Here is a 137,445-nt window from a genome sequence, read left to right as displayed (position 1 = left end):
AGGTCCCCTATTGAAGGAATCAGAGAAAAAACTGGAAGAGCTTGAAGGGGCTCGAGACCCCAAAAGTACAACAATGCCAAGCAACCAGAGCTTCCAGGGACTAAGCCACTACCTAAAGACTATACATGGACTGACCCTGGACTCTGACCCCATAGGTAGCAATGAATATCCTAGTAAGAGCACCAGTGGAAGGGGAAGCCCTGGGTCCTGCTAAGACTGAACCCCCAGTGAACTAGTCTATGGGGGGAGGGCGGCAATGGTGGGAGGGTTGGGAGGGGAACACCCATAAGGAAGGGGAGGGGGGAGGGGGATGTTTGCCCGGAAACCGGGAAAGGGAATAACACTCGAAATGTATATAAGAAATACTCAAGTTAATAAAAAAAAAAAAACATTTTCCAAGGAAAATACAAAATTGGTTTGCAAACTTTAAAAAAAAAAAAAAAAAAAAAAAAAAAAAAAAAAAGAAAAGAAAACACGCCCGGCCCGCAGCAGCTCTCTGCTCCCAGACCCGGTGAGAGAGAGACCCAACCGCCCGGTCAGGTGGGCACTCCTGAGGCTGCAGAGCAGAAGAGACCACCAACACTGCTCACCCCTGCCCACATCCCTGGCCCAAGAGGAAACAGTATAAGGTCACTGGGCTCCCGTGGGGGAGGGCCCAGGAGCGGCAGGACACCTGCCTGAGACACCGCCGGAACCTGAAAGAAACAGACCGGATAAACAGTTCTCTGCACCCAAATCCCGTGGGAGGGAGAGCTAAACCTTCAGAGAAGCAGACAAGCCTGGGAAACCAGAAGAGACTGCTCCCTGCAAACACATCTCGGACGCCAGAGGAAAAAGCCAAAGACCATCTGGAACCCTGGTGCACTGAAGCTCCCGGAAGGGGCGGCACAGGTCTTCCTGGTTGCTGCCGCTGAAGAGAGCCCGTGGGTAGCACCCCACGAGCGAACTTGAGCCTCGGGACCACAGGTAAGACCAACTTTTCTGCTGCAAGAAAGCTGCCTGGTGAACTCAAGACACAGGCCCACAGGAACAGCTGAAGACCTGTAGAGAGGAAAAACTACACGCCCGAAAGCAGAACACTCTGTCCCCATAACTGACTGAAAGAGAGGAAAACAGGTCTACAGCACTCCTGACACACAGGCTTATAGGACAGTCTAGCCACTGTCAGAAATAGCAGAACAAAGTAACACTAGAGATAATCTGATGGCGAGAGGCAAGCGCACGAACCCAAGCAACAGAAACCAAGACTACATGCCATCATCGGAGCCAAATTCTCCCACCAAAACAAACATGGAATATCCAAACACACCAGAAAAGCAAGATCTAGTTTCAAAATCATATTTGATCATGATGCTGGAGGACTTCAAGAAAGACATGAACACACTTAGGGAAACACAGGAAAACATTAATAAACAAGTAGAAGCCTACAGAGAGGAATCGCAAAAATCCCTGAAAGAATTCCAGGAAAACACAATCAAACAGTTGAAGGAATTAAAAATGGAAATAGAAGCAATCAAGAAAGAACACATGGAAACAACCCTCGATATAGAAAACCAAAAGAAGAGACAAGGAGCTGTAGATACAAGCTTCACCAACAGAATACAAGGGATGGAAAAGAGAATCTCAGGAGCAGAAGATTCCATAGAAATCATTGACTCAACTGTCAAAGATAATGTAAAGCGGAAAAAGCTACTGGTCCAAAACATACAGGAAATCCAGGACTCAATGAGAAGATCAAACCTAAGGATAATAGGTATAGAAGAGGGTGAAGACTCCCAGCTCAAAGGACCAGTAAATATCTTCAACAAAATCATAGAAGAAAACTTCCCTAACCTAAAAAAGGAGATACCCATAGACATACGAGAAGCCTACAGAACTCCAAATAGATTGGACCAGAAAAGAAACACCTCCCGTCACATAATTGTCAAAACACCAAATGCACAAAATAAAGAAAGAATATTAAAAGCAGTAAGGGAAAAAGGTCAAGTAACATATAAAGGCAGACCTATCAGAATCACACCAGACTTCTCGCCAGAAACTATGAAGGCCAGAAGATCCTGGACTGATGTCATACAGACCCTAAGAGAACACAAATGCCAGCCCAGGTTACTGTATCCAGCAAAACTCTCAATTAACTTTGATGGAGAAACCAAGATATTCCATGACAAAACCAAATTTACACAATATCTTTCTACAAATCCAGCACTACAAAGGATAATAAATGGTAAAGCCCAACATAAGGAGGCAAGCTATACCCTAGAAGAAGCAAGAAACTAATCGTCTTGGCAACAAAACAAAGAGAATGAAAGCACACAAACATAACCTCACATCCAAATATGAATATAAAGGGAAACAATAATCACTATTCCTTAATATCTCTCAATATCAATGGCCTCAACTCCCCAATAAAAAGACATAGATTAACAAACTGGATACGCAACGAGGACCCTGCATTCTGCTGCCTACAGGAAACACACCAGAGACAAAGACAGACACTACCTCAGAGTGAAAGGCTGGAAAACAAATTTCCAAGCAAATGGTCAGAAGAAGCAAGCTGGAGTAGCCATTCTAATATCAAATAAAATCAATTTCCAACTAAAAGTCATCAAAAAAGATAAGGAAGGACACTTCATATTCATCAAAGGAAAAATCCACCAAGATGAACACTCAATCCTAAATATCTATGCCCCAAATACAAGGGCACCTACATACGTAAAAGAAACCTTACTAAAGCTCAAAACACACATTGCACCTCACACAATAATAGTGGGAGATTTCAACACCCCACTCTCATCAATGGACAGATCATGGAAACAGAAATTAAACAGTGATGTCGACAGACTAAGAGAAGTCATGAGCCAAATGGACTTAACGGATATTTATAGAATATTCTATCCTAAAGCAAAAGGATATACCTTCTTCTCAGCTCCTCATGGTACTTTCTCCAAAATTGACCATATAATTGGTCAAAAAACGGGCCTCAACAGGTACAGAAAGATAGAAATAATCCCATGCGTCCTATCAGATCACCACGGCCTAAAACTGGTCTTCAATAACAATAAGGGAAGAATGCCCACATATACGTGGAAATTGAACAATGCTCTACTCAATGATAACCTGGTCAAGGAAGAAATAAAGAAAGAAATTAAAAACTTTTTAGAATTTAATGAAAATGAAGATACAACATACTCAAACTTATGGGACACAATGAAAGCTGTGCTAAGAGGAAAACTCATAGCGCTGAGTGCCTGCAGAAAGAAACAGGAAAGAGTATATGTCAGCAGCTTGACAGCACACCTAAAAGCTCTAGAACAAAAAGAAGCAAATACACCCAGGAGGAGTAGAAGGCAGGAAATAATCAAACTCAGAGCTGAAATCAACCAAGTAGAAACAAAAAGGACCATAGAAAGAATCAACAGAACCAAAAGTTGGTTCTTTGAGAAAATCAACAAGATAGATAAACCCTTAGCCAGACTAACGAGAGGACACAGAGAGTGCGTCCTAATTAACAAAATCAGAAATGAAAAGGGAGACATAACTACAGATTCAGAGGAAATTCAAAAAATCATCAGATCTTACTATAAAAACCTATATTCAACAAAATTTGAAAATCTTCAGGAAATGGACAATTTCCTAGACAGATACCAGGTATCGAAGTTAAATCAGGAACAGATAAACCAGTTAAACAACCCCATAACTCCTAAGGAAATAGAAGCAGTCCTTAAAGGTCTCCCAACCAAAAAGAGCCCATGTCCAGACGGGTTTAGTGCAGAATTCTATCAAACCTTCATAGAAGACCTCATACCAATATTATCCAAACTATTCCACAAAATTGAAACAGATGGAGCCCTACCGAATTCCTTCTATGAAGCCACAATTACTCTTATACCTAAACCACACAAAGACACAACAAAGAAAGAGAACTTCAGACCAATTTCCCTTATGAATATCGACGCAAAAAATACTCAATAAAATTCTGGCAAACCGAATCCAAGAGCACATCAAAACAATCATCCACCATGATCAAGTAGGCTTCATCCCAGGCATGCAGGGATGGTTTAATATACGAAAAACCATCAACGTGATCCATTATATAAACAAACTGAAAGAACAGAACCACATGATCATTTCATTAGATGCTGAGAAAGCATTTGACAAAATTCAACACCCCTTCATGATAAAAGTCCTGGAAAGAATAGGAATTCAAGGCCCATACCTAAACATAGTAACAGCCATATACAGCAAACCAGTTGCTAACATTAAACTAAATGGAGAGAAACTTGAAGCAATCCCACTAAAATCAGGGACTAGACAAGGCTGCCCACTCTCTCCCTACTTATTCAATATAGTTCTTGAAGTTCTAGCCAGAGCAATCAGACAACAAAAGGAGATCAAGGGGATACAGATCGGAAAAGAAGAGGTCAAAATATCACTATTTGCAGATGACATGATAGTATATTTAAGTGATCCCAAAAGTTCCACCAGAGAACTACTAAAGCTGATAAACAACTTCAGCAAAGTGGCTGGGTATAAAATTAACTCAAATAAATCAGTTGCCTTCCTCTATACAAAAGAGAAACAAGCCGAGAAAGAAATTAGGGAAACGACACCCTTCATAATAGACCCAAATAATATGAAGTACCTCGGTGTGACTTTAACCAAGCAAGTAAAAGATATGTACAATAAGAACTTCAAGACACTGAGGAAAGAAATTGAAGAAGACCTCAGAAGATGGAAAGATCTCCCATGCTCATGGATTGGCAGGATTAATATAGTAAAAATGGCCATTTTACCAAAAGCAATCTACAGATTCAATGCAACCCCCATCAAAATACCAATCCAATTCTTCAAAGAGTTAGACAGAACAATTTGCAAATTCATCTGGAATAACAAAAAACCCAGGATAGCTAAAGCTATCCTCAACAATAAAAGGACTTCAGGGGGAATCACTATCCCTGAACTCAAGCAGTATTACAGAGCAATAGTGATAAAAAACTGCATGGTATTGGTACAGAGACAGACAGATAGACCAATGGAATAGAATTGAAGACCCAGAAATGAACCCACACACCTATGGTCACTTGATTTTTGACAAAGGAGCCAAAACCATCCAATGGAAAAAAGATAGCATTTTCAGCAAATGGTGCTGGGTCAACTGGAGGGCAACATGTAGAAGAATGCAGATCAATCCATCCTTATCACCCTGTACAAAGCTTAAGTCCAAGTGGATCAAGGACCTCCACATCAAACCAGACACACTCAAACTAATAGAAGAAAAACTAGGGAAGCATCTGGAACACATGGGCACTGGAAAAAATTTCCTGAACAAAACACCAATGGCTTATGCTCTAAGATCAAGAATCGACAAATGGGATCTCATAAAACTGCAAAGCTTCTGTAAGGCAAAGGACACTGTGGTTAGGACAAAACGGCAACCAACAGATTGGGTAAAGATCTTTACCAATCCTACAACAGATAGAGGCCTTATATGTAAAATATACAAAAAACTCAAGAAGTTAGACCGCAGGGAAACAAATAACCCTATTAAAAAATGGGGTTCAGAGCTAAACAAAGAATTCACAGCTGAGGAATGCCGAATGGCTGAGAAACACCTAAAGAAATGTTCAACATCTTTAGTCATAAGGGAAATGCAAATCAAAACAACCCTGAGATTTCACCTCACACCAGTGCGATTGGCTAAGATCAAAAACTCAGGTGACAGCAGATGCTGGCGAGGATGTGGAGAAAGAGGAACACTCCTCCATTGTTGGTGGGATTGCAGACTGGTAAAACCATTCTGGAAATCAGTCTGGAGGTTCCTCAGAAAATTGGACATTGAACTGCCTGAGGATCCAGCTATACCTCTCTTGGGCATATACCCAAAAGATGCCTCAACATATAAAAGAGACACGTGCTCCACTATGTTCATCGCAGCCTTATTTATAATAGCCAGAAACTGGAAAGAACCCAGATGCCCTTCAACAGAGGAATGGATACAGAAAATGTGGTACATCTACACAATGGAATATTACTCAGCTATCAAAAACAACGAGTTTATGAAATTCGTAGGCAAATGGTTGGAACTGGAAAATATCATCCTGAGTGAGCTAACCCAATCACAGAAAGACATACATGGTATGCACTCATTGATAAGTGGCTATTAGCCCAAATGCTTGAATTACCCTAGATCCCTAGAACAAATGAAACTCAAGACGGATGATCAAAAAGTGAATGCTTCACTCCTTATTTAAATGAGGAAAAAGAATACCCTTGGCAGGGAAGGGAGAGGCAAAGATTAAAACAGAGACTGAAGGAACACCCATTCAGAGCCTGCCCCACATGTGGCCCATACATATACAGCCACCCAATTAGACAAGATGGATGAAGCAAAGAAGTGCAGACCGACAGGAGCCGGATGTAGATCGCTCCTGAGAGACACAGCCAGAATACAGCAAATATAGAGGCGAATGCCAGCAGCAAACCACTGAACTGAGAATAGGTCCCCTATTGAAGGAATCAGAGAAAGAACTGGAAGAGCTTGAAGGGGCTCGAGACCCCAAAAGTACAACAATGCCAAGCAACCAGAGCTTCCAGGGACTAAGCCACTACCTAAAGACTATACATGGACTGACCCTGGACTCTGACCCCATAGGTAGCAATGAATATCCTAGTAAGAGCACCAGTGGAAGGGGAAGCCCTGGGTCCTGCTAAGACTGAACCCCCAGTGAACTAGTCTATGGGGGGAGGGCGGCAATGGGGGGAGGGTTGGGAGGGGAACACCCATAAGGAAGGGGAGGGGGGAGGGGGATGTTTGCCCGGAAAGCGGGAAAGGGAATAACACTCGAAATGTATATAAGAAATACTCAAGTTAATAAAAAAAATAAATAAATAAATGAATAAATCTTAAAAAAAAAAGAAAAGAAAACACTCAGATAATTAAATATACACACATGGAAGACACACAACCAATGAGGCTTGAAGAAAAATTATACGACAAGTTTATAAATAAGCCTACCAGTGCTCACCCCCTTTTGGGTCACTCTGTTTAAAACTACAACACGTCTCCCACCCTCATTCAGACACTGCTCTTCCTATTCAATTTGCAGCATTTACTACCCCCTAGCATTGAATAAACATTCTACATACCTCATTAAGTAATCTTGTTCATTGTCACCTACTGCAGTATGAAACCCAGGAGGGCAGGAATTCTGTCTGCTTTATTCTGTCAAAAAGCAAAAATACAATAATTATAGATTCAATCGGCTTTCAATTGTATTTGATGGATGAGGGCAGTCTCAATGCTGCAAAATAGCATGGGTGGTCTCCTCTGGGAAGTGCAGAGCAGTATGCAAGGTGGCAAAAAGGATACAGAACAACAGGGAAAGATAACCATCCATTTCTGATCACATTTTTTTAAGAGACAGCGAAAATTCAGTAGACTTTGAGCTTCCTTAAAATCTCACTTGATTCTGAGCCATTTAGTACCCAGGTCAGCCCAAAATCATTTGTATCTAGCAATGCCTTAAAAAAAATTTTTAGACCTTTTATTTTTTATTATTTTGTGTGTATGGAGTTTTGCCTACATGGATGTATGTACACCATATGCAAGCCTGGTGCCCAAGGAGGCCAAAGGCATTGGCAAGCTTTCAGACCTGTATAGTCTATGCCAACTATGTGGTGGTTGTGTTGTTTTGTTCTGTTTTTTTGTTTTATTTTGTTTTGTGTGTTTGTTTGCTTTGTTTCAAAACAGATCATATGAAGCCCAAGAAGAAGGAAGACCAAAGTGTGGATGCTTCAGTCCTACTTAGAAGGGGGAACAAAATAATTACAGGAGGTGGAGAGAGGGATCTGGGAGGGGAAGAGGAGGGAAGGGTAAAAGAAGAGGCAGGATCATGTGAGGGGGGAGATGGGGCAGAAGTACAGAGGGTCCGGAAATTGAATGAAGGTATGTAGCAAGGGTTGGGGGAAGGATGGGAAATTGGGGGTAACCACTAGAAAATCCCAGATACCAGGGAAGCAAGAGATTCCCAGGACCCAACAGGAATGACATTAGCCAAAATAACCAACACAGGGGAAACAGAGCTGTAGAGACAATATCCAGTGGACAGGCTCAGCCCCTGTTTGAGGGATAGGGCCACCCACCCATCTTAAAAAAATTTAACTCAGAATTGTTCCTGTCTAAAGAAAATACAGGGACTAAGGGTGGAGCAGAGACTGAAGGGAAGGCCATTCAAAGACTGCCCCCACCTAGGGATCCATCCCATCTGCAGACACCAAACCTAGTCACTATTGCTGGTGCCAAGAAGCACTTGCTAACAGGAGCCTGGTATAGCAGTCCCCCGAGAGGCTCTGCCAAAGCCTGATCAATACAGATGTGGATGCTCACAGCCAACCATTGGACTGAGCACAGGGACCCTAAGGAAAGAGTTAGGTGAAGGACTGAAGGAGTTGAACAGGTTTGCAACCCCATAGGAAGAACAACAATATCAACTAATTGTACCCTCAGAGCTTCCAGGAACTAAATCACCAACCAAAGATTACACATGAAGGGACCCCATGGCCCCAGCCACAGATATAGCAGAGGATTTCCTTATCTGGCATCAGTGGGAGGGGAGGCCCTTGGTCCTGTGGAAGCTTGATACCCCAGCATAGGAGGATGCTAGAGCAGTGAGGTGAGAGTGGGTGGGTGTGGGGAGCTCCCTCATAGAGGCAGGAGAAGAGGGGATGGGATATGGGACTTGCAGAGGGGAAACTGGGAGGGGGACATTTGAAATGTAAACAAATAAAATAGCCAATGAAAAATAAAAATTAAAGAAATGACCCCACTGAGCAAACAATGTCCCTCATTTGGAAAGAAATCTTTCCAGCTTCCATACTAACGAGACAGCTGTCCATCTGAAAATAAGACACAGTTATAAAGAAAATGAGTAAGCAAACCTTCGCACTTATCTCCCAGAATATTAACTAAATATATTTCAATAGCTGTATTATAAAAGATAAAACATTCTTACAGCTGACGGGAAGCTTGGCATAGAGAAGTGTGTTGCTTCTGTGTGTAAATTTTATTTAGTATTATATGATTAAAACCTTGCCTTCGTGAATACCAACTATGTGTTCTGCCATTGAGCTACTGCCTCAGCCCATAAGTTATAAATTAATTTACTTCTAACAGCCAAAAAGTTTATTCATTATATATTACTGTCTTAGATGACATCTAATTAGTTTAGATTCAATCCATTCTTTTTCTTAATGAAGCTAAAATCAACCTGATGATTTATATGGTATATAGAGCCAGTCCCTCTGCCTCACTCACACCATATTAACATGTTTACAAATGGATCAAGTTCTCACCCTGCTTCAATCTCTCAGCTTTCTTTTAGAAAAAAAAATAGTGGGGAGGGGGAACAACCTAGTGAGACCAAACTCCTGAAGCTAAAGCTCTTGTGAGCCCTGTTGGAAGTTTCTAAATGTTCGTTAGAGGCCTTTTATACACCTCCAGGAACTAAGTTTCCTCATTATAAGAAGAAACTTTTTTACTTTTACTATTGCTTGTCACTTCCAGTGCCTTCAGTATCAAACTGATGGATAACAAAGAGTGAGAGCTTCATCACTCTACCACCAGTTCATCTACAATCTCAACTCCCTATGCCTTCTTGCCATCCATAAATCATACCCTTGCCATCAGACTTATCTCTACCTGCCCTGGACTCTCTCTTCTGCCTGTTATTATGTGTTTATGATTCGCTTACCATGCTCCCAGAATTTACCATAGTGTGGGGTTCTAATTAACTATAGCAGTGACTGCTAATCTTTCAAGTTTTCATTCTCACATTCCTATTTAATGAGCTGTGACTATTCCTATCTAATGGAAGTGATATACTAACTTAAGAGATGAAGTGCCCAGCTTCTCTTGCAGCTAGGTTTGGCCATAATGAGATTTGCATAGAAACTACAAAGAGAGGTTCTAGAAAATATTTTTAAAGCAGTGGAGAAGTATGGGGATAGATAAATAACCGTTTCTTCCCTTCCTTCTTTTTTTTTTTAAGATTTAATCATTTATTATATGTAAGTACACCGTAGCTGTCATCAGAAAACACCAGAAGGGGGCATCAGATCTCTTTACAGATGGTTGTGAGCCACCATGTGGTTGCTGGGAATTGAACTCAGGACCTCTGGAAGAGCAGTCGGAACTCTTAACCACTGAGCCATCTCTCCAGCCCCCCTTCCTCCTTTTTGATGACTAAAAGTTAGCAGCACATATACAGCTCTGATATTCATCTAAATACATAAGGTGATCTAAAAACTAGAAGCCATACACCAAGGATGACTGAACAGGGCTAGCAAGATGACACGGTAGGTAAAAGCAGTTGTTAACAAGCCTGATGACCTGAGTTTGATCCCCAGAACCCACATGGCAGAAGAGAACTGACACCTGCAAATTGTCTTTTGATTACCATAGTACACACACAATGGCATTTATGCACGCACACACACACACACACACACACACACACACACACACACACAAGTAATATAGTCTTTTAAAGTAGTAAGGCACAAAGAAAAAGCTAATGATTTTAGGAGTTTCTCTGGATCAACTTTCTGAACTCTAATATTTTGCATTTTTAAACTTTTTGAACTTGAGGTTTTTAGAGTTTTTATTTCTTTGTTTTGAGATGGAATCTTCTCTGATATTTCCCAGAATCCATCTGCTGCACCTCCCAAGGTAGATGGGACTGCAAGTGCTTGCAACTATGCCTTGCTGATTTTAAACCCCTATAACTAGAGGTCTTACTATTTGTATCTGAAACAATCCTTTCAGTTCTTACTATTTCTCTCACCATCCTTCCATCCTGGAATGGGGAAAGGGCTGTGTGTGTGTGTGTGTATGTGTGTGTGTGTGTGTGTGTGTGTGTGTGTGTGTGTGTGTGTGTGTGTGTGTGTGTATACACTTGTGGAAGTCAGAAGACAACCTGCAGGAGTCAGTTCTCTCCTTCCACCATGTATGTCTCACAAATCAAACTCAGGTCATGAATCAAGCTTGGAGGTAAATGCCATTACGAGATGACTCATCTTTTTGGCCAATTTAAACTAATCCTAATGGGTACAGTGTGTAACCAGTAACTGCACTTCAGAGGAGAGCTAGAATGCTTCAAAAGAGAACTTTTCCCCAAGTTTTTATGCTCAGTAAAACAAGAGACTCTCAGACAATTCTCGGTAAAATAACTTTAGCACTTTAATCCAGGTGAATAAGGACTTTATAAACATTGAAGAGTAAGATGGGATCCAGGGATAGACGCTTCATATTCACTCAGTTTGAGATTCTAATGATGCTCTATTTGCATGCAGCAGGATTCCAGGTGGTTTCCCTAGTGATTGATTGTCATGGTCCTCCCAGAGCAGGTAGAGGCAGGCAGGAGTGGCCCCACTCTTACCATTCTCAATTCTGAGATTCATGGAGTTTGAGCTCACTCAGCCTTACCAGTTCTCTCTGGTGGCAGGATCCACTTGCTCCACGATTCTCACTTAAATTGCCACCGTGGTTTAAATGCAAATAGTCTTTGTTAAGAGAATGGAACCATCCAGAGAGCTGATCAGTTCTGGTGAACTTCTACATCCTATCACTCTAGATCGTGCTTGTCTCTAGCAGGCCTGGTAATCATAGTACTTATCTTTGGGGTATTTTGGAGGCAATGCTCCATTAACTAAATTCCATTTAACTGTGCAATGTCATGTCTCCCAAGGAAGTCTAATAGAAAATTATTTATAACATCAATTTTATATTACTTTGACTTTCTTCTGCATCATTAGGACAAATTTTTCTATATAGTCTAGGCTAGCCTCAAATGTCCAATTCTCCTGCCTCAACCTTAGGAGTTCTAGAATTACACAAATAAGTTACTATGTCCAACTATAATTAATAAAACTAAAGACTCAAGGCATTTAGAATGTTGATTCTTTTTTAACACATTCTGTAATGCTGTTTATTCTTGCTTGATAACTGTAGAACCTACTTCTATTCTGGCCACATGGATTAAAAACAAGACTGACAACAGCTTTGTAACTAGTTCCCTAATGTGTCATTGAAGAGCCTCTTTCATACACACCTGACTCCAAATTTTCTAAGGGTCTTTGATGGATCTAACATGGAACAAGTCTACATAATTGTTATTGCAAGGCCTGGGGTGAAGGGAGGGGATTTTGATAAGCTTATATTGCAGCATGCGTTTACTTCATGCCAGTCGAGAAAAGCTAGCTGATTGGATGACACTGATGGAATGTGCAAGGAGGTAGGAAGAAACTAGAGAGGGAGAGTTAAAGAAACAGCACATGACCAGTCCTGTAGGCAGAACTGCTTCTTTCCAATGCATACCCTGAAGTCGTAATTTCCAATATGAGAAATCTGGAGAATGGACCTTCAGGCTAGGTCTATTGGCTATTCCCAGTTGTCAACTTGACTATATCTGGAAGGAACTACAATCCTGTGATCCAGATCTTGAGGGTGGAAGACACAGCCTTTAGATCCAGATCTTGACATGGGATAGCCCACACTTTTGGTCTCTACCTTGAGGCAGAATGGCCAAGAGACTCTTAGGTCCAGACAAGATGGTACATGCCTTTAATCCCAGGAGATAGAAGCAAGCAGCTCTCTGTGTTCAAGGCCAGCCTGAACACAAGTTACAAGTAAAGAACAGATTAGGTCCAGATGTGGTGGAACACATCATTGACCTGGGCCAAACCTTCTGCTAGAGGCCTACATAAGGACAATGGAAGAAGGAGGGCTTCCTTCTTCTCCACTACCTGCTTGTACTTCCTTGCCAGCACATCTCTTAGAACCTACTTCTTCAGTATTCCAGCTTATACAGAAGACCAGCTGAAACCCGTAGCCTCATGGGACTGAACAACTACTAGATTCTTGGACTCCCATTCACAGCTGCTCATTGTTGGGTTAGTTGAACTGCAGAATCATTCCAATAATTCCCCTTAAAATATAGAGGTATTTCATAAGTTCTGTGACTCTAGAGAGCCCTGACTAAATACACTAGGAAATTAAAATTAAGTACCATTATGGGGCTAAAGAGATGGCTCAGCAGTTGTGTGTACTGCTCTTACATAGGACCTGAATTTGGTTCCTATCACAAATACAGTTAGTCTCCAGTCATCAGTAACTTCAGCTCCAGGAGGAGCCAATACCTCTGGCCTTCATGAACACCAGTTACACAAACATAACACTCCCCCTGATGTAGAAGGAAATGCAAAGTAATGAAACTATCCATCAAGTATCCATCAAATTTATTAGTAAATTCTTAATAACATCAAGTGGATACTTGATGTTATTAAGAATTTACTAATAGATTTGCTTTGGAGACGTGAAGTCATACAGTAAGAATTTAGCTAAGAGAGTGCTGCTTCAAAAATACCCCCCCAAAAAAAATACTATGCTATACTTGCTGTTAGCAAGAAGAAAAATTTAGGATGTTAGAATGTAAATGTTCACCAAGATTGACCAGCCCTGATTTCCATACCAAAGGAATACAGGGGTGTGGCAGTGAAGAATCACAATCATTAAATCAGGTCTGCCATTTAGACCTCGGTGCTCTCATCAGAAAACTACAAGGTGACCCTAGGTAACAACTATTTGAAAGAACAACACTGGCGTGCTTAAAGTAATTCTGGCAATATGTAATATCTTGGCTGTGTAAAGCTCCTCTCTGCCTAAGTGACCAGACTGAAAGTCTTCTGTCCCTGTTTAAATTGTTCTGAAGTGTAATGTGAAGCCAAGCCTGAAAGGAATTTAAGATGACAACATGTAAAATCCACAGCCCTAAGGTGGAGAATAGCTAATATCTTCTGTTGGGGGCCAACTCTTATTTGGACATCAGCCCCAGTTCATCAGATGCTTAAGTGAAAAACACTTTTCTTTCATGTCTATGTGTGTCGAGTGAGCGCTCACTGAGAAGGCATATTATTTCTATCCCATGAAACAAACTCTCTCTCTCTCTCTCTCTCTCTCTCTCTCTCTCTCTCTCTCTCTCTCTAACATTCAATTACAGGACTGTGGAGATGCCTCAGCAGTTAGGAGCACTCAAAACTCTTCCAGTGGACAGGGGTTTGATTCCCAGCATCCATATGGCAGTTTACAAACATTTGTAATTCCAATCCCAAGGGATGTGACACCCTCTTCCAGCCTTTGGAATTTACTACACACACACACACACACACACACACACACACACACACACACACACACGGGTCATAGACAAAACACCCATATTCATAAAAATAAATACCTAGTTTTTAAGACAATGTCTCACTCTGTACCCGTAGCTAGCCTGAAACTTACTGTGTAGACCATGCTACCCTTGAGCTCACACAAACCCTCCTGCCTCTTCCTCTCTAGAGCTGTGATTAGAGAGCAAGTATAAATATTTTTTGAAGGTTCAACCATACTCATAACTGGTGATTCACCCTTTCTTCATACAGACCATTTTCTTTTGCTACTTAGAATCCAGCTTCTGTTATTTACAAGTGAGATTCTCAACTAATACCATTTCCAGGGGTTGGGGGAGGGGGGCGTGTTAAAGAAAAACTTGGTGTTCATCTTCTAAGATGTGTGGGATTTTGTGTTAATAATGATTAGCAATAATCCACAGTGTTTGTTTTATCTTCTACTTCAGTGTGCCTGAACTTGAACACGGACCACAGCCTAAGGGAACATTTGATGTCTCCAGCAGAGTATGGTGGGGATTAAACATGAAGCCACCCTCACAAATCCTCCTCCACTGTCATCCCTGCAATTGCAGATAATAGAACAAGTGGAATTACACTGCAAAACGGATGAGAACACCATGTCTAAAAGGCTTATGGGGAGGCACTAGCCACTGCTATCAATTCACTCATCACACATCCTATTTGGAATTTGAAATGGACTAAAAGTTCTGTCGTTTTTATGGCTATAAGTGGTTCTAATCGTGACCCTTACAGCTCTGTTTAAAACTATTCGTGGATAGAAGTATTAAGCCTCAAGTAAGAGGACCTCCCCCTCCTAAAGCCCACAGTTAAGTTTCAGAATAAAGTATTGTTAAACAAAATATTCCAGCCAACAGATGCAAGTTTTCTTTCCTATGACTACATAAGCGAAACTCTTTTGCGTGGTACTCAGTTTGATGTGGTGTGGCACATAAAAGAGAAAACATTGCATTTGCACAGAAACCGGATAACTCTTCCTGCAAAGTGAGAAGACATGACCTAAGTGTCAGTTCTTACACCCCACCCCTGCTCTAAATAGCTTTAATGAAGTACCAGGCATCATTACCATGAATGCATAAGCTTGACAAAAACTAAATCTCAGTGCACAGGTTCACTCACGCCGGATTCTTCACCTCTACTGTTTAATTAATCTTCCTAACAACTGCTGGGACATGGCTTGGCACCATTATTTTAGGGCTTAGAAAACTATTTTCTACCACCTACTAGGATATGATAATAGATAGATATGGAGATATGGGTTTTGAAATCTTGACCCCTTATTCCACTGTAGGTTCCTTTTTTTTTTTTTCAGTTTTTCCAACATTTATTTTGTACATTTATCTTTTTTTTATTAACTTGAGTATTTCTTATATACATTTCGAGTGTTATTCCCTTTCCTGGTTTCCGGGCAAACATCCCCCTAATCCCTCCCCCTCCCCTTCTTTATGGGTGTTCCCCTCCCCATCCTCCCCCCATTGCCGCCCTCCCCCCAACAATCACGTTCACTGGGGGTTCAGTCTTAGCAGGACCAAGGGCTTCCCCTTCCACTGGTGATCTTACTAGAATATTCATTGCTACCTATGAGGTCAGAGTCCAGGGTCAGTCCATGTATAGTCTTTAGGTAGTGGCTTAGTCCCTGGAAGCTCTGGTTGCTTGGCATTGTTATTCATAAGGGGTCTCGAGTCCCTTCAAGCTCTTCCAGTTCTTTCTCTGATTCCTTCAACGGGGGTCCTATTCTCAGTTCAGTGGTTTGCTGCTGGCATTCGCCTCTGTATTTGCTGTATTCTGGCTGTGTCTCTCAGGAGAGATCTACATCCGGCTCCTGTCAGCCTGCACTTCTTTTGCTTCATCCATCTTGTCTAATTGGATGGCTGTATATGTATGGGCCACATGTGGGCCAGGCTCTGAATGGGTGTTCCTTCTGTGTCTGTTTTAATCTTTGCCTCTCTATTCCCTGCCAAGGGTATTCTTGTTCCCCTTTTAGAGAAGGAGTGAAGCATTCACATTTTGATCATCCGTCTTGAGTTTCATTTGTTCTAGGCATCTAGGGTAATTCAAGCATTTGGGCTAATAGCCACTTATCAATGAGTGCATACCATGTGTGTTTTTCTGTGATTGGGTTACCTCACTCAGGATGATATTTTCCAGTTCCAACCATTTGCCTACGAATTTCATAAAGTCATTGTTTTTGATAGCTGAGTAATATTCCATTGTGTAGATGTACCACATTTTCTGTATCCATTCCTCTGTTGAAGGGCATCTGGGTTCTTTCCAGCTTCTGGCTATTATAAATAAGGCTGCAATGAACATAGTGGAGCACGTGTCTTTTTTTATATGTTGGGGTCCTTGATGGTTCGCAGGAACTGCTGTTTAAACTGTTTCTTTAAGTAGGAATGCAAATATGGATCCTTCTTCTTAGTAGTAATGATATAGAAATAATTCACAAAAAAAGATGACAGTTACACCAAGGCAATATGAACATCAGCTGGTGTGCATGTGTGTGTGTGTGTGTGTGTGTGTGTGTGTGTGTGTGTGTTCAATTGTGCTAGAAATGTTACTAAAGACACACCATCCAGATCCAGCCACAATAAATTATTTAAAAAAAATAAAGTTTATCACTGAAACAAACACTGTATCATAAGAAAGCATGATAGATTTTTCCTTTTTACTTTCGGACAGTCACTAAAATTTTGATGCCTTGGATTATAATATAATAGTGTAAAACGATGTTAAGCTCCTGCATCTGATGCTATATTGTGAGCATTTAAAGGCATATCTTTATTTATATTAAAACACATACAGGTTTTACAGCTAATGGGCTATAATGTCTACAAGCAGCCTTTCTTGGAGAATTTGGGGGAAAGAAAGGAAGAGAGAGAATAATAAGGAATCAACACAAAAATAAAGCTCTTAACTCAAAGGAAATAAGAGGAAGTTTATTCTAGAACCAAAATGTGAATAACTGTGGTCCAAGATACAGTATTCCAATGTGGAAGCAGTTTCCTGGAGTTCTATGGTAGCAGAAGCATGAAAGTTATAAAATCAAGACATTTTTTAAAGTGCATTGGTAGAAACATCTGAGAAGCAATTTCTGCAAAAATGGGAGACTCTCAACTACTGGCTTTATATGCTAACTGACGCCATGCTTAGCCTTTCTGTCAGTAAAGGATAAGGCCTTTTTAAGTAAATAGATCCAGGGGGGTAGGTATCCATTTGTCAGGATATTAGGTCTGACACAAATGTGGGCAAGGACTGGTTCTTTGGGAACTAAAGATGGAGAGATTGTAATTTTGCTTTGAGACCTGCGATAGTCCAAACTCTCCATGGTCACTGAGTTTTAATAAATCTTTGTACTCAGAGCTCCTTTTCAGGAATCCTGGTGCACAGGATAAAGCAAACGTGACAAAAAAAATCTTAACAACAGGAAATGTGGAAATTCTTTATATAGCCTTTTACCCTGACGATTTGAATTACTTCAAATTGCTTGGTTAACTCAGGAAACCTGGTTTCAGGTTCAGATTTCCCATTATCCCTCTACGTCATGTTTATTCTTATATATAACCTCCTTGGATTTAAAAAAAAAAAAAGACTGTGGCTTATCATTCTATTATGAAAATAAACCTCTCTGTTCAGGGTTTTGAGCAACTTACAGTGTATGCAGGTACGTTTCCTTAAGAAACACATTAAATTGCAACCGACTGCACCTGCTATATAATACATGCATCAGGAGAATGTGGGACTCTGTGCAAAAACTATTTACAGTTCCAGGGCTGTGGTAACAGAGCTTCAAAATTAGCATCAGATTTTATTGATTATTTGGGAATTTCATATAATGTACCCCAGTCACATTTACTTTCCAGTCCTCTGAGGTCCACCTCCACCTTTATGGCACCCCAGAAGAGGAGGGGGAGGAGGAGGAGGAGGAGGAGGAGGAGGAGGAGGAGGAGGAGGAGGAGGAGGAGGAGGAGGAGGAGAAAATCCAATTTGTGTCGCCCATATACTCACTGGAGCGTGGTCAAACTCCCAGTAGACAACCCCTTAAAGAAAACTGAGTCCTTTGCCTCCTGTATCCCCTCCAGAAGCCATCAACTGTGTAGAGCTACACTTCAGCATCTTTATCACCATTTTTAACAGTTCTCTTCTATGGCTTCCTGTCTAGGCTATTGCTTTTGTAGGGAGTGGGAGATGAAGGTAGGTGTCATCATGAAGGCCTTCTATTTCAATCTTTCTCTACTGTGAGTCTGCAGTCATCGATACCACTGCAAAAGTAGCTTCATTGCCCATTACAGTCAGCAGAAGCTCTTGGAAACTTTCATGTGACGCCACCTAAACTAAAGCCCTCTGTATTGCTGAGCTTGTTGGAGCCAGAACGGAGGAGTAGCAAGAGGAGTACCCTTGAGGGTCTTCTGTCTTTTGAAATATATTCAGCCTCACCTTTCAGTAATGTCAATCAGTTATCTTAACAGCATCTTTGCAGTAACACCAGTTACTCACCTGTTAGTGATGTCATGTGAGTCGTTCTTGTTCTGCCAGAAAAGGCCTGACATGTTCTCCCTTTTTAATTATCACTGGTATTGCCTCTAATCTGGGATAGTTCACATTGCTTGAGTTCCCAAAGCCACCTTCACAATAACTGTGCTTATCTCAGAGTATTTCTTTTTGCTGCTCTAATCCTGTAACTTCCTTCTGGATTCTAAGTTCAAGGAAAGTAGGGTAGCCTTTACTTTCTTTACCTCTGTGATGAATTTCTTTGGTACAGTGCCAAGGGCAATATATTATACATGTCTATTGACTGTACTAATGATTATAGTTGCATCTAAACGTATTTTGCACTGTCAAATGTTTTAATTATAGCCATTCTGGTAGGTGGGGAGTGGTAGCTTGTTGTGGTTTTAATTTACATTTTTCCGATGACTAATGAGTACCTTTTCATGTACTCACGTACTTTTCATGTTTCATTTAGGAAACCCTAGGAGTTCTGTGCTAGGCTTGTCACACAAAGTCTTGCCGCAAAGGGGTGGCTGAAACAGCAGAAATGTATTCCCTCCCCTCCCCTCAGTTCTGGAGTCTGGAAGTCAGACATCAAGATGTCTGAGCACAGGCTCTGTTCTTCAACATGCAGCTGGCTGTATACTCCCTGCATTTTCACAAGATTCCCTGTGAATATCTGTGTCTAAAAGAAAAACAAAAGAGAATCCCTCTTGGTGTACCCAGTCCTCCTCCCTCACATCATCCCTCTGAATCAGTACCATGTGTGGGAGTCGCTGTAGGTGTCAATGCAGACAGTGGTCTGTGAAGGTATAAGAATGAAAAACTGGTACAGATTGGCTTCATCAACATGGATCAGATTTAAGGGAGTCTAATGCCAGATAGTACATTGTTGCCATATTTAAAACACGATACGCATCCTGGTTGCTGCTGCCGCGGAGAGCTCGTAGGCAGCACCCCACAAGCAAACTTGAGCCTCGGGACCACAGGTAAGACCAACTTTTCTGCTGCAAGCGACCTGCCTGGTGAACTCAGGACACACTGAGGCAAAATTCCTCTAGGACCGGGCACTTCCGGTATTTAGCAAGGGGGGGGGGGGGGTGTCCCAAACTGGCGGATCCCTGCCTGCAGCAGCTCTCTGCTCCCAAACCCGGTGCGAAAGAGACCTCACCGCCTGCTCAGGTGGGCACTCCTGAGGCTGCTGAGCGGAAGAGACCACCAACACTGCCCACCCCTGCCCACATCCCTGACCCAAGAGGAAACTGTATACGGCCTCTGGGTTCCCGTAGAGGAGGGCCCAGGAGCAACAGGTCCCCTGCGTCTGAGACACCGACGGAACCTGAAGGGACCGACCAGATAAACAGTTCTCTGCACCCAAATCCCGTGGGAGGGAGAGCTAAACCTTCAGAGAGGCAGACATGCCTGGGAAACCAGAAGAGACTGCACTCTGCACACAACTCTGACTCCAGAGGAAAACACCAAACGCCATCTGGAACCCTGGTGCACGGAAACTCCCGGAAAGGGCGGCACAGATCTTCCTGGTTGCTGCCACCGTGGAGAGCTCGTAGGCAGCACTCCACGAGCAAACTTGAGCCTTGGAACCACAGGTAAGACAAACTTTTCTCCTGCAAGTGACCTGCCTGGTGAACTCAAGACACAGGCCCACAGGAACAGCTGAAGACCTGTGATAGGAAAAACTACATGCCCGAAAGCAGAACACTCTGTCCCCATAACTGGCTGAAAGTAAACAGGAAAACAGGTCTAAAACACTCCTGACGCACAGGCTTATAGGACAGTCTGGCCACTGTCAGAAATAGCAGAACAAAGTAACACTAGAGATAATCTGATGGCGAGAGGCAAGTGCAGGAACCCAAGCAACAAAAACCAAGACTACATGGCATCATCGGAGCCCAATTCTCCCACCAAAGCAAACACGGAATATCCAAAAACACCAGAAAAGCAAAATCTAGTTTCAAAATCATATTTGATCATGATGCTGGAGGACTTTAAGAAAGACGTGAAGAACTTCCTTAGAGAAACACAGGAAAACATTAATAAACAAGTAGAAGCCTACAGAGAGGAATCGCAAAAATCCCTGAAAGAATTCCAGGAAAACATAAATAAACAAGTAGAAGCCCATGGAGAGGAGTCACAAAAATCCCTGAAAGAATTCCAGGAAAACACAATTAAACAGTTGAAGGAATTAAAAATGGAAATAGAAACAATCAAGAAAGAACAAATGGAAACAACCCTGGATATAGTAAACCAAAAGAAGAGACAAGGAGCTGTAGATACAAGCTTCACCAACAGAATACAAGAGATGGAAGAGAGAATCTCAGGAGCAGAAGATTCCATAGAAATCATTGACTCAACTGTCAAAGATAATGTAAAGCGGAAAAAGCTACTGGTCCAAAACATACAGGAAATCCAGGACTCAATGAGAAGATCGAACCTAAGGATAATAGGTATAGAAGAGAGTGAAGACTCCCAGCTCAAAGGACCAGTAAATATCTTCAACAAAATCATAGAAGAAAACTTCCCTAACCTAAAAAAAGGGATACCCATAGGCATACAAGAAGCCTACAGAACTCCAAATAGATTGGACCAGAAAAGAAACACCTCCCGTCACATAATTGTCAAAACACCAAACTCACAAAATAAAGAAAAAATATTAAAAGCAGTAAGGGAAAAAGGTCAAGTAACATATAAAGGCAGACCTATCAGAATCACACACTTTTCGCCAGAAACTATGAAAGTCAGAAGATCCTGGACTGATGTCATACAGACCCTAAGAGAACACAAATGCCAGCCCAGGTTACTGTATCCTGCAAAACTCTCAATTAAAATAGATGGAGAAACCAAGATATTCCATGACAAAACCAAATTTACACAATATCTTTCTACAAATCCAGCACTACAAAGGATAACAAATGGTTAAAGCCCAACATAAGGAGGCAAGCTATACCCTAGAAGAAGCAAGAAACTAATCGTCTTGGTAACAAAACAAAGAGAAGAAAAACACAAAAAACATAACCTCATATCCAAATATGAATATAACAGGAAGCAATAATCACTATTCCTTAATATCTCTCAACATCAATGGCCTCGACTCCCCAATAAAAAGACATAGATTAACAAGCTGGATACGCAATGAAGACCCTGCATTCTGCTGCCTACAGGTAACACACCTCAGAGACAAAGACAGACACTACCTCAGAGTGAAAGTCTGGAAAACAAATTTCCAAGCAAATGGTTGGAAGAAGCAAGCTGAAGTAGCCATTCTAATATCAAATAAAATCAATTTTCAACTACAAGTCATCAAAAAAGATAAGGAAGGACACTTCATATTCATCAAAGGAAAAATCCACCAAGATGAACTCTCAATCCTAAATATCTATGCCCCAAATACAAGGGCACCTACATACGTAAAAGAAACCTTACTAAAGCTCAAAACACACATTGTACCTCACACAATAATAGTGGGAGATTTCAACACCCCACTCTCATCAATGGACAGATCATGGACACACAAATTAAACAGAGACGTAGACAGACTAAGAGAAATCATGAGCCAAATGAACTTAACAGATATTTATAGAACATTCTATCCTAAAGCAAAAGGATATACCTTCTTCTCAGCTCCTCATGGTACTTTCTCCAAAATTGACCATATGATTGGTCAAAAAACGGGCCTCAACAAGTACAGAAAGATAGAAATAATCCCATGCGTCCTATCAGACCACCATGGCCTAAAACTGGTCTTCAATACCAATAAGAGAAGAATGCCCACATATACGTGGAAATTGAACAATGCTCTACTCAACGATAACCTGGTCAAGGAAGAAATAAAGAAATAAATTAAAGACTTTTTAGAATTTAATGAAAATGAAGGTACAACATACCCAAACTTATGGGACACAATGAAAGCTGTGCTAAGAGGAAAACTCATAGCGCTGAGTGCCTGCAGAAAGAAACAGGAGACAGCATATGTCAGCAGCTTGACAGCAAACCTAAAAGCTCTAGAACAAAAAGAAGCAAATACACCCAGGAGGAGTAGAAGGCAGGAAATAATCACACTTAGAGCTGAAATCAACCAAGTAGAAACAAAAAGGACCATAGAAAGAATCAACAGAACCAAAAGTTGGTTCTTTGAGAAAATCAACAAGATAGATAAACCCTTAGCCAGACTAACGAGAGCACACAGAGAGTGTTTCCAAATTAACAAAATCAGAAATGAAAAGGGAGACATAACTACAGATTCAGAGGAAATTCAAAAAATCATCAGATCTTACTATAAAAGCCTATATTCAACAAAACTTGAAAATCTGCAGGAAATAGACAATTTCCTAGACAGATACCAGGTACCAAAGTTAAATCAGGAACAGATAAACCAGCTAAACCACCCCATAACTCCTAAGGAAATAGAAGCAGTCATTAAAGGTCTCCCAACCAAAAAGAGCCCAGGTCCAGATGAGTTTAGTGCAGAATTCTATCAGACCTTCATAGAAGACCTCATACCAATATTATCCAAACTATTCCACAATATTGAAACAGATGGAGCACTACCGAATTCCTTCTATGAAGCCACAATTACTCTTATACCTAACCCACACAAAGACCCAACAAAGAAAGAGAACTTCAGACCAATTTCCCTTATGAATATCGACGCAAAAATACTCAGTAAAATTCTGGCAAACCGAATCCAAGAGCACCTCAAAACAATCATCCACCATGATCAAGTAGACTTCATCCCAGGCATGCAGGGATGGTTTAATATACGGAAAACCATCAACGTGATCCATTATATAAACAAACTGAAAGAACAAAACCACATGATCATTTCATTAGATGCTGAGAAAGCATTTGACAAAATTCAACACCCCTTCATGATAAAAGTCCTGGAAAGAATAGGAATTCAAGGCCTATACCTGAACATAGTAAAAGTCATATATAGCAAACCAGTTGCTAACATTAAACTAAATGGAGAGAAACTTGAAGCAATCCCACTAAAATCAGGGACTAGACAAGGCTGCCCACTCTCTCCCTACTTATTCAATATAGTTCTTGAAGTTCTAGCCAGAGCAATCAGACAACAAAAGGAGGTCAAGGGGATACAGATCGGAAAAGAAGAAGTCAAATTTGCAGGTGATATGATAGTATATTTAAGTGATCCCAAAAGTTCCACCAGAGAACTACTAAAGCTGATAAACAACTTCAGCAAAGTGGCTGGGTATAAAATTAACTCAAATAAATCAGTAGCCTTCCTCTACACAAAAGAGAAACAAGCCGAGAAAGAAATTAGGGAAACGACACCCTTCATAATAGACCCAAACAAAATAAAGTACCTCGGTGTGACTTTAACCAAGCAAGTAAAAGGTCTGTACAATACGAACTTCAAGACTCTGAAGAAAGAAATTGAAGAAGACCTCAGAAGATGGAAAGATCTCCCATGCTCATGGATTGGCAGGATTAATATAGTAAAAATGGCCATTTTACCAAAAGCGATCTACAGATTCAATGCAATCCCCATCAAAATACCAATCCAATTCTTCAAAGAGTTAGACAGAACAATTTGCAAATTGATCTGGAATAACAAAAAATCCAGGATAGCTAAAACTATCCTCAACAATAAAAGGACTTCAGGGGGAATCACTATCCCTGAACTCAAGCAGTATTACAGAGCAATAGTGATAAAAAACTGCATGGTATTGGTACAGAGACAGACAGTTAGTCCAATGGAACAGAATTGAAGACCCAGAAATGAACCCACACACCTATGGGCACTTGATTTTTGACAAAGGAGCCAAAACCGTTCAATGGAAAAAAGATAGCATTTTCAGCAAATGGTGCTGGTTCAACTGGAGGTCAACCTGTAGAAGAATGCAGATCGATCCATGCTTATCACCCTGTACAAAGCTTAAGTCCAAGGGGATCAAGGACCTCCACATAAAAGCAGATACACTCAAACTAATAGAAGAAATCTAGGGCAGCATCTCGAACACATGGGCACTGGAAAAAATTTCCTGAACAAAACACCAATGGCTTATGCTCTAAGATCAAGAATCGACAAATGGGATCTCATAAAACTGCAAAGCTTCTGTAAGGCAAAGGACACTGTGGTTAGGACAAAACGGCAACCAACAGATTGGGTAAAGATCTTTCCCAATCCTACAACAGATAGAGGCCTTATATCCAAAATATACAAAGAACTCAAGAAGTTAGACCACAGGGAGACAAATAACCCTATTAAAAAATGGGGTTCAGAGCTAACCAAAGAATTCACAGCTGAGGAATGCCGAATGGTTGAGAAACACCTAAAGAAATGTTCAACATCTCTAGTCATAAGGGAAATGCAAATCAAAACAACCCTGAGATTTCACCTCACACCAGTGAGAATGGCTAAGATCAAAAACTCAGGTGACAGCAGATGCTGGCGAGGATGCAGAGAAAGAGGAACACTCCTCCATTGTTGGTGAGATTGCAGACTGGTACAACCATTCTGGAAATCAGTCTGGAGGTTCCTCAGAAAATTGGACATTGAACTGCCTTAGAATCCAGGTATACCTCTCTTGGGCATATACCCAAAAGATGCCCCAACATATAAAAAAGACACGTACTCCACTATGTTCATTGCAGCCTTATTTATAATAGCCAGAAGCTGGAAAGAACCCAGATGCCCTTCAACAGAGGAATGGATACAGAAAATGTGGTACATCTACACAATGGAATATTACTCAGCTATCAAAAACAATGATTTTATGAAATTCGTAGGCAGATGGTTGGAACTGGAAAATATCATCCTGAGTGAGGTAACCCAATCACAGGAAAACACACATGGTATGCACTCATTGATAAGTGGCTATTAGCCCAAATGCTTGAATTACTCTAGATGCCTAGAACAAATGAAACTCAAGACGGATGATCAAAATGTGAATGCTTCACTCCTTCTTTAAAAGGGGAACAAGAATACCCTTGGCAGGGAAAAGAGAGGCAAAGATTAAAACAGACACAGAAGGAACACCCATTCAGAGCCTGCCCCACATGTGGCCCATACATATACAGCCATCCAATTAGACAAGATGGATGAAGCAAAGAAGTGCAGGCCGACAGGAGCCGGATGTAGATCTCTCCTGAGAGACACAGCCAGAATACAGCAAATACAGAGGCGAATGCCAGCAGCAAACCACTGAACTGAGAATAGGACCCCCGTTGAAGGAATCAGAGAAAGAACTGGAAGAGCTTGAAGGGACTCGAGACCCCATATGTACAAAAATGCCAAGCAACCAGAGCTTCCAGGGACTAAGCCACTACCTAAAGACTATACATGGACTGACCCTGGACTCTGACCTCATAGGTAGCAATGAATATTCTAGTAAGATCACCAGTGGAAGAGGAAGCCCTTGGTCCTGCTAAGACTGAACCCCCAGTGAACGTGATTGTTGGGGGGAGGGCGGCAATGGGGGGAGGATGGGGATGGGAACACCCATAAAGAAGGGGAGGTGGGAGGGGGATGTTTGCCCGGAAACCGGGAAAGGGAATAACACTCGAAATGTATATAAGAAATACTCAAGTTAATTAAAAAAAAAACTACAATACAATTTGGGAAAAGATTTTCAGGCAACAATCAGTTAAATCAGTCCAAATTCCAGGTACACAATAAACTATGTAGATGTGACTACATAGACACTCTTTTACAAACTGCGTATGACCATAAGAGTAGGTTCTATAGTCAAAAGGTCCAAAATCAAGTGTGTTCTCTGACGATAATGATGGTAATAAAGTACATGTGACATCTCCCCGAAGGATGAGTTAATGGTCTACGGAGGAAAGAGTCTGGGATAATTTTTCTGGGAAATTTGGGTGAGGTCCACCTCTATAGCAAAGGAAGGTAAGGGCTGCTTTCACAAATAGCTATTATGAACATCTTCAAGACCTTAAAGAGAAGATGAGTAAATTCAGTAATGATTGGAATGAAACAATGAAACAGTTCAAGACACAAAAGTAAAAAAGGAATCACTAAAAACACCCCATCATAGGTAAAAATGAAAACAAAAATTTCAGGAATTCAAACAGTAATCTCAAGGGTAAGCCTCACCCACAGAATACAAGAGAGAGGAGAGAGAAACTGAGGCATTGAAGATAGAAGGAATGAGAAGGAATGTATACCTCAGTCAAAGAAAATGTTAAATCCTCAAAATTCCATCCACAAAATTCTAGAAAATATGAGACACTTTGAAAAGACCAAAGTATGAATAATAAAAAGAGAAGAAGAAGGAGGAGGAACCCAGGTTAAAGACAGAAAAATATTTTTAACAAAATGATAGAAAATCCCCCAGACTAAATAAAGAGGGCTATCAAGGTCAAAGAAGCACACATAACAAAAAAAATAGGCTAGACCAGAAAATGGAGAAGAGACTGAGGGAAAGACAGTCCAGTGACTGGCCCAATGTGGGATCCATCTCAAGGGGAGGCTCCAAGGACTGACACTATTACTGATGCTATGGTGTGCTTAAGACATGGTTGGCATGTAATAATCAAAACACTAAATGTATAGAACAAACAAAAATATTAAAAAGCAAAAGGAAAAAGGCCAAGTATTATATAAAAGTAGACACATTAGAGTAACACCTGACTTCTAATGGACACTCTGAAAATCAGAAGGGGATGGATGGATGGTTGGATGGATGGATGGATGGATGGATTTTCTGCAAACCTCAAGAGACCACATAGGCCAGCTCAGACTACTATACCCAGCAAGACTTTAGATCACAATAGATGGAAGGAAAAACATTACATGATATCAACAAATTTAAGAAGTGTCTATCTACAAAGCCAGCTCTATAGAAGGTGCCAGAAGAAAAACCTGAAGAGGTTAACCACACCCAAGAAAACACAAGAAATAAATAATCTCAGAGCAGTATATCCAAAGAGGGGAATACCATAACAACAAAATAACAGAAATCAACAAACATGTCTCTGATAAGTCTCAACATCAATGATCTCAAATCCTCAAAAAAAAAAAATACAAATGACACAAACAGACAGATTGGATCAGGATGCATCTTTCTGCTGCATCCAAGATACACAACTTAACATCAGAAATAGACACAATCTCAGGATAAAAGGAGAGAAAAAGGTATTCCAAGCAGATAGACTCAGGAAGAAAGCTAGAATTTTAGTATATGACAAAATAGACTTCAAATCAAAACTACTTTGAAAAGATAAGGAACGATGTCACATACTGATCAAAGAAAAAATCTTCCAAGAGGATATTGTAATTCAAAAAATTATGCACCAAACATAAGGACACTCAGGTTTTTTTTATATTCCTTTTTTGTTTAATCTTTTTTTTAACACTCCTGATTTTATTCTCCTCCTGGTCCTCCCTCTGACTGGATTAGGTGAATCTTCTCTGACTGAACCTAGACCCGGACTCCTCTGTTGGAGGCCTTATCTCAGCTGGTACATACTGCCTGTTGGTGATCTGAGACACCTCGGGGGTCCAGGTTAGACTGCTGGTCCTTCTACAGGGTTGCCCCCATCATCCTCAGCTTCCTCCAGCTTTTCCCTAATTCAACCACAGGGGTGAGCAGCTTCTGTCAATTGGTTGGGTGTAAATATCTACATCTGACTCTTTCAGCTGCTTGTTGGATCTTTTTTTTTTATCTTTTTTTTTTCTTTTCTTTTTTTCAGAGCTGGGGACCGAACCCAGGGCCTTGCGCTTGTTAGGAAAGCGCTCTACCACTGAGCTAAATCCCCAACTTTTTTCATCTTTATTAACGTGGGTATTTCTTTTTTTTTTCTTTTTTTTTTTTTTTTAGGTTTTCTCATTTACAATTTTTTTTATTTTTTTTATTTTTTTATTTTTTTATCTTTATTAACTTGAGTATTTCTTATTAACATTTTGATTGTTATTCCCCTTCCCAGTTTCCAGGCCAACATCTCCCTAACCCCTCCCCCTCCCCTTCTATATAGGCTTCCCCATCCTCCCCCCATTACCACCCTCCCCCCAACAATCACGTTCACTAGGTGTTCAGACTTGGCAGGACCAAGGTCTTCCCCTTCCACTGGTGATCTTACCAGAATATTCATTGCTACCTATGAGGTTGGAGCCCAGGGTCAGTCCATGTATAGTCTTTAGGTAGTGGCTTAGTCCCTGGGAGCTCTGGTTGGTTGGCATTGTTGTTCATATGGGGTCTCATGCCCCTTCAAGCTCTTTCAGTCCTTTCTCTGATTCCTTCAACGGGGGTCCTGTTCTCAGTTCAGTGGTTTGCTGCTGGCATTTGCCTCTGTGTTTGCTGTATTCTGGCTGTGTCTCTCAGGAGAGATCTACATCCGGCTCCTGACGGCCTGCATTTCTTTGCTTCATCCATCTTATCTAGTTTGGTGGCTGTATATGTATGGGCCACATGTGGGGCAGGCTCTGAATGGGTGTTCCTTCTGCCTCTGTTCTAAACTTTGTCTCCCTATTCCCTGCCAAGGGTATTCTTGTTCCCCTTTTAAAGAAGGAGTGAAGCATTCGCATTTTGGTCATCCTTCTTGAGTTTCATGTGTTCTGTGCATCTAGGGTAATTCAAGCATTTGGGCTAATAGCCACTTATCAATGAGTGCATACCATGTGTGTTTTCCTGTGATTGGGTTACCTCACTCAGGATGATCTTTTCCAGTTCCAACCATTTGCCTATGAATTTCATAAAATCATTGTTTTTGATAGCTGAGTAATATTCCATTGTGTAGATGTACCACATTTTCTGTATCCATTCCTCTGTTGAAGGGCATCTGGGTTCTTTCCAGCTTCTGGCTATTATAAATAAGGCTGCAATGAACATAGTGGAGTACGTGTCTTTTTTATATGTTGGGGCATCTTTTGGGTATATGCCCAAGAGAGGTATAGCTGGATCCTCAGGCAGTTCAATGTCCAGTTTTCTGAGGAAACTCCAGATTGATTTCCAGAATGGTTGCACCAGTCTGCAATCTCACCAACAATGGAGGAGTGTTCCTCTTTCTCCACATCCTCACCAGCATTTGCTGTCACCTGAGTTTTTGATCTTAGCCATTCTCACTGGTGTGAGGTGAAATCTCAGGGTTGTTTTGATTTGCATTTCCCTTATGACTAAAGATGTTGAACATTTCTTTAGGTGTTTCTCAGCCATGGGGCATTCAGTTTTTGAGAATTTTATAATTTTATTGAATATTTTTGTATCAATATTCATAAGGGAAATTGGTCTGAAGTTCTCTTTCTTTGTTGGATCTTTGTGTGGTTTAGGTATAAGCATAATTGTGGCTTCATAGAAGGAACTGAGTAGTGTTTCTTCCGTTTCTATTTTGTGGAATAGTTTGAAGAGTTTTGCTATTAAGTCTTCTTTGAAGATCTGTTAGAATTCTGCACTAAACCTATCTGGTCCTGGGCATTTTTTTTTTGGTTGGGAGACTTTTAATGACTGCTTCTATTTCTTTAGGGGTAATGAGACTGTGTAATGGTTCATCTGATCCTGATTTAAATTTGGTGCCTGGTATCTGTCTAGAAAATTGTCCATTTCCTCCAGATTTTCCAGTTTTGTTGAGTGTGGTTTTTTTGTAGTAGGATTTGATAGGTTTTTTTTAATTTCCTCAGTTTCTGTTATTATGTCTCCCTTTTCATTTCTGTTTTTGTTAATTTGGATACTGCTCCTGGACTTAGTTTGGCTAGGGGTTGATTTTTCTTGTTGATTCTCTCAAAGCAACAGCTTTTGGTTTTGTTGAATTTTGTATTGTTCTCTGTGTTTCTATTTGGTTGATTTTGGCCCTAAGTTTGACTATTTCCTGCCCTCTACTGCTCTTGGGTGTGTTTGCTTCTTTTTGTTCTAGAGCTCTCAGATGTGCTTTTAAGTTGCTAGTGTCAGAACTCTCCAGTTTCTTTACCAAGGCACTTAGGGCTGTGAATTTTCCTCTTCACTTTCATTGTGTCCCATAAATTTGGGTATGATGTGTCAACATTTTCATTAAATTCTAGGAAGTCTTTAATTTCTTCATTTCTTCCCTGAAGAAGTGATTGAGTAAAGAGTTGTTCAGTTTCTCTGTGCATGTGGGCTTTCTGTTGCTTTTGCTCTTATTGAAAATCAACCTTATGCCGTGATGGTCTGATAGGATGCATAGGACTATTTTAATCTTTTTGTGTCAGTTGAGAGTTGTTTTGTTACCAATTATATGATAGATTTTGTAGAAGGTATGATGATGTGCTGAGAACAAGGTATATTCTTTTGTTTTGGGGTGAAATGTTCTGTAGATATCTGTTAAATCCACTTGCTTCATAACCTCTATTTGTTTCACTATGTCTCTGTTTAGTTTCTGTTTCCATGATCTGTCCATTGATGAGAGTTGGGTGTTAAGTACTATTATTGTACATGGTGCAATGTATGCTTTGAGTTTTAGTAAGGTTTCTTTTATGAATGTGGGTCCCCTTGCATTTGGAACATAGATGTTTACAATTGAGAGTTCATCTTGGTGGAATTTTCCTTCAATGAGTATGAAGTGTTCTTTTTTATCTTTTTTGAGAACTTTTGGTTGAAAGTCAATTTTATTCGATATTAGAATGGCTACTGCAGCTTGTTTCTTGGGACCATTTGCTTGGAAAATTGCTTTCCAGCCTTTTTCTCTGAGGTAGTCTCTGTCACTGAGGTGTGTTAAATGTATGCAGCAAAATGCTGGACCTTTGCAGGGAGCCATATTGGATTTGGGCCTGGCCGCTTTGTGACTGCATAGCTCAAGGTGGCTACGTGACTCTGGGCTGTATGGCCACAGAAGCTCACCCCTAGGTGGTTGCTGTAAGATTATGAGATTGTTGGACAAAAGCCTCTCCCAGGAAGACCCTGGGAGCAATCACAGGATGTTTCAGCCTCAGCAAAACACCGGATGTCCCTGAGCAGATTCCTGAGAAGGGTTTGACCTTTTCAAAGAACATGTCCCCAGAAGACTGTTGCCTCTTTGTTTAAGGAGGATATCTTGCAGTTTAGTGATTCACCCTATATTCTTGGGCACTTCCCAATACTCCCCTACCCTAAGCTTCAGTTCCCACTTCTGTTTCTGCCTCAGAGCTTTAAATGCTGTACATTTCTCTCAAAAGAAGAGACCTTGACAATGGAACTTTTGCTTGGTCTCCTTCTTCTCTTCACCCACATTGACCCGCAGGTAGAAAGCCTCTTCGGGACCCTGAATAACTGGACCCGCTGGACAGGTCAGACCTTGTTTGCATATCCAGTCTATTTGCTTATGTCTTTTTATAGGTGAGTTGAGTCCATGAATATTGAGAAATATTGAAGACAGATGACTATTGGTTCCTGCTATGCTTGTTTCTATAGGTGGCTTAAAGTATTTGGGTTTCTCTTCTTTTGACTTTGTTGTGAGATGCTTAATATCTTGTCTTTTCTTTGGTGTAGGTACCTTCCTTCTGTTGGAGTTTTTCTTCTAGGATTTTCTGTAGGACTGGATTGGTAGATAGATACTGTTTGAATTTGGTTTTGTCCTGGAACATTCTGGTGTCTCCATCTATGTTGATTGAAAGTTTTGCTGGGTATAGTAGCCTGGGTTGGCATTTGTGTTTTCTTAGATTCTGCATGACCTCTGACCAGGTTCTTCTGGTGTTTAGTGTCTTTGTTGAAACGTCCGGTGTAATTCTGATAGGTCTACCTTTGAATGTTACTTGGCTCCTCCCCGTTGCAGCTTCTAATATTCTTTCTTTGTCCTGTTTCTTTTTTTTTTTTTCTTTTTTTTTTTCGGAGCTGGGGACCGAACCCAGGGCCTTGCGCTTCCTAGGTAAGCGCTCTACCACTGAGCTAAATCCCCAGCCCCTTTGTCCTGTTTCTTATAATAGAAACACTACTCAACTTAAATCACACACAGTGATAGTGGGAGACTTCAGTACACTTTCACCAATAGACAGGTCCTTCAGACAAAAACTAAACAGAGAAATCCTGGTGCTAAATAATATCAGAAACCAAATAGACCACCTAAATATTTACAGAACATTTTACCCACACAAAAAAAGTATATTTTTTCCCTGTACCTCATGAAACTTCTCCCAAATTGACCACAAAATCAAACACAAAGCAAGTCACAACAAAAATAAGAAAATTGAAATAACTCTGTACAGCCTATCAGACCACCATGAATTAAAGCTATATATCAACAAAAGAAAGCTTACAAACTCGTGAAAACTGAACAACTTCCTGCTAATGAAAAATGGATCAAGACAGAAATAAAGAAAGAAATTAAAGACTCTCTAGAATTTAATGAAAGTAAATACCTATGGGACACAATGAAAGTTGTACTAAGAGGAAAGTTCATAGAACTAAGTGCCTACATTTTTTTTAAAATGGAGATCATATTTGTAAATTAATAGCGCACCTGAAATCTCTGAAACAAAAAGAAGTAATCACACCTAAGAGGAGTAAATGGTGAGAAATAATCAAACTGATGGCCGAAACAACTAAACAGAAACAAAGAGAACAATATAAAGAATCAAAAAAAAATTTGATTCTTTTTAAAACATCAATAAAATTGAGAGATCCTTAGCAAAATCAACTAAACAACATAGAGAAAATAACCAAATTAGAAAAAGAATAGGGTGACATAAAAACAGACATCAAGGAAATCCAGAGAATCATAAGGATACACTTTATAAGTCGCTACTCCCCCAAATTGGAAACCAAAAGAAGAAAAAAGAAATAAAAGAAAAGAAAGAAAGAGAGAAAAGAAAAAATGAAAGAAACAAGTATTGATAAGTATTACCTACCAAAGCTAAATCAAGATCATATCAAATAAGCACCTATAACCTCTAGTGAAATGGAAGTGGTAATCAAATATCTCACAAGCAAGGAGGAAAAAGACCAGTATTAGATGATTTGCTGCAGAATTCTACCAAAACTTCAAAAAAAAATTAACACCAGTAATTTTCAAATTATTCTGCAAAATAGAAACTAAAAGAAAATTGCCATTGGTGTTTTGTTCAGGAAATTTTCTTCAGTGCTCATGTGTTCGAGATGGTTCCCCACTTTTTCTTCTATTAGTTTGAGTGTATCTGGTATGATGTGGAAGTCCTTGGTCCACTTGGACTTAAGCTTTGTACAGGGTGATAAGAATGGATTGATCTGCAATCTTCTACATGCTGACCTCCAGTTGAAACAGCACCATTTGCTGAAAATGCTATCTTTTTTCCATTTGATGGTTTTGGCTCCGTTGTCAAAAATCAAGTGCCCATAGGTGTGTGGGTTCATTTCTGGGTCTTCAATTCTATTCTATAGGTCTATCTGCCTGTCTCTGTACCAATACCATACAGTTTTTATCACTATCGCTCTATAATACTGCTTGATTCTGGGATAGTGATTCCCCCGAAGTCCTTTTATTGTTGAGGATAGTTTTAGCTATCCTGGGTTTTTGGTTATTCGAGATGAATCTGCAAATCAACAAATGGGATCTCATAAAACTGCAAAGCTTCTGTAAGGCAAAGGACACTGTTGTTATGACAAAACAGCAACCACCAGATTGGGAAAAGATCTTTACCAACCCTACAACTGATAGAGGACTTATATCCAAAATATACAAACAACTCACAACGTTAGATTGCAGGGAGAAAAATAACCCTATTAAAAAATGGGGTTCAAGCCTAGTAAGAGCACCAGTGGAAGGGGAAGCCCTTGGTCCTGCTAAGACTGAACCCCCAGTAAACATGACTGTTGGGAGGAGGGTGGTAATGGGGGGAGATGGGGAGGGGAACATCCATATAGAAGGGGAGGGGGAGGGGTTAGGGGGATGTTGGCCCGGAAACCGGGAAAGGGAATAACATTCAAAATGTAAATAAGAAATACTCAAGTTAATAAAGAAAAAAAGGATTATTTGTTTTCCAGCCTTTCACTCTGAGGTAGTGTCTATGGTTGGAACTGGAAAATATCATCCTGAGTGAGCTAACCCAATCACAGAAAGACATACATGGTATGCACTCATTGATAAGTGGCTATTAGCCCAAATGCTTGAATTACCCTAGATCCCTAGAACAAACGAAACTCAAGACGGATGATCAAAATGTGAATGCTTCACTCCTTCTTTAAATGAGGAAAAAGAATACCCTTGGCAGGGAAGGGAGAGGCAAAGATTAAAACAGAGACTGAAGGAACACCCATTCAGAGCCTGCCCCACATGTGGCCCATACATATACAGCCACCCAATTAGACAAGATGGATGAAGCAAAGAAGTGCAGACCGACAGGAGCCGGATGTAGATCGCTCCTGAGAGACACAGCCAGAATACAGCAAATATAGAGGCGAATGCCAGCAGCAAACCACTGAACTGAGAATAGGTCCCCTATTGAAGGAATCAGAGAAAGAACTGGAAGAGCTTGAAGGGGCTCGAGACCCCAAAAGTACAACAATGCCAAGCAACCAGAGCTTCCAGGGACTAAGCCACTACCTAAAGACTATACATGGACTGACCCTGGACTCTGACCCCATAGGTAGCAATGAATATCCTAGTAAGAGCACCAGTGGAAGGGGAAGCCCTGGGTCCTGCTAAGACTGAACCCCCAGTGAACTAGTCTATGGGGGGAGGGCGGCAATGGGGGGAGGGTTGGGAAGGGAACACCCATAAGGAAGGGGAGGGGGGAGGGGGATGTTTGCCCGGAAACCGGGAAAGGGAATAACACTCGAAATGTATATAAGAAATACTCAAGTTAATAAAAAAATAAATAAATAAATAAAAAATAAAGAAAAAAAGGAAAAAAAATGGGGTTCAGAGCTAACCAAAGAATTCACAGCTGAGGAATGCCGAATGGCTGAGAAACACCTAAAGAAATGTTCAACATCTTTAGTCATAAGGGAAATGCAAATCAGAACAACCCTGAGATTTCACCTCACACCAGTGAGAATGGCTAAGATCAAAAACTCAGGTGACAGCAAATGCTGGTGAGGATGTGGAGAAAGAGGAACACTCCTCCATTGTTGGTGGGATTGCAGACTGGTACAACCATTCTGGAAATCAATCTGGAGTTTCCTCAGAAAATTGAACATTGAACTACCTGAGGACCCAGCTATACCTCTCTTGGGCATATACCCAAAAGATGCCCCAACATATAAAAAAGACACGTGCTCCACTATGTTCATTGCAGCCTTATTTATAATAGCCAGAAGCTGGAAAGAACCCAGATGCCCTTCAACAGAGGAATGGATACAGAAAATGTGGTACATCTACACAATGGAATATTACTCAGCTATCAAAAACAATGATTTTATGAAATTCATAGGCAAATGGTTGGAACTGGAAAAGATCATCCTGAGTGAGGTAACCCAATCACAGGAAAACACACATGGTATGCACTCATTGATAAGTGGCTATTAGCCCAAATGCTTGAATTACCCTAGATGCACAGAACACATGAAACTCAAGAAGGATGACCAAAATGCGAATGCTTCACTCCTTCTTTAAAAGGGGAACAAGAATACCCTTGGCAGGGAATAGGGAGACAAAGTTTAGAACAGAGGCAGAAGGAACACCCATTCAGAGCCTGCCCCACATGTGGCCCATACATATACAGCCACCAAACTAGATAAGATGGATGAAGCAAAGAAATGCAGGCCGTCAGGAGCCGGATGTAGATCTCTCCTGAGAGACACAGCCAGAATACAGCAAACACAGAGGCAAATGCCAGCAGCAAACCACTGAACTGAGAACAGGACCCCCGTTGAAGGAATCAGAGAAAGGACTGAAAGAGTTTGAAGGGGCTTGAGACCCCATATGAACAACAATGCCAACCAACCAGAGCTTCCAGGAATAAGCCACTACCCAAAGACTATACATGGACTGACCCTGGGCTCCAACCTCATAGGTAGCAATGAATAGCCTAGTAAGATCACCAGTGGAAGGGGAAGCCCTTGGCCCTGCGGAGACTGAACCCCCAGTGAAAGTGATTGTTGGGGGGAGGGTGGTAATGGGGGGAGGATGGGGAGGGGAAGCCCATATAGAAGGGGAGTGGGAGGGGTTAGGGGGTTGTTGGCCCGGAAACCGGGAAGGGGAATAACAATCGAAATGTAAATAAGAAATACTCAAGTTAATAAAGATGGAAAAAAAAAGAACAATTTTTACCTTCATGTGGTAACACACACACACACACACACACACACACACACACACACACACACACACACACAAAATACAGGGTATCTAAAACAATTCTGAACAATAAAAGAACTTCCAGAGCTACCACCATCCCTGATTTCAAAGCTGTACTGCAGAACATAATAATAAAAACCACATGACATTAGCCTAAAAACAGACACATTGATCAATGCAATCTAATCAAAAACTCAGACACTAATTTATACACCTATGAACACCTGTTTTTTGTCTTGTTTTGTTTTGTTTTTTGTTTTTTGTTTTTTTGTTTTTAATAAAAGAAGCCAGAAAGATACAATGAGGAAAAAGAAACAAAAAAGAATGTACACTCTACAAATGGTGCTGTTCTAACTGGATGTCTGCCTATGGAAGAATGCAAATAGATCCATATTTATCATCCCTCATATAACTCAAGTTCAAGTGGATCAAAGACCTCATCATAAAACCAAATACACTGAACTAGATAGAGAAAGTAGGGAATGTCTTTGAGTGTGTTGGTACAGAAGACAACTTCTGAACAGAACACTGATAGAGTAGACATTAAGATCAACAATTAATAAATGGGACATCATGAAAGTGAGAAACTGCTGTAAGGCAAAGGATACTGTCAACGGGACAAAATGGCACCGTATAGAATGGGAAGTTTTTCACCTGCTTCACATCCCGTAGAGGCCTAATACCCAAAATATATAAAGAACTCTAAGAAACTAAACATCAACAAACCAAATAATCTAACTTTAAAAGGGGGTACACATTTAAACAGAGGAGTCTCAAATAGCTAAGAAACACTTTAAAATGTTTTCATCAGGGAAATGTAAATCAAAACTACTTTGAGATTTTATCTTACATCTTTTAGAAAGTTTAAGGTCAGTAACACAAGTGACAGCTCCTGCTGGTGAGGATGTGGAGCAAGAGAAACACTGCTTTGTTCCTGGTAAGGGTGCAAATTTATAAAACCATTATGGAAATCAATACAGTAGTTTCTCAGAAAATTGGGAATTGAACTACTTCGAGACACAGCTACACCATTCCCGGTCATATACCCAAATGTTCCACCCTACCACCAAGATACATGCTCAGCTGTGTTCATAGCAGGTTTATTCACATAATGGCCTGAAATTGGAAAGAACCTAGATGTCCCTCAACAGAAGAATGGATAAAGAAAATGTGATATATTTATACAATGGAATATTACTCATCTACTAAAAACATCATGACACCATGAAACTTGCAGGTAAATGGATAGAACTAGAAAAGATTGCCCTGAGTGAGGTAAGCCAGACAAACATGTTATGTACTCATTTATAAGTGAATATTAAACTGTTAAGTAAATGGCCATCAAGCTAAAATCCACAGACCCAGAGAAGCTAAGTAACAAGGAGAGCTGTAAGGGGGATGCATGGATCTCCTTGGAAGTAGAAGTAGAATAGATTTTGCAAGTGGTCTGAGGGCAGGTGGGAATAGGAACAGGAGGAATCAGGTAATGGGGAGGAATGGAGGGAGAGAGTAAGGGGAAAGACAACTGGAATTGGAGGGAAATTGGGAGACTATGTGGAAATGTAGGGCAGTAGAAACTCCAAGGATTCTACCAGGATGACCCTAGCAAGGACTCCTAGTAATGCAGGATACAGACCCTGAGCCAACCACCTTCTGTAACCAGGCAAGGCTTCAAGTGGTGGGACTGGGACATCAGCCCAGTCACAAAATCTTTGATCAGCAACCTATGCTGCTGCCTGCAAGATGAGGGGGCAGGCATGACACAATATCACAGTGGAGCTGTAGAACTTGAGAGAATGGCCAACTGTTTTAGTCTGGGTTCTCTAGAGTCATAGAACTTATGGAATGTCTCTGTATGTTAAGGGAAATTACTGGAATAACTTACAGTCTGCAGTCCAACTAACCCAACAATGGACACCTGTGAAAGGGAAGTCCAAGAATTTAGTAGTTGCTCAGTCCCACAAGACTCTGTGTTTTAGCTGGTCTTCGGTATAAACAGGAATCCTGAAGAAGTAGATTTCAACAGATGTGCTGATAAGTAACAAAAAGATAAAGAAGAATGAACACTTACTTTCTCCATTGCCCTTATGTAGGTCTCTAGTAGAAAGGCCCAGGTTATTCCACCACACCTGTATTTGGAGCTTCGTCTGTCCCAGGCTGGCCTTGAACTCAGATCTGCTTGCCTCTGTCTCCTAGCATTAAAGGCATGTATTACCCTTGGTTGGGCCTAAGTTTTCATGGCCACTATGCCTCAAGATCTGTATCACAGATGTGCCCTCCATTTCTGAATTATAGCTTATTCCAGATATAATCAAGTCAATCATCTCATCAACCGATGACTGGTCTAATTTGAGGCCTATCCAAAAAATGGAAACCCATGCCTGGATGAGTAGGAATCAGAAGATGGATAGACCAGAGACTAGGATAGGAAAAAATAATCAATAAAATGATTCTTAATGATATTTTGCTATTCTCATAGATTGGTACCTAGCCCAATCATCATCAGAGAGGCTTCATCCAATGGCTGATAGGAGCAGATTCAGAGACCCAGAGACAAACATTAGACACAGAGAGAGTCTAAATTGAAGATCTTCATCGGGTCCTTCCCCATGGAGCTCAAGAAACCTAGGAGAATAGTGGGTGGAAGAATTGTAGGAACCAGAGTGGTTGAGAATACCAGAACACAGAATCAACTAAACAAAGCTCGTAGGTGCTCACAGAGACAGAACAATCACAGAGCCTGCTTGGGTCTTTGGTAGTTCTTTTACATATATGCTATGTTTGTTGACATGGTATTTCTGTGGGACTCCTAAAAATGGGAGTGGGTATGTCTGACTCTTTTTCCTGCTCTTCAGACCCTTTTCTTCTCCTGGGTCTCCTTGTTCAGCCTTGATATGAGGGTTTGTGCCTATTGTAACTTGTTATGCTATGATTGGTTGATATTCCTGGGAGGCCTGCTCTTTTCTGAAGGGAAAGGGAAGAGGAGTGGATCTGGGGAGAAAGGAGGTGGGGGGAGGTGCTGGGAGGAGAGAAGGAAGAGAAAACTGGGGTCAGTATGTGTGAGAGAAAATAAATAGAAGAAGGAAGGGAGTGAGAGAAAGGGGAGAATAGAGAGAGGGGGGAGGGAGAGAGGCAGGGGAGATAGAGTACAGTAGTTAAAAGCTGTGACTGTTTTTCTAGATGACTCAGGTCCAATTCCCAGCACCCACAGAGCAATTCACAACTCTCTGTAACTCCAGTTTCCCGGCATCCAAGAACCTCATCCAGATATATATACAGGCAAAACAACAATCACATAAATTAGAAATAAATAAATCATTAAAAAATAAAATAAGCTGGCTATGGTGGCACACATTTAATCCCAGCACTCAGGAGGCAGAAACAGTAGGATCTCTGTGAGTTCAATGCCAGCCTGATCTACAGAATTATTTCCAGGACAGCCAAGGCTACCCAAAGAAACCAGAAAACAACAACATAAAAAATTAATTTAAATGAAATTTTAACTATATTTAAGGATATATAATATATGTATATATTCTTTTCAACATCATATACCACAAGCATATTAAGGAGTTACATTGATTTAACATATTGGAGTGGTAAGTGAAACCAGTAATTTAGAGAATATTGTTAAAATAAAACCAAGGCATCAAAGAGAGTAGTTAAGTTTAGATCTGGGTCTTGTATGTAAAATCTTAAACTCATGTTTACATAAGTTATGATGATTTGAATGAGAAGGACCTCATAGGCTTATACATTTGAATGTTTGTTCCCCGTGGGGGCATTCTTATTCAAATCACCACACCTCTTGCCATTTTAATTAGTAGCAGCACTATCTGCAATCTCTGTGTTGACAGCCACCTGTTAATATTTATCCCAGAGGCACTTTAAGCAGATGACATCTCAGTTACTCTTAGAATGCCCAAGTAAGGGCATCGAGTGTCAAGAGTGAGGCAAGATAGACATTTGAAGGAATAAAACATGCCAGAAATGGAAACTGAGCTGTTTCCTAGAAAAGCCTCTGTCAGTGTCACTGTGGTTATGCCCTTAGCTGAGTTTCTCATTTGCAGAAGGCTGTATCACAGGCATAGCCTGTCATTTTGCTTGGCATGTTGGGCTCCTGTTGCCTTATATGAACTACCTCCACTGTCTTAGTCTTGCTCTTTAGAAAGCACACAAGCAAGCCTCTCTTCTCTCTAACTAAACAAGCAGCCACCTTCAAAGGGGAGGAGTAGGAAAATGAAGGGAGTACCATAGAAGTTCTGACTGGTGAAAAACAGTCAGACTTGCTAAGAATAGAGTCATTCTTCAACAACTTTCTAACTCTGTTGAAAGTTTTGAAAATTCCAAATGTCTAAAAATTGTTTAATTCAAAAGAGAATGGGCTCTTTTGGAAAAGGACTAATTCAACTCGATGAAACTTTAGTGAGCTTTCCACCCTGGGCCCCCATTATGGGAGTTGCTAGAGGCAAGAGAGCAGACATAGCACATGAGACCCCTGTGCTCTAGGAACTTAAAACCTAGGAAACGAGTAGCATGAGAGAATCACTCTATGCATAGCTATTAGAACAAGTGCTTAGTTGACCTGAATCCCAAACTAATTGACAGACCTAGACTGGAAACATTATTTACTTTTGACTGAGACAATTCGACCAACTTTGCTATACCAAGGATGTCCACGGCTCTGAGCCATCTTGTTAAAAGGAGCGTTGATATGAAATTTAAAGGCTATGTTTGTAGTCCTTGCATAATAACTTACTAGAGAATGTAAATTACATATGGCACAATCTATTTGCAAGTTGTGTATTCTACATGGGCACTTTTTCCAATTTTAACGCCTAGCAAACTAGGAGGCAGAAAAGCTGGGGTCTAAGTTGGGCTGGTGACATGGGCGGTGGGGGGTGCTTATGAAATTGTGTTATGTTCCGCTGATAATGAGAGAAAGAAAAAGTTTAGTTAGGCATGTTAGATTGTCAGTGTGAACATAGATAATTTATCCAGTGTATTTTGTTTAAAGTCCACTTTTTATTTTATCTGTCCTTAAAGGGACGTTTAAATAAATGAAATGCTAGTCAATGAGTTGGTAAGTGTTCGCGCGTCAGCCCTGTCATTTTGTGGCACATGCCTCCTACATTGGGCGAGTTCCCTCTTTTCTCAGAACCACACTAAGCACGCTGGGTGCTAGCGGCTGGGGTCACACGCCTTGGTTCCTTTCTCACTTAGTTTTAAACCCTCCCTCTGCGGCTCGCGGAGGGCGTGGTGAGAGCGCCTGAGGGACTTCCCCGAGGGCCAGGCACCCCCGCCTGGACACTTGCCATGGCCACTGCATTGGAGGACCACGCTGCAGCGCGGACTCCAGCAATGGCGCTGCGCTAGGCTTTCGGGTGCCAGGACCCTCTCCGTGTCCTGAGCGCGGGAAGAACTTCAGTGAACGCCGAGGAACCCGGTAAGGCGACCTCGGGGCTCTGGGGTCAAGTGACTGACTTCCCTTCACCCGTGGGCAATGTCTGGTCCTCAGACTGAGCCTCACGGGCTTCCCTGGGATGACCAAGGTATAGAGGGGAGGGGAGGGGAGCCACACCTCGGGTTAATTGTGCCTAGGTTCACACTCTGGAGACTGAGGCAGGGGATCACTCTCCACTACAGAGTGAGGTGCTATTTTAAAAGTAGAAGTGTGAGGGAGGAGAGAGGGAAAGAGAGATTGGATACCCATTGTCCATCGGTGAGGAATGGGTGTAGCGCCCCCTTTGCCTGTGCATCCACCCCCTTTGTTAGGCACAGCAGTGTACTCCGATTCGCGCCTCATGGCTCTGAATGTCTCCGTGGTTAGATAGGATGGCAAACTCTGAACTTCGATCTGACTTTAGAAGAAAAGAAACCTCTTAGAACAGTAAGTGTAGCAAATAATTTCCCAATATTGCGCTTGCTTTCTTCCTGTTGCACCTGGCTTGTTCTCTGGCAAATTTTTGGCGTCACTGCTTTCAATAAGTAACCACCAAATCTCAGAGGAGATCTGGTTTCCTTTGCTGTTGGAAGTTTCTAGTACTCTGCACACAGCAACACAGCATTTGTTGTTTTTTAAGATTAAAAAGTACGAATTGAATATCCATTTTTCTCACTACACTTGATGGGCAATAGAAAACTCACTTCAATCCTTTAAAGTTAAAATCAGAGAGCTACTTACAAGTATATCAAACAAAGAGAAGGCACCTTGTTTTAATCAAACTAATCTTTCAGTGGCACTAGATGAATGCTTGAAGAGAGAGATCAAGCCCCAGGCTACCTACCTGAGTTTTAACAATGACCTTGAGAAAATGTGGTGGAGCTCTTTCCCTGTTCAGCATGAGAACAGGAGCATTATCTACTGAGACTTGCTGTATGCTGGGTACAATGCTTAAGAGCATCTCATTTTAACCCCACAATAGTCTTGTGGGACCATTTTATTTCTCATTCTGTGGATAAATCACACTGCTAGAATTGTCAGCTGATACTGAAGGTCTTTTTTCCAGGTCTTCTGTGAAGCTCTTGATTAACCTAGTTGCTGGGGGGGGGGGGGGGGGAGTTCGAAAGGTCGGGTTTGAGTGATAAGAACCACACCATCCTATTCAGCTGCAAGTTGGCGGCTTTGTGTCATTGACACTGGAACACTGGGACTCATTGAAAATAAATGAGGTGTATAGACCAGTTCCCACACAATTGCAATGGGCAGCAAGCAAGATAAGAACTACTGTTAGGCGAGCAGGCATTGAGTGTGAAGGAGGAGGGGCGAGAGGAAAGCAAGGGAATGTAAGTCTAGTCTGACCCTTGAGTCTGCTAAGTTTCCTGTGTCACCTTGATCATAGCAAATGTCACCTCAGTGCAGAAATGCTGATAGTTCCTTCTCATAGTAGAGCAACTAAGATTAACAACTAAGTTATATGTATATATGCTCTGTGTTTTGAAAACTTGATAACAAAGACAAGCAAAGATGATCAAGTTCAGATTAATCAGAGTCTGTTTTGTGATGACATCAGAAAAAGGAGTTCATTAAGTAAATGTCAGGCAGAGATGTTGACATGTGGGTTATTAGATCAGAAACTTCAGTGCAATTCTCTATTTATATGAGAAGCCTTGTGGGATGGCTATTAGACTCAAGCTTCTCTCTCTCACTTTATGAAAAGGCAGAGGGTGATGTCACAACATGAAGCAAACCTGTCGGGATTTCCCAGTGCTCAAGAGACAGAAATGAACCAATGTCTACGTGTTCCCCCTGACGCCGCCTCGACACATTGGCCACACAGAGGGATGTTAGCACTGAGGTACCAAGAAAAGCCCCGAGGAATAAATTAAGGAGGAAACATCCTGCAGGTGACTTAATGTGCTTTTTTAAAAGGATTTGTTTTTATTATTTTTAAGTGTGTGTGGGAGGGGAGGGTAAGGCACATGAACCCAGAAGTCCTGGAACTAGAGTTCAAAGTTGGTGTGAACTGCCTGATATGGGTGCTGGGAACTGAACTCAAGGTCTCTGTGAGAGCAGTTCCCACTCCTAACCACTGTGCCATTTCCCCAGCCTTATGATTTAATTTTCTCAGTAAATGCTGGTTGCGTTTGGTTTTATTTTCGGTCATTTTTCTTTGCTCTTTGTTCTGTATTCTTTGAATTTTTTTGTTTTCTTTCTTCTGTTTTGCTTGATCTGTTTCACTTTTTTTTTTTTTAAAGGTAAGCTTCTTGCTGTGTTTTCCACACTGGCCTTGAACTCCTGTGCTGTAGTAATCTGCCAGTTTCAGCTTCCGGGACACTGAGGCTACAAGTCTTTACCACCTTACTTAGTTTGGCCATTTACAATTTTTAATTATTATAAGTAGGAGTAGTTGCAATAGCAGTAGTAATAGTAGCAGCAGCAGCAGCAGTAGTAATAGTAGTAGCAGTAGTAGTAGATACTTGTGTGTTCCCATGTTCATGCCTGCCACAGTTAGCATGTGGAAGTCAGGGGGAATAAATATGTCAGCGTTGGTTATTTCCTTCCTCACTGGGATCCAAGAATCAAACTGAGGCCCTCAGGCTTCTACAACAATCACTTTAACCTCTGAACCACTTGCTAGCTCTCCTTGTGGGTGTTTGTTTTCTTATGCCATCCTGACTCAGTGACGATGGAATCTCAGTGTGAATTTTATTTGCCTTTCGTTGATGTTGGGCACTTGACCATGGTGGCTGTACTCACTTCACCTTCTCAGAACTGTCTGTTCTTTTCATTAGCCCATCTGTTCACTGGGCTGTTTGACGTCTCCTTGTTCATGTGTTTTGTTTTGTTTTTTAGTTCTTGCATATTCTACATAGGGATCCTCTGCTTGGTATTTAATTGACAAAGATTACTGTAGACTGCCTCTTCACTTGATAAATTGTTTTCCTGTGTAGAAGCTGTTCCATTTCATCAGGTCCAGTTCATCAGTAGTCTTATTTCTTGCATGACTAGACTCCAGTTAAGGAAGTCCCTGTCTATGCCTATGTCTTAACGTATGAGGCTTACTTTTTCCTTAACAGTTTTAGGATTTATGGTCTTTCATTCAGACTTTGGATCTGTTTGGAGGTGATTTTTGTACAATTCTAGTTTCATTCTTCAGTGTGTGGATATCTAGGTTCTGCAGGACTTTTGTTTGAAGAGACTGTCTTTTCCACATTATACATTTTTAGCATCTTTGTTTTAAAAACAAAACAAAACAAAACAAAAAAGTAGCTGTAGCTGTGTGAGTTAGAATCTGTGTCTTTAGTTCCATAGACCATAACCGTTTAGTGTGAGTACAAGTGTTTTAGTTACCATAGTCCTATAGCATAGCTTGAAATCAGGTATGTGATACAGCTAGCATTTCGTTTTTTGCTCAGGATTTCTTTGGCTATCTGGGATCTTCTGTGTTAGGAAACCAATTTTAAAATTGTTTTTTCTATTCTAAGAAGAATGTCACTGCAACTTGATTGGGAGCTTCATTGAATCTAGAGCTTGCTTTTGGAAGTGCTGCCATCATCACAAGATTAATTCTTCTAATCCATGAGCATGGCATATATTCTAATGTTTCCTGAATGTTTTTCCACTTTCATTGAAGAGATCTTTCACTCCTTTTCATAGTCTTATTCTAATTTTTTGGATTTTTTTTAGCATGTATTTGTATATGTGTGTTGAATTGTTTCTTCAGTTTCTTTGCATGTTTGTCATTGGTATATAGGAAGGCTGCTGATTTTGTATGTTAATTTTTGTATCCTGCAATGTTGCTAAAAGTGTTTATCAATTCAGAGTTTTTTGATGGAGTCTTTAGGCTTGCTTGCTTGTTTGCTTGCTTGCTTGTTTGCAACAAGGCCGCACTGTGCAGTACTGACTGGGCTAGAACTGCCAGGTAGAGACCAAGCTGGCCTCTAACTCACACATATTGGTCTCCCTCTGCCTCCCCACTGCTACAACTATCACATCTAGCTAACTTCTTGTACATATAGGAAGATGTCTTCTGCAAACAAGTACACCTTGACTTCTTGCCTTCTTATTTGCTTCCTTCTCATATCTTATGGCACTAGCTAAGACTTTAAATACTACATTGAGCAAGAGTGGAAAGAGTAAACACTCTTGTCTTGTTCCTGCTCTTAGAGGACGCACTTTGAGTTTTTCTCCTTTTAGCCTAATGTAGGCAATAGTTTTGTTGTATGTGGCCTTTATTGTGTTGAAATATATTCCTTCCATTCCTAATCTCTTCAACACCTTTATCATGAAAGGATGTTGGATTTTGTCAAATGCCTTTTTTCTTTATTTATTGAAATGATGAAGTAATTTGTGTCTTTGATTCCATTAGTATGCTATATTACATTTATTGATTTGTGTGTGGTAAGCCATCTGTGTATCTTTGGAATGAATCTGGCAAGTGTTTATTTTCTTTCTTAGGCTAAATGATAAAGAGACCCTAAAAGGTCTGAAAATAAGCAAACAAACAAATAAAAAAAAACAAATATAAAGGCGTGTCCTAAACTCAAGCCAGAAAGGAAAGTTCCTATCTTTGAGTAAAAGCTAAGGGAAGCCACAGAACTGCAAACACTCACAGTCGGGAGAGCAGGAATCCAGTGCTGACTCAGCTGCTTCGGCTTCTGGGTAGAAAGAAAATCCTGAAGGAGGGTTGATAGCTGTATGATGGCTTTAGAAACTGCCTGCTAACTTCAAAAGAAAGTAGGAAAGGCTAGCTCTCTCAATTTTACTTAAGCTAAAAATTAGCCTGACAAAATCTTGTAAAGCCATATCAAAAATTCTCAAAGCATCTACAAGAATTGATAGCGGGGTGTCACAGCAGTCAACTGTCATGCGTTCGTAGCAGATTCCCCCTCCTCAAACAGTGCAGGCCTACACAACCTCCACAAAAGGCCCAAAGAATGTATCAAACAGTAACTATTGCAGGAGAAATGAGGCCAGATCAGTTCTTTAAAGCATTATTTCTGTGCCAGTCAAGAATACAACAAAGATGATTCCCGCAGGTGTCCAGCTTTTGCCTGGTAAGAGGCAGGAACCACATACGAATTGAAAACTTGGATGTGGCTGCACAGCCTGGGACTAGTTTCCAGCAGAAAATATTCACCAACCTATTACTGTTACAGCAGAGGTGAAGCAAGATGTTAAAGCAAACCCCCATTGCTTTTAAGTAAGCCTTTTAGACTCGAGCAAAGAGAACACGGGGAATGACAATTTCTGGTACATGTAACAGAAAGATTCCTGCCACCATCACTCTCTCCTGTGATATAAAAATGATACCATCTCTATTTTCTACTCTAAGGAGAGAGACTTTTTTCCAGTAGCAACTAGAGAAAACTTTGCGGAGGTCAGAACCCCTGCATCTGCAAATGTTAAAAAAGGAGTATCAGATGCCTTTAGAAAGTTCAACACTTTTGGATTGTGTAATCAGAAGGTGGAGGAGGACTGAAAAGAAGGTAGCAGTCAGAGAAGAGTTGAAGAGTTGTACCTGTGATTTCTTTTTCCACCTTGTGAGCTGATCTTTTTATTATTTTATTATTTTTTTGTGTATGGATATTTTGCCTGCATGAATGTCTGCATCATTCCCATACCTTGTGCCTGTGGAGGCCAAAAGAGGGTGTCAGATAGAGCCCCTTGAACTAGAGCCACCATGTGGATGCTGGGAATCAAACCTAAGTCCTCTAGAAAAGCAGCCAGTACTCTTAACTGCTGAATCATTTCTCTAGCCCCAGTTTGAGAATCTTAATGCTGGCAAAAAATTATTTTAATCTGAAAACATCTTGGAATTGAACATATATTCTACAAAACTTTTATTAGTCTTTATTATGGAAAAACTTTCAACATGATTTTCCTTCTTAACCCCTTCCTTTTTTATAAGCATATTTTTCTAATTATTTGGATGCTAAAATTTACTGACTAGTGTACTAAGATTTATCATTGTCTTCCCTTCTTTTCTCTTAAGCTACTTAAAGATTAGTCTTATAAAAGTTCTATTATTTTGATTATTAAAAATCTTAAGAGTATGATGTAGTGGTTCAGGCCTTTACTCCTAGCACTTGGAAGTGGGAGGTAAGATGAAAAAAGTTCAAAATTTGGACTGATGAGATGGTTCAGTGGGTTAAGGAACTTGCCAACAAGCATGACAACCTGAGTTCAATCCCTAAGACCCAAAAAGTGAGAGCAGAGAACCTACTTCCACACATAGTTTTCTGACTTCCATACACTTGCCATAGCACAGGTGCACATGTACAAATAGATAAATCGATGATGATGATGGTGGTGGTGGTGGTGGTGGTGGTGGTGGTAGTGGTGGTTGTGGTGGTGGATGACAGACAGAGAGATAGACAGAGAGATGTGTTATGATATGATATGATAGATATGATACGATAGAAATTTGAAGATTAAACAAAAAGTTCAAGATCATCCTCAATACATAGTGAGATATATGTATATGTAATATAATATACATATGTAATAAAAGCTAGCCATACACACACACACACACACACACACACGTCACACACACACACACACACACACACACACACCTGTGTGTGTGTGTATATATGGCTAGCTTGTATTACATAAGACCATGTCTCAAATCTTTTTTAAAAAAATTACATAAGAATGTTTGTATTCTTTTAAACATTAGAACCTTGAAAGTCATAGTAAAAGGCTTGCTTTTGTATTTTGTTTTTGTTTTTATTTCTTATAATTGGCTTCTTTTACTATACTGTTAATTTACAGCATGACTTTGTAATACAAGCCCAATGCACATCCCAAGGCAATGTTGATAGTTCTGTAGTAAACAAAAATGTCACCTATCAAGAAAGTGGAGGAGGTAGGATAGACAGCAGTCCATACAGTTACCTGTCAACTTTTGAAAGGCCTTTTTCCAACACCTAACATACAATAGTTTCCCTTGTTCAGAAAAATGTACGATTCCAATACACTGAAAGTGATCGAAAAAGCAACATAACCCAGCACTTAAGAGAAAATGAAGCAGTACCGTCAATGGGCAGCTTACCTGGTACTAGGAGTTGGCATGGACACCTGAGACACTACCACATTAATCTTCATAACAATTTTGTTTGAGTGGACATTACTAATGACAACTATGGGAGGAGGAAATGAAACTCTCACACATAGCAGCACACAGCAGAGTGCTGTACTACCCCACTTTCCCCCTCCAACCATCACAGTGTACAGAGGAAAACAAATGTGGACACACAGAGTGCTCCTGTCCAGTGAAATTAGCACCTGTGGAAGACCTAGGGTTTTGGTTTTTCCATATTCTGCTCAAGAACAGCTTCAGAGAAGCTGCCTGTTTTGTGCTTGTCTCTGGAGTGACTGGGCGAGACTGGCTGGAGTAGCTGCCTCTGCTGGGGTTGTGGGGGTTGCTACCTGGGGTCCTGTACTGATCTCCCTCTGAGACATTGTTTTCTACAGTTGAACCAATTTAAACTTACCCCATCTAGCTTATGAATGAATAAGTCTCAGAGTATGGCTATTTTAATTGGCTTTGACAATTACTGGGGGTAAACCCTAATCTACTTTTCTAACGGTTGTCAGTGGTGTACCCCTAGATACTTGCTGTTTTTCCAGGCCATGTGCTCATCATCCGTCTCCCCTCATGGAGACTTCCTTGTCTTCCTTCACCTTTTTCCTCTCCCCCAGCCTTCTCCTCTCCCTCCTGGGCAAATCCCAACCAAGTAACTCAAAACTGCCTACCTCTGATTGTGTGTAGCCATTTATATTTAACCAATAGTTTTAAATTAAAGAACAAGGAGGTTTATGCAACAAAAGTTGAGTATTTACTGGTAGGCAATTAGACCTCCCAGTACAGAATTTAGCATCACAATGCATAGCAACGGACCCAACCTCTACAGGTTTCAAGGCTGGAAGCCATAGAGTCAGGGACAGTCTTTCATTCTGTGACCAATGACAAAATTGAAGTTTTGATATTGACCTTAGGGGTTGACTGTGTGAAGGATGTTTACAGTCCGTAAGAGGTTTCATTTTATTGGAAGAAACCTCATTTACTTGAAGGTTGTTAAGGCATTTGAAGTTCTCACGAATGGAACTGCTTTCTCCTGATGTTCAGGGAAAATCAATGCTTATGTTCACTTTATGTGTTATATAAACCTAAAGTTATCATTTATCTATGCATTATATAGACTGTCTTACATGTCATATCTTATTACTTATACATTGTATTCCACCAAGACCTACCAAGTGTGCTGTGTCTCAATTTCTTATGCTTTATGTTAAGACACTACCTCTCCTGGCACAGGAAGCACAACAGTGAGAATCTCATCAGCTTTAGAAACAGAATGAAGACTGTCTCAGTTAGGGCTCCTATTGCTGTGATACTACACCATGACCAAAAGCAACTTGGGGAGGAAACGATTTATTTTAGCTTACACTTGTTCATTATGGTCTATCATTACTGAAGTTAGGGTGAGAACTCAAGGTAGGGGCTGAAGCAGAAGCCAGAAAAGAATACTGCTTATGGGCTTGTTCCCATGACTTGCTTAGCCTGATTTTTGGTATCATCCCAGGGTGGTGTTACCCCCAATGACCTGGGACTACCTACATTAATCATCAGTCAAGAAGATACACCACATATTTACCTACAGACAATTTTTTGCTTTTTTACTTAAAAATGTATACAATATATTTTGATCACAATTTCCTCCTCTTTGTCCTGACTCCCTTTTCCCTGAAGGAAGGGGTTTAATAAAGGCATCCAGTTTAGGAAATGAGTGTTTCTAAGCTTCTTGATCTCTGCATATTATCCAGTTGTAGGTCTCTGTATTAGGTTCCAGTTTATGGAACGAAAGAGAAACATTCTCTGATGATGGTTGTGCAAGGTACTCATCTATGGGTATGCCAAATGGCATTAGGAGTCATTTTATTGCTGTGTTCCTTCAGCAAAACTATATTGTTTTCCCCTAGGTATATGGCCTTGGCCTTGGGTTCTTGGTCAGCCAAACAGTTTTAGGCATGGGTTCCGTGGGTCTTATCAGAGAGTAATTGGTTACTCTCCTAACATTTACTCCTTTGTTGCATCAGAATATCTTGCAGACAGGTCACCACTGTAGATGGCAGGGGTTGTAACTGGGTTGTTGTTTACCTTTCTCCTCTGGAACCATGCAGAATACCTTCTAATACCGTGAACACCAGTTAATAGAGCTAAAGTCTCTAGGTAGAAAACATCTCACCTTCTCCTGGTTCAATAAGATATACAAGTGTTATCTTCAGCAATTGAACCTTAACATCAGTTTGTGGAGAAATACAAGCCTTGGCCTGAATTGCTTGGGAATGCTCATGGAGATCCTTGGCCACAACTCAATTAGATGTAACCCATCCTTGTCATTTAAAGTTTCACTTGGTGGCAAAAGATATGTAGTTGGGGCATTCCCTTCCCTGCTATTTGACTTTATTTAAATTTATTCCGTGCATTATGTACCTTGAGAAATTTATACATTAACAGGTTTCCAGATAACCAGTCAAATGGCCCTTAGTGTTGTCTGTCTTTGCATTTCCTCTTTACTCACCCTTCTCTATAGGATGAAATTTAAAGGTTGCAGTTTTTCCTAATCCAACTAGTTCCCAAATAATTGAGAAAAGACCTGTTGACTTATTCAACAAGCTTTAAGCGCAATAACTGAACAGATATCCCTAACCCTCTATGCTGTCTACATCCCAGCTATACACTCCAAATTACTTCCAGCTTAAATTGCCCTGGCTTGCACTGCTCCATGAGTGTTCTCATGGTGAACTCCCTTAACGACTCCCCCTCGTGCCTGACCTCGTGGAGACCTTCCATTTTCTCCACTTCATGTCCCTTCTTCTCCTGGACCCTCACCTGCCTTCTGGCCAACTCTTTCTCCTTCACACTTTTCCCTCTGCTGGTCCCTGATTGGGATTCAAAGTCCAGGTTTTCTATTTTCTTTGTCAAGTCATTGGCTGTTCAGTCTTTTATTAAGCAATCAGAAATTATGAGGAAACATTCCTTACACTATATTATACAGGAGATTCTTCAATACTCATTACAATGTCCCTGTGCAGACTGTAACTAGATTGCTATCAGGCATAAAAGCTAGTATCTGAACACACAGAGTACAAAACCACCCCCAACACTTCTCTCTTCTTCCTTGTTTATCCTTCTGTTGCATTCTCCCTCCTGCCTCTCCATAGCTATATATTCTATTTCCTCTTTCTTATATTTTCCTCTTCCTCCCACCAAGTCCCTTACTAGCTACCTAACCCCTGTGGTTATATGGATTGTAGGATGGATACTGAAGGGTTAAAAAGCCAACATCCACTTACAAGAGAACACATACTATATTGGCTGTTGGGGGTCTGAGTTTCCTCATTCTGAATAAACTTTTCTTTATTTTTATTTTATTCACTTTACATTTTTTATTGCTGTTCCCCATCCCAATCACCCCCTCTCCCAATCCCTTCCCCACACCCCCTCTACTTCTGATGCCTGCCTGGTTACCCTCCCACCCTAGCACATCAAGTCTCTGCCAGCTTAGACACGTCCTCTGACACTAAGGCCAGACAAGACAACCCACCTTTAAAGAAAAAAAACCTTATCCTACAGACAAGCAACAACCTTTCAGAAAGCCCCCACTCCAGTTGATTGGGACCCACATAAAGATTGAGCTGCACATCTGCTACATATGTGCAGGAATGGGGGCTAGGATCAGCCTGTGTATGCTCTTTAGTTGGTGGTTCTATCTCTGAGAGCACCAAGGGTACAGGTCAGTCGACTCTGTTGTTCTTCCTGCTGAGTTCCTAATCCCCTTTGAGGCACTCAATCCTTCCCCCAACTCATGAGAGTACCCAAGCTCCATCCATTGTTTGGCTGTGGGTCTCTGTATCCGTCTGAGACAGCTACTGGGTAGAGCCTCTCAGAGGACAGCTGTGCTAGATTCCTATTTGCAAACATAACAGAGTATCATTAAAGCATCTGGGATTGGTCCTTGCCCATGAAATGGGTCTCAAGATGGGACAGTTATTGGGTGGTCATCCCCTCCGTCTCTGCTCCATTCCCTGTCCCTATATTTCTTGTACACAAGATAAACTTTGGGTCAAAAGTTTTGTAGGTGGGTTGGTGGCCCCATTGCTCCACTGGGGTTCCTGCCCAGCTGCAGGAGGTGGTCTCTTGAGGTTCAAGATCCCCACTGCTGTGAGTTTCAGCTAAGATCATCTTGATTCTTGATCTTGGGAGCCTCCCCTATCCCAGGTATCTGGAATGTCTTTGAGACTCTCCCCCACCTCCCCAGTTGCAGATTTCTTTGCAGATTTCCATTCATTCTCCTGGCCTTCTGGGCCATCTCTCCTGTCACTCCCACCAACTTATGAGCTTCCGCATTCCCCTCTGATCCCCTCTCCTACGCAGTTCCCTCCCCTCATCTGCCTCCTGTGACTATTTTATCCCCCTTCCAAATGAAATCCAAGCATCCTCACTTTTGCCTCCCTTCTGTTTAGCTTCCTTGGGTCTGTGGAATGTAGCATGAGTATCCTGTATTTTATGGTTAATATCTACTTATAAGTGAGTAATAGATACCGTGCATGTCCCTTTGGGTCTGAGTACCTCACTCAGGATTCTCAAATTCATCCATTATGTGCAAAATTCATGATGTCTTTGTTTTTAATAGCCAAGTAATATTCCATCATGTAGATGTACCACATTTTCTTTAACTATTCTCCAGTTGAGGGACATCTAGATTGTTTCCAGTTTCTTGCTATTACAAATAAAGCTGCTATGAACATAGTTGGGAAATTGTCCCTGTAGTATAGTGAGGTATCTTTTGGAAATATGGCCAGGAGTGATGTAGCTGGGTCTTGAGGTAGAACTATTTACAGTTTTCTGAGAAATTGCCAAGTTGATTTCAAAAGTGGTTGTACAAATTTGTACTCCCACCAGCAACTGTGGAGTGTTCCCCTTGCTCCACATCCTTACCAGCATGCTCTATCTCTTGAGTTTTTGATCTTAGCCCTTCTGATTGATGTAAGGCGGAATCTCAGAGTTGTTTTGATTTGCGTTTCCCTGTTGACTAAGGTCTTTGAACATTTCTTTAAGTGATTCTTTGCCCTTTGATATTCTCAGTTGAGAATTCTCAGTTTAGCTCTGTATCCCATTTTTTAATTGGATTATTTGGGTTGTTTGGGGTCTAATTTCTTGAGTTCTTCATAAATTTTGGATATTAGCCCTCTGTCAGAAGTAGGGTTGATGAAGATCCTTCATCAGTCTGCTGTTTTGTCCTGTTGACAGTGTCTTTTGCCTTACAGAAGCTTTTCAGTATCATGAGGTCCTTTATCAATTGTTAATCTTAGAACCTGAGTCATTGGTGTTCTGTTTAGGAAGTTGTCAGCTATGCCAATGAGTTCAACAGTACTTCCCACTTTCTGTTCTATTAGATTTAATATATCTCATTTTACGTTGAGTTCTTTGATCCACTTGGACTTGAGTTTTATGCAGGGTATAGATTTGAGTCTATTTTCATTCTTCTACATGCAGACATCCAGTTAGACCAGAACTGTTGAAGAAGCTTTCTTTTTTCCATTGTATGGTTTTGCCTTATTTGTGAAAAATCAAGTGTCCATAGTTGTATGGGTTTATTTCAGGGTTGATGTGGAAACTTACGGGTTCTTTGGAAAGTCAGTTGTGTAAAATAGTGTTTTGCAGGAGTGGACACAGGTGTAAAAAACTAAAGAAGACATGTGAGGACCATTTCATTCAAGCAGATACAGGAGAGAGGATATTTTGCTATAGCAAGCATGTGAAAGAACATGTGATGAAGGATTCTTTGCTAACAACATGCATATACTGATTCACCTTACATTGCATAGTTGAGCTGCATTTGTCAGGACTCCACAGAGAGAAATGCACCAAAAAACTTCTGGTTGTGTACTGCAGTTTCTTCCCATTCCCACAAATTTGGGATGATTGGATGCAAATGCTGAGGCAAGACATGTGCTGAGGCAAGACATGTGGAGAACACGTGATGTTTGGAGGGTATAAATAGGACTCAGCTGAGTGAGGGACAGAGCGTGCTAGCTGATCAGCACTTGTGGGTTTTGCATCTTCACTGATCTTCACTGAGAGAGGCGCAGCAGAAAACTTCTGGTGTTCCTGTTAGTCATGTCACTGCTGTTGTTAACCCATCTCTACCAACTGTACTGAACTGGACTGTTGGTGTTTCCATGAAGTGTTTGCATGTGGATTGAGCTGCCACTGCTGCTAACCTGTGGACTGAACTGCTGATTTCCAGACAACACGGACGGGAGTTGCTCCAAAGAACCTTTCTATACAGGTCTACTCCCCCATCATTTCTTTTCCACTACATTTCTGGTTGGTGGTGGGCTAAAAGGGAGGTTAAAACATTTAAGAACTATCATTAAAAGTAGGAGTTTGAGAAAATTAAAGTTACACAGGGACTTCCATTCAATTCCATTGATCAACTTGTCTGTTCCTAAAACAAAACTATGCAGTTTTTATTACTGTTGCTCTGTAGTATGTTTGACATCAGGGATGGTGATACCTCCCTAAGTTCTTTTATTGTTCAAGATTGTTTTAGCTAGCCTGGGTTTTTTGTTTTTATCTTATGTAATTGAGAATTGCTCTGTCAAGGTCTAAAAAGAATTTTGTTACAGTTTTGATGGAAATTGCATTGAATCTGTAAATTGCTTTTAGTAAGTTGGCCATTTTCACTATATTAATCCTACTGATCCATGAATGCGGGAGATTTTTCCATCTTCTGATATCTTCCTCAATTTCTTTCTTCAGTAACTTGAAGTTTTGTCATATAGGTCCTTCACTTGCTTGGTTAGAATTACACCAAAATATTTTGTGTTGTTTGTAGCTATTGTGAAAGCTGTTGTTTTCTGATTTCTTTCTCAGTCCATTTATCATTTGTATAAAACAGGACTACTGAATTTTTCTTTTTAGCTAATCATGTATCCAGTTACTTTGCTGAAGCTGTTTATCAGCTATGGGAGTTCTCTGGTAGAAATTGGGGACTCACTTATATATACTATAATATTATCTGTAAATAGCAATACTTTGACTTCTTCTTTTTCAATTTGTATCCCCTTGATCTCCTTTAGTTTTCTTAATGCTCTGATAGAATTTCAAGTACTACATTGAATAGCTAGGGAAAGAATAGGCAGCCTTTCTTGTTCCCGACTTTAGTGGAATTGCTTTAAGTGTCTCTCCATTTAGTTTGATGTTAGCTATTGGCTTGCTGTACATTGCTTTAATTATGTTTAAGTATGTAACCTTGAATAACAGATCTAAGACTTTTAACATAAGAGGTATTGGATTTTGTCAGTCTTTTTCAGCATCTAATGAGATGATCATGTGATTATTTTTGTTCAGTTAGTTTATATGGTGGATTATGTTGGTGAATTTTTTTTATATTGAACCATATCTGCATCCCTGGGATGAAGTCTACTTGATCATGGTAGATGATTTTTTTTATGTGCTTCTAGATTCAGTTTGCAAGTATCTTATTGAGTATTTTTGCATCAATGTTCATAAGAGAAATTGGTCTGAAATTCTCTTTGTTGATTCTTTCTGTGGTTTAGGTATCATGGTGACTATGGCTTCATAAAATGAGTTTGGCTGACCAAGTCAGTTCAGTCGGTCAACAGGTTCTCAAGGAAGGGAGCAAGGATTAAAGGAAAAAAAGATAATTAGACAACATTATAGTATGACTCCAGCAAATGCTGAAGCAGTTTTTTTTTCCAGTGTGCTTTTATATCATTCTAGGTACATGCAAAGAATAGGGTCATTTCTAAGGCATAAACAAAGGAATCAAGGAACAAACAAAGCATAAACAAAGGTCCCATGGTAACTGTATTCGGGGACTTATCAAGATGATCCAAATACAAGGAATACATTCTTCAGCCATGTTCTTAAATCTACTTCCTTGTCTTCACCCAATATCAAATATTCTTGTCAACTTTTTAGAAGTGGTACCAAAAACTCTCTACATCTCCCCTGTTCTTTATTTCATAAACAAGACTGCGTCTGTCTTAGGTTGTTCTGACGAGAATGTCTTTCTTATCTGTCATTGAAAATGCATTATCCAAGGCAATCATTTCTGTCTTAGGTTAATAAGGCTCTGTGCAGAATCTTACTGTCACTTACTGCCAGCCTGTTAAACTACTGACTTTGTTTGGGGATTCATTTTAAGTTTCAAGCCATGTATTTGACTGCCAACATATTGATGTTGTTAAAGGCAAGTTTTTATCAAAATGGGCAGGAATAAAAGTATTTCCAGGACAAGAAGGGCCAAAATGATCAACCTATACAAGCCATTCATGAAGTTTCACCAAGATGGAAATACTGACCTAAAGCCTTAAAAGATTTTATCAGCAATCTCCACAGTATCAAAACTCAGCGGCGCAGCATTCTTTGAATTTATAATCTCAGTATACAAAGTTAAAATATCCAGTGAGGTGTTAGAATTATGCCAAATACCCTGCAAGTGTCTGAATTTTCTCCCAATTATAGTGACTGTCATTGTAAATTTAGAAGTGACACAAATCTGTTGGTATTTAGAGTGACATTGGAGATAGCTTCTTACTCTTAAACTCTGAACCTCCTCTCAAATAATCTGAATAGTATTATAAAGAGCATCACTTCTTTGTTCCAAATGCCTATCCAAATCCCTTTGAATATTCAGAGCATAAGTAATGTTTTTGCTAAATGATTAACAAAAGCGGCTGTCTTAACTTCTTGCATCAAAGCAATTGCGCAAGCAGTGGCACTGGTTATTAATGTAATCAAAGCTGTTATACTGGCAATAATCAAGCCCACTACCCTCTTGCTTCTTCCTAAATCTTGACTCACTTCTTCCAATATTTGTAGGCTTTGTTCAAATACCAAGGTCCTGTTATACTCACAGGCAAAACAAAAGCTGGTTGATAGACTACCATAACAGACACGCCAGATTTCGATACATTAACACAATTAGAAAGTGTAATAATTGACACGACTTACATTAGATACCATAGAAGAAACAAAGGTAATTTTAACATGACCAATTAATAAAAGATTAGGAGACTTAACACATGCACTAACTCTTGTTCAAAATCCAGATTCTGCCTCAATTTTGTCTATTTCTAACGTAACTTCATAGAGAGCTGTAGCTAACTTCCAAATATGCCATTGGAAATAACCTGATTCAAACTGCCAAAACCTATGGACATCTTCTTTTATCCAGTGTTTGATTGATTCGCAGACCAATCAATAATTCACATATTGTTGTAAATATTAAACCACGTTGGGGGTTGAATATAAACATTCTTTCCACCTAACAATTTTGTTAAATGTCAGGTCCACATTCTCTGTGGGTTCAGATCCACAAGGTCATATCTCATGAGGATCAGGGCAGATCCCTCATAAGTTAGGCATGCTCATCTCTACGCTTTGAGTTACAGTTTGTCAAATGTTTCTCTTCCAAATTTGAGTGAACCCAGAAATACACCCATCATTCATACTTTCTTCGTAAAGCAAACAGGAATCCCATCACCAAATGCATTAAAAGTCATGGTCTTATTATTAGTTGACTCATTTGTCCAAGGAGATCTAGAGTATTATTACTGGTCACGAGAATGTCTGGTCTGGACCACACTGCTGGGTGTATCTGGTGGATTAAGAATATAGATCCAGTAGACTTCAGTGCATACAGGAACCAGCATCATCATCAGTAAGGGAATCAGCAGGAAGGTGGGATAGTTCCACTGCTTGTACCAGCCTTTCTGGCAGCCACGCACTCCATTTCCTCCTGTGAAAAACACGAACATGACCTCATCCCCATATGAGTACAGGGTCGGGTCCATGACATTGGCCTGTCATAGAATCCTTCCACTTCACTAAAGCATATGTAGTGGAAGTGTGAGGATGCCAAAAATGCTCAGCAGCTGTTTGTCCATGAACATCCAAATTTAAATAAAAGAGCATGATTTAAATAGTTTGTACTGTACAGGGATATAATTCCCCCTTTTTTATTTTATGAAGATATTGTTTTAAAGTTCTATGGGCTCATTCCATAATACCTTGTCCTTGAGGGTTATAAGGAATCCCAGTAGTGTGGATAATATTTAATTGTTAACAGAATATCACAAATGTTCAACTGTAATAGCCAGTTCCATTATCTGTTTTAATCTGATTTGGAACACCCAGCACAGAGAACCAACATAGGCAATGAGTAATTACATTTTTAGTTGCTTCTCCTGTTAAAACAGTTGCAACAAGAAAGCCTGAGAAAGTGTCAATAGTCACATGTACAAATTTTAATTTTCCAAAATCAGAAATATGAGTAACATCTATTTGCGATAATTGATTAGGTATAAGTCCTCAATGACTAAAACCATTTTGTGGTATAGGAAGAAATTGAGGACATTCAGGACAAGCCTTTACAATTTGATATGCACATTCTCTACAAATACCAAATTGTCTCAAGCTATTACTATTGTGATGTTGTAAAGAATGAGATTATTTGTCTAATTGTTCCTGTGTAAGGCCTATAATCTGCTTGGTATACAAATCTGCTGTAGCATTGCCCTCACTAAGGGGTCCAGGAAATCCAGTATGAGCTCTTAGATGTCCTATAAAGTAAAGAAACATACTTTATCTTAAAGTGAGGTGTATTTGCATAAATAATTGCAAATTTTGAGAATTAGCAGTCCTAAAAATGGAACAGTTTCAAGCAATTGTAAACCAAATATTCTTGCCAATTCCCTAGAAGTGGCACCAAAAGCACTCCACATTTGGTAGCATTTTTTCTGTTTCTATTTTGTGGAATAACTTGAGGAGGATTAGTATTAGCTCTTCTTTGAAAGTCTGGTAGAACTCTGCACTAAACCCAGCTGTCTCTGGGCTGTTGTTGTTGTTGTTGTTGTTGTTGTTGTTGTTGTTGTTTTTCAGTTTGTTTTTTGTTTTGTTTTGTTTTGCTGTTTTTTGGTTGGGAGACTTAATGACTGCTTTTATTTCCTTAGGGGTTATAGGGTTGTTTAAATAATTTTCTTGATCTTGATTTAACTTTGATAATTGCTATCCATCTAGAAAATCATCTGTTTCTTTAAGATTTTCCAATTTTGTGGAGTACAGGCTTTTGAAGTAAGACCTAAGGGTTCTTTAAATTTCCTTAATGTCTGTTATGTCTCCCTTTTCACTTTTGATTTTATTTGGATATTGTCTCTCTGTCTTTTGGTTAGTTTGGCTAAGTGTTTTTCTATCTTGTTGATTTTCTCAAGGAACCATCTTTTGGTGTTGTTGATTCTTTGTATTGTTTTCTTTATCTCTCACTGATTAATTTCATCCCTGATTTTGATTATTTCCTACATTTTACTCCTCTGTTGTGTGCTTGCTTCTTTTTTTCCTAGCACTTTCAGGTGTACTTTTAAATTATTGATGTGAGAATTTTCTAATTTCCTTATGAAGTCACTTAGTGCTATGAACTTTCCTTTTACCACTGATTTCATTGTGTCCTATAAATTTGGGTATGTTGTCCTCTCGTTTTCATTGAATTCTAGAAATTCTTTCATTTCTTTCTTATTTCTTCCTTGACCCAGAGATAATTGAGTAGAGAGTTGATCAGTTTCCAGGAGTATGTAGGCTTTCTGAAGTTTCTGTTATTGTTGAAGTCCAGCTTTAATCCACAGTTGCCTGATACAATACAAGGCATTATTTCTTGATGGCTTTATGACCTACTATATGGTCAATTTTGGAGAAGGATCCATGAGGTGCTAAGAAAAAGGTGTATTCTTATGTGTTTGGGTGAAATATTCTATAGAAGTCTGTTAGATCCATTTGATTCATAATATCTATTAGTTTCATTCTCTGTTTAGTTTTCATGAACTTTTAGTTGATAAGAATACGCTGTTGAAGTCTCCCACTATTAATGCATGGGTTTCAATGTGTGATTTAAGCTTTAACAATGTTTAGCAATGTTTCTTCTATAAATTCAGAGCCCTTGTGTTTGGGCCATAGCTTTTCAGAATTGAGATATCATCTTGGTATACCAATTTTTCCTTTGATGTTTATGAAGTGTGCTTCCCTGTCTCTTTTGATTAATTTTGCTTGAAAGTCTATTTTAGTAGATATTAGATGGCTACTACAGCTTGCTTCTTTTGCTTGGAAAATGTTTTTCCAGCCCTTTACTCTGAGGTAATATTTATCTTTATTCCTGAGGTGTGTTTCTTCTCTGCAATAGAATAATGGATCCTGTTTTCTCATCATCCTGTTAGCCGGTGTCTAACACAGGAATTGAGTCCATTAATGGTGAAAAATATTAATGGCCAACGATTGCTAATACCTGTTATTGTAATGTTAGTGATGTGTGTGTGTGTGTGTGTGTGTGTGTGTGTGTGTGTGTGTGTGTGTGTTCCTTGTTTTTGTTGGTATGGAATTACTTCGTTCCTTTGTTTTCTTAGATGTAGTTATCCTTCTTGAGTTGGAGTTTTCCTTCTAGTATTTCCTATAAGACTGAATGTGTGACTAGACATTGTTTGAATGTGGATTCAAACAATTTTGTTTTCTCCATCTATGATGATTGAGAGTTTTGTGGGTATAATAGTCTATGTTGACATCTGTAGGGTTTTTTTTAGAGGTTGCAAGGTATCTGTCCAGTCTCTTCTAGTTTTTAGAATCTCTGTTGAGAAGGTGGGTGTAATTCTTTTTTTTTTTTGGTGTTTAGAAAACATTTTATATATATATATATATATATATATAAATTATTATATATATAATAATTGTAAAGAAATATATATTTTATATATATATTATATATATATATATATAAATTATTAACTTGAGTATTTCTTCTTTACATTTCGAATGTTATTCCCTTTCCCGGTTTCCGGGCCAACATCCCCCTAACCCCTCCCCCTCCCCTTCTTTATGGGTGTTCCCCTCCCCATCCTCCCCCCATTACCGCCCTCCCCCCAACAGTCACATTCACTGAGGGTTTAGTCTTAGCAGGACCAAGGGCTTCCCCTTCCACTGGTGCTCTTACTAGACTATTCATTGCTACCTATGAGGTCAGAGTCCAGGGTCAGTCCATACATAGCCTTTGGGTAGTGGCTTAGTCCCTGGAAGCTCTGGTTGCTTGTCATTGTTGTTCATATGGGATCTCAAGCCAGGTGGGTGTAATTCTAATAGGCCTTTGTATGTTACCTGGCCTTCCCCTTTTCCCTTTTTAATATTTTTCTTTGTTATGTAGATTATGTGTTTTGATTATTATGTGGTAGGAAAATTTTATTTTATTTGGTTCAGTCTGATTGGTGTTCTATAAGTTTATTGTATGTTTATAGGCATCTCTATCTTTTGGTTGGGGAAGTTTTCTTCCATGATTTTGTTGAAAATATTTTCTGGACCTTTAAATTTCTTCTGTTCCTATTATTCTTAGGTTAAGTCTTTCAATGGTATTTCAGATATCTTGGATGTTTTGTGTCAGGAACTTTTTAGATTTAACATTTTCTTTGACTGATATATCAATGTCTTCTATTGTATCTTCTATTCCTAAGATTCTGTCTTCCATCTCCTGTATTCTATTGGTGATGCTTGAAACTGTTCCTGTTTTTTTCCCTAGGTTTTCCATCTCCAGGATTCCTTCAGTTTGTGTTTTCTTTGTTGCTTCTATTTCTACTTTCTGGTCTTGCACAGTTTGATTTATTTCCTTCACCTGTTCAATGTATTTCTTTAAGGGATTTATTCATTTCCTCTTTAAAGGTCTCTATCATCTTTATAAACAAGATCATTTTCTTGTGCTTGGATTGTGTTACGATATCCAGAGCTTGCTGTAGTAGGGTATCTGTGCTCTGATTGTCATATTGCAAAGGCTTTTGTTGATTGTGTTCTCTTGAAGGCCATTAGCAATTTGGATGGCTTTGGTCTCTGGATGTTGTTCCTGTTGTAGTAGGTATTGGGGTGAAGGGAGGGGGTTTAAGATCAATGATTCTGGTGTGACAGGCCTCTTCTGGGTATCCTTGGGCTGTATGATTCCTGATCAGCAGGTCTGATGAAGGTGGGCCGAGAGGTGGTAGGAGAATGGAAGTCTGCCAGGAATACTCAGACTGCTCAGAGCAGCTTGGGTGCCCCAGAGGACTCAGTGGGCAAGGAAGATGGGTGGTAGGAGGGAATCTAACATGTATTGTTCAGGATCCACAGGTCAGATGAAGGACAGGAGAATGAGGTCTACTGAGGATCCCTAGATGAACTTTCCTACCTCCATCCATTAACCTGTGAAATTTATTTTCATATTTTTTAGCATTTGAATAATAATTCAATTGTATAAATGTACCATATTTTTTTATTCATTCTTCAGTTGATGGACATCTAGGCCATTTTCAATTTCTGGCTACTATGAATAGAACACATGGATAAGCAAGTGTCTCCATAGTAGGATATAGGGTCCTTTGGGTGTATGCCCAAGTTAAGTATATATGAATCTTGAGGTAGATCTTTTCCTAGCTTCCTGAGAAATTGTAGTTGTGCAAATTTGCACTCCCATTAGCAATGAATATGTGTTTGCCTTTTCCCACATCCTCACCAACATGAGCTGTATCACAGGGATATTTTCTCAGTTAAGAGTCTCTCTTTCCAAATAACTTTACCCTGCATCAAATTGAAATAAAAAAAAATTGACCCCACTCAATTTCATAAACACATTACTATTGAACCCTAACCTTCTCATTCTTGCTCATCCCTATTATCTCATTATTCATATTATAATATAAAACTTTTTTTAAAAAATCCCATAGTCTTTGTAAATTCAAACACTTAAACATGTAAGTCTTTTTAAAATACCTAAGATTCCAAAGTCTCTTAATTGTGGTTTCCTGTTAAAACCAAATATAAATTTAATATTTTCTTATTCCAAGAAGGGTAAATCAGGGCTCTGTCACAATCAGATCAAAGCAAACCCAAAATCCAACAGTGTAAAGCTCATTGTCATGTTTCTATGACGTACAGTCTTCTGGTCTGTTTTGTCTCAGCACAAACAATATCTTAGAGTTTTAATCTGACTTCACAGATCCTGCTACCTTTGCCATCATTCCATGGCACTAGCATCTCCAAAACTTTGGGGTCTCCAATGAAACTGAGCTGCACCTTCTGCGCTTCCTTTGGGGACTCTCATCCTGCCATTTTGTGCCAAGCTTCAGCAGCCTAAACACAATGGGATACCCAAACCATTCTTAGCCTCTGCTCATCCCCAACATGGTTCACTGAGATGGGAGGTAGAAAGTGCCTATGATTCTTCAGTTTCCTAGTTTTACAGTCTTAACAATATGAGGAAATGATAGTGCTTGAGTTGTTCTGGAAGGTTGTAGTTCTGCTGGCTTCTGAATGTGCTTAACATGAATGAATTTGTCTTCTTTTACAAGGAGAGCAAGAGTTGCATTCTGGAGTTGACTGCTCATGGCACACACTGTTAGAGGATGCTCATTGGCACTTATTTTTTTGTTCATGTGGCTGTTGATTAAAGCAAATATAGGTAAGATATAAACTAGTCTGTGAAAGGAACTGCAGTTTAAATTCTCAGGTACAAACAAATCACACATTGTGGTAAGTATTCCAAGTGGATTTCGTAGTCAGTCTTTTAACATTTAATGGATAAATCTGGCTCTGTAGTATCACCTTATCTGGTTTGATATAATATCAATACATAATCATGAATTTACTCTTAAGAAACTGCCTAAGAAATGTGAAGCATAATAGATGCACGTTTTATATTAAGGTACATTTTAGAACCAGAAGATGCATAGGAGGTAAATGTCCTTGCTGTGAAAGTCTAACCACTTGAATTTGATCCTGTGAACCCATCTAACCTCCATAAAAGTTCTGTGGCATAACATAAATAAGAAATAAAATTAAAACCTAATTTGTGAAGCCCCATTTCAGCCTCCCAAGTGCTTGGATTATAGAACTATGCCTGGCTTCTGATTTTCATCCATGATGCCAATTCATAACACTTCTGAGCCTTTGAGTATTTATATTGCTTATAAAATGATGTTACTAGTTATACATGATACAGCTGATATATTAAGAGAAGAAAATATTTCTATATATGCTTCTAAAGTCATAAAATTGTCTTTCTTTCTTCTTAATATATTTATTAAAATGAGTATTTTAAATCACAAAGGTGATAGTACATATGTGATTTATCCTGGAAAGCTCTCCTTGAGTGGTTTGGTGTGAAATCCACATCTGGAAAAGTTCCAAGAGAGATTTGGAACTGCATTCCAGAATGTTCTTTCAGTGTTGTTTTCTTCCTACTTTCCTCTTATGATTATGATTATAGCATGGATGTTTTCAGAAGAGCATATATTTAATTAAAATATACTTCAGTATGAATGTCTTCTGTTCTCCAGCATCACCAATGCCACTGGAGCAAAGTACATTATTATTAGTTCTATAATCTGATGAGTTTTAATTTTACCCTGCTAGGGGGATTGAACAAACTTTTCCTCGAAAATAGATGTCTTCTTTCCAGCTGAGTTTTGTATTTGTCTCTTCCTGCAGATGTGTGCAAGCTTGGCACCGTGACTGTCCAGCCTGCCCCTGTGATTCCACTTGGGTCAACTGCCAATATTTCCTGCTCTTTGAATCCCAAACAAGGCTGTTCGCATTATCCTAGTTATAACGAATTAATCCTCTTAAAGTTTGTCAATGATGTCCTTGTCGAAAAACTCCATGGCAAAAAAGTCCATGGCCACCCTAGTCATTCCTCCATATTTCAAGTCACCAACCTGTCTCTTGGTATGACTCTGTTTGTCTGCAAGCTAAACTGTAGCAACTCTCAAAAGACACAACCAGTGCCAGTGTGTGGAGTGGAGATCTCAGTCGGTGGTGAGAATTCCTTTCTGAACTCTTAGGAAGTAGCAATTTGTGTGTGTGTGTGTGTGTGTGTGTGTGTGTGTGTGTGTGTGTGTGTGTGTGTGTGTATCTGTCTGTCTGTCTGTGTCTGTGTCTCTGTGTATGTTTCTCATGATGTCAATAGAAACCCAAACACCAAACAGATTTCTTTGTTCTCCTATAACATTAATTATTTTTGTCGTGAGAGCAGCAAGAGAATCTCAGTGTGAAAAGTCCAGAAAATAACAGAATTAGGATTTTACTCAGCAACTGAGTCTATCCATAACTCTTGGCTTCACTCTCTCTTACTTGTTCTCCTTCTCCCTTCCCTCTTTCTCTGACCATCAGGGACATTTGCTTACTTGCTGCCCTTGTTTCTCTGCCAATAGATCATCATATATTGGGGATATTGATTCAAAGCTACAAGCTCTTAAAGAGCTGGAGGAGTGTCTCTTCCAACCCTTAGAACTCAGGCTGGCAACAAGCAGCTGAATGGCCCCTCTTCCTTGCTCACTGCACAGCAGGGAATCTTCCATCTCTACTACTCCTGATGAGTGGTTGTCACACTTAAGAGAGGTTAAAAGGAACTACCACCATCCTTAGGGTCCTTTCCTGGAAGTTTGCCCATTGCAAAGCTGATAAGCTAGTCCTTCAAGAAGAGAGCTGAGAGAAAAGGAGTTAAAAAATATAGTTAATGAATCATTTAGTATTGGAGTAGATCTAGAAAAGTGCCATTAGTCTCACCATTTTGCAAACAACATAATGTATACTTAAAATAAGCTAACACAGTATCAGCTGGTGAAAACATCACATAGGATCACTGTCATAAATGTGACCTATAGACTGAAATACCACTATGTATACATGATGGTACCACATAATAATGTTACTAAGCAGGCAATAGCCCTAGCAGAAAATTCTGCAGACTTTTTGGTCATTTAAGGACATTCCCAGGAGGCGCACATGGAACTATGATAGTGAGAAATGCAAAAAAGCATTTACCTAGCTCCCCAGTTGTCCATGTTTATCCCATAAAAACTCTTTTATGCCTTGCATGGTTGGTCCCTCCAGGTAGCCACTGAGATATTCAGGAGGTATATATGCCTAAATAAATGTTTATAAGGAAATGCTTATTATTTTAGCAAAAGGAATATTTATTATTTTATTAAATAAAACCATGAGAGTTATATATTGCTTTAATCATTCAATAAATGAGATTAAATAATGTTAACTTGTCCAAGGCCACATGCACTCAGTTACAGCATTGGAAGAGATGGGAGGATTTTGCAGTGTGCGTTTTTTATCTTACCTGCATGAGAGTCTCAGTACTGTAGTAAAACGGGATGGCTAAGCAACTAAATATTTTCTCAAAATCCTCCATTAATTCCATTCTTGCAGACCACCTGAATTCAAGTCTCAGCACCTACATGAAGGTTCACACCAATCTGTAACTCCAGCAACACACTGTTTGGCATCAGGCATACAAATGATGCCTGAATATACACACAGGCAAAAAAGCCATATGCAATTTAAAAATACATTGTTTTAAATTAGACACCTTGCCTTGTATATCTTTGTCTTGACAGCTAAGCCTATGCCTGGTCTATGTAATCTGTAAACATCTGTATGCATAAGAGATAATCTATACCTGATCATAAAGTACTCCAAGTGATACAATGTCTTGGCAGCCCATTTCATGTGCATAGACAGAAAACAGTTTCTTTACATTGACATCAGTAAAGATTTGTTTTTATTTGTTTGTTTGTTGAGACAGACACAAACTATGTAGCTTCGGATGTCCTTGAATTCATAATCTTCCTACATTAGCATCATGAGTGAGGGAATTACAGATGGGTACCACCATGCCTGTCTTAAAGTTTTCGAAGAATGCATTGGTATTCCTCTCAGAAGTTTGTGTTTCCAAAAAGTGTTAGAATTATTGCTTGCCAGCCACATCTAGACCAAAGCCCTGATTCTGCCCTTCAAAGTTTTATACTGTGGGCCAAATAGTTCGCCTGTCTTGGTTTCCTCTTTAATAATATGAAAAATAATCTTACTTTATGGAGTGCTCTGGCTGAGGATTGCCTGCCTATAACACACCTGGCATGGGGCTTAAGTTACAGAAAGTGATCAGTATTCATCACTATTGCTTTAATTATTAGAGAAAATGTGTGCCTTGGGAGCAAATATGAACTTGATAGAATATGGCTTCAACTAGATTTGTGGGACATGTGGAAGACACTATCAATATACTGACAAACAATGGCACTGTGGTCTTGATGTCACCTGTGGAATATTTCTAACATTAAATCTTGCTCTTCCTTTTCAAAGTTGCTCCAGAGTCACCTCAAAGCATATCATGTGTCCAGAAAGGAGAGCATGGAACTGTGGCCTGCTCCTGGAACTCTGGGAAAGTTACTTATCTGAAAACCTATTACACTTTACAGTGAGTAAAGCACTTTGTGGCTGTTTTGTGTATATTCTCTTACATGACTTTCAGCAATATCAAATGCTTTTATTATTTGCCAAGAAGCAGCAATAGATAGCTTGCCTAAAAATGTAAATATTGTTCCCAGTGTCTGTCAATGAGAGCTGCCTCAGCGGTTTGAACTGTGAGCCCTGATATCTTGGCTCTATATTCTCATTCAAGGATTTCTTCAGATCGCCCAAGGCCTTGGCTAAGATAGTTTTCCTGCAACCAGGAAACCTATCCACCTTGGAGGAATTGCTTTTTAAAATACAGTTTGCTGATGTCAGAGTCCACAAGAAGAGGGAATACGGGAGCCTCTCTTCTTGGTATATATCTCATAATCTCATCACTGGCCCAGCTGTATCTAGGCAAGCATGAGATAGAAAAGGCAGTGGGACCATGATTAGATCCTTCTACCTACAGTATGGACATACTGTGAGCTCACACATTTCCACTCAATGTTAAGTCAGATGCTCACAGGTCTTTTGGATAAAGATTAGAACTGCCCTGAGGAGCCATGATGACTGCCATAGTTTAGAGAATTGTACAGGGTAGGCAAAATGCCCCTCTATATAAACACTCATTTAAAAAAATTTTGGTTGGACCAAAAAATGGGGTAAGGAGGAAACATGGCTCTATCAATAAGAACAGAATTCAGGAATTCCCACAATATATCCTCTAGTAATAAGACCAGCCTTAAAACATCTGTCTGGAATTTTCGATGTTAGAACATTTTGTTCTTTTGTAGTTTTTGCAGGAAGCAGCATGAAAGTATATTGCTAAACACAGTTTTGTTTTGGTTACAGGTTAACTGGACCAAACAATGTGACCTATCAGAACCAGTGTTATTCTGACAATCGTCAGAATTGTAGTCGTCTGGATCTTGGGATCAATCTGACCCCTGATTTAGCCGAATCCAGGTTCATAGTCCATGTTACTGCCACCAATGATCTTGGAAATTCTTCTTCACTTCTGCATACATTCACATTCTTGGACATAGGTAAATTCTACTACAACTATTCAGCGTCATTCACTGGCACATAAAAATTATTTTTTTAAAACTCATTCAAATCTTCCATACGTAGTTATTTTAAAGGAAATAGGAGCTAATGGAAAGTAACTAAAAGCTGCAGACAAAGTACAAAGTACAAGACTATTCTGATGCATGTAAAAGAAGGGCTGGCCTGTAGCCACATAGAAGTGCAACCAAATGGGACTTTCAGACTCATTCTCTTAGAGAAATAAGAGTTTCTCACTTCTTCCCATGTAAGAAGCAGCTGCCAGTGACAGCACTGACTGAAGAGAGTTCCAGTGGCTCTCCATCCCACTGGCTAACCCCACTGTGTACACTGCCCATATAATATACCAGGATACAAAAGCATCTGCTGTAAGAATGCTAGCCTCAGGGTTGGGGATTTAGCTCAGTGGTAGAGCGCTCACCTAGCAAGCGCAAGGCCCTGGGTTCGGTCCCCAGCTCCGAAAAAAAAAAAAAAAAAAAAAAAAAAGAATGCTAGCCTCTACCCCTCACCTCTGGGAACTGTAAGGAGCCAGTCCCATCACCTGAACAAGAGAATTGGCCTAGTAAATTAGAAGCCAATCTCAAGCATCCCACTTTATAACCATCCGGGTGGGCCTGAGTGTCTTTCTGTGCTGCCTGTAGTTCCTTCTCATGCCACGTCTCTCCTTACTATTAGCGTACCTGTTGGCTCTCCACCACTCTCCCTGTCCACCTTCTGTCTCTTTAAAAACTGCTCATGACTGCACCACCATCCTTCCCTTTGTTCTTTTTCCATTTTTCCAGAACTTTCCTAACTTTTTTTCTTTTTTTTTTTTTTATTAACTTGAGTATTTCTTATTTACATTTCGAGTGTTATTCCCTTTCCTGGTTTCCGGGCCAACATCCCCCTAGCCCCTCCCCCTCCCCTTCCTTATGGGTGTTCCCCTCCCCATCCTCCCCCCATTACCGCCCTCCCCCCCATAGTCTAGTTCACTGGGGGTTCAGTCTTAGCAGGACCCAGGGCTTCCCCTTCCACTGGTGCTCTTACTAGGATATTCATTGCTACCTATGAGGTCAGAGTCCAGGGTCAGTCCATGTATAGTCTTTAGGTAGTGGCTTAGTCCCTGGAAGCTCTGGTTGCTTGGCATTGTTCTAACTTTTTTTCTTAAGCATTATCACTTGCCACCTTTGCCTTCGCAGTCACTGGCATATTGGTTTTCTTTAAATCTATTAAATGGAATCAACAAATCTTTTTTTTTTTTTTGTGAAGATTAGATTGGGTTAAGGGCAATTATTTCAACGGCTGAGTAGTGAAACCATATTTTTTTTTCTGGAGCTGAGGACTGAACCCAGGGCCTTGCGCTTGCTAGGCGAGCGCTCTACCACTGAGCTAAATCCCCAACCCGAAACTTTATTTTTATTTACTTATTTTATTTACTTTTTCTTTACTTTTTCACTTTACATCCTGCTCACTACCCCCATCCCAGTCACTGCCCGCCCCCGCCAACAATCTTTCCTCCATTCCCCCATCTTCTTCTCCTCTGAGTGGGTTGGGGCACACCTGGGAATCACCTCACCCTGGCACTCCAAGTATCTTTCAGGCTAGGGACTTCCTTTTCCACTGCGGCCAGACAAGGCAACCCAGCCAGAAGAACATATCCAAGTACAGGCAACAGCTTTTGGGATAGCCCCCATTTCAACTGTTCAGGACCTACATAAAGACCAAGCTGCACATCTGCTACATTTGTGCGGGGAGGCCTAGGTCCAGCCCATGTATGGCTTTTGGTTGGTGGTTCAGAGTCTGAGAGCCTCCAGTCCAGGTTAGCTGACACTCTTGAAACCAACATTTTCAATAGCTTAAGCAGTCTCTGGCCGCAAAGCCTGACTTGCACATTTTGGTTTGTCTTGGTTACTAGTGAGGCCTCTTCCTCCGTGGGACATCAGAATCAACTTTCTAAATGCTTCTGGGAGCAGATGTACACTGCAGTGGGAAGATGAGGGGCAAGTGGTACTCAATCGACTCAGATACCAGCCTCTTAACAGCACATCCTGGAATATGGTAATAGCCTTTAGAGGGATGGGAGAAAATCCATAAGAGTCCTTGACATTGTTCATCTTGTCATGTCAACTAATAAGGAGTTAATAATACATCATTTCAAATCTATCAAGAAAATGTATATACCTGTCTACCTTTTAAAAAATTTATGTGTACAACAGTTTCCCTGTATGTATGTGTGCCTCCTGCCCCTGGAAACCAGAAAAAGGCATCAGATCCCCTGGGGCTGGACTTGCAGATTGTTCTGAGCCACCATATAGGTGCTGGGAACCAAAACTGGGTCCTCTGCAAAAGTAGTTTGTACTCTTAATCACTGAGCCATCTCTCCGTTAAGAAATATTGGCATTGGAGAGATGAGTCAGTGGGTAAAGTGTTTGCTGAGCAAGCACGAGGGCCTGATTTGGGCAAGTGGGGCATGGCAGCCTGTGTCTGTGACTCCAGCACTGAAGCAAGAGGATGCCTGGAGGGCATTGGTCAGCTAGCCCAGCCAGTCTGCAAGAGGCTGGTTCAGTGAGAAACTTTTTCTCAAATAAACAAACAGTGGATAAGCAGTTGAGGAAGACACCTAGCATTGACCTGTGGTCTCTACATGCATATACATGAGCGTGTAGACAAACATATGAGAAATATGTTGACCCCTGAGTCTGAGTTGTATTTTCATTTTTTACTTTTGTTTACATGTGTGTGTGTGTGTGTTGGTCAGAGAAATAACTGACAGGAATTGGTTCCCTCCTTCCACCATGGAGACCTTGATGATCAAAATCAAGTTTTCAACTTCTCAGCCAGCTCCTTTACCCATTAAGCAATCTCATGACCTCCCAGCAGTCTTTTTTTTTTTTTTTTTGGTTCTTTTTTTCGGAGCTGGGGACCGAACCCAGGGCCTTGCGCTTCCTAGGTAAGCGCTCTACCACTGAGCTAACAGTCTTTTCTTTAGAAGGCAGGTTTGGTTGTTTGGTAGAAGGTGCTGGGAATTGAACCCAAGGATTTTTTTTTTTAAATCGGAGCTGAGGACCGGGCCTTGAGCTTGCTAGGCAAGTGCTCTACCACTGAGCTAAATCCCCAACCCCTCTACTTCCTGATTCTTAAATTTTATTTTACTATTGTTACTGTTAGTGTGTGTGTGTGTGTGTGTGTGTGTGTGTGTCACAGTGAGTAAGTGGAGGTTAGAGAACAACTTTTAGAAGTCAGTTCTCTCTTCCTACTGTGATTTCTAGGGATAAGATTTAGGTCATAAGGTTTGCACAGCAAACACCTTTACCTGCTGAGCCCTTTTATAGGCCCTGAGTCTGAAGGTTTTAAGCCATAGTGTTTTGTTTCTCCTTATTCTTCTATCCCCTTCCTCAATATCCTTTTATAACATTAAAAACATATTAGAAAAGAATGTTAGAGTATGTACCCAGAGGCTTATATGGCACTAGATTTTCCCAAGAAAAGCACTTCAATTTGTATATTACACACCACACTGTGTGTGGGAGGGTGATGAGGGTGCACAATGTGTCATGGCATGGATGTGGAAGTCAGAATAACCCTGAGTGTCAGGGTCTACATCCCACTTTCATCCTGTTTGAGATAGGGTGTGTTTGCTGTTCACATACACATAACCCAGGCTAGCCCATACCCCAGGCTAGCAACCTGTGAGCTGCTGAGATTCTCCTGTCTCCACACTTCATTCACTATAGAAGCTTAGGATTGTGCCTAGATTTACACAGATTCTGGAAATTTGACTCAGGTCTTCACATTTTTTTCAGCAAGAGCTTACTGGCATTATCATTTTTTATAATAAAAAAATAGGACTAAATTTGAATGCTCTTTATTTCTGTTCCCTTAAAATATACTAAAATATATTCTACTAGAAATCAAGAAAATTGTCTTGTCATATCAATGTTATGATGTGGACAAGTGGAGTACAATAGAGAGTCCTCATATTCTTCAAGAATTTTATAAAGTTCTTCAAGAATTTTATAAAGTACAGTGGTTTATAATAATAGCAAAGGATTGGATTCACATAGAGTTGATACCCAAGAGACTGTAACTAACTTTTTTTCCCTAAAACCAGCTTTATATCTACATTAAAATATTCATCATATTGCTAATTATATATAATGTAGAAATTTCTCCATGTGGCTTTAAAAACTGATATAGTTATGGACTAGGGTAATGACATATACCTATAATCTGAGCATTTTAAAGGCTAAGAGAGAGGCTAGAGTTCCAAGCTAGCTTGGCCTGCCATGTGTGCCTGGTGCTCATGGAAGCTAGAAGAGGACAGATCCTCTGGGACTGGAATTGCAGACAAGTGTGAGCCACCATGCGAGTGCTTGGAATTGAACTGTAGCTGTCTGGGACTCTTAACCACTGAGCCATCTTCCCAGCCCCCAATAGATAGGTTATTAATCCCTAGAGACTTTTTTATTTAGAAACAATTGTATTAGGTTAACTTCCCATATTCAGTAACCCTAACATTATTTATTCTCACTGAATGGTAGATCTGGAGAATTTAAATGGTCATCTTATCTAGTTTGCCCTTTCAGGTTAAAATTCTCTGTATGTGGATGGGGAAATGGCTCAGCAGCAGAGGACTTGGCTTTGGTACCCAGCACGCACACTGAGTGGCTCTCGACTGCTTGTAATGCCAGTTCTAACTCCTACACACACGGTCCACATACAAACTTTCAGGCACACACATAAGCAAACACACAAAGAAATGAATAAATAAATCTTTCAAAAATTCTTTATATTATCCTTTTTATTATCTTTATGTATATGAGTTTGTACATGCCTAGGGCACACTGTACCACCAAGTTACTTCCTCTTTATATCCATTTGCTACTGTAGGTACTTTATAGACTCTGCCCTGCTATTTCATTCTATTCAACAAGATTTGTCACTGGAGTCTAGGAAGGGGAGGGAGGAAGGAAAGGGTTGTCTGAATAGAGGAGCGATATCAGGCTCACTCTTGGCACAGTAACATCTAACAGCTGAAGTAACCCATGAAGTACTTCAGAGTGGTCAGAAGAGTGTGAATTCCCAGGAAAATGCTTGCAATTTTCAGTTGTGTTTTTTTAAAATGTATGATTGTTTTGCCTGATTTATGTATGTGTGTGTGGTGTGTGTGTGTGTGTGTGTGTGTGTGTGTGTGTCACATGCCTGCTTGGTGCCTGCAGAAGCCAGAAAAGAATATCCAATCAGAACTTCTGGAACTGAAGTTGTAGATGATTGTGGGCTGCCATTAAGTTCTGGGAATCAAACTCAGGTCCTTTGGAAGAATACCCGGTATCTAGTCACTGAAGCCATCTCTCCAGTCCCAATGCTTACTGCTTTATGGGGAGGGGAGCCTTGTCTCCATGCTTTGGCCATTGCATACAGTATGCCTGTGGTGAACTCTCACAATGCTCTCTATAAGAATACACAAACATTGTATCTCAATGAAGCAAATCTCATCTAATTCAAGGTTAATGCTACAAATGCCAAAGGAAGATATGACCTGCAAGATCTGAGACCATTCACAGAATATGAATTTCAGATCTCCTCTAAGCTACATCTCTCTCAGGGAAGTTGGAGTAATTGGAGTGAGTCACTGAGAACTCGAACACCAGAGGAAGGTAGGCATCCAGAAGAAAAAAAAAGGGGGAAGAGGCCAAGTCTTCCTTGGAGCAGACTCTTTTGGGGCATGCTGTATAGAAACTGCCCAGGAAGGTAAGTTTTATGATGCAAGAGATTTAACAGGCACAGACAGGCCCTGCCCTTGTCTGCCATATGTCAAGCCACCACTTTACCACTGTCCAGTTCTTAATTTTTACTACCTCAGTAACTGTTATTCCCCAAAGCTGTAACCAGGATTAATCTCATTTCTTTGGTAATTTATCTCTTTGGTTCTTTGAAAATTATAAATTGCAATTTGAAACTATTTTAAGTATACCAAAAGCTTGATAGAATGTCTGAAAACAGTATCCTAAAATAAAAGTCATATCCAACGATGTCTCTTTTCTCCAAATGCTTAATTTTACTTCTTCAAGACTTCGCCCAATGTTACACTGCTCAAGGGAGGCCTAGGACCAGGAGCAGCATAATAAGTTTTGACCTAATGAATGGGTTTTTCTTTTTGGTAATTCCTAAGAAATCAGTATCATTGAAATATAAGCAAATATTTTATTGAAACATCATATCATCATATTGAAAATGTTTTCCTTGTTCTTATTGGTTCTTTAAAAGTTTGATCAGGTTCACCCCCTCCTCCAACATCTGCCAGATTCATAAATAATCTACACAACTATGTCCTTTTTTTCTGTTTGTTTGTTTTTAAGAATCAAGTACAATTTATGCTACCCATTTATTCTAGATGTGTGGTCTTCACTGGAAGGCAGTGAATCCACCAAGAACCACCAGCTTGGAAGAAAACTGACTCTCCCTCGCCCAGCAGTTATCAACTGCCAATAGCTCCTTAGCAGGAGGTGGGCATGAGTCCTACCTCTCCATGAACTTTGTCTAGCTGGACATGCTGTTTCAACTGCTGTGAATTCAAATGTGCCCCTGCTGTGTCTAGAAAACACTTCCCAATCAAAAAAGCCTTTGAATTCACAAGAACACTCTTGTTTTTTAAGCACTTGTTAGTGGTATGGTATAGAACTTTTTATACAGTGTAGGATATCCACCAGAGAAGACAGCTTGGACATGGGTTTAAGCCATGTCTTTATTAGTTGGCTGGATAAAACATTAAGTTTGGGATCCTTAGTGTAGCCCTGGGCCTTTCTCAGGGTGAGCTTTTAAGCAGAAAGAAAGAGAGAGAGAACGAAACAAAGAAAGAAACAAAGAAAGTAACAATGAAAGAAAGACATGTCCTGGGTTAGCACACTTCCGTTAACAAGAACAGTTAGCCAGAATCAGAACTACAGAAGCTAAAAAGCATTTTGAGACTTTCCCAGAACTCTATGGACTTTGACAGATTAGTCCTCTGTTTTAGTTTTGGCAGGTGATGTTGTCTAAGAGTTGAGTTTTACAGCCTGAATGGTACTATCATCATGAAGTCAGTTTTGCGAAGATCTGGAGACCTTCTAAGGTCTAGAGCCCTGTTACAATACTTTGTGTAGATAACTAACAAAGAAAAGTGACTGGCATATAATAAATTGATCATTACTGTCTGGAGTTTTGTTTTGTGAGACAAATTCTTACTATGTAAGTAAGTAAGACTGGCTTGGAACTCACTATGGATACCTTGATGGCCTTGAACTCAAAAATGATCTGCCTGCTTCTGCTTCCCACATGTTGAGATTAAAAATGTCCACTCCTGTGCACAGCTGAAATTATAATATTACTGTAAATTATAGTATTACATCTAAGTGATTGTTTGAAAAGGTGGAATATGTGTATATAAGAAGCAGCCTTGTGATTGACCTGTACTCTTTGAGCTCTTAATAGATGGGGGGTTGGGATGGTTGGTTTTGTTTGTTTGTTTGTTTGTTTTAAGATAGGGTCTTATTAGTAGTTCTGTCTAGCCTGGAACTGGATATGTAGACCAGGCTGGCCTTAGACTCATCCTTCAGCCTCTGCCTCACTATTGCTGGGATTAAAGGCTTGAGCCACCACACCCAGCCTTTTAATACTTTTTGGTAAGTAATGACACTTAACAGTGATGGCCTGGTGGCATCCAAGGCCCCAGACAGACCTGTCACCTACTACGAGACTATTATACACAACAGAGTTTGAATAATAATCTTCTTATCTTCTGATAATTGTATTTCTCCATGTAAGAAAATATTTAAAATGGATTCATCTAGTATGTGGTAATTAAAATATCTTTTTTTAACTAAAGGCCACATGACCCCTCTGTTGTCCAGAGATTTTCTTTGCACTATTTAATGTAGTTGACGTAATTTTTGTTGTTTTTTCTAGACAGGGTTTCTCTGTCTGTCTGTTTCCTTGGCTGGCTAGAATTCGCTTTGTAGACGAGGCTGGCCTCAAACTCAGAGGTATGCATGCCTCTGCCTCCTAAGTGCTGGGATTAAAGACATGGACCACCACACCCAGTATAAAGTAATATTCTCTTAAAATACCTCATGGATTAAATTTTGTTTGCAAAATACAAATAGAATTTTTCAAATGGGTCACATTTGATATCCAAGATAGTAAATGGGTCTAAATATCTGTAAACTACATTATTACATCCCACGGGGCTGAGCTAAAGCTGCAGAAACTCATGGTTCATGAATCCTTGTCACTTTACACTGAATAATGACTAACTTAGATATACCAAAAAGGCTTTTCTTTTCTTATTTTCTTAGCACTTATCTGACACATTAAAACCTCCCCAAGGCAAACTAGTAACGCTAATTTGTTTTAGATAAGCCACCAGTCACTGTGGGGCTGTTGTGTTCAGAGCAGAGCAGGTACTCAGAGAGCTGAAACATGGCCCAGCTCACCCTGTTTGCTTCCTTTCAATGCCTGCATCTTGCTTTCCTGGTATGATCTTTCTGTGGGCTGTCTATGCTCTGCTCTTACTTTAAGCTGTGTGGTTTACACCCCTTACCACTCTTCTGTCATCAGTTTCCCTTTGAAACACCAACTGATGCAAACCCAAATGTGTGAAGTTTTTTTCTAACACTTCTTCCCTTTAACCCTTTTAAGTGTCTAGTCACATGTAACGTGCTTTACTCTCCGAAACTGTGAATGATTTATGGTTCTTTCTCTGTAACCTCAGCTTCTAAAAACAAGGGGCGGCTGTGTGTGTCATCCCACCTTTGTGAAGGCTCCCTTCACTCCACGTGTACCTTCCTTTGCTGTTAAATTTGACTCCAGTCATGGTCTTCCAGAGAAATGACCACTAAGGAAGGGGAGAAGAAAGGAAACTAGGTCACTTTCTGAGGAACAGTCCATAATTCATCATCCATCAAAAGCAGTCCTGACTCTAGGGAATCGATACTATGTTTTCTAGTAAGACAAAACTCATGAATTTGAACTCAGAAGTATCTAGATACTTCTGTGCATACTCACCACTCACAACACCTAACAGGAAGTTCCACTATGATGAATAGGCCTTCCATATACATGACTCTCTGCTCACATGTTTGAGTGCTACTCACCTCAATTAATTTGAGGAGTTAACTGAGGTGGCATGGAATGCTTGTCTTTAGGCCAGAGTGGCAAAGATGTGCTTCATGTCATGATGGCAACACAGATGAGTGAAAGATGTCCAAGGGAGAGGCCCATCAAAGCCACACTTCCTCACATTGAAAAGCTAGGAACTACATTCATTCATTCATTTCATTCATTCATTCATATATTATACTAACCTATTATCATTATTAAGATGGATATAAACAATCAAATTCTGGAGCTATTCTAACATCTCAGATAACAAACCTTTCATCACAGTGAAGCTTGCAAATTTGCAAACAGTTTATCTGCAGAGAGTTAATCCTGGTAGCTTTGGATATTGTATAGTCTCTGCAGTTGTTAAAAGTTGTTCTTGAAATGTCTTGAGCAGGGGTTGGCATCAACCAAAGACATGGCTGGGTTCCAAGAAAACTCCATGTATGAATACCAACATTTGGATTTTACAAAGTTTCCATGTGTTAGTAAAAAAATGACATTTCTCATTTTATAGCCATTTAAAAATGCCAAGCTATTATGATTGTTTGCTACTCTACAAAAGTAGACACCAGGCTGGATTTGGCCCACAAATCATGGTTGTCAACCATTAGAATAAGCTCAAAGATTGCCATGCTTCTATCTCTGTCTAAGACTGTAGAAAATGAGAATGAAGGGCTCTCTACAGTACTAAAAGGATTCGTATGCAAACACTTCATTAGGGAGGAACCCATTTGTGATCTAGCCAGAAGTTCAACCTTTGCCCCTTCTTTGGCCTTCCTTAAGCTTGTTCCTACCCCTAAGGATGAAAATGCCTGTACATTAATTTTGATAAATGGTGGCCAGCTCACTAATAGAAAGTAGTATTCCTTGAAATAGAAAGTATAGCCTTCGAGAAATGTGTTTGCAGCAGGAACTACACCAGGAGATGGGACATAATGCCAACCAGTCAGAACTTCAGACTCCAAGAGACGCAATTTATCTCGAAAGGCTAGAGCAAACTCCCTAGGGGAGTCAATGCCAAGGTGAAACACAACACCCAAGAGACATCTGGGAGCCTTCTTATATTTCTTCCCTGCTATAAACTCAAGTTCATCTTCCCACAAAATTCATATAATGAAGTCCTGATCCCTGATGGGATAGAATTAAGAGATGGGACATTCTAAAATTATTTTATTTATTTACATTTCAAATGTTATCCCCCTTCCCGGTCTCCCCTTCACAAATCTCCCATCCTAGCACCCCTCCTTTGCCTCTAAGAGGGTGCTCTCCCACACACACACCCACTCCTGCCTCACCCCTCTAGAATCCACCTCTCCTGGGGCAACAAGTCTCCACACAACCAAGGGTCTCCCCTCCCACTGATGCCAAATAAAGCCATTCTCTACTTGTATACTCTTTGTTGGTGGTTTAGACCCTGAGAACTCTGCAGGGGTCCTGATATTGTTGTTCTTCCTATGGGGTTTCAATCCCCTTGAGCTCCTTCAGTCCTTCCCCTAACTCTTTCATTGGGGTCCCCAGATTCAGTCAATTGTTGGCTATGAGTATCTTCATCTGTCTTAGTCAGATGCTGGCAGAGCCTCCCAGAGGACAGCACTTCTTGGCATCATCAGTAGGGTTGGGGTTTGGTGTCTGCAGATGAGATGAATCCCAAGGTGGGGCAGTCTCTGGATAGCCTTTCCTTCAGTCTCTGCTTCATTTTTTGTCACTGCATTTCCTTTCAACAGGGACAATTCTGGGTTGAAATTTTTGAGATGGATGGATGGCCCCATCCCTCAACTGGGGGGCCATGCCTATCTACAGGAGATGGTCTCTTCAGGTTCTATCTCCCCTCTGTGGGTATTTAAACTAATGCCATCCCCATTGGGTCCTGGGAGCATCTCACATCCCTGGTGTCTGCGACTTTCTAGTGGTTCCTCACATTCCCCATTCCCCATTGCTACTTATTTCTATTCATTCTCCAGACCCTCTGGACTTTTCTCCTGTTTCTTCCCGTACTTGATCCTGCCACTCTTTCCCCTCTCCCCTCTCTCACCTAGGTCTCTCCCACCCTTTACCTCCTGTGACTATTTTGTTCCCCCTTCTAAGTAGGATTGAAGTATCCACACTTTGGCCTTCCTTCTTGTTAAGCTTCATATGGTCTGTGAATTGTATTCTGAGCTGTGAGCTAATATCCACTTATCAGAGAGTGCATACCATGTATTTTTGGGTTTGGGTTACCTCACTCAGGATGTTATTTTCTAGTTCCATACATTTGCCTGCAAAATTCATGAAGTCGTGGTTTTTAATAGCTGAGGAGTAGTATTCCATTGTGTAAATGTACCATATTTTTTGTATCCATTCCTCTGTTAAGGGACATCTGGGTTGTTTCCAGCTTTGTCTTATGATAAATAAGACTGCTATGACTATAGTGGAACATGTGTCCTTGTTATATGTAGGAGCATCTTTTGGGTATAATTGGTATAGCTGGGTCTTCAGAAAGAACTATTTCAAATTTTCTGAGGAACCGCCAGATTAATTTCCAAAGTGGTTATACCAGCTTGCAATCCCATCTACAATGGAGGGGTGTTCCTCTTTTTCCACATCTTTGTCAACATCTGCTGTTCCCTGAGTTTTTGATCTTAACCATTCTGATTAGTACAAGGTAGAATCTCAGGGTCATTTTGATTTGAATTTTCTGATAACCAAAGATATTGAAACTTTCTTTAGATGCTTCTTGGTCATTTGAGATTTCTCAGTTGAAAATTCTTTGTTTAGCTCTCTACCCTATTTTTTAATTGGGTTACTTGGTTTCCTGGGGTCTAACTTCTTGAGTTCTTTGTATATTTTGGATATTAACCCTCTATAGGGTATAGCGTCGGTAAAGAATTTTTGCCAATCTTTAGGTTGCTGTTTTGTCCTAATGACAGTGTCCTTTGCCTTAAAGAAGCTTTCCAATCTCAAGAGATCCCACTTATCAATTGTTAATCTTAGAGCCTGAGCCATTGGTGTTCTGTTCAAGAAATTTTCTCCTTTGTTGATATGTTCAAGGCTCTTTCCCATTGTCCTCTTCTACTAGATTCAGGGTATCTGGTTTTATGTGGAGGTACTTCATCCACTTGGACTTGAGCTTTATACAAAGAGATAAAAATGGATCAATTTGCATTCTTCATTTGGACAGCCAGTTGAATTAGCACCATTTTGAAATGTTTTCATTTTTCCACTGTATGGTTTTAGCTTCTTTGTCAAAAATCAAGTGACCATAGTTGTGTGGGGTAATTCTAGGTCTTCAATTCTATTTCTTTGATCTGTATGTCTTTGTACCAATACCATTCAGTTTTTATCACTATTGCTCTGGAGTACAGCTTGAGGTCAGAAATGATGATTTCTCCAGAAGTTCTTTTATTGTTGAGAATTGTTTTCACTATCCTGGTTTTTTTGTCATTTCAGATGAAGTTGAGAATTACTCTTTCTATCTCTGTGAAGAACTGAGTTGGAATTTTGATGGGGATTGCATTGAATCTGTAGATTGCTTTTGGTAAAGTGGCCATTTTTACTGTTAATCGTACTGATCCTTCAGCATGGGAGATCTTTCCATCTTCTGAGGTGTTCTTCAAGTTTTCTTCAGAGACTTGAAGTTCTTACACAGATCTTTCACTTGCTTGATTAGAGTCACACCAAGGTATTTTATATTATTTGTGAATATTATGAAGAATGTCATTTCCCTAATTTCTTTCTGAGCCCATTTATATTTTGTGTAGAGGAAGACTACTGATTTGCTTGAGTTAATTTTATATCCAGCCATTTTGCTGAAGTTGTTTATGAGCTAAAGGAGTTTTGAGGTCACTTATGTATACTATCCTATCACCCACAAATAGTAAATAGCTCTCACATCCAGCTGCCAAAAGAAACTCCACACACACACATACACACATGCACACACACAGACATACACACACAGCAAGCAAACTCCAGCCTGTGCCTGTCAGGGCTCCTGGGGCAGCTGTCCACCGTGAGCCCTGTGTATGGCATATGGCGGAGACCCTGGGTGCTCTGGGGTGCAGTGGGCGTGGAAAGCTTACTCTTTTTGTCCACTGGAAAGTGAGAGAACTGTTCACAGTTCATCTGTGTCTAATTATCTGATTTTTTTTTAACGGTCTTGTGGTCTTTTACCCCTACCCTCCTTGAAGGTCCTGTGGGAAGGCTGGTGCCCAGGCTCCGTTCTGAGCAGGCTGTTTTGTATGTATCTGTTAATGCTTGTTACTTTTAACTAATCAGATCTTTTTACAGTATCCATTTATTATGTAATGCTTCTTAGAAAAGAATCTTATAGTACATGTTAATATATGCAACCAATTAAAATGTATAAATTAGTGTAAGGAATTCCTGGGTTGTGTGTTTAAGTCCTCTAACGCAGGCGTGCAAGGTGGAGGGTTGAACCCTGTCTGGATTACAGAGTGTTAGAGACTCAAATTTGGAAGTCCAGCTAGCGGCAGTATTCTGTACAGTAGACACAAGAATTATGTACGCCTTTTATCACAGACTTAAGAGCCAAAAAGCTTTTCATCTCTCCAGAGGGAAAACTGAGTGAGACAGTTCCCTTCTGTGTCTAAATTTTCCAAAAGGTTGATTTGCATAATACAGTAGTGTATACAATGGATAAATTGCTGTTACTTCAGAAATTAAAATTATCATTTTCTCCCTTTCTGTTTTTCTTCTGTTCAACACTTCCCAATGCCCTTAGATCACTGTCCTACTCAAAGAGGAAAGGAGAACCCCACCAGACCTGTCCCAGTGACTCTACCTTTGTTCTAGAAGGTGCTCCTTTCAGGGTTGTGGTACCTGTAGGTTAGCAGATCCCCTCCTTTCCCACCCACCCAAGTGTGGCCCAGCACTAACCCACAGTCTCTTGGGTTGAGTCCTGGCAGTTCTGTCCCCTCCTGAGGTCCTGCCCTGCATCATGGCTTGCTTCCCGGAGCACTTCCCCTCCAGAAGTCTACATTCTAGGGTGTAGGCTGAGTTCTTCTGTAAAGAGATGAGCGTGATGCCAACAAAATTTAACAAGAACAAACAAAAAAAATTGACTTCTTTCCTTCTAATTTGTATCCCTTTGATCTCCTTTTGATCTAATTGTTCTAGCTAGAACTTCGAGTACTATATTGAATAGATAGGGAGAGGGTGGGCAGCCTTGACCCTGATTTTAATGTGATTGCTTCAAGTTTCTCTCCATTTAATTTGATGTTAGTTGTTGGTTTGTTTTTATTATGTTTGGGTATGTGTCTTGAATTCCTGTTCTTTCCAAGATTTTTAACATAAAGGTGTGCTGTATTTTGTCAAAGGCTTTTTCAGCATCTAATGAGATGATTCTGTGATTTTTTTCCTTTGAGTTTGTTTATATAATGGATTACTTTGATAGATTTCCGTATATTGAACCATACCTACATCCTTGGGATAAAGCCTACTTGATCATTTTGATGTGTTCTTAGATTCAGCTTTTAAGAATTTTATTGAGTATTTTTGCATAGATATTAGTAAACAAATTTGGTTTGAAGTTCTCTTTCTTTGTTGGGTCTTTGTGTGCCAACACATTTAGGTACCAACCTAACTGTGGATTTATAGAATAAATTAAGTAGTGTCCTTCTGCTTCGGTTTTGTGGAATAGTTCGCAAAGTATTGGTATTAGATCTTCTTTGAAGATCTGATAGAATTCTTCACTAAAACCATCTGGCCCTGAGTTAATTTTGGTTGAGAGACTTTTAATTACTACTTTTATTTCCTTAGGGGTTATGGGACTGTTTATATAGTTTATCTGGTCCTGATTTAACTTTGATACCTGGTATCTGTTTAGAAAATCATCCATTTCATCTTGATTTTCCAGTTTTGCTGTGTATAGCCTTTTTTTTTTTTTTGTTCTTTTTTTTTCCGGAGCTGGGGACTGAACCCAGGGCCTTGCGCTTCCTAGGTAAGCGCTCTACCACTGAGCTAAATCCCCAGCCCTGTGTATAGGCTTTTTAAAAAAGATTTATTTATGTTATGTATAGGAGTACACAGTAGCTGTCTTCAGAAACACCAGAAGAGGGCGTTGAATCTCATTATAGATGGTTGTGAGCCACCATGTGGTTGCTGGGAATTGAACTCAGGACCTCTGGAAGAGCAGTCAGTAATCTTAACCTCTGAGCCATCTCTCAAATCCAAATATAGACTTTTGTAGTAGGATCTGATGTTTTTTTTTAATTTCCTCAGTTTCTGTTGCTATGTCTCTCTTTTCATTTCTGATTATATTAATTTGGATACTTTCTCTGAGCCCTCTGGTTAGTCTGGCTAAGGGTTTAACTACCTTGTTGATTTTCTCAAATAATCAGCTCTTAGTTTTGTTGATTCTTTGTATAGTTCTCTTTGTTTCTAATTGGTTGATTTTGCCCCTGTGTTTGATTATTTCCAGCCATCTACTCCTCTTGGGTGTGTTTCCTTGTTTTGTTCTAGAACTACCAGATTTGTTAAGTTGCTGGTACGATCTCTCCAATTTCTTTATGAAGGTACTCAGTGCTATGAATTTTCCTCTTGACACTGCTTTCATTGTGTCCCATAAGTTTGAGTATGCTGTGCCTTCATTTTTGTTAAATTCTAGAAAGTCTTTAATTTCTTTCTTTACTTTTCTTCCCTGACCAAGTTATCATTGAGTAGAGAGCTGTTCCATTTCCATGAATATGTGGGCTTTCTGTTGTTTTTGTTGTTATTGAAGACCAGCCTTAGTCCACAGTGATCTGGATAGAATGCATGGGATTATTTCAATCTTCTTGTATCTGTTGAGACTTGTTTTCTGTCCATTGAATTTTACATTTGATTTTGGAGAAGGTACCATGAAGTGCTGAGAAGGTGTATTCTTTTGATTTAAGGTGAAGCATTCTGTAGATATCTATAAATCCATTTGGTTCATAACATCTGTTAGTGTCACTGTATCTCTGTTTAATTTCTGCTTCAATGATCTGTCCATTAGTGAAAATGGAGTGTTTAAATCCCTCACTATTATTGTGTGAGGTTCAGTGTGTGTTTTGAGCTTTAGTAATGTTTCTTTTTCAAATGTGTGTGCCCTTACACTTGGGGAATAGATGTTTAGAACTGAGAGTTCAACTTAGTGGATTTCATTTGAAGAGTATGAAGTGGCCTTCCCCATCTCCTTTGATAACTTTTGGTTGGAAGTCTATTTTATTGGAAATAAATAAATAGAATGGCTATTCCAGCTTGTTTTCTGGGACCATTTGCTTGAAAAATATTTTTCCAGCCTTTTACCCTGAGGTGGTGTCTATCTTTGTCACTGAGGTATGTTTCCAGAAAAATGCCGGTCCTGTTTATGTCCAGTCTGTTACCCTATGTCTCTTTATCAAGGAATTGAGTTCATTGATGTTGAGAGATATTAAAGATCAGTGATTGTTAGTTCCTGTGATTTTTGTTGTTAGAGGTGGTAGTGTGGTTGAGTAGTTCTCTTCTTTTTGGTTTGTTGTAAGATGATTCATTTTTTGGTTTTCCTTCGGTGGAGTTTCCTTCCTTATGTTGAAGTGTTTCTTTTATTATTTTCTGTAGTGCTGGATTAGTAGCAAGATATTCTTTAAATTTTGTTTTGTCATGGAATATCTTGGATTCTCTATATGGTGATTTGGAGTTTTGCTGGGTATAGTAGCCTGGGCTAGCATTTGTGTTCTCTTAGGGTCTGCATGACATCTGTCCAAATCTTCTGGCTTTTAGAGTCTCTATTGAGAAGTCTGGTGTAATTCTGATAGTTCTGCCTTTATATGTTACTTGGCCTTTTTCTCTTATTGCTTTTAATATTGTTTCTTTTTTTCTGTGCTTTTGTTGTTTTATTACATGACAGGAGGAATTTCTTTGTAGAAATATATTTGTAGGCTTCTTGAAGACAGTTCATGGCTATCTCTTTTTTTAGTTTAGGGTAGTTTTCTTATAGATTTTGTTGAAGATGATTTCTGGCCCTTTGAATTGGGAATCTTCACTCTCTTCTGTACCTGTTATCCTTAGATTTGGTCTTTTCATTGTGTCTTGAATCTCCTGGATGTTTTAAGTTAGGATCTTTTTGCACTTTATATTTTCTTTGACTGTTGGGTCATTATCTACTATGGTATTTTCTATGCATGAGATTCTCTCTTTTATCTTTTGTATTCTGTTGGTGATGTTTGCATATGTAACTCCTGATCTCTTTCCAAGGTTTTCCATCTCAAAGGTTGCCTCCTTTTGTGATTTCTTTATTGTTTTTATTTCCATTTTTAGGTCCTGGATGGTTTTGTTCAATTCCTTCATCTGTTTGATTGTGTTTTCCTGTATTTCTTTAATAGTTATTTATGTCCTCCGTAAAGGACTCTATCATCTTCATGAGATGGGATTTTAGGTCAGAATCTTGCTTTTCAGTTGTGTTAGAGTATCCAGGGCTTGCTGTGGTGGGAGAACTGGGTTCTGATGGTGCCAAGAGGCATTTTTCTGATGCTTATGTTCTTGTGCTTGCCTCACCATTTTGTTGTCTCTGGTATTAACTGGCCTTGTTGTCTCTTATTAGAGCCTGTCCCTCCTGTGAGCCTAGTTATGATGGCCATCCTTGAGTCAAGCTGTCATTGGGTGTGGCAGAGGCAGGGAGAGCTGGAGCACCCAATCTACCCCTGGGTACCGTTACAGACCAGAAGTACAGTGTGTCTCCTGCATGGCAGATAGTTCCTGCATCCTCCGGGCCCCATGGTGGTCCCAGTTAGACCTGGTATTGGAACAAGGGGTGTCACCTGTGAGCCTGGCTGTGACAGACCTCCTGGGAGTCAAACTGTCTCTTCCTATGGGCAGGTGAGGGAAAGGGGGAGACTGGAGCACACAATCTGCCCCTGGGTGCAGTTGTGGAAAGATGTGTGGAAGATGGGACTTTTGCCAGTAATTGGGTTATGACTATAGAGCCTTCATATATGGGATCCTTGCCCTCATGAGAAGAAAAAAAAAAACAGATCTGTCTCCTACACCGCCACTTCCTGTTTGAGTGTTCAGCAAAAAGGCCACCACACCAGGCAGGCATCAATCTGACAGCACCTGGATCTTCACTTTTCAGCCTCTAAAACCATATAAATGGATGTGTATTGTTCAAGCCATCCATTCTATGGTTGGTTCTTCAGTTTCTTTTTTTTCTTTTTTTTTTTTTTTGCTTGTTTGTTTTTGTTTGGTTTGGTTGTTGTTGTTGTTGTTGTTGTTGTTGTTGTTTAAGAGCCATCTGATTTGGGTTGGGGATTTAGCTCAGTGGTAGAGCGCTTGCCTAGCAAACGCAAGGCCCTGGGTTCGGTCCCCAGCTCCGAAAAAAAAAAAAAAAGAGCCATCTGATTTAAGGTGCTTTGTCAGAGATTTACAGCCTTTCGGGTCTTACAATGAGGAAAAGAGATGTTGCCCTCTTGTTGTTGGTTTACCTCTTGTGCTGTCTTTCTCTTCTGGGTCTCATCTGTAATCTCATTAGCACTTCCAGATCCAACACTTATCTCAAATACTATCCCATTGCCAATATGTCCTTAGCCTTGTCATGGCTTCCCATTGGTAGCACTGTCCTGGACTGTGCATTTCTCATCCACGTGGCTCTAAACAACATCTAGCTTTTTTTGCTTGAGCCTTATGGAAGTTGCATTCTTTATATAGCCCACAGTCCACTTTTCCCACTACAACCATAACAATTTCTTCATTGTAGGGAGGGGGTGAATCAGCACAAGAAAACTTTGCTCCTTCACCATTTTCTGACATATAATCATATCTCCAGCAAAATAAAAAAGCAACAACCTTTTGACTTGGGATGCTATGAAATGCAATGATATGAGTGCAGAGAAGTGACCTTTAGACCTGGTGACTTGGACAGCCATACAGTCAGAGTATATGGAGGAAGGGATTTCACCCAGCATGAGTTTAGAGTAAATATGAAGTGAAGGAGTGAAGACAGCAACAATTTCTACCTCTTTCCCAAATGTTTAGTGAAAGGCAGAGATGTGGGACAGTAGCTGGGAAGTATATGGCTTTAAGGAATTCTTTGTTTTTTTTTTCTCTTGGGGATCAGACACAATCCAGTTTATGTGCAAAACTATGTTAAGAATCCCAGGGAGGGCCATGGGTGATACGGAAAAGGCAGTCTGAGTCCTGTGCAGAAGGAAAGCACCAGTAAAACTTTACTTGTATTTGTTCTTGAGTTTGTGGAGGGGACATAATTGCAGAATTTGATTTTTAATCGATAATAATCTGTTAGGTGCTGGATCTTTAGCAAGCAATTCAGTGAGTACTGCCTTCAAATTTGTTGCCAATGTGTAATTAGCTGAAGGCATTACTGCTGCAAACAAGTCAACTGATTTTGACACAGAACACACCCAGTTCTAATTACATGGCCAATGCCTGGACTGTATAATTTGTGGAATGTGTGCAATAGAGCAAACTGCAATGGGAAAAGCAGGCTCTTCGGTGACAACAAGAATGGCCTCATTTCTCAGCTTTGAATCTTGTCCATCTGGTTTTGCCAATTTCCTCATCCACAAGTGTGCAGCAGGTATTATCACGTGAGCCATCTCCCTATCAGAAGAGGGCTCAGTGAGACTACGTGCATGGTAGTGGCCAAACTTTATCTTGTAGTTTGGACTGGTTCGTGTCAGTTGCCTGTACTTTTTAATTCTTTGCACCTAGACTGTCAGGTCTTGTGTGACCTGGAAAATTAAGAGTTACCCCTAGAGAAAAGAGAAAGGGAAGGAAAAGGCTTTAGGTAAAAAACACAAGGAAATGGTTAAGAGGAGAGGGAAAGATGTGGGGGAGATGGAAAGAAGAAAGGGGGAGGGAAGGAAAGAAGAAGGGATAGGGAGTTACAAAGGAAGAGAACAGTCACAGAAGAGACCCAGAGACCCACCTGATGGAGAATACAGGTTGTTTTTTTTAATATGGTAATAAAACAATTACCTTTATTGCAACAGTTCAGCTTGTTGAAATACTTCAGTTTTCCAACTGGACCTGGGATTGTTTCACTACCAGGTTTCCAGCCCTCAGGGCAGACTTCCCCATGTTTTTCAGTGTAGTGGAAGGCTTGAACCAAATGCAGTGAACCATCCACTGATCTACCCACAGGAAGGTCATTCAAAGTAATCTGCCTTAGGACTCCTTTGTCATTGATAATAAAGAGGCCTCTAAGAGTATGTCCTGAGTCCTCAAGATATACACCATATTCCTTTGAGTTGATGGTTCAGGTCTGAAAGAAGTGGAGTCCTTATTGGCCTCAGTCCTCATTATCTTCAAGGGATATTAATCCAGGCCAAGTGGGTAAACAGAATCAACAGAGCATGCTACCACTTCAGTATTTATATATCTGAATTCCTCAATTTGATACCCAAAAGTGATGATTTCCATTCTGGACCCATGAAAATGAGTGCCACTTCTATGCTGGTGGACAAGTATTCTCTGAAGAGGTGTCCAGGGTTTTGTTCACAGATCACTCTCTGCATCTAAGCAAAGCCAAGATTTCCAAGCCAGCACCTTATTGTGAAGAAACAGCTGTGGTAAATGGAGAATTCAAGGAGCTCAAATTAACTATCATGGGAAATACTTGTTTTTTTCCTTCTACTCACTTGATTTTACCTTTGTGCGTCCAACTGGAATGCAGGTTTTATAGAGAAATCACAAGTGTGTTCAGAGCCAAGTCACTACATAGTGCAAACCATCCCAGACCAAGCTATGGAATTAAACAGACTCCTGCTCAGAGCCTGACTTCCTTAACTATTAATTCTCAGTTTCTTAACCCCTCAGCAACTCAGTTTTCAAATAAGAAAGTGGCAACAGCTAATTTCCTGGCAGTTTACCCTGCATTCTGCTCGATTCTCAAGACAGTGCCATGACAGAGTTATGAACTTTATTTGACAGATGAGGAAGCCCACTAAAAGGCATATTTACTAAAGATCGTGCAGCAGCATCTTGTGGTAGACCACCTAGCTCCTAGGTAATCCTTGCACTAAATCTAGTTCCAGTAGTCCATGAGGCGAAAAAGAGGTGGTGCTGAGAAGAGCCCAGCAGGCCCTTTAGACAGGGCTGGCACAGGGCTAGCACTGGGCTGGCTTAGGGCTGGCACAGGGCTGCCCCAACTCGGCTTCCTTCTCCCACGGCTAGTCTCACCCCCACTGTTTTAGCTTTTGTTATCCAGGTAGGTAGTAGATGTTAATGGTTTATAAATTTTGTTCTGGTTGAGAGGAACTTTATTCCAGAAGGAATGCCAGTGTAGCCACACCTCAAACACTTGAGTTTCACTGTGTGGGGTTGGTTGTATTGATTGCACTCCTGGCTAAAAGCAAATCTATCAAGTAGGAGAGAATACACACACACACACACACACACACACACACACACAGAGCACAGCACAGGATTGATATTGTATCACTTTGCAATGTGTGTTTGCCTTTCTCAAGTTCATTAATTCGTTAATCAGCCATTGTCTTATAGCATCAAGTTCAGCTTGTATTTTGACATCAAATATATAACATTGCCTGGTTTGTTCATTCATCACTGAGCGATTCATACTACATCCCAGATACTGTCTTAGGCACTGTGATGTTTAAGGTAAATAAGATGTGCCTTCCTTCCAAGTAGATCACACTAAATAACCACACTTCAGTCTAAGTTTAGGACTGGGATGAAGATAAGTCTTGCCATTTTTATTTGTGTTTTATGTTATCCTGAAACCTGATAACCATATATACCTTGAGTCTTTAACTTAAATACCTATATACAATGAAACATGAGTTAATATATTTTAAACGTAATAGGAAATAAATTTTATTCTCAGTATTTTTAATTTTTTTCTTTTCAAAGTATCCATCTTTTTTTGTACTTTTATGCCAAAAGTGTACATGTTTGCCTTTAAGTAAAAGAAAACTGAAAATGCTGAATTATAATGAAATTGAAATTAGTCTATAATAATTTCCAGAATTTTTGTTGACTTCTAAATGTTTTCTACTGTATACATATTTATATGAAAATGTGCTTTTCACCCCTTCCTCTCGTCAGAGCCTGTTGGGACATTAGACATCTGGTACATGAAACAAGATATTGACTGTGACAGACAACAGATCTCTCTTTTCTGGAAGGTAAGTTTTCAATGTGAAATCCAAGGAGACTATTAACTTAAGCGAGTCTGAGAGCATATTTCTTATGCTTCCACTGTGATTTCAAAATAGCACATTGGGAACACAGGAGCTTAGACAGTTCCATGACACCTGCTCTAATGTCTTCAGCACTCACCCCACTTCTATGCCCAGCAGTTCTGCCTCTAAATTATACCTTCCCTTTTACCTGCGACTCTTTCAAAACTGTGCTCAGCAGAGACTTTCAGTCCTGTTGAGTCATCCTTGGGGAACAAAAGATGAGAAAGTTGTGGGTGTGGGTGTTCAGGAACTTTTCCCACAGTTATTGAAAGAGCAAAGGTTTTAAGTAGTCCAAAATAACCTTAAAGGTATTGGAAAGCAACCCCTCCTTAGCAGTAAAACAGGAACAACAGAACATAGAATCTGCCTTTCTCATGAAGAATCAAAGCTGCACCTGAGCTGAAAGCCACCATTACCACCGCATTTAATTCTCACAAGCCCAGTGGGTTAGGCACTGGATATTCAGCTACCAGATGAAAAACCAAGTGTCCTGGGAGGGCTGTGCTCGTCTAGGGTCATCTCTAAACCTTTATCTGCTTGATGAGTCATCTTTGTTGAGTCAAAACACAGTTTGAACTCGACTTTGAACTGCATAGCCACAGGACAAGGTTTCCAGGTGAGGTGTTTCTATACTTGATTTCTCAAAGCTCCTTCCCAGCTCTCCCCAACACACACACACACACACACACACACACACACACACAGAGAGAGAGAGAGAGAGAGAGAGAGAGAGAGAGAGAGAGAGAGAGAGAGAGAGAGAGTCTGGTATAAAAGAATTTATTAAGAAATAACTTGTTGCATCATGACCAAGCCCTTCACTTTGAAACTATTAATGGAGTTCAAAATGAAGCTATGTTCTAGCTACACAGAGAGTTATAACTTGTGAATGAAAAATCCAGATTGGGTACTGTTCAATGATGCCCAGATGGGAAGAGGGTTCGAGGATGTGCATATGAGTTTTCTTCTTTAACAACACAGGTACACCCCATAACTGCAAAGAGGGGTACCAAGGAAATTCTAAGTAGATCTACGCTAGCCTGTGAAAACCACCACAGAGTTGTTACTCTTGAATGAAAGGGAATGTGAAATTGTTCTTACACTTCCGTAGGAATAAATAGGTGCTGAGTGGGTACAGCCCCTGCAGGAACTGGATATGTATGGGTGCAAGTGTAAGTGTACTCATATGGATATCTGTGGATGGGTGTGTTATAAGATTGTGTCATGCATGTGTGAATGTGTTTGTATATCTATAAGAGATGAATGTGTACATAGGAGTTTGTATATATAAGATAGCAATCCTGTGAGCATGTAGGTAGGAATGGTGTGTGTGTGTGCCTGTGTGTGACTGCATGCGTGCATGCGTGTGTGTGTGTGTGTGTGTGTGTGTGAGAGAGAGAGAGAGAGAGAGAGAGAGAGAGAGAGAGAGAGAGGGGAAGAGGATGTGGGATATAAGAGAGTAGGTTTATATATGTGTGCAGAGAATGGTCTAAAAAGTGTGTGGATGTGTGCCTATGTGGGTGTGTGCCTCGGTGGGTATAGTGGGTGTCTGGCTGTGTGGGTGTGTGTGGGTGCATGCCTATGTGGTCGTGTGCCTATGTGCCTGTGTGGTTGTATGGATGCTAAGATGAGAAAGACGTCACTTCATTAAGTTTCCATAGCTTATCACTTTTCCCTGAAGATTCCATTTCTTTCAAAAGAAATCTTGTACATGTAATATTTTTAAATTTGTTATTATATTATGTATGCATATGCACAGATGTGTGTACAGAAGTCAAAAGACTTGGTAGAATCAGTCTTTTCTTCCACCATATGGGTCACAGGGTTCAAACTTAGGTCATCAGTCCCTTTTCCTGATTACACAATCTCACTGGCCGAATATCCTTTAAGCTTTTAGCCATGGCTATTTTACAAATGTTAGCTATCATGAAGCCCAAGTGTTTGAAATAATCTAAGAAATGTAAGAAATGCAGTGCAGAAGAAATGCTGCAGATCTGTGGCAGGCTCTGCACTGGCATGTCCCCTTCATCTGGGGCATTCTGCCAGCCCTGCCTGCTGGCCACGGCTTCATGCCCTGTGCTCTACCTGCTGGAACCTATGACTCCCATGCGCCTTTCCTACATCACACATCCTTTAGAGGAAAACTATGTCCAGTGTGTGAGTTTATATGAGGACTGACGGAAATACCACGGCAATGTTCAAATCATATTGGCCTTTATACTTGCCTCTTTCTCCAGTCTTGACCACAAAATCATGTTTGAGGCCCATCAATCGGGAAGAGTGATGTCTGTGTCGAAATGAATGTCTGCGCCCTCATGAACTCATCCATTGTGCCATTCAGACAAGGAAGTATAGCCCTACCGAGTGAGACAGTGGCTACCTGGTAGGATGTGGAAGTCCTACCCAGGCCTTGAATCCTGAAGTTCACAGACCAGCAGGGGAGCAGACATAGATAGAGGGAGACAAGGATACTTGGCTAAGAAGAATTCAGGGTTAACCAAGAGATTCTGCTCATTCACCCAATAGATCAGGAATAAATAGGAAGAAGCCATGGAGGGATGTCACAGTCACATAAGCTAGAGCTAGACCCAGAAGCATGAGTTCCCCAGGACAGGGTTCAGAGGTCATTTGTTGGGAGATCTGGAACTGAAACTTCATTATAAAAAAACATTACCTTAGTAAACCGCTGTCATGTAAGCAGTACCTTAGTGAACTACTATTCCGTATAAATGGAAGACAAGTCACTAGTAGGAGCCACATGTGTGCTTTAAAATGTTCTTCTAGCCATACTTATTTTAGTTGATTTTTAGTTTCAGAGGATTGTATTGTTATTTGTTTCTTTGTTTAAGATAGGGCTTCAGTTTGATCTTGAACACATTCTGCAGTCCAGGGTGGCTTAGAATTGAAGCAATCCACCTGCCTCGGGTTTCAAAATGCTGAGATTACAGACCTTCTCAAAACAACGACAACAAACAAATAAAAACCAACAAGATCAATGGTGAAATGTTGGTTTTGCTCCAGGATTCCATGCCCTCCCCTTTTCTTTGCAGTGCAGCCCTCGTTGTAGCCAACACAACATTCCAAAGACATTTATCTTGGGAAGAGAAGGTTGTTCTTCCCCAATTGCTAATTATACATTATTCCAGCTAAAAGGTATGGGGGTTCTGGCTAGATAGCAGAAAGTGGCCAAGGACAAAAATTAGACCATTGAGGACAGAAAGCTACCAAACTAGAAAACAGAACAGAAGGGGAAATAGTTTTCTTTCATAAAAGGTTCTCATACTTCGTAGCGTTTTTAGCTGCAAAGCAAGATAGAAATCATGACACCAGGGCAATGCCCATGAGATTTCATTCTTGAGTCAATCAGCTCAGAAGCATATAAGTGCTAGCTGGTCCAGCTGATTGTCTGCCTTCTAGTACAAAGAGAGCTGTGCTACCTGGTTCAAGTTCTGTTTCTCGTGTGTGTGTGTGTGTGTGTGTGTGTGTGTGTGTGTGTACACATGTGTGTATGAGTCTGTATGTGTATGTCTGTGTGTAAATATCTGTGAGATATATATATATAAGCAATGTGTATGTGTGTGCTGTATATGTGTGTGTTATAATTTCTTAGTTTACTTTGGCCATTTCATATACATATATAATATGGTTTTTAATGTCATATATGCATACAATGTATTTTGCCAAGATTCGCATCCATTTTCCTCTGCTGCCTACCTCTTGCCCCCCCCCACACCAAACTCCTTGTTTCTTATTAACTAGCTCTGCGTCCACTTTCATGTCTTTTTTCATGTATATGTGATCCACTGGGTTCAGTTGAGGTTGTATACATGAGCATGGGTAGAGTGTTATTTACTGGAGGTAGTGCAATTTACAGTGACTACACCACCGAGGAAAATGACTCCCCTGCCATAGCAACCTACTAAAGATCAAAAGCTCCTCAAGGAGGGGCAAACACTCACGTGTCTCCCCTCCCCTTGATGGAATGCTGATGGGTTTAATCTTACACACGTCTTGTTCAAGTAACCACAGCTATTGTAATTTTAGAATCGCAGTTGCCACGCCATTCCAAAAGACAGTGTTTTACAACATTCTTCCTCACCCTACATTCTTTCTGCTTCCTCTTCCCGTGTCACTGGACCTTGAAGGGAATGATATAGATGTCCTGTTTAAGACTAAGCACTCAACAGTCACTTATTCTTAGCATTGTTACCAGTTATGACTGTTTGCCTTAACCACTGCTCACTTCCCTTCTGCTAAAGATTAAGAGCAGCACTAATCTATGGGAAGAAGGGAAGAAATAGAAACACTGGTAGGCCATTTTGACAATGTGTCCATTTAAGAAACAACTAATAGGTTCCCTCTGGTGCTCTCCCAACCATGGACTTTTGGCCAGTTTATAGTACTGGATGTTGATTCTCTTCTAAAAACAGACCTCAACTCCAAACAGCAAGTTGTTGCTTAGTTTCTTGCCCCCGACAGACGGAAGACTGTTATACTCTTCCACAAATGAGCACCTTTGTCTCACAGGGGCCACATCACTGTAAGACTGTTGATAACATCCCCCTAGTAACCTGAATTGTGTCATCTGGGACTGTGAACATTAGACAGCAGAAAATTCCAACTTGATTTCACTGTGCCTACCACCAAGGAAACCAGAAATTTCCACTTCATTTGTTTGTTTTAGCTAATATTCCAATACTATATTGAATATGAGTGGATTAAGTCGACATGCTTACCTTCTTCCTGTCGTTAGTAGAAACTCTTTGCATCTATCTCACTTTAAATATAATGTTGGCTGGGGGAATGTTATATATATGTACACATATATACATACATACATATATATATATATATATATATATCCTGTATTGTAGAAGATCTTTTCTTCCATTTCAAATTTCTTCAGAGCTTTTAACATGAAAGAATGCTGTATTCTGTCAAAAAGCCTTTTACGCCTTTGTTGAAATGACCTTGTGGTTTCTGTCCTCAAGTCCTTTTGTATAATTTATGACATTTGTTGGGTTTTGGTTATTGAACTATTTCTGAATCTGTGGAATAAATCCTATTTGATCAAGGTAAATGGTCATTTTTATAGGCTCTTGAATTTGGTTTACAACATTGTTTCTTTGTCTTGTGTTTTATGTTTGTTTTATTTTATTAACTTTAGCACTACTCCTAACTATTTCTTCCTCACTATTGCTTTTTGCTTTGGTTCGTTCTTGTTTTTCCAAATCCTTAAGATTTATTTTTAAATTATTTAAATTTCTTTTATTTTTTTTAATGTAGGCACTTAAAACTACAAAGTTCCCTCTGGGATCACATTTATTGTATTTTTATACTCTTTGGTGTGCTGTATTTTTATGTTCATTTGATTCTAGAATTTTTAAATTTCCTTCCTAATTTTTTGCCTTACACATTCATCATTCAAGAGTGTGTTATTTAATCTCTATGAGTTTATATTTTTTTTCTGTAGTTTTTCTTGCTGCCGATCCCTAGTTTTAAACCACAGTGGTAAGATAGAATGCAAGAAGTTATTTCAATTGTCCCATCTTTTTTGAGACTTCCTTTCTGTCCCAATAGGTGATCTATTTTAGATAGTTTCATGGGTTGCTTAGGCAAAAGAATATTTTATCCTGCTCATGTGGAGTATCTATAGATGTCTGTCACATACATTTGACCTATAATGTCATTTAATTCTAGTGTCTCTTTATTTGTTGTTATTGTTGCTGCCATGACTTATTTCTCTTTGGGTGACAGTCAGGTATTGGGTGACAGTCCCTATTGCTGTGTTGTGCTTAATCTGTGATTTTGCATTTTGTCAGAGTTGTTTTGTGAAATTGAATGCACCTCTGTTCAGTCTTCATGTGCTTGGAATTATCATGTCCCTAGATGGATTGTCTCCTCAATCAGTATGAAGTGATTTTCGACTCTTCTGACTAATTTTGGTTAGGATCCTATATTGTCAGATATCGCAGTAGCAGGACCTGTTTGCTTCTTGGTTCCATTTGCTCAAATACTGTCCTCCATCCTCTCACCTGCCTTAAGAGTGCTTCTGTTTTTTAACCCAGTCTTCTGGTCTACGTCTGTTGATTGAGGGATTGAGACCATGAATATTCAGGGTTGGTACTGAAAGCTGTAAATTGATTCTTGTTGTCTGGTGGCGTGCAGTGCTCAGTGTTCTCAGTCCTTACGTACAGAACAGCTGTTAGCATCATTTATCCCACTCCTGAATCTGTTTATTCCTCTTCTGTCCATCATCTTCCTCCCAATATCCTCTGTTGAGTTGGCTTGATGCTCATAAATTCCTTCAGCTTGCTTTTTATGGAAACTTTTCCTTTTCCTTCAACCACGACAGTTTTGTCAGGTATAGGCAGTCTTCGGTTGGCATCAGTCATCTTTCATAGCTTGACTATGTCTTCACAAGTATTTCGTGCTTTTTGTTGTTTTGTTTTTCGAAACAGGGTTTCTCTGTAGTCCTGGCTGTCCTGGAACTCAATCTGTAAACTAAATTGGCCTCAAACTCAGAGATCTTCCCACCTCTGCCTCTGCCTTCTGAGTGAAGGGATTAAGGTCTGCATCACCACTGCTGGCTTGTGTTTCTGTCTTTTAAAGTATCTATGCTTGTTATGCCTTTAACACGGCTTTTCTTCTCTTTCTTCTATCCCCAAAGTACGTACATTGACCATTTGAAAGTGTCACAAAGATCATGTGTTTTAAAAAATTTGTCACTTGGGCTGAAGAGATGGCTCAATGCTTTTAAGAGTTCCCAGCACCCACATGCCCCCATCTGCAAACACAGGTTTAAGAGATCCATGCCTGCTTCTGACTTCCCTGGGCACCAGACATGCATATGATATACATAGTGTGCATATGTGCATGTTAAAAAAAACACTCATCATACATAAATCTTTAAAACGTAATCAGTTTCTTTAATCAAATGATATAGTCTTATAGCTTAGCTCAAGACCTGATATTTGTCCTTTGTATGGTCCATTCTATGACTGAGGTTTTCCACTAAGATTTTTTCTTATCTGACTCATTTAATTTTTCATTTCTATTCATTTCAAGTTGCTTTTTCCCCCAGTATTTCTATTTCTTCATTGAACTTACTATTGTATCCTAAATTGACTTCTTTATTTTATTCAAGCTATTTGTACAAACAGATTCTCTTGGAATTCATTTAGGAGTTTACTCCTGCCCTCTTCAAATTCATTCTGGAGTTTACTTATGTCCTTTTTGAATTCTTTGAACACATTTATATGGACTATTTTATCTGGGATTTTGCCTAAGTTGCTCTCACTAGGGATGATCACTAGGTGCTTGGCAATTCTGGGAAGTGGCATATCGTCTTGGTTTTTCATGTTGTTTGCCTTTTTGAGTTGGGATCACACATCTGGAGTTAGTTCACTGGCTGTCTTTTGGTTCGAGTGTCTAGCCCACCTATGTTGAGTGATTATTATCTATGCCTTGGCATTAACATAGTTTAGCTGGTTTGGGGTCAGCTATGTGATGCCTGAAGTTCATTCATGGGAACACTCAGTATTGGTGTGTGGTAGGGTAGCTGGGGTGGCATCAGCTTGGCAAGGGGGTGCACAACCTCTAACCTCACAAGTAGATAAGCTATGTCAGTTGGCAAGGGAGACACCTGAGCACTGGGAATGTGACATCTGACCTCATGAGCCAGCACTCAGTGTGATTCTGCAGTAGCAAAGAGACAGGGTGCCAGAGTCAGCTGAGCTGCTAGCCTTTGACCTAAGGAGCTGATGGGATTGCTGTGTAGTGCTGTGGTAGTGGGGCGGTAGGGTGTTAGGGTCATCTGGAGTGCTGGTCTTTGATCTGACAAGCAAGTTGACTCTATGGCACCTAAAGATGAAGTACTAGTGTCAGTAAGAGTGTCAGCTTCTGATCTGAAAAACAGCCATGATCTCCATGTGGCACCTGGGACGGTGCTGAAGTTTTGAGTCAGCCGGGGCATTGACCACTGACCAGACATGCAGATAAATAGGTTCCCTATATGGCTGGGGTTTAGAGTTCTGGGCCAACAAGGGTGCTGGCTGCTGACCTAATGAATCAAGGTCTCAACTCATTCTGCAGTAGTTGAGGGGTATGCCAGGGCTAGCAAGCGCTCTAGCCTCTGACCTAGTGAGCAAGCAGGGTTCTCTATGTGGTTCTTTTGCAGCTAAATGGTGGTGAACTTCATGTGTTCTTGAGCAAGTTATTTAGCCTCTTGGTACATACTTTCCTTATGAGTAAACTTAAGATAATACTAACGTACAGGCCATGAGACTATCATGAAGAATCACAAGGCAATTAGGAAAAGTCAGAGCAGCATTCCTGTTATGAGGGAAGCTTTGTGCAAACCCATGAGGATATCAGGTGAGCGGATAGCCTGCAGGGGATGGAGAACACATACATGGAAGACTTCAGTAGAGTGATACTTAAAATTTTAAATCAGAATTAGAACACAATTGGCATGTGCCTGTAGTCCTGACTACTAAAAAGGATGAACCAGGGGGAATCAATGAGCCTAGGAACTTAAGGCTAGCTTGGGCAACACAGTGAGCCCTCCTCTCAGTAAAGCAAACCAACAACATGACTGCTTCCTGTTATTTCTCCATTTTGTAATAGGGTTGCTGAATGTAAGCCATGAATCCAAAATGAAGGTACTCAGTTTGTGTGGGTTGTTTTTGTTGTTGTTTCTATATTTACTTATTTGAGGTTGTGTGCATGTGTCATTCATAGTGTGGGCCTGTTCTCTCTTTCCACTATGTGGGTTTCAGAAATTGAACCCAATCATCAGGCTTGTTAGCAAACACCTCTTTACCCACTGAGCCATCCTGCCCACCCAGTACTCAGTTTTCGACTCACAAATTATATGTACTTTGTAAATAGCCCAACCATTAGTAGAAATTTCATAGAGAGCCAAAGAAGCCAAGAGTTATTATTATCCTTATTTTGAAAATAGGAATACTATATCTCAAAGTGCTAAAAATCAAAGAATCAAGGCTGGGGCTAAATACAGCTCGGTGTGAAGTGCCTGTCCTAGCATGCACAGTCCCCAATCCCCAGTCCCCAATCCCCAGTCCTCAATCCCCAGCATCACACATGCACAAAATCAGCGACATTCCAAGCTGAAACAGAAAGAAAGAAGAGCTGTGCCTAACGTATCCAAAAACCTGGGCTTCGGAAGGGGCCTTGGTCAGTGCTGCTCTTCTTTGATATTAGCCAAACTCTAGAGATTTTCCCTCTGACATTAGAGCTGCCCTCTGCCCACGGTGCCATGCAGCCTCCTAGCTTTCCTTCTTTTCATTGTTTGCATCAAGGAGTCAAGTTTTACTTTAAAACAAATACAACCAGTTTTGTCTAAGTCTTAGTAATAAATAGTTTATCAATTCAGAGGTGCCTTCCTCCGGTAGATTTTTAACTTAAAAATTTCAAATCAAGTGTGTCCCGTCCTGAGACATGTCAGATTTTGTTCTGTCTCAGGTTTTGTTCCCCGAGTTATTTTTGATGTTGAGAACCTTTACCGTAGGAGTAGCCAGGAAGTGGTTTATTAGCAGTGTTTCCACAGAGCGCAGAGAGAAAAGTGGAGAAGGAAATCAAAAGGACAGCCTTGTCTTGTAGCATGTTCTGACCACGTATGAACACTGGCCTGAGGGCCACACTCAACTCTGTTAAAAGAGATGTAGGCACTAGAGATGCAGGATTGACTGCTGCACACTCCCGGTAACGCCCTCGCCACTGCCCACCAGGGGGCGCTCTATAATCTCCTATGTCTTCTCCCTGGGTAGGGCTTGAGCTAGTTGCTCAGCAGCTCTGTGCCTGAGCTCACGCCTTAGAATGGGAAATGAAAACTCCTAGACATGACAAGAAAAGTAAAGCTCGCGATTAACAAAATGTTCTTTTTCTCCCTTATCACTAACTCAAATGAGTAGCACTGGAGTGCAGATACATTTATCTACAGAGTCAGTTGGCTCGGCAGCATGTACGTCTTCAGAATTCACTTCTGGTCTCCTGTGACTCAGAGCCTTTTGGCTCTTGGGTAAAAAAAAAAATCTTGTCCCCACCCATTCCAAATTGCTAAACTCATGCTTTTAGTAGACGCTGTGCGTCAGAATGGGTCATAACCTCTCGGCTGGAGAAGGTGCTTTGCAACTGGAAAGGTGACAGGGAAGTCAATCTGTAAATTGTGATGACCTGAACCTCACTCTCTCAGGCCTGAGGAGCAACACATCACAAAGAGGGGGAAAAAAAAACATTACAGATGGAAGCGAGTGCCCATTACAGAAAGGCAGCCCCTTAGCTGTCTCTCATACCATCCTTCCCAGCCAGCCATATAGGTTCAAAGATAAATGTGTCTAACATAGACTGTCCAAGTTCTCCCACCAAGTCATTCCTCAGATTAACCGTCCACAAAGCCCCCCATTTCCCAGAGGCTGCTTCCTCCACAAGCATTTGCTTCCTCTGTGTTCTTTTTCTCCTTCGATAAAGGCCAAGCTTATTAATATGGTATTTGTTAGAGCATCAAATTTTAAGAAGCATTTGCATGGCTGGGTGTGGTGGTGCATACCTATAATACCAGAGGCAGGGGAGCTAACACAAAATGGAGGTCACCTTGGTTTCTATAGTGAGTTCTAAATCAACTAGGGTTTCACAGTGAAAGCCTGTGTCCAAAACATACACACACACCCACACGCACACACACACACACCCCTAGGGAATATAATTAAAAGCAAATACTTGCTTATATAACCTTCAAACAGGCATTAAGATGAATTGTAATGGACACCTGAAAAGATAACTTCAGGATGACGCTCAACAGACTCCAAAAGTTCCTCAGCAGCACTGTCTGCACCCAGTCCACTGGACCAAGATCTAGTTTAGGACTTGAGGACCAAAGAGTTTCCCCCAAGAGGCTTGCATCTCACAAAGCTGAGAGAGCTCATTCATTAATCACAGTAAGAATGCAGGCACCGGGCCAACCAGAAGTCTTGACTCAGCAGATCAGAACATCCTTTCTCCTCTGCTAAATGTCTCGGAATCCATATTACAATCAGAAAACTGGTTCGTTCACTTACAGTGAAAGAATTGAAGTGTGCCAGATGTTCATGTCAGCCCAAACTCTTCTGGCAGAGAAACTGCATAGGAAACCAAGTTATTTAGCCTCCTGGGAAGTGAGAAACCAGAGCAAGGGCATTGGCTGGTCCATGGGTATGTCTTCTAGTAAACAGAGTCTCCTGCCATGAACAGATAACTGTGCCCAGAAAGCCCTGTCTTCTTCCTGCAGTAGGTAGCAATGGGGACTGCCAGAGGTAGGCCTGACAACTCCTCACAGGCTGAGCTTCCATTTGCCATGGCCACTGGACAAAACACTGTACAGACCAGAGATAAGTAACAGAGAGTTTCTGCTTACTTCGTGGGTTTGTTCCCAAATGATCTCAAATGAAATTTTACAGTTTGGAACTAGGTTCCCAGCACAGATGGCTAATTCAAGTTCCTAAGTATCAATTTTACCAGTTTAGCTCCTGGAAGTCTTGGGTTTGCTGTTTTAAGAAGCACTGCATTGTCTATATTTAACAAAAGCACCCTCTCCCCCAACTTACCCACCCATGGCCATGCCTTCTGTGTTTGTTTTTCTCTGTGTGTCTCTGTGAATGGCTCTCTGTGTTGTTTTACCAATTTTAAAACAGAAACCCAGAAGAAGTGAGTGTTTGCCTCAAGATCTGAGAGATGGTAACTTCACAGCCCAGAGCCAGCGCTCTACGTTCAGATCCCACGTTTCTCCTCTTAGTTGTGTTTACCATTAGTAAGCGTCATTGTGCAGAAATGAAAGTCAGTGTGCTTGGAAGAATTATCTTCTTAAAATGTCCACTGATTTTATTTTACTTACTGAATAGAATGTGTGAGGATGTGAATCACAGAATGAAAGTGTACAGTGGAGATGAGAAGATATAAATAAAAAGGTCACACAGTAGACCAGTAGTCCAGCCACAGAGTATCCATGCTCTTGTCTGAGAGTAAGGATATATGCATATGCTTTGTTGCAGAGTCTGAATCCATCAGAGGCAAGGGGGAAGATCCTCCACTATCAGGTGACTTTACAGGAGGTGACGAAGAAAACTACACTGCAGAATACTACAAGACATACCTTCTGGACCGGGGTCATTCCCAGAACTGGGGCTTGGACTGCATCTGTGTCTGCAGCCAACTCAAAAGGCACTTCTGCACCCACTCACATTAACATAGTGGACCTGTGTGGCACTGGTAGGTACCCACTGCCTTAACACATTACCTGTGGGAAACTCTCTCCTTCACCTTTTGCCTTCTGCAGGTGCAGGCCAGAGCCTGGTATGAGTAGCCAAGAGTTTAGACTTTGGAGTCTACAGTTGTCTTTTCCTGTTATCCTGGGATGATCTTGAACAAGTGAATTAAACCCTCTGAGCTTCTCTATAAGATCGTCTTTAAGATCACTAAGGGATTATAGTATTACATAACTATTAATAAAGAAAATTACATTAAATTAGAGCAATATTTTCCAATTAGACTAATTTTTACAGATTCAAAAACTAAATATACTGCTAAATTCTAGAAAAAAACATTTATAGACTTATATTTAAAAACAAAGAATATTAAAATGAAATTCTGACCTTAGTGAAACCTAGTAAAATTCTGTTTATTACATATATTTAAATATATATACAATTGTTTTCAGCAAAAAAAATCTTCAACTAGATGTACAGTCCCACATTTATAATATCTTCTTCAATTGTCTTTTCAAAGAAAAGACCATGAATAGCTAAGGAAATGGATTCATGCTATGTCACAAGGTCTGCATTGTTTAAAAAAAATGTCTAAGCAGAATAGAACATTATAATTGTGTCTTTATAATTTGGTATCAAAATGTTATTATACATGGGTCTAACAATCGTCAGATTGAAGAAATTTCTACAAAAAATATTAGGGTTCTTTAAGGTTTTTTTTTTTTTGCTTCTCTTTTTTTATTCTCTCATACATTACACCCTAACCCCAGTTTTCCCTTTCCCTACTCCTCCAAGTTTCCCTCCACATGTCTGCTCTCCTTAAGAACTACTCCTCCTCTGCTTTCCTTCAGAAAAAGAGCAGACTTCCCAGGGATATCAATCAAACACAACATAACAAGTTACAATAAGACTAAACATAAACCCTGTTATGAAGGCTGGCCAAGACAACTCAGTAGGAGAGAAGGGGTCTCAAGAGCAGGCAAGGAGCCAGAGACAGCCCATTTCCAGTGTTAGGAGCCCCACAGTAACACCAAGCTACACAACCATAACATATATTCGGAAGACCTAGCACAGACCCATACAGGCTTCATGATTATTTCTGCAGTCTTTGTGAGCCTCTGTGAACCCTACTTAATTGATTCTGTGGGCTGTGTTCTCATGGTGCCTCAACCCCTCCAGCCCCTATAATCCTTCCTCATCCTCTTCCACAGGGCTCGCCAAGCTCTGCCTAATGTTTCACTGTGAGTCTCTGCCTCTGCTCTTAATCAGGTGCTTGATGATGGTTGGGGTAGGCTCGAATGTATGAGTACAGCAGAAGAATATCATTAAGAATCATTTCATTAACTTGTTTTTTTGCCAGTTGTGTTTGGTTCTAGTCTAAAGATTTACTTATTATTTCATGCGTGTAGGTCTTTTGCCTGCTTGGATGTCTGTATACCATCTACAAGCAGTGCCTTTGGAGGGCATCTGATCTCCTGGAACTGGAGTTACAGATGATTTGTGAGCCACCATGTATGCTGGGAACCTAACATGAGTCCTTTGGAAGAGCAGCCAGTGCTCTTAATGGCTGAGTAATCTCTCCAGTACCAAAACATCATTTTAGATGCGGCATTAAATCATAGTTATATTTTAAGAACATTCAATGAAGCTAGGAGAAAATACAAGTAAATGTGGGTATCAGTGACTGAAGGCCTTGCTACTGTGGCTTATTTGCCCTCTCACATGAAGGACGTTCACAGACACATAGCTCAGGGTGGTTACAGCAATACTCGGGCTCCTCTCTTTCCCTCTACCAAAGCTGGCATTCGTCCTCAGATGGAAATAGTCCAAAAAGGCTGACAGAGCTCTAGCTGTTTCTTCGTCAGCAGCAGAACAGAGAGGGGGCGGAAGGGTGTGACTCCAGTCTCGGGAGCTCACCCCAGTGCACAGCAACTTTGCACTTGCTGCCACTTGCTGGCCCACACCACTCACCTGGCCACGCCCAGCTGCAAATAAAGCTCAGAAACATATTTCTGGCAGCCACATTCCCTTCCCAAAGAAGACGAAAAGTTGTTTGGTAGGCAGTGGGTAATCCCTTCCTCCTGTGGGAGAAGTACCCAAGGCAAAAACACGAAGGAAAAGGTAAATTTCCTCACTATGGAAAAGCACTTCCAAGTTCAAGCCCCGTGAAATAATAAGAAACACAAGGAGTAGATGTGATAGTGCCCATTTCAGGAGGCTGAGGCAAGATCTTTGCAAGCTAGAAGCCAGCATAGGCTTTGTGGTGAGGTCCTGTCTCAAAAAGAAGATGCCAGTGAAGCTGAAAATGCAAATGACAGTTCTATTATATAAGTTTATGTATAGTATTATTTGCATAATAATATATAATATATAGTATTATATAATTATATTACATGTGTATTTTATATAATTAAATTATATATCTATATAATTGGTGTATATTGTATATTATAATTATGTAATTAATGTTGAATTATATACTTAATACTAAAATTTATTGGGTTATATTGTAAATATTATATATAATATATATAATTAAAGGTTTATATATATATATCACATTTTAACATAGACAACTGATATGTGCCTATAAATTTATGTCTCTATTAATCCATGTACTTTTTTTCTAAAATACATGGTGTTCCAGAGATGTAAATACACAACAACAAAAAAAGAGAAGTTCAAGAGCCCAGCATGTACAGGTCAAAGAGCACTTTTTAATATATACAAGGCCCTAATAGTGTTATCCACTCAGTATATATATATATATACATATATACATATATATATCCATGTATACCTATGTGTATATCCATGATATATTCATGTATATCTATATAGCATATACCTATGTGTATATCCATTTCCTTTAAAAACTATTTTTATGTTCTCTTCATGGGTATGTACATTGGTACAACTTTCTCAAAAGCAATTTGGCAATACACTAAAAATGCTAAATATGAACATATTGTTTGACCAGAGAATTTCACTATTTAAAATATATTGTCAAGCTAGGTGTGGTGGTCTCTACCTGTATCCAAGCACTTGAAGAATGAGGCAGAAGGATTGCTGTGAATTCAAGCCCAGTCTGTGCTACACAGTAAATTCTAGACTAGCTTAGGTTACAGAATGAGACTCTGTCTCAAAAATAAATAGAAAGGAAAGAGGGAAGGAAGAAAGGAAGGAAGAGAAGTGTGCCCTCAGGAATAATAGAAATGAAAGGAAGAGTAGTGTGTCCTCAGGAAATAATAGAATGAAAGGAAGAGTAGTGTGTCCTCAGGAAATAATAGAATGAATGTTAGAAATGTAAATGCAGATGTTTGTTGAATACCTGCTTGAGGGCTGGTGAGATAGCTCAGCAGGTAAAGGTGCTTGCCCCAAGCCCGATGACCTGACTTCAATCCCCGAGACCCACAAGGGAGGGGAAGGAGAACTGACTCCCAGGGAGTGTCATTTAACCTTCAAACCTGTTCTTGGGACATGCACATGTACAACATTAATTAATTAACTAGTTAATTGATTAATATTCTATTTTTTAAAAAGAAAAAATTTTGATGCAGTATAATACTACAGCTGAACTAAATGTACAGTAGAGAACAGACTATTAAAGACCTTTGACTGTCTTAATCACACACCAGCAAGTCACTAACTGTTCCATGGGAAGATGTACATTGCAAGCAAAGAAGTAGTCTTTTTAAAGTGCATATGGTCTCAGCACTTGGAAGGCAGAGGCAAGCAGAGCCTTGGGAGTTGAAGGCAGCCTAGCCTCCATAGGAAACGCCCACCATTCAGAGATGCATAGGGAGACACCACACACACACACCAAAGAAACCAAAAAGATATATTTAATAATTTTATTTTCAATCTACATTTTATATGAGCAAGTTTTTTTTCCTATAGTTAAAAATAAAAAGTCAAGTAGAAGCCATGAGCATATTAACAGAGGTCGTCTTTGCATGTGTGGATTATAGGTGACTTTCTTCCCTTTTAGTGGTTTGTTTGTTCCTTTAAAAATTTTTTTAAGCTGAGCATAGTGGCACATGTCTTTAATCCCAGCAGTTGGGAAGCAGAGGCAGGCAGATCTCTGAGCTAACCTGATCTATAAAGGGAGTTCCAGGACATCCAGGGCTCCACAGAGAAACCAAAATACATACATACATACATACATACATACATACATACATACATACATACATACATGCGTACATATTTTAATTTTTACATTTATTTAGTGTATATCTGCATGCATGTCACAGTGTACACGTCACAACTTTTGAGAGTTGGTTCTCTCCTTCTACCAAGTGCAACGTGAGGATCAAACTCAAGCTTAGCTGCAAGCATCTTCCCTGCTGTGCCATACATACATACATACATGTATACATACATACATACATACATACATACATACATACATACTACAGCCTCCTTTTGACTTTTAAATGTAATATTTCTCCTCTGAGGATAGGAATTGTACATAGACTTTTTAAGGGTTTATTTTATTTTATTTGTAGTGTGGTTTGTCTGTGTATCCCACAACTGTGGTTGGTGCCTGTGCAGTCCCATCCCCTGTCCAAGAAGTGACCCTGTCTCAAAACAAAAGGTGAATGAGACCTCAGAAACACCATCTAAGGCTCTTCTCAGGCATACATATACACCTGAACACACACACACACACACACACGAGAACATATATGAACATGTAAACAATGTATGCACATATATATATAGCATCCAGCGACTTGGGATGTATCTCAATGGTAGAGCATTTTCTTAACAAGGGTCTAGATCCAGGTACCAGACCATTACTGAGAGAAGGAGTTCAAACAGGCAGGAACAGAAGCAGAGGCCATGAAGTAGTGCTGAGACCATGGACTAATCAACTCGCTCCTCATATAATGTTCATCCTGCATTCTTATACACCCCAAACCCCTGCCCCACGGTGACACAACCTACAATGGGCTGGGCCCTACCATGTCTATCAGTGAAATGACCTAAAGCCTCGCCCACAGCTCAATCTTATGGAGACATTTTCTCAATTAAGATGCCTTCTTCCCAGATGACACTACCTTGGGTCAAGCTGACATAAAAACCTGGCCAGCATGGTTACCCACACAGATGTCAGAGACTGTGGTTCAGGAAGGTTAAATAGCATCCAGTGTGGTAATGCAGTAGTCTGAAAATATCTCTTACATAGTATGAGACTGGCACTTTTTCTGAACCTCACAACCAGAGTTAATGATACACCTTGAAGTCATGTAGCCTACTAAGTACTCAGACTGTTTAACCTGCCTTTTACAAGAACAATGTGACAACCAACCTTACTTGCCCTGGATTTCTATGTAATAAGCTTTTGCCACCTAAGCTAATGCATAGATATGGTCTTAAATTTTGTACTCTTAAATGCCCCGACCCAGAATGCATCTGTATCATTTGCTGAAAGCAGGAAATAATGAAGTTGAAAGTCATTTTGCAAAATCTACTATAAAGGGTGAAAGCAACTGTGTCTGGCTATTGGTTGATAAGTAATAATGTTTGTGATCTGAGTCAGTTGGGATAAGTAGGAGCCAGACATTTGGTTCCTCATACAACTCTGTTAAAGACTTCTATAAAGGGTCCCCCTCCTTCCCATGTGATGCATTCATTCTGTGCTGTTGAATAAACAGAGTGGTGGAATTTTACAAACAAGACTCAAAATCGAAACTGGGTAAATTTACCAACAACCATGTGACTAACAAAGTTGTCAGAGAACTGACTGACTACATTAAGAGTTGAAAACTTTTCCATAATTAGGATCATCAAAGCTACCTGCTAATCAGAAAAAGGTAGAAATATGGAAAAATGAGCCAAGTCTACAAATAATCACAGAAGAAAAGTCAGTGAGAAGTTTGGCCTTATGAATCCACAAACATGAAAATCAAAATTCTAATCACACACACATACATATATATACATACATATATATATATATGTCAGATTGATAAAACAGTACAAAGTAGGGTAATAAAAGGTGGATGAGGTGAGACTCCTCATGCTAGCTACTCTTGGTGGAGTGTCAACATGCCGCTGGATTTTATTATCTTCCCTGCATGTATACAGTGACTCCAGAATGCTAGGCAAAGGCTACATCCCTCTCCCATCCGTCTGTTTTAGATCAGTCAGAGGATACTCTCTGACTAGCAGTTTTATGTATGTACACCCAGAATGGCCTTGTACATACATGCACCAGAGGAGCTGCAGAGAATGGTCACTGTGTCCTTGAGTCAGTCCTCTGAGCTCACTCAACTACACATTCTCCTGTTGGCCTTTAGTTCTGCCTTTTATGCTTCAGTTTTCAGTTCAAACATAAGCTAAAGAGTTATTTTATTCTATTTTTTTATTCCATTTTTTGTTGTTTTGGGGAGGTACTTTTTAATAAATGTTATTATCATTATTATTAAATAAAATCGGATGCTGCTGGTGGTCCATGGAGAGCAGATGGGAAAGGGCTTAGGCAGAAGTGTGAAGGAGTAAGTTAAGTCTGCATGAAGAAGGGGGACAGATTCATCCCAGAAGCATAAGGCTGAATGAAATGTTTGAGAAAAAACAACACACACGCAAGGGGTTACACTGCTCTTCAGTGGTACATTTTTATGCTAAGAAGACACATGGGAGTGTATTAAAAGGTTATATCTATTACATTTAATACAGGTAGCCATTTGAGGGAATGCAGTAGGTGAATTCAAAGAGGAAATAAATCCACAGGAATATACTAGAGACTGCTGAAGCTAATCCTCTGTGAACTGAAAGCATAGACCTTGACAGAAGTCCCTAAAGAGAAATTGATGCATTCCAAAACTTAGTTGGGAATAAGCTGTCATGTATTTTTATTTTATGTGTGTTCACATATGAGCAGATACATGTGTGCACCTGTAGCCACAGGGTAACCTTTGGCTGGATCTCATTACTTAGCCACTATCTACCTTGCTTTTTAAGTTTTGTTGCTGGTTTCTTTTTTTTTTTTTTTTTTTTTTTTTTTTTTAGTTCTTTTTTTCGGAGCTGGGGACCGAACCCAGGGCCTTGCGCTTCCTAGGCAAGCGCTCTACCACTGAGCTAAATCCCCAACCCCGCTGGTTTCTTTTTTTAAAAAAAGAAAAATAAGATTGCTCACTGGCCTAGAGCTCATTTAGTTGGATTTAGTAGGCTAGGCTGGCTCACCAAATACCCCCAGGAATCTTCCTGTCTCCACCTCCCCAGCACTGGGATTACAAGTGTGTACCACCATGCCAGCCATACCTGGCTTCCCCCAGTGGGTTATGGGGATTGAACTCAGGTCCTCAAACACAAGATGTCTCTCCCACTCCTGTTTCTAACTTTATCTACTCTTGTTTTGTCCGTCTTCTTCCTCACCCCCAAAGGGTTCCTGGCTCCTCACCAGGTCTCTGCAAAGTCAGGGAACATGGACAACATCATGGTGACCTGGCAGCCTCCTGGGAAAGCTGACTCTGTGATTCGGGAGTACATAGTGGAATGGAGGGCTCTCCAACAAGGGAGCGTCATGAACCTTACCCCACACTGGCTGCGAATTCCCCCCTACAACATGTCTGCTCTGATTTCAGGTACCTCACTCCTCGCATTCCTTCTAGAGGGCCACTAAGGTACCATTTATTCTAATTTTATGTCAATTTGGTGAGTGACAGTTATCTGAGAAGAGGGACTCACAATTGAGAAGATGCTTCCATAAGTTTGGCAGTAGGCAAGTCTTTTGGTATTGTCTTAATGATTGATGTGGGATGGCCCATCCCACAGTGGGTGGTGCCATCCACGGGCAAGTGGTTCTGGGTGCTGTAAGAAAGCAGGCTAAAAGACTGAACCCCCAGTGAACGTGATTGTTGGGGGGAGGGCAGTAATGGGGGGAGGATGGGGAGGGGATCACCCATATAGAAGGGGAGGGGGAGGGGCTAGGGGGATGTTGGCCTGGAAACCAGGAAGGAGAATAACAATCGAAATGTAAATAAGAAATACTCAAGTTAATAAAGATTAAAAAAAAAAAGAAGAAAGAAAGCAGGCTAAACCCAGAGACTGCCCCACATGGGGATGCATCCCATATACAGCCACCAAACCTAGACAATATTGCGGATGCCAAGAAGTGGATACTGACAGGAGCCTGATATAGCTATCTGCTGAGAGCCTCTGACAGAATCTGACAAATACAGAGACTGAGAACAGAGTCCCCAATGGAGGAGTGAGAGAAAGGACTGAAGGAGCTGAAGGGGTTTGCAACCCCATAAGAAGAACACAATATCAACCAACCAGACCCCCCAGAGCTCCCAGGGACTAAACCACCATCCCAAGAGAACACAGGGATGGACCTATGGCTCCATCCGCATATGTAGCAGAGGATGGCCTTGTAGAGCACCAATGGGAGGAGAGGCCCTTGGTCCTGTCAAGGTTCAATGCCCCAGTGTAGGGGAATGTCAGGGAGGAAAGGTGGGGAGGGAATATCTCATAGAAGCAGGGGGTGGGGGGATGGGTAGGATAGCAGGTCTCTGGAGGGGAAAACCAGGAAATAGAATGTCATTTAAACTGTAAATTTTAAAATGCAATTTAAAAAAAGAAAGAAAACAGGCTAAGCAAGCTATAGAACACAGCATTTCTCCATGACCTCTGCATCAGTTACTGCTTCCAGGATCCTACCATGAGTTCTACCCTGACTTCCTTGGATGACAGACTATAAGCTATAAAATGGAATAAGCCTTATCCTTTCCATGTTTTGCCTATGGTGTTTTATCATAGCAAAAGAAAGAAACCCTAAGACATCTGGGGAGACTTCAAGCAGAGTTTTGCCTTCAGTTACAGAGGGCTACATGGTATACTAAGGTCCTAAACAATGGGAACTTAAGAGTCCATCAACACTTTCCTGTGAGTCAGGTGTGGTGTGGTGCTGCACATCTTTAATCCCAGCCCTTGAAAAGCAGGTAAATCTCTGTGAATTCGTGGCCAGACTGGTCTACAAAGTGAGTTCCAGGAGAGACAGAGTTATCGTGAAACTTTGTCTTGAATAAAACAAAAACAAAAACAAAAAGACTGCCCTCGGGACTAACTTGAGGAACAACTGCTTTAGAAGTCTCATGGTTTGGGAAGAATTATGTCCCCTAGCACCATGCCCAATACTTGAACCAAATATAGCAGGGACCTAAGTTAACTTGTCAATATAACAGATTCCTTTATCTTTGTAAAGATATTTAACTCAAAATAATTTTTGTGCATTTTAAACCCATCCTATAGATGACAAAACCAGGAAATGCTCATTCCCAAACCTGCTCTTTGTCATTTGTACCATAATAAATCTAGAACGAGTATATGATAATTGGGATCTCTATTGCTAAGTAAGGTTTCCATCAAGGGTTACAATCAAGTGAAAGTCTCTGAAAACATAGTACAATGACTAGAAAGAACTTAGTGTCAGTTTAAGTGTAAGTTCAGTATCATGGTTCATGATCTGGCTACACAGACAGCCTACCCAGGTCTGAGTTCCGGTTCCTTCACTAAGAAGGAAGTGAGATCTTAAGCTGATTACAGCTGTGCTCCTCTTCCTCATCCGAGGGATTACGAGGACTGACTGTATTAATATATGGGCAAGGTTCTGAACAGTACCCAGCATATTTCTAGTGCTGAATTTTCTTTGTCTAACAAGTGATTATTATTAAATCTGTCAGAAATAAGAATTGAGGAGGCATGCTGGTACATCACAGCACCCAGGAGGCAGAGACAGGAGGATGTTTGAGTTCTATATATTGAGTTCCCAAACAGCCATGGCTACACAGGGAGACATTCTCAAAAGAAAAGGGGGGGGGGGGAATTGAATAGGTTTGGGTTTCCCAGCTAAACTCTATATTGTTGTTAAACTATGAAAATCACTACCTCTCTAGGGGGATGTATACAATCTACTTTAGATAAGGTATACTTGGAGAAAGACACCGTATTAAACAATAATATACGAGCTGGTCCTTGACTGTGTGCCTCTTGTTTGGCCTGCTTGCCCAGACTTCTCACAGATGAAGATCTCCTTAAAAACCTTTACAGAGGAGGCTGCATGCAGTGAGCGTCCAGAGAAAGAAGAGCAGGCCACTGAGCATCTAGAAGTTGTCATTTGGAAACCATTTAGCCTGTAGAAGAGAAATTCAGAAGGCGTGTGGTGGGCAGTTTGATTATGGTTGCTGGTTTCAGCATGTATACGTGCAAAAGTGTGTGTGTTTCCCTGGTTATTCTAGAGCGCAAGAAGACTGCAAACTTGTAAGGAAATGATAAGAACAGAAGGCCAACAACCATTTTGTTGTTTAAGACACAGAGACCCTCCTACCTCTGCCTTCTGAGTGGTAGAATTAAAGGCATGCATTGCAACACCCCAGCAGGAGGCATCAATTCTGAGAGCAGCTTTGTGACTTCCTTCTGGGGTGGCTGCAGGCTTTACAGTAATAGCTGTTTCCCTCAGAGCTATGCCACTCATCAAATTCAACGGAACACGGGTAGGAAGAGCACTGACTAAACTGGGAGGCAAAATCAAGACCCCTCCTTCATGGACCATCTGAACTGCGCCTCTCTTTTGGAAATCAGATAATTCTATACAAATACCATAAAGTAATTGAAGAAGATGTTCTTCGCACTTAGTAAAGTTAAATATTCTGAATCACTTTCGAGTTATGCCTTTGAATAAAACCAACGTAATAAAGCTGTAAAATAGCATATTAATATTGTTTTGCCACTTGGCAATACTTGGTGTGCGATCACTTCCTGTTAAACTGAAAATGTCACTAATTGTTACTTAGTACGAATTTAAGTGTTATTCCCAGGGCCACGAGGTCCTTACATGCTGTTTCTGACTGTGGCTGTATGGACAGTGTCAGTTGTTCTAACATGAACCAGAGTAAACCTGATTCCTGAGTTGTGGGCTTGTAGACCTACAGAGAGTATCATTACCATCCTGTCTATCCACTGTATCTCAGCACCGTGAAGTTTCTGCCAAATGCTAGTCTCGGTGCCTGCATAATGACTCTCCATTACGATATTCATGGAAAGGTTGCCTGCTTTGTCCCACACCTGAAGGGAAACTAAATCTCTGCCGGGAAACTGTAAAATAGCTCACAAAGAGACAGGCCTTTGCCCAAGGGTGCGATCTATATAGGTCAGCATAGTGGCACGAAAGGAGCTTGGAAACCCAGCCACAGTGCAAAGGAAATGAGAGTCTTCGACACATGGGCTTCCTCCACTAAAGATTCTTAAGGTGGGGAGTACACACCACTGTGGGATGTGCATACAGAATCATCCAAAAAAAAGAAAAGAAAACCTCAGCTTATGATTGATATAGTAATGTTCTTGCTCACATTTTGCTTTGTAAGACTCGCCAGGAACTCCCAGATCTCCATAGGGCACAGTGGTTGGTTAGCTCCTCCCAAGACATGAGGCAGAAGAGCAAACCAACAAAGAGCAAACACTGGGAACAGAGAGCCACTTGCCAGAGCCTTCCAAAGAAAGTATGATGCCGTGTCTTTTGTTGTGCCTCAGCCTGGATCTCAGGGCATTTTACAGACCAAGATAACAAGTGTTCTCTGCACGTTCTCTGGTCTGTGAACTCAAGTGGAAGCCCATTCTTATGAGCGTCTGCTCTGGTCAGGCTCTCTCCCACAATTGATCGATGATTTAATAGGCTTTAACGTTAAAAAAAAAATACACAATTTAGTCAGTAATTGTGAGGTGAAATTCCTCTGCACCCCCAAAAGACATTAAACCTAGTCAATTATTAGTGTAAGGGACTCAATTACGCTATTAGCCTGCTTCTAAGCACCTGATACTATAGTTCGTGGTAGGAGTTTTCTCACTAGGTAATCTGGAATGTAGGGGCTAGAGAGTTGGCTCAGAAGTGAAGAGTAATTCCTGCTTTCCCAGAGAACCCATGTCAGACAGCTCACAATTGCCTGTAACTCCAGTTCCAGGTGATCTGATGCCTTATTATGACTTCCATAGACACACCAACCCACCCACACCCACACCCCACCCTACACACACACACACACACACACAACTGAAAATAAATAAACTGTGGGGAAAAAAAAAGATGTGGTTATTTATTTATTTATTTATTTATTTATTTATTTATTTATTTATTTATTTATTTATAAGCAGGGTTTCTCTGTGCAACAGCCCTGTCTATCATGGAACTCACTTGGAGCACTAAACTGGTCTTAAACTCAAAAAGATCTGCCTGTCTCTGCCTCTCTGCCTCTCTGCCCCTCTGCCCTCTGGCCTCTGCCAAGTGCTGGGATTAAAGGTGTGCCCCACCACTGCCTGGCAAGATTTGGAATTTTAAAGGTACATCACTAGCAGTGTTACAAAAGGACCCTTCACAGGCAGTAAAGCAGGGGCTGTGGGCAGGGAAGAGGCATTTAATTTCTTCAAGACTGTTAGAAAGGAGCACTAGAATTCCTGGAAATCACCTAAGTCTTTGAGGCTCCTAGGCGTCTGAGTTCTAATAGGAGGGACCTGGAGAGCTGAGGGCAGGCACCAGGGGCTGAACTCCTCTGAATGCACCCGAATCACATACCCTGGTGCCCCTGGGCTGCTGCTGATCCTGATGAGCACTGTGGAACTCGGAAAGCTCTGGGTCGCTTATGCCTGCAGAGGTCCAGCTGCTCCATGTAAACAAGAAGTAAAGGATTCAATTGTAGAAATCCAACACTCTGTGTGCTTGTATTTGTGTAAATCTTCATGGGGCTTCCCAGCCTTTTCTCCTTTTTAAGAACAATTACTCTGTTCTCTTAAATCAAGAAATGAGGCATGGTCGTGTCTGTCTGAACCCTTGGCCTAAGGAGGCCGAGGCAGGGAGACTATTATGAATTTGTAGCCAGTTTGGGCCACGAATTGAATCACATAAATAAAATCCACCTGAAAAGATGTCTCCGTGGTTAAGAGCACTGACTGCTCTTCCAGAGCTCCCAAGTTCAAATCCCAGTAACTACATGGTGGCTAACAACCATCTGTAATGGGATCTGATGCCCTCTTCTGGTGTGTCTGAAGACAGTTATGATATATTTTTGTTAAAGATTTATTTTATGTATATGAGTAGCTGTCTTAAGACACACCAGAAGAGGGCATCAGATCTCATTACAGATGGTTGTGAGGCACTATGTGGCCACTGGGAATTGAACACAGGACCTCTAGAAGAACATTCAGTGCTCTTAACCACTGAGCCATCTCTCCAGCCCAACAATATATTAATATACATAAAATAATAGATAAATCTTCTAAAAATAGATATATGAATAAAATCCATCAGTTTTCTTGGGAGTGATACTTAGAAGATGGCACCATGGAAAATAAGATGCAGGGAAACTAACTTAGGCCATTGCTTTATCCTCAGCTCACATTGCTCTTTAATCTTGAAACTAAAAAAAGGTAAAAATGACATGGATACAGGTATTAACATGACTCCCTCTCCCTTGCAGAGAAGATAAAGCCCTATATCTGTTACGAAATCCGGGTACATGCACTGTCAGAGGACCAAGGAGGGTGCAGCTCCATCCGGGGTGACTCCAGTCACAAAGGTGAGCCTCGGGATCTTTCAAGCTTCTGTTAGGTGTTTTAGATCCAGAGGGTGACGGAAACCTCTTGTCTCCTTTCCTCTAGTGCCACTGAGTGGCCCTCATATCACTGCTATCACAGAGAAAAAGGAAAGCCTTTTTATTTCCTGGACCCACATCCCTTTCCTGGAGCAAAGGGGCTGCATCCTCCATTACAGAATATATTGGAAGGAGCGACACTCTACTGCGCAACCCGAGCTCTGTGGTATGTGTGAAACACTAGTTCAGTAGGGCCTCCTGCTTACATGCTGGGAAAGCACAAGATGGGGCATGTCTTCACTGCACACCAAGGAGCATACTTAGTCAGCACTTGTCAAGTGAATTGAATGAAGAAACATGAGACACCTAAATACACATGTGCAAAGTTATTGAATATACATTACATGCTAAGCAAACTGTTAAAGACAGAGAAATGAAGCGAGTGGACTAGACTCTCAAAGCACCCACTCAGAGGGAGAGACAGCACCAGGATGGCTAAGAGGTAGGCCTCAATTGCACAGTGAGCTACTGACTCAAACCAAGTGACAAATAGCAACCCTTGTGGTTTTGTTGAACTGGTGAACAAACACAGAAAGACAGGTAAAAGTCAAGCACAACCCAGTTTTGCAACCAAAACTCATGGTTCAGCATGAGTTTTTAAACTGATAGGGAGGAATATGACACTCAAGAAAGCTCAAAGTTATGATGACACTGGTGAGATTAGTTCTACTGGTAGAGCTTGAGACTTGAAACATAGAGCAAAGACACCTCAGTACTAATTATATACGTCCTCGAGGTTCAGGAACACACTTGGATAGTTTTTAACTCTTCACATACGCAATTACCATATTATTTACCTCTTGGAATGGATAATACAGTACTGTTTAAGTAACTCTTTATGACATAATTGTTCTACATCTGAAGAAGCAAAACAATTACAGTAAGTTCTGGTCGGAGCATTATCTCAAATGTTTTCATGAACTACTCATTCAGCTAACTAGTCACTTGTGAGATCTGCTCTTCCAGTCTTCGATCTAATCAAAGCTGTTTTATTTTTATTTGTCGCTTCTTGGCTTGCGCTTCTGCTTCATAAGCAGTTGGCTTTCTTTCAAGTGAGATTTGTTAGGAAAAAGGGACATCTCATTGGAGCTGCTGGCCCAAAGCTGTAAGAAGGCCACGTGAGGGGTAGCTCCAAAGCTTTGCTTCAGGAAAGCTTGAGAACCTTAAAATGTTTGTCTTCTCTCCTGGCATTTCTTTCAGTCATGACTTTCACAGTTAACTCTTCTAAGTTGTCTGGAAAGAAAGTAAGTTCTTGGGCTATTCTGTGTATATTCCTCCAGAAAAAAAAAAAAAAAAAAAAAACGCACACACAAAAACATGCTTGGGACCTGCACTTTCGATGATCTTTCCACATCCGTCTCTGTGGAGTTGACTCATTCTTAATTGACAGCTCTGTAGACTTAGTCATTTGTTAGCTAATCTGTCACTAGGCCTGTCAGGATAAGTCAGTTCTGAAAGGCCTCCTAAAGGTTGGCAAATCATCTGGCCTTTCCATGGGTCTTTGGGATCCTTCCTATAATATTTGCCCCAGAAATATATCCATGAAGCAAACCAACATCTATTTACAAACAAAAATCAGTGTGGTCAGTTGGTCCTATAGCTGTTGCTGTATATGTTGAAAATAACCTACCATATTTTGTCACAGAACTGATGCATCTAAAGCCTACACAAGAGTACTTTAAAATAAGCTAAAAGACAAGATTCACGGTCTGATTTTATACTAGACTAGATTAAATTCTCACTTACTCTAGTAAGTACTTTCTGGTAAGCTCCATTCCCTCTCCTCAGATCCTTCAGTGTGCTAAGAACTAGGAAATTCTAAACAAACACTACTGTAGGACAGTGCAACCAGAAAGCACTAAATTTAATACCTGTTCTAGAAGGTGGGAAGGGTCAAGAAGAAACAAGATGTGTGGAAAGAAAAGGGCCCCAATAGCAGAAGAAATGTTGCCAGTGCCAAAAGAAAGGGGCTGGAGCCTGTCTGCTCGGTTTAGGTACCCAGTCCCAGGGAGCTGTGCAAATGCATGTGGAAGTATCAGTTCTTGGACCCTAGCTCTACCTGGGCAGGTGAGGTGAGGTGAGGTGAGGTGAGGTGAGGTGAAGATTAGAGTGCCCCAGCATCTCAGTGCCAGCCTGTTGTCTGGTTGTCTGCTGGCATGGTTATATGCAACAATGCTCCAACAGTAAGCACATCTCCCCTCTGCAGGACACATGACACTGCCTGGCTATTTTTGCCAACAAATTCTAAGCAGTCAAGGGCACAAGTTAAGGCAATTTGATCACCTCTCCTCTAGAACACCAACAGAGAGATGGTAGGTATACGTACTAAGCATGGTATTCATTGAATGGTTGAATTCATTCCCAGTAACTGTGTAATTGTTCGGCCTGGTCTTCCTGACCTTCAAAGCCACTGTCTTTCAGATAGATGACAATGATCGCATCCTCTAAATTCATTGTTTTATCACTGAACCACCAAAGTTTAAAATTTCATCTGCTGAGACTTGAAGGAACCCCTTTATCTCTTCTGGGGATCGCAGCCCAGAGGCAGCAGGACCTGTCTTTCCTGCTGGACTTCTCTCATTACACAACTCAGCCTATTTTGCTAACAAAACTGCTGACTCTACCATTCTCAGCTCCCCACAACAGCTGCTATTTTTGTTCTTCAAACATGCACGCACGAATGAACATTACCAGCCCAGCAAATCAAAGAAATCCCTTTCTGTTCCAGTGTCTCATCTCTCTTCCCCAGCTCAGGACACCTCAGGCAGTTGGACAGTCGACACCCTGGTTCCTGCAAAGTGAACAGAAACTCTTCCTAAAATTCATTTTTTTTTAATTCCCTGCTTTAGAAATAGTGAACACACACGCACACACACATGTGCACTTACACTTAGTTATATTGCTTAATATTGCTTAAGTCTGTATAAGCAGTTTCCTAAGGATATACCAGACCTTAGGATTTTCTACAAGGTGTTTTTCTTAACAGGTGGTAAAGTATAGAGCTATTCTGACAGTCCCTGTGAAATGATCTCCTCAGACCTCATCCTTTTCAATGGAGCACAAGGACTATTCCAGGGCCCCTTCTTACTGCTTTGTTAAGTAGGAACAGCAGAGTAGACAAAGGTTGCTCTTCATGTTACATGGTTCTCTGAGTTGATGCAGCCAACAAGCATCTGGGACTGTTCATTAGTCTGTTTATGAAGTTAGATACAGCGCTAAGTTCTAGTTTTCACCATTGTCCTCAGCATAGGCACAGGTTGATTGAATGAGCCAGTAGCTACTACTGTTCAAGTTCTGGCCTTGTTGATAGTGGGATAAAACCAAGGAGACTGTATGTAGGAGGCAAGCACTTTAAACCCAGCCAGACTATACCCCCTATGCCTTGATCTTACAGCCCTCTCCCCTTTGCCTTCCACAGGCCAAGATTACAGGTTTGTACCACCATACTCAGCATTTCCCCCCAGCTGTTGAAGGTCACCCTAAAAGCCACCCCAGAACACTCCAGAAGATTGTTTCCTAAAGGCTACCAGGACTCACCCATATCCTAAAGAGAAAAGCAGCATCCGTACATTGTTCCACACACTCTAGCTTGCAGAGGATCTATAGGAGTGTTGAAAGCATAAGGAACTGCAATCTGGAAGCCAAAGAAACTTCATCTCTGTATCATGGTTTTTCATGATTTTATGTCAAATTGAAGCTAGGCACTGTAAGTTCAAGACCATAGCCTAACAAAAAGAAAACAGCAACAGCACAACAAAAGCACAATCTAAGAACTTTTGAGTAGCTGGAGAGATGGCGCAGCAGTTAAGAGCATAGGTTGCTCTTTCAGACGATGTAGGTTCAATTCCCAGCATCCACATAGTAGCCATAACTATATGTACTCAAATTTCAGGAGATCTAGTGCCCACCTCTGTCTCTTGAGGGCACCAGGCATACACTTAGTACATAGACATATATGAAGGCAGCACACCCATAAACATAAAATTAAATGAAATAAAAATTTAAATGTTTCATTAATTTGTAAACTTAGATATTTAAAAATTCTATCATCTTGAAAATAATGTTATATTAGTTCCTTCAGTAATTATCAAATGACTTGATAAATATGAGAAATGCAGTCATGGGAAACAAAAGAACTGCTCCAACTAAATAGTTTCATGGGCAAGAATAACAATTCTTTCAGAACATTTCTAACACAGGAAAAACTGCATACTGCACTAATAAGACCTCATAAATGACCATGCTTCTTCAAGTATTAAGTGCTTATGAATTTTGATGCTTTTAAGACAGAAATGTGCTTCTCTCTCAAATTAAATGACACACTAAGGATAAAAATAGGTGAGTAGCCTCAATTATTTTTCTTTATACCACATTTTCCTTTATCTTTCTTTCAGAAATTCAGTACAGACACTCTCAAAACTCACATCCAATAAGCAGCCTACAGCCCAAGGTGACATATGTCCTATGGATGACAGCTGTGACAGCTGCTGGTGAAAGTCCCCAAGGAAATGAAAGGGAATTTTGTCCACAGGGTAAGAAAATAAAGACAGCCAGTGAGTTCTGACATAGACACATTCCCACTGGACTTTTCTTACTTCACTAGTGACTTTCCTACAGGCCCTTTCATGCTTGCTACCTTTGAGTTGCCCTCTCACCCTACTGTCTGCCTGAAGACAGTGTCGACTCCTTTTGAAAATGCAGAAATCCTTTCCCTCATGCAGGAAGCCCAGTGAGGCTTATGTCCAATGTTGTACCTCCCTTCCACACTTGTGAACTTGGGGCAGCCTTTATAGGCCTGAAGTGCCTCTGAGAATATACAATAGAACCCCACAGGGTCTCTATTGAATAGTCAAAAATGTCTAAGGTCCAAAGGACTCAAAAAGATCAAACTTTTTGAAGAATTCAGTGATGATGACTCAGTAACAAGATTTGCTAACTTTCCAGGCAAAGCCAACTGGAAAACATTCGTGATATCAAGCATTTGCATCGCTATCATCGTGGTGGGCACTTTCTCAATTCGTTACTTCAGGCAAAAGTGAGTTGGTTGCAGCCCCCCAATTTAATACATGAACTGTGCATGCATGTGTCATGTGTGTATGTACACATAAGGGAAGCATACAGCTATGCATAGGAACATAGAAGGCAGAAAAAGATGTTGGGTGTCTTCCTACATGCTTTCGGCCTTATTTACTTTCTTTCATTGGATCTTTCATTGACTCCAAAGTTGACATTTTAGCTAGGTTGATGGACCAGCCAGCTCCCAGAATTCTGCTATCTCCTTCCTGCAATCCTGGGTTTATAGGCATACACAGCTGGCTTTTATGTGTGTCTAAGGAAGTGAACCGGATTTTCATGCATGCCCAACAAATACTAGTACTCACTAAAAGCCATCTCCTCAGCCCTATAAATGCATTTTAAAAATATAAACCATGGCTGCTGAGAGTCAGGTGGATACATCACTGGTAGTAGAATAAATTTATTCAACCTTTTTGGCTGAATGCATGTCAAATTTTTAAAAATTTACATTTAATTTTAAAATCCCAAAGAAATAAAGATAGATAGATAGATAGATAGATAGATAGATAGATAGATAGATAGATAGATAGATAGATAGATAGATAGATATAGTTGAAGGAAAATATGCTTACTGAAATACTGTTCAGAAGGGAAATATTTCAAAGAACCTAAATATTATAGTGAGACTAGTTTGATTCACCAAAACACCATAAGAAAATAACTTACTATTTATCTATAATATTGAAATTAGTGTAATATCATTTTTTAAATTTTGTATGACAGACAATATTTTTACATTTTGAAATAAATGCATACATAGAACCATGTCACATACACAGCTGAGGAACAGGTAATCTGGCTGAAACATCTGACACCCCCACTATCATCAAGGTGACTCAGCTCATCTGACTACCTCTCCTTTCCTCATCACTGTTCAAGTCCTTCCCAAAGTCACAAACACAAAAATCACTTTCCCCGGTGGGAAAAGTGACTGGCTTTCCATGAAGGGTACATGAGCAGTTGTGTTAGTACCTCCTAACAAGTTCTCAGTATGTAATTGCTGTGTATACTCTGACTGCCGGAATCAGTATAAGCTCTTGTAGCAGGGTCTCAGCTGAATAAAGAAACCTAGGTAAAGGGCTGCTTTTGTGGCTTCACAGTTGGCCCGAACAACGTTCCTATTGCACTATCCTGTTGGAGGAGATGTTGCACTATATCATACTACAGCTTCTGTGTGACCTCTCACTCTGTGAGCTCACAGCTGTGGAACTATAGCCATTATATTCTACAATCGAGGAAAATTGGAAAAGGGTGTCAATACTTCCCCTTTAAGGAGCCTTGAAGAAGTTATGATACTTTTAGTTATATCTCAATAGACAGAAGAACCTGGTGAGGCAGGAGTGACTAACACTGTGATCTTTCAGCTGCACTTACTGTTGTTTCAATAAAGCAAGATCTGAACTGAAGGAAAAGGAGGAAATAGTCAATGGCAATGAACACTCTGCTCCAAAGACACACTCACTACACAGTATTAAATAATGGTTATATTTGGGAACAAAATAATAACTGACTTTAATTCTATTTATTTTATAAAAATTAGGCTGACAAGATAGGTCTCAGTGAGTAAAGGCACTTGTTACCAAGGCTGATGACTTGAGATTGATTCTAGAACCCACTACCATGTTGGTCTTTGACCTCACATGCACGATAGCACATGTGCACCCACACCAGAACAAAATAATTTAAGTCTTTTTTAAAAAATTTAGTTTTTAAAAAGTACTATTTTGCAAAAGAAAAATAATCAGTTCACTTTTCAACACAAAGCTGTCTTCAGAGGCTAAGTAATAGGTGCCAAATACAACTAGCTCAGTACTCTGACAGCCAGTACACTCTGTCTGCCTCAGCTACCAGAAGAGGCTCAAAGCAGAGGTCTTTAAAGACTTTGGAAGAGGCTGGAGACATTGGCTCAGCAGTTAAAAGCACCAGTTGCTCTTTGTAAGGGGCTCAGGTCCATTTCCTAGTAGCCATATAGCAAGCAGCTCATAACCATTAGTTCCTGGGGATCTGATGTCCTCTTCTGACCTCTGAGGGCACCAGGCAAAACACTCATACACATAAGAAGACAAAAATAAATGATTTTTTAAAAAAAGACTTTGGTAAAGTTTATCCCAGGAATCAAAGAGAATCATATCCAAACTACCACTACCCACCATTGCCAGATAGCAAATCTAACACAGTGGTCCTCAACCTGTGGGTCGCAGCCCCCTAGGGGAAGGTGTTGAATGACCATTTCACAGTTGTTGTATATTAGTTATCCTGCATATCTGATATTTACATGATTCATAGCAGCACAAAATTATAGTTATGAAGTAGCAACAAGATAATTTCATGGATTGGGGTCACTACAACATAAAGAACTGTATTAAAGAGTGGCAGCATTAGGAAGGTTGAGAACCTGATCTAAGTTAAATCATGTGTGGCTTTTTCTCATCAAAGTTTATCAGTCTTTGAACAATACTTTATATTGGTTTAAATAATGTGCATTTATAAGCTTTTTGAATTTTTCCTCATCACATTATAAGTCCTATCTTTAACAGTATAACCATATTAACTTAAATTTCTCTTGTATACCTTTCCATGGCATTTTAAACATGATTATATTCAAGTTATTACTCTAGTACATACCCTATTTTAAACCTTCATTCTATCAGTCTTATTACAAACCCTAAATATTTTAATTAGCTCATTAGTAAGATCCCAGGCATATGAACAATGTCTTCTGCTTGGCTCTATTTCCAGCATGTTCCACTGTACTGTTCACATATTTAGTTTAATGCTATTTGCTGAATTAATACATGGTTAGATAGTGATAGACTGCAAAAATTAAGTGAAACCAAAATTTTTTAGTTTATTTAGCAAATTCTAAGTGGCCACAGTCTGTCACCAATCCAAGGAGGTCTAGCCTTCAATAATGCTTCTTTTCAGGAATTGTATTTTGCTCTTTCCATACAAAAGAATCCATTCCCCAGAAATAGCTGCACTGAAAGCCTGTGCCTTTGTATACATATTTAACCAAATGTCCCTGTTTTCTTATTTATAGGGCATTTACTCTCCTTTCTACTCTCAAACCCCAATGGTATTGCAGAACTATTCCAGATCCAGCAAATAGCACTTGGGTAAAGAAGTACCCCATTATGGAGGTAAGGTACAAGTCACATTGACAGCCAGTACAATGCTATTGATGAACATGTCTAAGGGACCCACAGCAATGAGATTCTGTGGGTGAGATGAGTTGGTAAAGAGCCATCATGAGAACTTCAAGCCCATGAGCATAAAATCACCAAGCTTTATTCTCCTATGGGCTTTTATGCTCTTCCTCACTTCAATTTATTTAAAAAAGAAAGCAAGTGGTTTTTCCAAGTGGACCAGTACTCACGTAACTCAAGTTAACTTTCCCAATCCTGCTGAAGCACAGAACAGAGAAGTAAAAAGAACCATTAGTTTTGTGTTTTGTGGAAAGCCATTATGTAAAGGCTTTATGGAAGAGCTGGCTCGGCAGACAAGAGAATCTTTCCTGTTTCGCAGGCTGAGAATTTTCTTCAAGATTCTTCTCTTGAATTATTTCCTTAAGCCAGAAGCCAGTGACCTATCCTCTGCTTAGAGGAACTGATCCTGGCCATCTCTACTTTAGAAATTAAATCAGTGTTTTTGCAATGGAGTCTGGAGGGTCCTGCCTGTTGCTTACTATGAATGTTTTTGGATAACTTGTCCAAGTATCTGAACACCATGTACCATCATATTATATACTACAGTGAAGAGTAAATAAGATAATATCATGTAAAGCAAATGTTTTTCACTTTTTTGTTGGGCTTTTAGGCCTTTTTTGAGGGGTGGGGGAGCTGTTAGGATAGGTTTTACCTGTAGCTCTGGTTGGCTCCAAACTCAGAGATCCCAAATGCCTTAGACTCCCAAGGGCTTGTATTATGGGCATTATCCATCATGTCTATTTCTTTTCAGTTTTCATTCTCTTCCCAAGAACAACCATACTTGAAGACTTCTATTAAGGGATTTTTGTTTACATTAAGTAACAAGAGCAAGAATAGTGTGACAATGACAATGACATAGATGTACATTCACAATATACTACCTACTATGTACTTGTAAAGTACATAATTATAGTTCATTAACATATTGTTTATATATAACCTACATACTTCCCATGTAGCAGGCACTTTTACTTTCATGTATTGACAACTTACTGACGACTGTAAATCATATATTATCATTTTTCAGATGAGGGAACTAAGGCAAAGGACAAAATAACTTCCCCAATACTAGTCAGTGATAAATGATGGATCCTAAATTCATTTCCAAGCAGGATATGAAGACATTTTATCTTAGAACATAACTCTGAGCTGAACAGACTCACTAGGGAGGTGTCAATATACTAGGCTCATCATGAGATGACACAATGGTCTATGGAAATACACAATAAAGCCACAAAGCCTTAATAGATGCCTTGCTGGTGTGGATTCAAGTACCAGGATTTGAACCAACTGAGCTTGACATTCTAAGCCTAAAGCGCACTGGGAAGCAGCTCTGTCCTAGGTGAAAGCACTGCCTTCATCTGTAACAATGAACTCTGACAGGAAACAGAAACACAGAGATGCTATGAGCCTTAATGAGATGTCAAGATGCCCAAGGGTTTAGAGATAGTAGAGTATCAGAAAATGGCATATAAACACATGCCAAAAGTCACATAACAGGACTACGTTCACAATATAAGTACAAGTAAAACATGTATAGACACCTATATGTGTTTAATGGGTTTTTTTTTTAAACACATCTCAGTGTGCAGGGAATGGGGATTATTACAACCTGTCTCACAAAAAAACAAACTGTTTAATGTACTGTTCTTGGGTATGAGTGAGATGGTCTTTACAGAAGCCAGCCAAATACAGACATCCATTATTCTGGTGGCTGCCTCTGGAGAGAAGTTGAGGATAGGAAGCCTTTCCTCTTTATTGCATATTCTTTTTGACCTCTTAAGTTATGTATTTGTATTCGTTTGAACAAATAATCAGTGAATTATGAAAAAATTAATTCAGTTTCTTTTATGGATTGGAAGACGATGGTTAGTTAAGAGTGCTTCCTGTGGACTGTTGCCAGCAGCCAAATGTAGCTCCTGATCTCTAGAATCTGAGAACTTTTGACTTCTGTAGGCACTTCATACATGTAGTACAGACATGCATGCAGGTTACACACTCCTACACACAAAACAAATAATAATGGAAGGCTTTGATGCAGCCCAGGTCACTACACAGAGGTTCATTAGAATGCCAGCTAGCTTTTACTAATTACAATCAGTGCAGATGATATTCCTGAGACCTGGGGTTAAAGGAACTTTCTCTGGGGCTTTCCAAAAGTCACACCCAAAACTGTGCTAGGGACTAGCCTATCAGTACTGCCCCAGAGGCAGAACAGCTCACCTACTTAGACAGCCTTTCCCATCATCCTGTTCTTTCTCACTTGGTAGCCTTGCTTTGGCACAGTTGCCATCCATACTTATCCTAAGACAAATTCCATGCCAGGACCAGCTTGAGAATAATCACAGGAGAGCTGGCATTTCTTTTTTAAAAAACAAGGCTGGGAGCCCTTTTTGTGGACAGTGCCATCACTCATTTCTTGACGTCATGCTGCAAAGCTGGTCATATCGGAGGCTAATTATACCAAGACTCTCTTGTACAACTTGTCGTTTAATGGGGGAAAAAAAAAAGAGGCAGAGAGGTTGATCAAACTTCCCCAGTCAAAGAATATCAAAGCTGGGACTTGTCTTCAGAATTTGCCATTATGTCTTCGGATCCTCAGCAGTGGTTTCTAGAGTGCAATAATAGGGGCCACTTAGCTCAATGAAGGGTTGGTGACACTAAGAAATTATACTGAAGTAAAGCAGTAGACATACACAAAGGAGTAGACTAGGAGTTGAAATCTTTAAGTAAGTGCATGTAAGGCATGGAGTTCTACCTTGGGAAGGAATCCCAGGCACAGGAAGTGTTAGGAGGTAAGAATTCAACTAAAGCCAAGTAGGAGAAATGTTCCAAGTGCCAAAGACTTGAATTTTACAACTGGCAGTAAACGCAGAAAAGAAAAGCTATCATAGAGGGGTAACCAAAGGGATCCTGATAAAGTTATCAGAAAAATTAAGTAATGAATTATCCAAACTAGCCAAAGGGGAAGATGAAATTGTTACAGAAAAGCTATTCAAGAAGTCTTTCTTAAATGCCAAATTTGACAAGAACATTACCTTACCTGAAATCATGTAATTCCATCAAAACCCAAACCCCTTATCGTTCTCCCAAAGGGCCCTCATGGTAAGATGAAGATGATGCCTTTAATCGCATTTTTAATCCTAGCACTCAGGAGGCAGAGATCCAAGCTAGCCAGGGCTACATAGCAATGACACTGCCTTTAATAAAAGCACTTCATGAGTAGTCTTTTCCATTTCTAAATCCTATTTTTCTTTTCTAGTACGAACAACAGTGCCTTACCCTGCACAAATCCTAGTTTGATTCTCAAAAAGGGTAACGGGCAACAAACCAAAAGGCTTAGGAATACACTAATTCCCCCCCCTGCCTCCTTCCAACTTGGAAAATATGCCCAAGCTTTTTCTTCCCACCTCCATACCTTTGCTACTAGAAAAAAAAAAAAAAAAAGCAAGTGGACTGGCAATTAAGCTGAGCAGTAAATTTTTCCTTTGCTAGAGAATGGCAGTGACGGGAGTAGGGGGTGGGGATGTGGGTGAAATCAGGCTCTGGCGTAAAATTTAAAGGCCCAGTTTCTCACCTAAGGCTGAAGCAGGAAAGGGTGTGGGGTTTTTGGAAATCTAAATAAGCCGTCAAAGTAACCTACACATCCACTCTTCTCACAGGAGAAGATCCAGCCACCTATGGACAATCTCCTGATGGCCTGGTCCGCTCCTGAAGAGCCTGAGCCCCTGATCATCAATGAAGTCCTCTACCAAATGATCCCAGTAGGCAGACAACCCTATTGCTTCAAAAGAGGACAAGGGTTCCAAGGTTACTCTACCTCCAAGGAAGACACAATATACCTTGCCACCAATCCACAAACTACAGGAACTCTCACAGCTGAGTCGAGACAACTAGTGAATCTATACAAGGTGCTAGGAAGCAGGGACCCTGACTCAAAACTGGGCAACCTGACCAGCCCCTTGACAGTCACCCCAGTGAACTACCTTCCTACCCATGAAGGCTATTTACCCTCCAACATAGAAGACCTCTCATCACATGAAGTTGACCCAAGTGATTCTTTAGACCTGGACCATCAACATATTTCTCTTTCCATTTTTGCATCAAGTTCTCTCCGCCCACTCACCTTCTGTGGTGAGAGGCTGACTCTAGATCGGTTAAAGATGGGCTACGAGAAATGAGGCTTGATACCTAGAAAGTCAATGTACCCCATTAGGGCAGCACAGTATATCTACCCAGTTCCTACTCCCATGGTCACCATCTTTGGTAGTATATAGCTTTGGGACAATGCAAACAAGCCAGTTGTCTCTGGATTAAGTTAGCTTCACCAGAGAGACTTCAGTCTTATGCATAAAAAGATAAGACACCAACACAGATAAACATCAATAAAGGGCACCCAAGATAGCCATGCTCAACATCTGTGGCACACACACGTGTTTAAGCGTGCACACACACACCTGTCAATCACTATCAGCTTGATGGAGAATTACCTCTGTACTCTTATTCCATGAAACTTTTCTGTTATGGCCCAACATCAGTTATCTCTGGGTCTAAAACCTCAATCTACAAGAACCCAGACTTTGCTGTTCTGTTTCTTCATAACTATGGACTGACTCGGCACCCTCTATCATACCACTGGCAAAGTCCAGTGCCACTTGAAAGGTTCAAGACAGTTTTTTCTTAAAACATCAAGCCTGACTATCTCCACCACATCCTCTCCAGTAACACTACTTTTCTGTGTTTGGTATTTTCATTTAACAAAGTATCTATTACAAGTTTGTACTTCCTTTTCTAACCTAACAAATTAGCAATGTGTCCATATAGCCCAGTCCTATAAATTTTTTATCTTTTGTTTACCAAACTTCCTATGAACATCTAGAAATTGAAGCTATTAGATCAACTGCCATGACAAGGTTACCTTTTCTCAAGCCAATTTACTAGCAAAGTAGTGAATTGCTGCTGTGCTCTTGCTTAACTTTCTCTTCCCCCAAAGCCCTAGGTGATATTTAATTCCTCTTGTCAAGTTTTCTCATTAAAAGACCTGTTTTGAGGCCAAAAGCCTCTTCCGTACTTTCCCTCATTGGCTTCTCTTAACCCTTAGTATCCCTCTATTCCAGCACAAGCTTTTCTAAGGACTGAAACATTAACACTTAGAGGATCTTTCTGTCTATATTAAGACTGTACCACTTTACCTAACAGACCTCTCAATGAATGTCAGAAAGTTTTCTGACCATTCCAAGCAATTTCTGGATTTCTTACGTCTTCCCCTTGATCCAGATGAAAGTCCAAATAAAGTCTTTCACTCCTTGGTATTTTTCAATTCTAAAATACATTCCAAAAACTTACATCTACTTTTTAATTAATAAAATTCCACAATTCTCTGGAACCTAAATATCAGTGGATACCACTGCCAGAAGTTCATGGGAATCCCCGATTTTCATTTCCAATTTGAGTAATGGAAAGAATCAAGTTGAAATATATAGCTTATACCAAAATAAACTAAAAAACACAATAGGTTCCTTAATTAGGCTTTCATACAGAAAACCAAATCTGCACTTCAATGACAAAGTACATAATATCAATTAAGTGTGATCAACTGTAATTAGATGAAAACCAAATACTATTTAAATATTTTAACCAGCTAGCAAAGATTACAGAGCACGATAGCCAGTATTAATCAGAGAAACTGGCATTAGTAGATGGATTCTGAAGGGCAGCTGGACAATATTCAATAAAATCCTAGCAAATTCAATTCTCAATGCAGATAACATCTTAATATCCTAAGAACCAAAGTCAGAATTGTGGCCCTGTGAAGACCAATACTGACTATCTGTACAATGAACTCTTTACTACAGAGTTCAGGAACCTGACTGTATTCTGACTTCTAAAGCAAAAACCTAAACTGGACTGTGTCACTGGTTTCTGGGATTTTCTTTAGTGATGGTAAAGATAAAACCCACGGCCTTGTATATGCTAGAGCTAGAGAGTTAGCCTTTCACATTTTAATATACCTAATTTAATATAGAGCATGGTTGAGTGGTTTAGAGCAATTTGCTCTTGTAACAAACACTTTCTACTCAACACAACATGGTATGTTGCATGATTAACTTGATTAACTCCAGCTCCACATCTGAAACCCTCTTCTGACCTCTATAGTCATGACATGCAGTGCACATACTTACATCCAAAACATCCATACACATAAAATATAAACAAGTTTTACACTGGCTCAAAACTTCCTGTTAAATCTAGGAGCTAAATTCTGCAACCCAATGCCTCTGTTTCTGCACTCATAAACACAGTTATACAAATCCACTGGACCTGTCTGAGCAGGTTAAAGATAGATAAATCCTCATACCAACTCTGCAGGTTTGCTTTTTATTGGTATGATAAAACATCATGACCAAAAGTAAAGAGGGGCACAAAGAGGTTTTTGTTTGTTTGTTTACATATCCTAATCACAAACCATCACCAAACGAAGCCAGAGCAGGAACTGACAAAGACCATAGAGGAACACTGTTTACTGGCCTGCTCTCTTAACTCCCACCTAAAAAAAGACAAACCCATTAAGCTTTGAAAACTTCCACCATCTTCCCCAAAACAACAGGCAATAAATATTCCACAACTAGTACCAATTTGTGTTCCAGTTTGCTTTCTTTGGCTGTGATAAAACCCTGACCAAATGCAGACTTGAGTGCAAAATATTTATACATTCCAGTCACTGAAAAAGTCAGAAAAAAACTTGGGAGGCAGGAACTGAAGCAAAAGACCATGAACACTGTTCTCTGGTATGTTCACCTTGTTTTTTTGGGGGTTGGGGGGGTGGGGGGATTTTTTTTCGACCCAGAAATACAAGGGTGGCACACCTTCCCCTTTAAGTTGGGCCTTCTCGCATCAATCATTAACCAAGGAAATATCATGAGACTACAAGCCAATCTAATATAAGCAATTCCTCAGTCATGTTCCCTCTTCCCAGACAACTGTGCTAAGTTCACAAAAGAACTAACCATTATACTGATAAACAACTCTTGTAAGGTGTGGAGACCTGGTTCTAAAACAGAGCATTACTATGTAACAAGACTTCAGTTCATAACTTTAAATTCAGCCTCAAGTACCACTAAGCTTAGCATGTGCCCTTTAAACACTATTTGAGAATAACTTTCACCTCATAATTCTACCCAAATACACTTTAAAGGGTAGCATAAACTATTTAAGCCAAAATGAGATGTCTTAATTTTGTGCCATGAATAAGTTACTGAAAGTCAGTAAAAAACTGTCTTTTTCTTTCTTCATTATACATATACTTATTGAGTATGTTTTCCAAAAAAGGATATGGACCACTGTACAAAGTGATTCTCATTAACTTTTCAAAAATCCTGAAACTCAAGAATATTTTCACTAGTTTAAAAAGACCATAGAAAGTTTAGTGCAATGGTTCCTACTTTTAATCCCAGCACTCATGAGCTAGAGGCTGGCCTAGATGTGGTCTAAAAAACAAATTCTCAGCCAGTAAGAAACATTCTGCAACTCTTATTTTTTAAAACTATAAATGTAAGGACCAAAACCCCTGTCCACTATCTACTTGAAACTCAGATTTAATCATCCCTTTCACTGATATGGAACTAAGATTTCATTTAGAAACACAAATTGTAACTTATACCATAAGAAAGACCACTACTTGTTTTTATTCTCTAATTGTAAACACTAGTTTCCCTCACCTTGCACAACTTAATATGATTATATTCTCTTCAATTTTTGTAAACAAGGAAAGCTGCCATGTTTACATCACCGGCCATTCTTAGAGAAATGACTACTTTAAAAGCACAATAAACCCTAAGTAAAAAAGAGAGCGATAAAGCTAAAACAAAGGATCTGTGCTTTCCTCTAGGAAGAGCTGGTTAAGATGCTCAAGTCAAGTTTACTGGCCATTTCCTCTACTTCAGTGAAAACTACCTCCACCTCTTGATTATCTTGATTTTTCAAAGGAGATGCATGGAAGCTAGGCCTATCACTATTTAAAAAAAAAATTTCCCCCAGTCCATGGCTCAGTGGTTAAGAGAACTGAGTGGTCTTCCAGAGGTACTGAGTTCAGATCCCAGGACTACATAGTGGCTCACAACCATCTGTAATGAGATCTGATGCCCTCTTCTGGTCTATCTGGAGACAGCTATTTATATATAATAAATAAATAAATCTTTGGAAACTGGAGAGATAGATGGCTCAGTGCTTAAGAGGACTGGCTGCTCTTCCTAGAGGACCCAGATTCAACTCCCAACACCAACATGGCAACTCACAACTGTCTGTAACTCCTAGGGGATCTCACACAGAGATACATGCAGTCAAAACACCAATGTACATAATTAAAAATAAACGATAAAAAAAGAAACCTAGATTCTTTGTGAGATACATGGAAGCTATACGCTTATCACTAATAAAAAATTTAATCTAGATTCTTTAATATAGTGACCAAGCATCACTTTCTTTTGAAGGCATAGTACACTGTGAGGCACATACTACCTGCTGAGAATATGGACTCACCATTCCATCCCCATGCTGACAAAAGAGGAACAAATTACCCAGGTCTTCCACACAGCAAAGTTATCTAACTTTATGTTAGATGTTAGTACCTAAGTAAACCCTTCATGAATATGGAACACACTTAAAGTGTATATAAAATATAGCTGAAACTACCAGAAATTTAAAAATATATATATGAGGGAAAAGAAGCTACCCATCTATGACTCTCTTAGAAAATTCAAGCTGAAGACTTCAGCTTCAGTCCAGCTTGCAATACTGACCAACATATTGTCTCCAGAAAAACTCAAATCCCATTCAATTGCCTATCTCTAAAGATACATTTAATTTCTCAAGTCATAGAGACATATGCTTGTTCATGTATGTAATAGAAGATAACATACAACATCTTGAACGTATTTACAGAATTCATTACTGATTACTAAAAGCTTCATCTCCTCGACACAACACAAACTCCCACATTAGTGCTCTATGGATTCCAGGTACAGAAGAGCCTTGTATGCATTCAAAAAAACAGCAAACAAGACACAACACAAAATTGGTTCTCTTAGCACTGACTAGCTAGAAGCATACTTAGTCCCTAACACTCTAGTAAAATTAACCTGGACCACTTTAGTTTAATGTAATCAAAACTAACTTAAGCTACAATAATATCTTGTTTAAAATTAGCAAACATCAGGTGCTGGAATTGTAATTCCAGTTCTAAGTAACCATTGTCCTCTTCTGAACTTAATGGGATAATCTATATTCTCACGTGATCAAAGACAAAAACAGAAACACACTAAAATCTTAAAAAGATAAAATTATTAGTCTCTCACTCACTATGGACAAGTAGCTACCTGATAGACACCTTAAAGTGACAAGGACTGCTTTAAGAGTAGCATGACTTAAATGCATATAGAGGTAAATAAATCTTTATTTTTAAAGGAGCTCTTACATTCCGGCCTGAAGACAATCAAGACATAGCTAGCAAAACCTACTTACACTTAAGCAGCCACTTATCCCAAGAAAACCCAACAATTTAAAATGAAGAATGTTTGATGACAGAACATGTGTCCAGGACACACAAATCCCTAGCACTTCAAGTCAACCTTAAAAACAAAAACTAAAACAAAAGCCCACAAGTCACCTGACACTGGTTTTGCCATTGCAGATCAATTACTGAGGCTGCTCAGTAAGGTTAATACTTTCTTGCTAGTAGACATATTCATCAAGCCATACTAGCAGTCTGGCTTCTGGTCTTTTTAGATAACATGGGATATGACTTTCATTTAATATTTACATAATAATTTCTCTACAATTACAAAGGTTAGGGGTAGAATATATTTCCTGGACTTTTCCTTTACTGTGGTTATAGCTAAGCATCTTGCCCAGCATGAACAAAGCTGTGGATGGAAACCCAGCACACCAAGGTAGTAGGGTAAGGGAAACAAAAGTCATGTATCATTGGGATACTATACCAGTTAGCTCAATGTCTGACAGCTTGTCCACAGATATGCCTACAATGTCTTTTCTTACCTTTAAAGTCAACATTAAGTAAGGTTCGTGCAGCTTCACATTTTTAAATTTTAATACCTGGTTTCTTCCACCTGCTAATAATGCTCTTAAGACATTTTTTTTTAAATTTCAACACAGAATACTTACACTTCACTTGCAAACTCAGTATAACATTTTTTTTCTATTTCATCAGTCATCTCCAGTAATTATAAAAATAACAATCAGGAGGAATGCTCAATCATCTCTCCAAACCCATACCAAAAATAAACCAAATACATTCATAACTCTGCAAATGACGTTATCTTGAACTGAATAAAATGAACTATTGAACCTGCCGGTACATTTAAGATCTCACAGCACCCCAAACAGTATCCCACTAATAACTATACCCTCCCTTTAATCCAAGCTGGAAATGTCCCAAAACCTTCAACTGGTACCATTTGCATTTAATAGCATTCAAGCCATTTTATCCACTCTTGAAATTACTATACTAACTTCCCCAACTTTGTCATTTAGATTCCTAGCAAATGACTCAGCAGGTTTATCAAATAAAAACCTCACATGATATCTAAAACATTCAAAAATCTTAAAGTAGCATTATCTTAGGATAATGAAAAAGGGAAACCAAGAAACATATAAAGGGGTTCCCACTTGATTGCTTTTATCCTTTAGGAAATGTACATGAAACTAAATTGTTATTTTCAACAAACAGAAAGTTTACGTTTAGCTCTTGACATAGTGATCCTGAAAGGAAATTCACAGGTACCAGACAGAACTAATTAAACAACTTCTTCATATTAAGCCTACTCTGAAAATCTGCAATAAAATAAATGCTGCTATGTTTTCTGGTTACAATGACTCAAATAAGTAAAACTTGTGCTTTGAGGAGCAGGTGTTTCCTACAAAATGTTGCTGGAAATCTGTAAAGATGTTACTATTAAGACAAGAACTAAGATATTTTAAAGTTTAAGCATACTAACTTAAGTGGGCATATGCTACAATCTCAAAGGGGCCATGTCTACATGGACTAATCCGTGCCTCTGAAAAACAGGGGTCTGAACATGTGAAACTTTAAGCAGCACTTGTACAGACCATGTGCAGCATAAGTCACCAGCTCAAGTCTACTTTAAAAACAAACAAACAAACAAACAAAAATACCCCTCTTTCCAAGCTGTCAGACTTGCTAGTAACAAGATTAATAAATGCAATGAATAAAT

The 137,445-nt window shown here is 40.2% G+C and overlaps 1 protein-coding gene across 2 annotated transcripts; it reads left to right on the top strand.

Moving 5' to 3' along the window:
• The first annotated feature begins 42,201 nt into the window (after nt 1-42,201).
• Il12rb2 (interleukin 12 receptor subunit beta 2) lies at nt 42,202-131,050 on the top strand. Of its 2 annotated transcripts, NM_001412558.1 has the most exons (17): nt 42,202-42,319; nt 44,034-44,220; nt 64,766-64,875; nt 65,904-66,230; nt 68,568-68,682; nt 69,513-69,706; nt 71,620-71,762; nt 75,211-75,361; nt 91,869-91,948; nt 104,050-104,266; nt 111,657-111,857; nt 117,741-117,839; nt 117,922-118,080; nt 122,309-122,446; nt 122,859-122,949; nt 126,031-126,130; nt 129,859-131,050. In NM_001412558.1, exons 3-17 carry the CDS (start codon nt 64,800-64,802, stop codon nt 130,375-130,377), a joined length of 2,610 nt encoding a protein of 869 aa, NP_001399487.1. In that variant the 5' UTR covers nt 42,202-42,319; nt 44,034-44,220; nt 64,766-64,799; the 3' UTR covers nt 130,378-131,050. The 2 variants fall into 2 exon arrangements, with proteins under 2 accessions (NP_001399487.1, NP_001178679.1); NM_001191750.1 differs by lacking the exons at nt 42,202-42,319; nt 44,034-44,220 and having other exon boundaries at nt 64,800-64,875; nt 129,859-130,377.
• The last annotated feature ends 6,395 nt before the right edge of the window (nt 131,051-137,445 follow it).

This window comes from Rattus norvegicus, chromosome 4, assembly GCF_036323735.1.
Source record: "Rattus norvegicus strain BN/NHsdMcwi chromosome 4, GRCr8, whole genome shotgun sequence".
Classification (NCBI taxonomy): domain Eukaryota; kingdom Metazoa; phylum Chordata; class Mammalia; order Rodentia; family Muridae; genus Rattus; species Rattus norvegicus.
The sequence above is the reverse complement of the archived record's forward strand: the minus strand, read 5'-3'. Positions and strand labels throughout refer to the sequence as shown.

Coding starts and splice junctions, on each gene's coding strand:
- Il12rb2 (NM_001412558.1), top strand. CDS start 64,800: ATGGCACACACTGTTAGAGGATGCTCATTGGCACTTATTTTTTTGTTC. Junction 66,231..68,567: donor AGTGGAGATCTCAGTCGGTG/GTGAGAATTCCT, acceptor TCCTTTTCAAAG/TTGCTCCAGAGTCACCTCAA. Junction 91,949..104,049: donor AGATCTCTCTTTTCTGGAAG/GTAAGTTTTCAA, acceptor GCTTTGTTGCAG/AGTCTGAATCCATCAGAGGC.